Source organism: Pezoporus wallicus, unplaced genomic scaffold, assembly GCF_028554395.1.
Source record: "Pezoporus wallicus isolate ANWC-B61680 ecotype Strahan unplaced genomic scaffold, APGP_CSIRO_Pwel_v1 contig_4722, whole genome shotgun sequence".
Taxonomy (NCBI): Eukaryota; Metazoa; Chordata; class Aves; order Psittaciformes; family Psittacidae; genus Pezoporus; species Pezoporus wallicus.
In genome coordinates, this window is record NW_026641840.1 from 7,520,831 (window position 1) to 7,665,009 (window position 144,179).

The following is a 144,179-nucleotide window of genomic DNA, read 5'->3' on the forward strand; positions in this document are numbered from 1 at the left end:
GGTGAGGCTTACAGTAACACCTATTTATAGCTGCTGCTTGCTCTGGGAAGCACAGAGAGTGAAATGGGATATGTCTGTCCAGTTAAGTGAACAGGAACCCTTAGAGGAGACTAACAGCGAGCACCGCCTGAGCTGTTGAGAGAGGAATGCAATGCCTGAGTCTCTAGCAGGCCACCCAAAATGAGGCAGGGGCTCCTTGCAGCCTTCCCCCACTGCTCACTCTCATAGGAGCCACTCACAGCTTCACATTTAATCAGGTTGGTTTTGGATCGTTTAGTGTACAGCAGGTTTTGCTAGAGAAGTTTGATTTCTGACATCCATTGTTCATCTCCTCTTTTTAAAGTGCTTTTTGGCATACCCTAGCAGAAGCAGACTTTACCTGCAGGTCAGATTTTGATACAGCTAAGCCACTTGCAAAGTTACATCAATTAAGATAATCTCCCTCCCTGCACTAAAAAATGCTGGATAAAAGTAGATATTAATAAAGCAGCTGTTTAATGTCAACATTTGGAAATAATAAGCTGTTTCCTTTGCATTTCTATTACATATGGTGTAGCTCTCTTTAGTGATTGAAAGTCTACAATTATAAAAAACCTTGCATTGATGTAGGAAAAGTTATTTATTCACACTACACAAAGATCATCTCATCAATATTTCTGCTGTAAGATGATAGAAGACTCAGTTGTCATTGCTGTATGAGTCCTGCAGAGTATCTGAGGGAAACATAAGGCATGTTCTTCAATTGTCCTGTGAGTCATGACTGTATACACCACCTAAATCAGACTCAACTAAACAGCATATGCCCTTCTGGCTGGATCCCAAAGCTGCTGCACACTGTCACTGCTTTTAGCTGGCCCTACAGCTTAGTGCCTGCAGTGGTAAGAGGAATGTGCTGTACTCCATTTGTTCTGACTCCTGCTCTCCTTGGTGATTCCAATCTGGAGGTCCCCCAGCATAAGTGTTTGCCCCTTCCATTTCTGGGCTTATATGAAAGGAGAACAGAGAGTCCTTGGGTTTGGCATGACTTGGCATCAGCTGCTCTCAGAACAAACAGTTGCATGTCACTCCTCTATCTTGGTATCTAAGCAGAGAGCTGTCAAAATGCCAGCAGGATTTTTTCAGGGCAAAAATACCTCTGAGTATGTTCTTAGATGAGTGCTCATAGCTGCTTCCCTTTGCACAAAGGATTTCACCATGAGAAGCTTACCTTTCTGCATATTTGCCAGCAGCAAATCAAGTAATTTCCAAACAAGAAAGTCCATGAATCATTTTCCAGTACCTGAAAATCTGGAAAGAAATATTTGCTTCATTGAGCCTGCTCTGCTTTCTAATAAGGGGAAGAAGAATAATCCTGTGGTCCTGTCTGGCCTTCTGCCCTCTTGTCTCTGATGTGGATGGCCAGTGGCTCTGTGCCTGTTCTTCACCTCCTCCCTGGTGTCAATAAACTTACCAGGATTCTGGCAGGTCACTGGTCTAACTGCTGCGAGAAGGTGATCTTCTCTCTAATCTCCTGCCAGGATATTTTGTTGGCAAGAATCCATGTTGGATACACGACATTTGGTCTACTTTTACTTTAAAACCTCTTGTAAAAGGACACCATTTTCTATTCTCTAACTTTAGGACAATTCCATTTGAATTTGAAGCTGTCTGCTGTTACCTCCATCTGTATGACTTATACAGCAAGTATAAGTATATCCACTTATACTTTATTTTATATTTTGATGCATTACACAAATATAAAAACATTATGATACAAAAGTTATACTGTTAGTGGTGAATATAACTTGCAAGTGTATAGCCAGAAGCATTTTCATAAACTGGAAGATTTTATAACAGAAGATGGAAAACTAGAGGGAATAAGTTAAGCAAAGCTGAAACAACAAGCTCCATAAAACTATACTGATAGGACCACCTTCTATATGTGTGATGAACAGTTCTTATTGTTAATTACTAAACCATAAGAGGTCTTCTTAATATATTCACATTTAGTATGTCAAGCAAGGACTGTATCTGTTGCCTGTAGGCTTTTTCTTGCGGTTATAGAGATTGAGTTCTAGCTATTTTATCATTTATTCTGCCCAAGTAAGGCAGATACCTGATTGTTTAATAGTCAGTCACAGCCGGTCTTTGCAGCTAATAGTTTTAATCTCTAAGACATCGTAGTAAAGTTACAGATATCTATACACAGATATTCTATTTAAGTGTCTCTCTGCAAGGTTTTACATGTCTGCCTATAAATGAGAATGAAGAGACATCAGACAAAGCTGGCTGAGTTCACTAGGCACATACAGTACAATTCACACAAATGCTTGGTCCTGGGTGTTCTCTAAATGTGGAAAGAGATAATTATTTTCCAAACAGGAGTAAGATGCAGTAATAATAGTAGCGTTATGCAAGCAACATGGTTTAATTTCTAGTCCCAGATAGATAATATGCTTGCCGTATTTCTGAGTGAGTCTTTTACTACGCCTGAAGTATTATATAATGCATTACTGAGTGCAGACAAGAGCATATTGTTAGGGTATTCACTAACGCAAGCTATGTGTGTCCAAGTAGACTGCTAAAATCCGTAGGAAAAGTTTCCATCTATTAGCAAAAATTATCTTTCAGCAACTAGGGAACATAGTTCTCCCTAGCATGTTTCTGAGGAAATTGAAAGCAAAATGTTTCAAAATCAGAAAGACTGTATCTAATGGCCATATTTATGAGTTAAACCCCCATCTAATACTAAGCATAGTGTACAGCCTTGACTCGGTGATAAGAACAATGTGTATATGGACATTTGTTAAAAAAAAAGGAGTGCATTTACCAGCAAGATCCTTTAGAAACAGAAGTTTAAAGGAACTTCATTACTGAAAACAAAGTTGGTTTTTGTTTGTTCGTTTGGGTTTTTTAGAAAATGTATTACACGTAAGGATCTCTTACAGCTTTATCATCTACTGCATTTTGTAAATCTATTTCTCGGTGGGAATATGTACTGAATATATCTCAGCAAATGAACTGCTAGAAAGGAGAAAAAGTCATAAACTCTATAAATGAAAATGTTGTTCAGAAATGGAGAAGAGCAGAGCACATGGCATTACTTCATCAAAGAAATATGATTGCATGCTTTAAAGTAACATTTTCTTATTACAATGCATGGAGAGCAACACATGTAGGAAGAGCATAACCAGCATGGTCATTCGTGACAATCTGAGAGCAGAGAAATCTGCAGGCACAGACTGCACACACAGATCCACCAAGTCTGATGAGAGAAGGATCACAGGGTAATGGATGTTTGACAGTATCTTTGCACTCATTTTAAAGAACAAATTATAGAGTGAGTGTTAAAAAACTATCCTAAGGAAAGTAAGCAAGCAGCACTGATGTGTATAGTGACATAGAGTTCTGAATTAAGATGGAGCCCTCACTTATTTTTGAGTCACCATAACTAGTTAAATTATTTGTGAAATGACTCACTAAAATGCATATTAAGGAGGAATTGTGTTTTTCCATATTTAGTGTTAATCTTTCTGATGAGGGTGATTATTTTTTTTATGAAAAGCCTGACTGATGACACCACCTGCTAACTTGGGATCACTGTATCAGATTATTTCCTACTACCACCTGCTCTAGGGAATAGAGCTGGAATTCAGCTGATGGTTTCACATACTGGTGACAAGACTGTAACCATTTCTGTAACCTGTATTTTAATCTAGGGGTTTCCCTGGGAATATTCTGCTAATTTTAGCTAGCTCAAAGTGCTGCAATTACGAATTAAAGAATTCAGAAACTGATGACTCAGGATTTAAGAATGATGCTTTCCTTACTCATAATTTAGTTGGGTTCCCTACCAAATCCAAATACTAAATTTACTTTAGATTTCTGTTTTTTTTTTACTCTATTTGTACTTGTTTTATATAGGGTTAACTGGCAAGAAGATGCCATGCAATAAAGGATGGCATAATATCACAATAATAAAATCTCATTATGTATAAATTAGGATGTAGACTGTTTCTTCTGGAAACATAGGCAGGCATTCAGAAATCACTGTAACTACTATTTCTGCCTGAACAGTTTTACAGAAAGGCAAACATCACAGAGCCACGTGTAATTTGTCCCTGTGAGCACTGATTTAATGTGAACAGTCTTAAAGAATGGCTAGTTTCCAGGTAACTCACTAAATGCAATTCTCTGTAGTTTCATGCTTTGTAGCAGTAGTTTTCAGGAGGAAGTCTGCATTTCCCCATAAGAGGACTGCAAGCTATAGAAGTCCCTCTCAGGCCTCTAGGTAATTCTGTGATTAAGGAGCAGTCTTATAATTTTAGTAAGTATTGAATAAAAGTGCTCATTATTGTCTTGAAACGTAATGAAAAAAGCTTATCATTATGCATGTGTGGGAGACTAATATTAAAATTACAGTGGGACTAGGGGTTTCTCATTCTCTGGTAAGAAATGCATTGAGTACAGGATCTTTATATTTATCTGGTTTTAGAAATGAAACTGTTTAGAAGAAGAAGGGAAATGGAAATGTTTACAAGAAGAGGGAATGAAAGCACACATGCCCTCTAAATACTGGTTTTAGCCAAATGCCTCCCTTGCTGGAAGTGGCTTTGTAAGTCTTACATGAAGTGTAATAGCGGCATCTCAGGAAAATATTGTAAATTCTTATCAAATCTGTTTCTGAAGTGTTGATGGAAGTATCCTTGTACTTCTATATCAAACTCCCAGAATTTACAAATTTAGTACACTTGGTGACCTATCCATTCAGCAGTCTCCTCTTCAAATCTGTTCAGGATCATAAATATTCAAGGCACATATTTTGGGACCTGCACGGTGCTATATAAAGTTGTTACCTTTTTGTTCAGTGCCTGAACCAATTTCTTATTTTAGTTCCTGTGTTCAGACTGAATCTAAATTTTTTTTTTCCCCCAAAGTTCTTGACCACTGAATGTAAAAGAGAGAACTGGGAAAGCTTCCACCTTCAAGCTATTTCTTTCAAACTGCCAAAAATAAAGCATATGAAATTACTCCAGTGATAAGGAAAGAAATTCTGACCATTAAACCCAATTCAGAGACCTCAACAAGAACAATGTAGCATCTTGTGGCTTATTTTCTGCTGCCGCCTTACTGAGATGAAACCATGCAACAGAAAGCTGATCTATCTGCTATACTGTAACAGATTTTCCACCAGAGATATGGAAAGTATGTAATATACAATGGAACACCATCAAGAAAGCACGCCCAGCTTACTCTACTGAACAGTTCATGGAAATACAAGATTAAATCTGCTTTGGAAGAAATAGGATTAAACATGTTTTTTTCCCCCAGATGAATTTGGTAACTGCTGGCTGGGATAAAACAGCTCTCCTCCTTCACTAGTTTTGCAAATCTAAAACTAAATTCGGCCCAAATCAACCATTAAATTTGGATTTATTTATAAAAATAACAATTTATCTGTATTCCCTGGAGATGTAATCAATTAGTCTAGTTAGGGCATCACTGCTTTCTGCAAGGTCAGCATTTACAATCTGGCTATCAGGAGATAATTCAGATTTAGTAAAGACGGACATACAACATCTCAAGGCCCTACAGAATAATGGTTTCCAAAACAGACTGAAAATATAACTGAAATGGGTTTTCCACCCATAACTTTGAATGTTGATCTTATTTGTGCCTGGTGCAATAAACACGGTTCCTTACATACATCTTTTCTTTGCCATGGAAGCCCTCACCTTTGTCTTGGTGGTCAGTTTGGTATTTTTCTGGTGAATCTCCCAGCTGGGAAAAGCAGTGTATGAAGGAAGATTAAAAAAATTGTGTATTTAAAAAAAAAAAAACCAGAATTAAGGGGGTAGCTTCTGGCATGTGAATTCAGTCATTATCAGCTGGCAGAGAGCTGGCAACTCTTTCCCTAGAAGTTTTCTTGCAAGACATGAAGCATACACTCTCTCCAGGAATAGGCTGTTAATGCTATACACAATGTCACTCTCCTTTTGCCTTCAGCAACTGCATAGTCAGAGTTAGGAATTCTAATATATGAATGGTGTTCTAATAAGGAATATCTTGTGCAGTGAGATACTACAAAGATCCAAGAATGTGTGATGTTCCCACATTTGCATAATATGACCATAATGTGAGAACAGTGATAATAGTGCAAAACCAGCTCACATTTCCCCTGAAACACTACACTGTGATATGAGGATGCCTCGTGATGCTCTGAGTTGTGCTCTAAGTCATCTGTTTTACCATGCTATAGAGCCACACTTAGCACAGTGAATGAAGTTGAGATGCCTCTGTATCCTTGCAGTCTTTGTGCAGCTCGCGCATGTAAACATAAATTTTAATACAGATTTCTGGTTTTGAGGAGTTTAGCTCCTGCTAGAGCGAGCATTCCTAAATGGCACAGGGTACCACTGGGTAAGCAACAGATTTGATTTATCGCAATTAGGAACAATTCACTTGCTGTTAACAATTTGATGCTCACATTTTATGACTTTGGTTTTTGTCTTGGAATGCCAAATTTATATTCTCTTGTGGGCTAATTTTAGGGGACTACCCAGAGTGGGACTCTGGAAAAGGCTGGTAGCTAGGAGAGTGCTATGTGAGCCAAATTATCCCTGGCATAACTGACAGGGTTGATACGAGAGATGAATTGGGCCCTATGTCTCTTTACTGTAGGGAATACTTTCTCTTGAGCCAAAGTAACAGCTGCAGTGTGCTTTGTGACTTAAAAAAAAAGAAAAGCTTGCTTTTTTGGCATAGTGCACATGCCTTTGTCTACACAGTACAGTAATTCTTATTTTTCTGAATGATTCGTATGGGTTCGCTTGTACATCTCAGGTCAGAGGGTTTTTTCCTTATGCACTCTTCTCTAAGTGTATGTGGTGACCTACACTTGCCTCCCCTTGAAGGCTGAAATTCGCCTGGCTGATACAACAGGTGCACTGTGCTGATGGAGCCCAAAGACAGGGTGAAGTTCAGAGCAGGATTCCTGCCCCAGGGTTAGTAGAAAGCACAGAGCACTCTGCCAGCTTCTGTTCTAGGACACTGAGCCCTGTTATGTATGTCCATGGTGCTTGTACAATGCCGGGTGTAATACCTTGTAGCTGGCACATGCCCCCTCACTTTTCTTCCCAGGGGATTTGTAATGATATTAAAGTGCCTGTCTTCTCTTACACCACACAGAAATCATTATAATCAACCATAAGCTTCTTAAATTAGTAGCTATGACTGCCTGGCATACATTTACTTGTTTGCAAGTAATACTTTTTGCCAGTAAGTTAGTCTTTATATACAATACTGCAAAATTATTCATATCTAAGATAATGCACGATCTCAATAAGAACTAAAGGAAGCAAGTTCCAATTACATGGCATGGTATGCAGTACCTTCCAGCCTCTATGTAAGCCTGTATTTCATCAGATAAAACTTGGCACAAGACTTCCTGTTAAATAATATAAAAGTAATGAACGTTCAGTTACCTTTGATTAATGAAGAGTAAATGCTCAGACATTAAGCCTAGAATAAGACAGCATTGTCCAAAAACTATTACAGTGTGAATACAAGCAGTAGCATAAACGTATGCATACTGTAGGGAAAAAAAACCAAACAGCACTTGCTTTTTTTCAGCAGAGCTTTTGAATCAGCCTAAGAATTAAAAAGATTATTACATCAAGCTGTTGAATCAGTTTATAATACAATTCAAAACACCTACAGATTTCTACTGTTTTCTACACAATTTCATTGATTTCACTCCCTTTAATTTCTGTGGGTGTGTGGGTTGACCTACAGGATCACCTTGAATTGCTCCCTTGTGTCCTGGTCCCCTCAGTATCCACACTGCACACACTGATGAGCTCCTGGGCTCCCCCTGGAGTGACCAGAACGTTTGAAGGGTCAGTCCACCCCAGCTCCACCCAGTGGGGCTGGATGGGGCCATGCCAGGTTTAACTTCCTGGCTCACCTGCGAGCATCTCCCGCAGCATTCCTGCTGTCCTCACACCTTCACCTTTATACACTACTGCAATGCTTATAGACCTTCCCATGCTGCTCTCAACACTAGAGAAGACCTTAGAACTGCACTGTGTGCATTGTTTCTTTTTACTTCATACTTGACCAATGATAATTTTATTTTAAATGCCTTTTATTTGGACCCTATGATCATTTAGCTTCTATTTTACTCATGTCAGCGACAATACACTTATAATTCAGTGTAATATACATGTTGTCCTTGTGTACTGTGGGGGTTTTATGGGTAGATCTCCTCCCCGGTAGCTCCTGGGGCTTCAGCTGGGCTGCTGGGTGCACAGGCATCTGGGAGGGGAGCAGAGGACCAGGCAGGATGGTGCTGGATAAGGTGAAAGAGGAGAGAGCTAGGTGGGAGGATGGGGCAAACAGCATTGATCCTGCGTCGGCTTTAACTTATTTGGACTATGCCTGGAGTCCTTGCTGAAAGGCAGTCTCTGTGATAGTGTTTTGATGGATGATGCTGCTGACCCCAAGTTTCATGAGAAAAGCAAAGCTGCCTGCAGTGGCAGTGCCTGGGCAGGCAGGGACAGCCCAGCTGCCACTGCCCAGGGAGTACTGATTCACCCGCACGCAGCGGTCCAGCCAGCCACTTCCCTCCAACAGCCCAGCTTCAGCAGCTGACTGCAGCTGGAGTTGTGCAGGAGGCATGGCAGGGCACAGATGGAACAGGCCATGGGATAGGCTTTGAGCCAGGCCCATTGCAAGTCTCAGCGTCTGGGCAAGGCCAGCCTGCTCCACACAACAGGAGAATTGATCAGTGGGGACCCAAGCTGCTCTTGATCTTGTGCCAGGGATCAGGTGGCTCCACGGTGTGTGTATATACGGTATAAAGATAACCTCTGGGACTTCTCAGGATAAGCATCAGATAAGGTGATGAATAAGTGCCTGCGAACCAGGCAGATTTGTGAGGTGGGTTGTGTCCTGACAAGAACAGTAAATAAAGAGCCTGAAGGATTGATTTAAATTGTATTCCACAAGACAGTAAAATGCCAAGATAAAAGGCAGTAAAATATATACTTCCTACAGTCTTCCAAATAAAATTAGTTAATATCGTAGTTTTTATAACAATTTCACTTACTTAAATGTTGCCTTTGCCTTTTCTGAGCAACTGACTCATACTATTATTGTTTCCAACTTTGTGTTTTTCAGTCAAAACCACTTTATAAAAGACCACTTTAAAAAAATGGAGACAAAACCAAGCTAAAGGATTTAATAGCTAATGTGTGGTAGGTCATACTGAACCTAAGGAAGAAATTCATTAACTACTCAATGTGCATTTTTACACACCCTACTCTTTTATCTGGTAAGCCTTATCTATTGCAGCATGTTAAGTGTACAATGCAAATATTTGAATAATCATGACATAATTGCAATTTCGTTTGTCCATGCAATCCTAGTGAAACCCTGAGGAAGGCTTCGGTGAGCACTGGTTTCAGGGAGCACAGAATACCCTTGTATTTCATTCACTTGCAAAGTAATTGGCACAACATTCTTCATTCCAAACATATCTGCTGAAAGAGATAAGTGAAAAGAATAAACAGTGTAAATAGATGGATTTACTTCACTAATGTGGGAGGCATTTTGAAGGCAAACTGTTCAATAGCAAGCTTTAATGTCAATGCAGATTTAATGAAGTCAGAATGCATTACATCACTGAGGACTGCATTTGCAGATGTAAACCAGCACAGTTCCGCTGCCTTAGCTGGAGCTTTACCACTCTATAACTTCTAGCCTTGAAAAATCTTATCAAATATTCTCAGTTGTTTTCCTTTCTTCTTCTTCTGTTTCTTTGTAGCCTATTTTCTTCTGATTTTGCCCACTCTCTGCTCTTTCAGTAGGTCTAATTATTTTCTTCTTCCTCATCACCTCGGTCTCTTTAACTTTCTCTAGGAACCTTTTTTTCTTTGTTTCATAGAATCATAGAATAACCTGGGCTGGAAGAAACCTCTGGAGGTCATCTAGGCCACCCTCCTGTTCAAAGCAGGGCTAATTTCAAAGGCAGTTCAGGTTGTTCAGGGCTTTCTTGTCCAGTTGAGTTTTGAGTATCTACAAGGTTGGAGACTGCACAGTCTCTCTGTGTCCCTGTTCCAGTGCTCAGCCCCCCATTAGAAATTTTATTTTTAGCATTTCATTATGTCTGTTTGCAGTTCTGCTCTTTTAAACAGCTTCCATAACTCCCCACCTCAGTTTCAACCTTGTGCCCAGCTCCTCCCTTCTATCTCCTAAAGTTGTAGCAAACGTACTGTTTCCATCCTTTCTGAATTTTCTGGTGTACTTACATTTCTTCATAACAGAAATACACCCCTTCCTTTGATATACAGGGTTATATTTACTCCTCACAAGATTCAAACTGATGCCATATGGGTAAAGGTCAGGTTGAATGACCGTAGGTTATTGCCCAAAGCCATTCAGGTAATGTGAATACTGAATAGAACTGCCTAAACCCCCTTGTTACTCTCCTTTGCTCCTGCACAGCTAACCCATCTTGCATTTGAAAATCGGACTTGTCCCTAATACCTGTAGAGCTTTAGCAGTTTCTGAAAGCATAGTGGCTGCTAAGTATGAAAAGGTGTTTGATTTGAATGCCTGACATTGCTTGAATCATGAGCTTCACGTTTGTAAGTTTACTTTTTGTTTAGGATGAAGCTTTGAAAAAACAATTGAAGATATTGTCTCAGTTGGCACTGGATTTTGAGCAGCAGCCCCATGACACTGCCAGGAGCTACTGGAGTAACACTGGCAATCTACATAAATGTTGTCAATTTTAAATTGCTCTAAACAGTCAATCTTTAGACCGTTAGTGTTTACTATGGAAGAGCCGGTGTTCCATTCTAATGGAGAATACAGGGAAAGTTAAGTCCATTAAAAGCAGATTTAAGAAAAGTAATCTTACTGTTCTGAAAATATTCAAATTTTGAAGTAAATGTTGCCTTTTCTAAAATATTGGAAATACATACATAAATGTATGCACAAATTGTTAAAAAATTGTGTCATCTGCTGATACTTGCTTTGAAGTGGGCTACCATGAAGCTTTGTGCTTCAAGTGAGAACATTGAACTCTGACTTTCCCAATGCTTAATACTTCTGCTGACTTATTTGAAAAATAATTTTGCAAATCATAAGTGAAACATCACATCTTAATCAGTTGATATTTGCTTATGCTTAATGAACTAGTGCCCATTTACATAATCACTGACAAGCCATTTCAGTTGACTAAGGAAGGAGGTAACTTGCTGCACTCTGTACTGTTTCAACAAGCGAGATTTAAAAAGGGGCTAATTCTTATTTGCTGGAGAAATCTCAGGCATGTGCAACAATTGCTCCTTTAATTTCTTCCCATTATTCATGCATTTTACTACAGTCAGTAAAATAAAAGCATTCATCATTAAACTTTGCTCTACCTCTATGCGAGTACCCCATGGGTTAGTTTTCCGCAACTGGAATACTGATATCTTGGGATACTGTATCTTCATGCTTCTGTGATGGTGAGGATGAAGCTCTCTCCACCCACCTCCTGTCTTTCTCACCACCCAATGCTGAGAACTGGAGTTTTGTTTACATGTCACGGTCAGTATTCTCCAGTGTAGGCAGTTAAAAAGAAATAGTTTGGAATTCCTGCTTCTTGTTGGATTACTTTGATATTCATGGTATTCGGAAACATAGGCTTTTCGTTTGTTCTCACTTTGCAGAAGCCTTCAGATCTCAAATATTTGTTTCATGTCATGTAACAGTGCTTATCTGTGACCCACATAGAGAAACAGTTTAATATGCATCTGACAGCTGCCATCTTCAGAGTATTCAAGAAGACAACTCAGTATTCCCTAGAAGACTTCATATTCTCAAGATTTTGGTGGATACGACTATGCTTTGGAACAATCCAGACATCTCTTCTACAATGCTGAACACTGACAGAGAATATCAGACTTTGCTCTAGCAGTGAAGGTTCTTGTCACCTTCATTCAAAGCCTGAACAGCTCATTCCCACATTTCAGAAGAAAACATGTTTTCTCCCACTCGTTTCTATCTCACGAGATTCCTAAAATAACAGGCAAGTCAGATGATGAAACAGCCTTAAGACAAAGGCACTTCAAGCTCAAAGGCCATCCTTGAGGTCATTTTGCCTTTGACAGTGTCCACTAACTCCTCTAGTACCACAATAAGATCAGAGGAAGAGGAGGGATGAGCTCAGGTCTACTTGTGCACGCTGTTCCCTCCAGCCATACAGTAAAGAGGTTATCACTTCTTAAGTTCATCGAATCATAAAATCACAGAACGATTTGGGTTGGAAGGGACCTTAAAGCTCATTCAGTTCCAAGCCCCTTGCCATGGTCAGGGACACCTTCCACTAGACCAGGTTGCTCAAAGCCCTGTCCAACCTGGCCTTGGACACTTAAAACATCTTAAGGTCCCTTCCAACCCAAACCGTTCTATGATTGTGTGGTGATTCAATGTAGGTTTATTTAAGCTATAAGAACTAGATTTGAGGACCAAATAACTGAAAATTAAAATGCATTAAAACAAGTTCCAGGACTCCTTACTTTTCCTAAAAAGCAATCACTGTACTTGCTCAGCACCTGTCAGAGCACGGCCTCCTAACAACCCGTGTTAGGTAAGGCTGATAATCCACAGGCTTTATGTAAGGGATGCAGGGCTCCCCAAGTGCTGGTACAAGCAGTTCTATGGAGACTTTGCCCGCACAGAATAACCTAGCGGGGGACCCCGTGTTCAAACAAAACAAGCCCAGTCTGTCGACACCATAGTGTCAGACCCGGCCTTGAGATCTCCTTCCCGCGAAGCTGTGTGTGGAAGCGCCTTCACCCTGGAGCCGACCTGCAGGGGACAGTGACCGGCGGGTGCCCGTGAGCGAGGGGACACCCCCGGACCTCGCAGCTCTGCCTTTGCGCTCCTCAGGGCGAATTCGGCATTGCCAGGCTTCCCCAAAGTCCATTTTTTCTCTTAAATGACACCTCCCTCGAGCTCTACCGCCAGACAAGGGGTGACAGCCAGCGCGAGGAGGCGCCGAATCCCACCAGCCTCCTCCTGCCGGCTCCGCCGCTGCTGTGGGCCCGGCCAGGGCGGGCGGTGAGAAGGGGAGAGGCGGCGCACCGGGACTGCCCTCCGCCATTGGCCAGGTCCTGCCCCGGGGAGGGCCGGGCGCCGGAGCCCGCTCTGAAGTGCTGGTGCTGGTGCGGGGATGGTCCCCTCCTGAGGGTAGCTGGGCACCTTCTCCCCTCCCGCCCGCGGCGGGGCAGGGGCAAGGGAGGCGGAGGGAAGGGCGGGAAGGGCCGCCCACCTCGGCGGCAGAGAGCGAGCTGGGGGCGCGGGGCTGGGAGCAGGGGGAGCGAGGGGCGGCTTCCCGTGTGAGGGAAGCGCGGAGGGAGCGGGACAGTGAGGTGGGGAGCATGGAGGAACCGCGCGATGCGGCGTCTGCCCGGGCGGCCGACGGCTGCTGAGGCAGCGGCCCGGGGGCGCTGCGGGCACGCCCGCCGCGGAGCGAGCCATGCGTGTGGCGAGGTGGCTGGCGGGTCTGGTGTGCCTCCTCTCCCCGCTCGTCGCTGAGGCTCGGGGAGTCCGCTTCCACCCGGGACAAGGTAAACAAGCGGCAACAAAGGCGGCGACTGCCCCGGGGGTCTTGGCCCTGCGGCAGGCGCTGTGCCCTGCGGGGCAGCAGCCGCGGGCGGGCAGGAGGGAGCGTTTCCTCGCGGGGCGGGAAGCGGGGCGGCCGATGGGGGTGGCAGGGCCGGGGCGGCTGAAGCGGGCTGTCGCTGGGTGTGCTGGAGGCAGCCCTCACTGCCCTCTCCTGTCACTGCACCCCTGGCTAGTGCAGCGCCGGGAGCCGTGCGGAGGTTCCTGGTGTGCTGATCCACAAGGCTGAGTCTCTTGCTCTCTGTTGCAGAGACCTTAGTGAAGCAGCTCTCCTCCTATGAAATCATCACACCTGTCCGAGTGAATGAGTTTGGAGAAGTCTTCCCTCACACGCATCACTTCAGCAGGAGAAAAAGGAGCTTGGAGGCACCCCTGGAGCCCGTTGCTTTCCGAACTCATTACCAGCTCAGTGCATACGGGCAGGTCTTCCAGCTCAACCTGAGTGCTGATGCGGGCTTTGTTGCTGCTCAGTACACTGTGGTGCACGTAGGGGCCCCGCAGAAGCAGTCCTCCCCTGATTTGCGCCACTGTTTCTACCGTGGTCATGTCAATGCGCAGGAGACGCACATGGCTGTCTTCAGCATCTGTGGTGGCTTGGTAAGCATGTTGGTTACTGCCTCGTGTCTCCATTCATATTCTCTTCCCTGAAAGAAATGTAATGGGATGACTTTGCCACAGAGCTAAGCTGGAAATTCTCGGGCATCACTCCAAGTAGTTGGTCATAAAATATCTTGGCATCAGCAGCTTGCTGTCATGATGATACTTTTTGGTGGGATATACAAATGCTGCTTTCAAAGGATCTATTGCTGGCCTGTAATAGAATTGGTTGATGTAACTCCTGACACCAAGAGCTTTATAGCAGAGGAAAAAGCATGCTTCAGAAACACAGTAAGCTATTGTTTAGATAAAATGATGCCGTTAGTCAGCATCAGTTATGTGTTTGTGGCTTTATAGATACTTTGTGGTTATGAGTGATGAATAATGGGGCTTGAGATGGAGAGAGAAGAGCTAGTGTTGATATTTTTCTTCCTCTGCTTTCAGCAGTGCTGTAGAGGTGTGTTGTGTAGTAGTGTGTATTAGTGTGTAGTGGTGCTCTCTAATCACGTTTCTGTTAAAAGTGAATGGGAAGCTTCCTGCCAACTTAAGTGGAGTGTATCTATAAAATGTTTCTGAAGAACTGAATTTATCAAACAAATCAAAACTGCATCAATATACATTCTTTACTTATCCCTTGATAGCATTCTTATGTAGCATTCTTCCAAAGTTATAATGGAGAAATAGTAGCACACAACTGTTAGTAGCACAGAACAGTTGTAGTGTATTGCTAAATCTTACAGTTTTGTGTGTAGGACCAAGAAGACTAATACCTACTGCTTTACCACATCACTGTTGACATGCTGAGAATGAGCATGTGTGACATGCATACTGTAAAAATATGGTGTTTTAAATATTACTGTGAATTTACATTGAGGTTGTTCCAAGTTTCTTGCAGTCACACAGAAAAGTAAAGGTGTAAGACTTTATTTTTGGGAAGTGGAAAGAATGCAACTTTCCATTCTAGTCTCTTTCTAGTGGCATATAGAAAATAGAATGGAGTTGGCTGGATGTGTGCAGGAGGGTGTAATGTGTATTAAAAGAAAGTGATGCACATGGTGAAAAGAGGACTTTCACTGCCACTTCCAGCTGGACTTGATGTCCTTAGTTGTTGTGTGGCTGACAGAGAGCCTAGTCTGAGCCACCAGCCAAGACCTTGCTGTCCCAGTGCGCTCGGGACCTTCACTGCTCATTTGACTTTCTGCCCAGGCAGATGCAACCTTGTGGAGGGCATGTAGCATACCCAGTGTTGTGGCTGCTTACCCCTCATTAATGAGGCTGGTGAGGTTTTTGGAAGAGGAAGCAGAGCCTTGCATGGGTACTGGTGCATTTTTTTTGTGGGACATGCTTATGGTTCCCCAGGGAGGGATTGTGGGGGGATGATGTGGCAGTCATAGCCAGCTGGTTGCCTGTATCTGCACAGCATATCCTCCAGCCTGGCTCAGAGCCTTCAGCATAGTGTTCTTTGTCATCCTATGGATTCAAAGTAAATGTTATACTCCTCATGTGACTGCCAGGGAGACAGCGGTTTTTTTGAGTTGAGAGAAGAATGGATGTGAAAGGAAGGAGATGGAGGACTAGTGGGATTTTCCTGAGAGATCTTGTCCTCCCTGAATGCATTCCCCTCTTCAGGCAGGACTACCCACAAAACTTAGATACTTTTTCTCAAGGTTTTAAGGATTCTGTAGTTTTGTGCATACAACAAATGTACCTGCAAAAATAAGCTATTGAGTTATTGCTCTTTTATTGAACAGCACCATGCCTCATGAATACAAAGAATTAAGTGTAACTGTTGCTGAGGTAGGATACTATTTACTATGTGAGACAGCAGAAACCATGCGAGTGGCGTGGTAGCCCTGTATTTTTATTTATTTTTTTTTTTAAGTAAAATCTCTTCACTTTGTAGGATCCATTTTCCTCAGTGCTGGACTTGAGCTTGACATACAGAAATTAAAATACAAGAGATTGCTTTCAACTGTTAGGTATCTAATTTTCCCTTCCAGCTTTGCATATATAGAGCAGTTGCAGTAGACCAATGCTGTAAAAGCTAGGGAGGACAAAAAAGGACTTGGACTTAGATAAAAAGGTACAGGGAGTTTGACAGTGGAATTTAACAGGTTACTTCAAAGATGTGCCTGTGTGATCTGAAGTTAAGCCAGGTACTTATGTTCATTTTATCCTGTACGCATCTATCCCCAAGCTCTCCACTGCCTTCCTTCAAAGCCTGTTTCCCAAGTTCCTTTTCTTTTTTTGCATTCTCAGTTTTGAGTGTGTTCTCCCCCTCAAGCTCTGCTTTCCCTTTTCGCTCTCAGTTAAGCCTTTTTCTGACTGTGCCAAGAGCATGTATAACCCAGAGTACCCGCAGAGCATTGCTTAATGGCTCCTGACACCCTGTATGCAGTTGTGTTGTGTTACATTTCAGAGCATGCCCTAGGTTCAGGGGTGCAAATGGCAAAGGGAGGTTAGAAGGTCAGCAAGGAGTCTGTAGTAATTGCAAGGAGGGAGTGTGTAATTAGGGAAGTTTGGGGTGCTGTCAAAGACAGAAGGTCATTTGGTGTGATGGCCTGGGTGCCTAGCTGAGCATCTGATCACATAGAAGCATCTTTAGAGTAACTTCTGAAAATTCATACTTTTATTTCACTTTTTATTTTCCTAAGTTCTGTATCAATGCTTTTACTGCATTAGTCACTTATAGCTTCTTACAAACATGCGAAACGAAATCTGCTGAGGATGTCCTTGGGTGCATGTAGACTAAAGAGACCTCTCAAATGTCATCCAGTCAGCAAAATTAAAGAGGTAAAAACTAAATTAAAAAATCATTTAACTTTTGAGAACATATGGCTTACAAGTTCATTGACAAATACAAGCAAATACCAGTAAATAAAGTATCTTAAAGTGAGGGAGCTATCACCATTTATAACTAGAATGAGCCTTCGGTTCTTACCAGACCCCTGCCTGAAGAAAGAACCTTTATTTAAATTAATGTATGTTTTTCTAGTCCTGAGTGAATGCTATAAAAACAGTTTATTTAGTCCTTTGAGAAGCCTGATATTCTTTCTTGGAGGTCAGGAATGTGACTGATGCTGAGGATAGTTAAAGTCAGTTTTTGTGAGCTGACTCAAAATTTTGTGAGCCTAATGCCAAAGGTGTTTTATGTGACTACTGTGAGAGAGGGGAAGCTAAGAAAGGAGGAAATGCACATCTTTTGGGTGTACAGTCTTTGCTGTGTAGAGCAATTTCACATGTTCACTGACTGGCAAAAGTTAGGAGCGGGAAGATACACAAATCTCTTCTTGCATGGTTTTGATAGCTATCAGCTTTCTGCAGTCCAGGAGGGCAAGACTGCTTTGTTCTCAGGTAGCTTCTGGAGCATAACAAGGTCTGCATGACAAATTCCTTCCTTGGGAGCTCAAGAAAACCCATTGGTAATGTTCCTTTACTGCACTTCAAGCTTACTTTTGTCAGGAAAATGGCAGAAATATGAACCTGGCTGTGGATCTTCAGAATTTCCTCAGTACAAGAGGTTGTGTTTATTTTCTTATGAATATGGGTCAGTGGATCACCTTTGTGAGAGATTTTGAAAACAGTTCTGCCTGCTACTATGTGTGAATGCAGTGGTTCCTTTTAAGGAAAAGTAGGTAGTCCTAGCATTTATTTTAATGAAATGTAGTTTTTAACTGTTTGGTTAAAAAAGCCCCAAACAACTTGCTAGAAGCTAGTGCTAGCATAGCGAGCATCTGGTTTCTTGTGGAGATCTAGTACATGTAAAAGACTCCAGATATTTACTGCTCAGTTCTGTGCTGCTTGGCACTAATAACTTCAATGAATTCTTTGGAAAACCACTGTAGTTTAAAGCTTTAACACTTGTAACTGGAAGATATGCTTACTTTGACATAATGTTTTAACTCATGGGCTGCCATTTCAAATAAGTTACCTTCTAAGTCTGAAAAGCTAATTATTCTTCAGCATTTGGGTTATGTTTGTAAACTTATGAATCGCCATAAGCCACACATGTTTTTATACATTTTAATCTTAATCCAGAGTCCATCATAAGCTAATAAGGAAAAGATAATTTTAAAATGTCAACTAAAGACAATCAATTCTTGTTTGGGCAGAGTAAGTCCTATTGCTGCTGGCTGGCTGATGTGATGACTTCCACTTATGTCGTGGTTTAAACCCAGTCAGGTAATTCGTTCGCTCACTTCCCCCCCCTTTCTTGCCCTCCCCCTGCTCTCGGAGGGACGGAGAGGAGAATCAAAAGAATGCAACTCCCACGGGTTGAGATAAGAACAGTTTAGTAACTAAGGTATAACACAAATCACTACTGCTACCACCAATGATAATAATGATAAAGGAAATAACAAGGGAACAGAATACAACACCTCACCACCCGCTGACCGATAACTCGCCCCCCAAGCCCGACCAAGCTCCGACCGATACCTCCTCCAACCCTGCAGTCTCCCAGCCCTTCCGGCTCACTCCCAGTTACATCCTGGGCATGACGTGCTGTGGTATGGAATACCTCTTTGGTCAGTTTGGGTCAGGTGTCCTGCCTCTGCTTCCTCCCAGCTTCCCCTCCTCCCTGGCAGAGCATGAGGCTCACAAAGTCCTTGGCCAAACCAAAACATCTCTATCAGCTCTGTTCCCGAGCCGAAAGTCAAAACACTGCACTGCACCAGCTACCAAGGAGGAGAAACATGACTGCTACTGCTGAACCCAGGACATTATCCACCCCTTATTCCATACCATTCACGTCATGCTCAGATCCCACATTTTCAATATACCATCACTCTTATCTTGGTGCATGGACCAGTCCCTATAAAGCTGCTGCGTCCATCTGGGCCATGTCAGGCTCCATCTCTTGTAACAGTCTTCCAGAGCAGGAGAGACTGTGTGCAGTGTTCACACTCGTGAATAACCTGGGCAATAGTGTCCATTGTTAAGTCCACCCCTCGATCATGAGTCCATCTCTGTGTTGCGTCTCTGCTCTGATGGCCTGAAGTGCCATGGGCCCACCAGGCTTAAAATAATTCACCGTCCCCTTAAGCAGTTTCTGCAGCTTGTTGCTGGGGACTCCATACAGCTGCCTTCCATCTCCGATGCTTCCAAAGCACTGGAGGGGCCCAGTGGACTAGATACTTGCCCATACTGTCCCACACACCCTGCCACTCATGACTGTTCAGCCTTGGGGAAAACCTCTTGGTCCCCCTATATTGTCGTCTAACCCCAGACAAGACCCAAACCTGACTCTGCTTAACTTTTGAGATCAGACAAAATGGTTGTGGGTAGAACACAGCCTGTGTGTGTGCCAACATGCTGATCCCCATCACAATCAGCAGGCAGGTCCCAAGGGTACCCAAAGGCCATTCAAAACCTCCAGAACTCTCAAACGATTCTGCTGTACTTGTCACTGAGGCTGGTGTAGCTGCTGTGCTTGCCGGCTCTGCCACCGCCAGCTTCTCTTTTCCTGAGTCCAGCTCTTCCTCCTCTGCCTTGCTGGGAAATGCTGCGTGGTCTCCGGCATCATCCTGGGGCTCGGCGGGCGGCTTCCGGGGGATGCTCTCTGCCGTCTCAGGGCGGGGCTCGGCCGCGGGGCTCGGCTCGGCCGCCGGACACGGCTCCTCCGCGGGGCTCGGCTCTTCCGCGGGGCTCGGCTCCTCCGCCGCCTTATCCCGCTGCTCGGCAGCCGCTTCCTTCTGCTCCTCGACCGCCCCGGCCTCCTCCACCCGCAGCCGTCCCTTCGCGGCCTCCGGCCCCGCTCCCGCCGCCGCTTGGTCCCCGGGGCCGCTCTCCCGGGCCGCTTCAGCAGCCGCCGGCTCCCGGGACCGCTCCCCCTCAGTTCCCTGCAGCCTCACGAAGATGGAGAGTAGGGTGAGGGCCAGGACGGTGAAGAGCAGCCGGACGGCCAGGTACAAGTCCACGGCCACGTCCGTCCCGCCCTGCTGCTGGAGCCCACCCGTATTACAAGCCATTGCCATAAAGCACAGTGAGACAAGAACCTTAGCCCAGGCCCCACACTTGATAAACACTATCACAGCAAATACCGGCTCTACGTAAGTTACAACGGTCTGAAGCTGTGAGATCAACAAGAACAACTCTGATACCCAATAAATCAGCATTGTGATGAGTGACTATTAATCCAGTCAAATCTGTCGTTATCTCAACCCTTCGTGCCCCACGTTGGGCGCCAAAAAGAACTGTCGTGGTTTAAACCCAGTCAGGTAATTCGTTCGCTCACTTCCCCCCCCTTTCTTGCCCTCCCCCTGCTCTCGGAGGGACGGAGAGGAGAATCAAAAGAATGCAACTCCCACGGGTTGAGATAAGAACAGTTTAGTAACTAAGGTATAACACAAATCACTACTGCTACCACCAATGATAATAATGATAAAGGAAATAACAAGGGAACAGAATACAACACCTCACCACCCGCTGACCGATAATTCGCCCCCCAAGCCCGACCAAGCTCCGACCGATACCTCCTCCAACCCTGCAGTCTCCCAGCCCTTCCGGCTCACTCCCAGTTACATCCTGGGCATGACGTGCTGTGGTATGGAATACCTCTTTGGTCAGTTTGGGTCAGGTGTCCTGTCTCTGCTTCCTCCCAGCTTCCCCTCCTCCCTGGCAGAGCATGAGGCTCACAAAGTCCTTGGCCAAACCAAAACATCTCTATCAGCTCTGTTCCCGAGCCGAAAGTCAAAACACTGCACTGCACCAGCTACCAAGGAGGAGAAACATGACTGCTACTGCTGAACCCAGGACAACTTAATAGTTCTGGTTTCATTTGTCATATAGGTGAGACTCCAGCCCTGAATCTCTGCAATAGAGCAGTCAAATTCAGTGCTGTGTTATTTTTGTTTTTACTTTGCAAAGAAAAGATAAAATGTTCTTTCTTTTTTGCTGTTGTTTTTGTAGCTTAACAGAACAAAAAAGGATCAGGAAGTTGGCTGAACTCTACCTTCTCTGCATGGAAAAGGTCTAGATAAAGATACTTGTGCTTGATTGCCTCATTTGATTCTTTTTCCTTTATTTTTTTTTCTGCTTTCTTTCCTGGTTATTTTTTTTATTTGCTCTTGACTTAACTTCATTTATGATTTTTATCCCATTTACTTTGGTTTGTTTTGCTGTTGACTTTTTCTTAATATGTATTCTCACAAGCAGGACCAAGTTTTAAATATTTTCACTTCTGTAACACTTGATCAGGCATCTTCTCAGTAAGAGGTGTCTGAAGTCTTCCTAGCCTAGCTCTGCTGGTCACAGAATGAATGTCACATATCTTTAATATTGCTAAGTGGCCTCTCTTTAGCTTTGTTTTCTCACATAGAGGCACTAGATGTCTTTTTCGTATGCATCTGAGAGTAGACCATAACACTTGAATTTATTGGAACATGATCCTGTATCCTTGAGTCAGTTTCTACCTGTCTTGGCAAAATCTCTGTTCACCATGCTATTTGTTATAAAACAGTAAAACAGCTTAGGCCCCCTCTGCAGCTGTTACCAAAAACCTGAAACATCCACAGTACATTTTCCCCAAGCTGTTTACACCTCTGTTTTTCCAGAAAGTATTTCCATAGAGACTGTGCTTTTACACATGGACCAGCACAGATCAAGAAATACAGATGGTAATTGCAAATTGATAAAATGCATGGGGTTGTGAATTGTGCAGCTGAAGGGTTTGGCACAGAAAATGTCTGTGGGAAGCATTAGGATCTGCCTATGTCTGACTTCTGACTGGTAATTCTGCATGAATTGTTTGTTAAACAGACTAGGACATGCTTATGTCACCTTTTATGTGAAGGAAGCTTAGTTGTCACTGGGCTGCCTTTTGCACACATCCTGTGTCTGGTGGCTGCCTTCCCTGGAAGACGATTGAGTACCTTCTGTTTACCACATAAATTTATCTGGTAAAATTTTGATGGCTGCAGCCTGTTTGTAACTGCTGCCTTTATAGAGCCACATTCTTTTTTTGCCATTTTGGCTTTGTGACTTAGGTGAATTCTGGAAAGCTGTGGGCAGCCATGGGAAGTTGGATTTGGATTTACTTTATGTATATATGTAAGCATATATATATATATATATATGGTATAACAGAAGGTACATGAACAGGAGTGATAGGGGCCCTTTGCTGTGACTAGGTGAGCTAAATTACTAAAGTTGAGTGCAAAATGGTGTGTTTGTTTTTGCTGGGTTTTTTTTTTTGGTCTCAAGTTAATGCTTCCAGCCCCAGGTAGTAGTCAACAGTTAGCCATCATGGATCTTGGGGAAACTTTGTACTCTTGGGGAATAAATAGGCTTCTCACATAAGATAATGTGTAAGTGATAGTCTCGGTTGTCTTTCCATTTCAGACATACAGTCATGTAGAAAATAGGTTATGGTAGCAAAGTCAGACACTGAGAACAGTTCATACCTTCTGGGTATACGCATACTGACAAAAGTGCTCAAGATACCTTACTGTTTGGTTGACTAAACCAGGTGAAAATCTCACCACAGTTTGCGTGTACTTAAGTGATAACTGCCTGATGGCACATGTGAGTTTAAAAGGACTTTATGGAGCTATTCATCTCCCAGTAAAAGAGAAAGGCGGTTCTGCATGTACTTAAAAACATCAAAGCTAGGAAGTTCTCTTTAAAGAGAGATAAATTGCAAATGTAAATTTGCTTGACATTTACTGAGACACAAGATTATATGATGGAGTTTCCTACAGGATTAAGCATATGGAACCCCTAGGTCTGTGTTCTGTGAGAACAGTTTGCTCGATGATGTTAAAAAATGCCCAAACCTAAAAACCAGAAATCAAAGCCAACAACTCCCTCCCTCCCAGAACCCCCCAACCAAACAAAAAGCTCCTTTATCATAGAATCAGCTCGGTTGGAAAAGACCTTTAAGATCATCAAGTTCAACCATGACCCTGGGACTGCCAAGACCACCACTAAACCATGTCACTGAGGGCCTCATCTGCACAGTTTTTGAACACTTCTGCCACTGCCCTGGGCAGCCTGTTCCAATACCTGATCACCCTCTCTGTGAAGTTTTCCCTAATATCTAATCTAAACCTCCCCTGGTGCAGCTTGAGGCTGTTATCTCTTGTTCTATCACTTCTTATTTGGGGGAAGAGACCAACCCCCACCTCATTACAACCTCCTTTCAGGTAATTGTATAGGGTGATAAGGTCCCCCCTGAGCATTCTCTTCAGACTAAACAACCCGAGGTCCCTCAGCCAGTCCTCATAAGACTTACTCTCCAGATGCTATACCAGCTTTGTTGCCCTTCTCTGGAGCCCACTGTAGCACCTCAATGTGTTTCTTGTAGTGAGGGGCCCAGAATGGAACACAGGATTCAAGAAGCAGCCTCACCAGTCCGAGTACAGGGGGATGATCACTGCCCTGGCCCTGCTGGCCACAGTTTCTGATACAGGATGCTGCTGGCCTTCTTGGCAGTCTGGGCCCAAGCTGGCTCCTGTTCAGTTGCTGTCAGTCAGCACCCCCAGGTCCTTTACCACCAAGCAGCTTTCCAGCCACTCTTCCCCAAGTCTGTAGTGTTGCATGGGATTATGTGGCCCAAATGCAGGACCCGGCACTTTGCCCTCTTGAGCCTCATACCATTGGCCACAGCCCATTGATCCAGCCTGTCCAGATCCCTCTGCAGAGCCTTTCTGTCCTTCAGCAGATCAACAATCCCAGCCAATTTGGTGTTGTCTGCCAATTTACTGAGGGTGCACTCAATCCCTTCATCCAGATCATCAGTGAGGGTACTAAACGACACTGGCCCTAACACTGAGCCTTGAGAGGCACCACTAGTGACTGGTCACTAACTACATGTGATACCATTTGCCACCACTACGTCTACCACCATTTATGTATATATGCATTTTGTTTAAGCAGTTTCAACAGGCATTGCAGAATAGCTGCCTTTTCCATAATGAAATCTCCATGTATATATCTATGCATAATTTTTAATTGACTTGTCTAGTTCATTCATTGTGAATTGTATATAAAGGTAAAAATAATTAAATTGCCTCTCTCTCTCCCTTCCACTCCTGTGACTCTTGGTAATTGCCATGAACTCTTTCCAGCTGTCTTTGAGATTGTTACTGCAACATTCTCCCAAATAACTCTGCTATGTAGCCAGTCTGTTGTTACATCTGTATTTAGAAACTCCAGGAATACCATTTTTACTAGGTTTCAGTCTGACTTTCTTGCCTAGAATAGCCTCACAAAGTGATGTTCCGAATACCTAATGCCAGGTATTTTACACTTCCTGCAAGAATATTCTTTCCCCTATGCATTATGCAAAAGGAAAATATGGAAATATGTTTGTTTGGGTTTTCGTGTGTGTGTGTTCCTGAATGAAAGTAACTTGGTAGTAAGGATGCTGGATCCACTGCTACAGTTATCAGTATGGCTAGATTGGATGTGAGCCAAATATACAAATGGGTAAAATTGCTTTAGGAGTTTATGTGGGATTTACATTCCAGTCTGGAATTCTGCAATTTTACTTAACCAGTGATTAGGTGCTTTTCCACACTGGGACATTTTTGAGCATAAGTGGATTCCTCATCAGTTCTGGTCAAGGTGTGATTAGGTGTGCTAAAGGTGTGATTACACTCTGCTCATGAAATCTTAACATGACAGAATTTGCAAGGAGAGGTGTTTAGACCATAGTTACACTTAAAATGAAAGTTTTTTTTTCTCCTGTAATAGCTGTTCAGCATTTTATTCCATTTCTTGAAGAACTTAAAGTATATTGCTTTCAGTCACTTCTGCAGAGGTGTTCCACCAGGAAATACTTACTCATTGCTAGATGTTTCTTCCCTGCTGCTTAGCTAGTATATTTGTTATTTTATTACTATTTTCCTATTTCTATTATATTAGTTCCAGTTTTAATTAATACATTAGCTCACAACCACTGCCTCTTATTTCTAACTGAACTATCCTCTATCAGAAATATATATTCTGAAATATATATGGTATAATATTTCAGAAATGATATTTCTGAAATATCATAAATATATAGATCTGGAATATATATTCCGGATGTTGTAAGTGTACCATGATCAGATAACCTTTAGTACCTTTTTCTTCAGTAACTATGCTATGCTTCTTAAGGCTTTCACTAGAAAACATTGCAACAGTGGAGCAGGAAGAAAAAGGTGAAGGCCTCACATGATTCTGAAGAGGTTTGAACTTACACAATGGGGAGGGAGGAGAGGGGGAAAAAGAGAATATTATAAAGGAAGGGATTTATTGATTTACTTTGACCATGAAAGTATTCTTGCTATAAGCTACTTGCAGGTTTTTGAGTTTGAGTTAAGAAGCCATACCATAAGGGCATGAAAAATACTTGAGCACAGGAGTGGAGCTTACCTGGGATGAGTCTGCCAGTTGAGTTGTGTTTTCTAGAACTTTGTTCTTTAGCATTTTTCTGAAACCTTTCCAATTTTGCTTTTGGACATATTAAGATTAATTCCATGTTTCTGAAGCCTGCTATATATCCCTTATGTTTTCCATGTTTTTTATGAAGTTGCCATTATACACAAAGATATAATTTGTATGTGGGTATGGTACATACTTTAACCATAACTTCTGCAATGTTTATTTCTACTACTCTTGGAACAGAGCAAATGCATTGATTAAGACTATTCAGTTCTAAGCTACTTTGAAGCGCTAAGACATGCCATATATAGTGAGTAGCTGTGTTGATCCATTGAACCTTGATTTAATATAAAGTGTCTAACTTATCCAGAGTATTTTAAATCCAAGAAATAAATAATCTTTCTCATGTGGGTTTTCTCATAAATTTCCTCAAATCTAGGCATATGCAGAGTCCTGAGTAGCACTCCCTCTTTGGACCACTTATTTATGATGTGTAAGAGACTGTTTTCAATTTTGTACTCCACTTCTACTGAAGAGATCTTTTAAATGTACTTTTACCTCTTTATCTGAGAACAGAAATAGAATGCTTCAGGCAGATTTCTTGTTATATGATTTGAGAAGCATCTGTAGATGATAAGTTAATCCAGTTTATTTCTGATTTCATTTCCTGCAAATGCTCGGGCTCCTGTTTCAACAACCTGCCTCTGTACATCTAAGTGACCTTGCTTTATTTGGTTTTACCAAAAGTATTTTGAATTTGGATCTCACAGCCCTTTTCCTTGTGCACCTAGCTCACAGTAATAGCTCCATTTGTATTAGCAGAATCTGTGGCCAGATTAAGTATTACTTATTAATGTATGAAGAACTATAAAACAGTATAGGTGGTGACTGAATTTTTGAAGACTTATGTGCTAGGAAAATGAAAAGGTAACCATTTGTAACTGTTCAAAATCCATCTTTAGTCTTCATAGATAAAGGATTTAAATTGGTGGTTTCAATCTCAGTATCTGCTTGGGTTTGAAATAATAAATATCATATATCTTTTCAAGATAGAACACTTTGCATTGCTTATCCTTTGATCTTTCTCACATACAATATCATGAGGAGTTCTCAACTTGGATAGGGGATGGGCAAAAAATTTGTTGTAGACAACTGGTGGGAGGTATTCCTAACTAGTCAGTGGTAGTAATTGCTTGCTTCTCTATGTATACACTGAGGAAAGATTGAAAAGTTGTTGTATTATAGATTTTTTTTATCAGCTATTTCTTTTATATCTAAACAGACAGCTGATCCTGGGGCACTATGCAAGAATCAGTGGGACAGAGAGTGAGAGGAACCCTGGCATCATTGTCCTAAAGTAATTACCTCAAGTATCTGAGAAGGTGGAATCTCCAAGTTCCTTCTTGTATTAATCTTTTGATTTAAATAAAAAGCTAGGAATAATTCTGAGGCCATGAAACATAATATAGTATTCCTCCCTTCTAGCTGTCTGTCTTAACTTTTGGGGCTATAAGTTTATGGTGTGGGTTTTTTTGTATCTTCTTGGTTATAACAATGGAGAATTTTTTGGTTTTGTTCTTTTCTCCCTAGTGAGAGAGTGTTTCTCTTTTTCAGCAGAGGGTTCTGGATTTCAGTTAAGAATGGTTCTGGTACTTAGACTGTAGAGTAATGAAAGCTGAGCTGCAGAAGTTTACAGGCATTTTATATTGTGTATTCATTGCTAGGCTCAGCTTGATGCACAGGCTTTGTAGCACTATTCTGAGTTGCTTGATGGCTTGGTTGTCTAGTAAGCTCTTATTGATACGAAATTGCTTTTTTTGCTAGGAAAAATGATTCTGTGTGCCAGGTGACCCTTACTATTTCAGTTGAAAAATATATTTCTTTGATAGGAGGCATAGATTTTTAACTCTACAGAGGAGCTGGTATGCAGTGTACATGATTTCAATTGCTAGTGCTTAAACAGAGAAGTGTGGGAGTGCACATCTACAGAAGGGGCAAGGCAGAAATACTTCTTTTGGAGTATCATCAATCCTAGATTGCCTTAGATCAATGCCTTATGATGATTCTTCCTAATCCACTGGATAGGATAATTGCATAAATATGTTTTTGAATTTCTAGATAGGTTGTTTGGTAGCTCTTGGTTGACTAAGTATGCGGTAAGGAGTCCGAGTGGAATTATCAGTGATCAGACTCACTCAAAGCCATAGGTCTTAATGATGGTTTGGGGTTGTGTTTTTTTTTTTGACTGTGAAATGGTAGAAAAATAAAGTCTTGTTCTTGCAATTCATCTTTTCTAGTGGAAGTCTGATACTGTGGAAGGTGAGTTTAGTTTAAAATTGAGCACAAACTCTATATTAGATCTGTGCTATTATTCTCCTAATTGGTATGCTTGTTGTAGCTGAAACCATTTCTTTGTAAAATTTGAAAGCCTGCTTATTCGAAAAGCCATTGAAGAGACACATGCAGGATATCTGCTTTAGGTATTGGAAAGAGTAGGAGGGAAGTAAAATATATGTTGGAATAAAACTGTAGCAAGAAAGTTTTTGCTTAAATCTAAAGGATTATATTTTAAATGTCTCTTACATAATAATAGGGTTTATGGTATATCAAGAGAAAAGAAAGTTAGTGTTCACAAATGGTATGGGGTCAAATATATCATGTGTTGTAATTGGGAATTTAATAATTTATGTAATAAACATCAACATGAATATGAATCTTAGCATCAGTTCTTGCTTCTTTGACCCTGAGTGACAGGCTGTTCTTTGTCCCTGTCGTTTTGCCCAGAAGGTTGCATCTTCTTAGGGCTAACTGACAAGTTGTGGCATATCTCTTCCTGAGGCCCTTTCCAGGGAGGCACATAGCATTCTCAATACGCTCGATCTGCCGTCCTCTACAAATCACATGCCCTGGAAACACTGGATGTGAGAAGGCTGAGCTGAACGTGTAAAAGATCCAGCAGGAAAACTGCTTGCAAAGAATTTAAATGGGACTGGGGACGGGAAAGTGTTTCTCTGAGTTGGATGTAAGCAGTCGTGAAAGGAAAAATACTACTTAGCTGTTTTTTTTTTCATTCTGCAACAAAGGTGATGCAGAGGATCCAACCACAGTGGGTTTACAGTAACTTTGGATGATAGGTATGCTATGTATCAGTCAAGATTACAGATAGTCTGACATATGCTTGAAGCCTAACAGACTTTTAAACGCAGGGAAGTAATAACTTTTCAGAAGGATCCCAAATTCAAGAGGGTAATATAATTCCAGTACAGTATCCTGGACACTAAGGTAGTACACAGCAGATTTTAAGAGACTATTTGTAGGTTGCGTGGAAAAAAAATATTCTCACTTCTCATCTGTCTTGCTCTGCCACTTTCTTTATTACCCTGAGTTTCAAGGTTGTAATGAGCACTTAATCTCTTAAACTGTATTATGTAGATTATCACTGTTCTCTTATTGGTCAACATGCCACTCTAATATGGTAAAACAGCTAACAGGATGCAGTGCACCTGCTCACTCTTAAGTGCTTAATTGGCTAAAGTTTGGAAGTTGCCAAAAAGTCTGAAAAATAATTTGATAAAATTCTTATATTTTTTTTCTCCTCCTACTGTCCTGAAATAAGGTTCTTAATCCATAGAAAGCTATGAATTTGGTTAGAAATACAGTAAGAAAGAAGAGATTCAGTTTTGTGATTTCATAGTTTAAATTATTAATTAAAATTATGAAATTGGATTGCGGGGTAGAGGGGTGGGGGAAAGGAACTCATTTTTTGTTCTTTTTCTTTGTGTATGTGCCAGTGCTCTTGTTAGTAACCAGCTTCCTTTGGTTCCCATTACATAGTTACTCATGTGTGTCTGCTGTAGAGGTTGCGGGTGAAACCGAGGATAAAAATGCATTAATGAAACTGTCAACTTTGAATTCCTGGAACTTGTTTCAAAGCCTTTAAAAAGGAATATTGGGTTTACACTCTTTCTAATCTATGGTCAGAATACAATACTATATAAGTTATGTGAAAGGATAGAAGGTGACAAACCAGTCTAGAATTTGGACAGCAATCAATTCCTTAATTTCTTGATGGCCTCTGCTCGCTTTTGCACATTTTCTAACTGGTCCTGCTTGCTTGTACCTAGATTCTCTAAGTTTGTGATCCCTTTTGTTTTACTAACTGCATAGTGATTACCTGTGATACGTTGTTAATACACAGAGTAGTCTGTTATGAGTTATTCTGGTGAGACAAGTTTCTGAAAGCAAATTTCTCTTTGCCTTACCTTCACAGTTCCATCTCCCCATTGTACTGAAGCTTCCTCTGTCTCAAGTGCAAATTTATGTGATTATTTCAATGAAAATGATTATATCAATATTTTTAGTGGAAAATAAATGAATTACTTCTCTTACTTTCAGATGGGCACCTTTAAGGCGCATGATGGTGAATATTTTTTAGAACCTCTGATGAAAGCGGATGGAGGTGAACATGAAGATGAGCATAACAAACCACATCTTATATACAGGCATGAAGAACTTAAATATCAGAAATCTCATAAACCTTGTGATGTTTCAGGTATAGTCATACTTTAGATTTTAATGTGACCTTTTTCAACTGTCGGATGTTTAAAAAATTTAAGGAGTTCATTTTTGTAAAAAATAGTCATCTCCAGATTGTTCCATTAGAAGCTACATGGAGGCTTGGCAGCCATTTCTTCTTTTCTTTTTTTTTCTGCTAGTGGCTAATTCAAATGTAGGACAAAATGTGCATGTTTAAAAAAAATTAAGAATGACATTGCAAGAACTTCTCTATGGGTTTACTTTACACCTACATCCCATATATAAACTTTTAGGGAGTAAATCCGCAGAAGTTGTTGTTGCTTATATTCATGAAAGTTACTGAACTTAATGCAAGTCTAATGGATACTACAGAACATCTGTCTTCCTTATTAGTGGGAGTATTTAATGTTACCCATTAATGTAGATTTTCGTCCTTATGAGTGTTTTAATAACATTCACATTGCACATTCGTAATTAGTTTTACTTAAAATAAAATGGAGTAATTTGCAATGCACTTGTCACATACTATTAGGATATATAACAAGTGTATGATTGTAGTTTCATAGATTCACAGTATATAGGTTAATCATTAAGCAGAGTAACTTAAGAGTGAGCATGTTTGCACTGAAAGGGAACAGAAAGACAAAAAAGCTTTGTTAATACCATGAAGCAGTAAGTAGAAAGCACTGTGCTTTAAAATAACATGTTTTTTAGTTTTTTTAACAGAAAATGCACAGTAGTTGTTTTTCACAGTTCTGCGTGCATCTTAGTAGTTGGAAAATAGTGTGATGTGAGAAAGGCACCTGCAGTTACCATCAAAGTACAGTAACTAGACAAAAGAGTGGGATTAGAAAAGATTTATTTGAAATTGTAGGTATCTATAGGGTCATTGTAAACACTGAGATACCATCTGCTTTGGGATATAACGATGTAGAAGTCTTTGAAAATCCTGTCTGAGCAATGCACTTCTTAAGCTTTACTATTGTACTAGTGCTATTTAAAAGTGCGTTTTCATTATGTTGTAAACAAATTTTTTTTTAAAGCCTAGTGATATAAATGCCTCTTTTTTTTTTTTTTTATTTGATAGAAGCATACAGGCTTTGTTTATTTGGCTTCAAAGAAAACACAACTGGGTGGAGATTCATAGTAGGAGAAAGCAGTTTATATTTGGTTCTGCTTGGCATTTAGAAACATCCTGTCTAATTAAAATTCTACACTTTTTGTGAGATTGAAATCTGTGTTTATGCATTTTGAATGTACTCTCACTTCTGGAATGATTAGGCAAGGCTGAGGGCATTAGTATGGCTAGCTGAAGAAAAGGAAAATAATAAGATTTCAACTTTTTATTTTCTTAAAGAATATCTGTCCAGATGTTTGAAAATATAAATTGCAAAGCTAATGGTGTAGCTTGGGTGGCTATTGATTTTTGATTTTTGAAAAATTCATAGAATTCTTAAAGCATATTTTATACACAGAAACAGTATGTTGAGAATTCTGCTTTTCCATAGATACTAAGGACAGAAAGCAAGTTATGATCATCTTGCATTCAAAAGATTGTAGTGAAAAGTATTTATCTTCTTTAGCTCAGTTTTAGGAAGGTGATGCTATCTATTCATTGATTGTCATTGCAGAACAAGGACTTAGTACTTTGTTTGAAAATCAAGCAAGTGTCGTTATTCCTGATTCTTTTTTAATGATGGATAGATAATATGTACTGAACCAAAGTAGAGGTCTTTCAGTTTGTTGTATGGTTTGTTGTTTTGGTTTTCTTTTTCCTATGTTGTGTATGAAAATACTATTAATATGAGCAACCTAGCGAGAAAAAAACTCCAAGGATTAAGATTATGGTCACTTTTCCTCTTTTCCATTTATTGGAGCAACTACAAAAGACTGTAAGGCACAGATTACTGTCATTTTTGGGTGAGTGAAGTTGCAGAAATGTTAATGGAGAAAAACCTTGTGTTGTTATATTTTTGACCTTCTGAAGAAGAGATTTGTTTCTTTTCATGCTAGTCTTGCCTAGTTATTCATCTCCTCCCTTCAAGGAGTGAGGAACAGAATATATCTAGCAATACTTATGATCATGAGAGTTCCTCTAGTTAAGTAAACCTTGACAGAGGATATGGAGAAGCAGAGCATTCAGTACATGTTTTTAGTTTGACATTGGTCCATGATAATTACTTTTTAAATTGTCAAACTAATCTTTTCCTCACTTTGTGCTAGTTTCTTCTGAACTAACTTGCCGACGAAAAATTAATTGGAAACGCTAGTACAAGCCTTACTAAAGTCAGCATAGGATATCTGCTTCATTTCCCCTATCCATAATCCTCTTTCTTTAATACAGAGAAGCTCATCTAAGTTTGCCATAAGAAATTTTTCGTAATTATGACAGCTATTACTCATCCACTTGTTGGTTTCTTTAAGAAACAAAATTGACTTTACTTGTTCTGGTATTGAATTTATCTTGGCTAGTCCACAAATTCAGTTGTCTGTAAACTCCCACTTTAAATATGAATGTTGTTTCTCATTTTGCCAGTACTCTGAAATCTCAGATGTCTTTTGTGACCTGGTAAAGTTAATGTGCTTATGAGATTGCTTCAGCCAGTTCTCTTCATTGAGTTGCTACACATCTAATATACTTTAGAATTTTTAAAAGAATTGGGAGACACATATCCTTAGGCAGCCACTTTTAAAAGGAAACATTCAGAAAGACAGTGGAGGTTTGTTCTGAGGGGACTGAGGTGTCTAGTTAGGTGCTTAAGTTCTGGAGAATAGTGAGAATTTAAATATGCTTCTCTGTTAATATGGGCTATTGCTAAGATGACTCTCTGTTCAGTGTATAGATTTTATGTGTCAAGCATCAGAAGCCTTTGGTGGCTGGACTGTACAGCATAATTGGAAGGATTACAGTACTTAGTTTGGAGGTATCTGAGGGGGTTCTATATTGCCTTTAGAACCTGATCCTACATAATGAATATTAACAAAGCTGTCAAGGAAGTCACTGTAGGCTTTTGATGCATACTTCCTTATGAAGTAAACTCCATATTTATATGAATAGGGGCTTGAATTCAGTTCTCAAGCCTAGTCTTTTTGGTGATAAAAGTATGTGTTTTGTTTAATTAACTTGCTTCCTTCATTGCACTGCTTAAGCTGCAGTATTTACCTCCTTCCAGCCTACCTGTTTGGATTATAAAATATAATGCTGCTATCTCTTAACTAATTTTTAACAAGAATCTGTATATGATAGAACTATGTGTACAAGATGTCTAATGTGATGTTCCTATTACAGCCTTCCATGTTTTTTGTTTTTAATTCTTGACTGGTTCTCTTGAAAGTAAGATCATAAATAGCAATTTATATTGTCTATTTTGGACAGTCTTTTGCCCATTTCTCTTTAAATTTAGAAACTACATTCAACAGTAAATCTTTTCTTACTTCACAGAAAAAGAATTCAAGAGCAGCACTTTACTACATCCAGCCTTCAGCAGTTTAAATGAAGAGAGCAAAGTTTTACAGAAGTCTCTCAGTTTAGAGTATGCTTTAAATAACCTATCTACAGAGGATGGTGGCAATCCACATACCAGGAAAAAACGTTTTCTTTCCTATCCAAGATATGTAGAAGTGATGGTTACAGCTGACACCAAAATGGTTCATCACCATGGGCAGAATTTACAGCACTACGTACTAACATTGATGTCAATAGTAAGTAAACTTAAGCTCATAAGTATTACCTATTTCAGCTATTTCTGTTTTGTTGTTTTCTCTTCTGCAACCTCCTTGTCTTGTGGTTTGACTCAAATCTGTATTAGAAGAAAGAGATCCCATAAAAGATAAAAAAAAAAAAAAAAGTAGGGCCCAAATTTCAAATTAGAGATCTTTTTAAATTTAATGCAGTAAATGTAGGTAAAATAGTGTGACCTATTTCCTGATTCGTTGTTGCATTAGAAGAATTCTTATGCTTCAGTGAGTTAAATGTATGAATATATTGTAGTAGGCAGAGGTTAAAAGGCATTGTGAACAAATGCATGTTTATAATAATCCTAGCTTTTCAAGTAATTTCAAATTAGTATGGGTCAGACTTTTGAGTTGGTGTCATTTAGTTGAGCTCTTTCTGTGGTGAATTCTCTCTTGAACTGAAAGTCATTTCTTGTATTGATTCAGGATCTAGTAAAATAAGCTCTGTAAAATCAAAGGGTTATTGTGATGTCTGTTGAACCATTTTTTTTTTTTTTTAGGAAAAGGCCTGCTAAAATAGTCTGCATAATAGTTATTTCTAGATTTCTGTCCTTCCACCTATTCAAGAAGCTTAATTTGTATGAAACTGCATCTAACATTGAGCAAATTAAAACATCTACATATAGGTGTCTGTAGAGATCTGCTTTAAGTAAGTGAACTAGTTACTTAACCAGTTATAGACACATACTTTAGGATGAGCAGAATAGCTCTCTAGTTTTCACTGAGATCAGTTAATTTGCTTTATATAAGTGTCTATATAAGTGAACATTTGACTTGGCCTCAACTGCTGCTTCAAGAAGGTGTGCAAGTCTCGTATGGGTCATGTGTCATATCTGCCAGTTCTGTATAGATAACCTATAGCATCTGACATGACACTAGATAACGTGTAGTTAGGCAACTGAACTGAGTTCTGCTCGTCAGTCTAGATCTCCAACTAATGGCAGTAGAGGTGCAGTCACCTATTACACAGAGGTAGGCACCTAAATTTAGAAGATGGACTTTTCTCTTATTGCTTTATAAGAGAAATAATGAACTTTTAAGGGAGATTAGCATACTGTAATTTGATTAAGTCTTCTGATTTTTTTACTGGTAGGAGTGTGAAAATCTGAAAGTTTATGTATTACAGAAAAAATCTGTGTTGAAAGGTGGATTTATCTTTAATTTAAAGTACAGACTCAGTTTGGAATTATTCTAGAAACAACTGATGCCTAAGATGCCATTTTTTCTAATGTTACTTTTATAATCCGGAGCTGTACCAAGAACCAAATGTAATGGTTAAAACATCATTTGAAAATGGAAGCTGTTTTTGACAAAACTTTACAACAAGATAGAAGGGAACATTTATTGTGTAATTTTCATGAGGCACTGTTGTGATTATAGCTAATGTTATTCCTGACGTTCTTTCTTAAGAACAAACATTGGTCCTGCATCTGCAGATGTGTATTCAACCACTATTCCTTACAGGACAATGTTTCTTCTCTCTTTTTACTTACATAATTGGACTTTCTACTAGATTAATAGGGTATGCATTGTATAATTGCTTCTGAAGAGAGTCTACATATGAACTGTTTTTAACATCTAGCATTTAAAATACATATGTGTGAGTGAAAGAATACCAGCTCTTTGCTAAAAAGCTGTGACTCCATTCTTGTGCTTACTTATCTATGGTATGAAATAGGGCTTAGTGCAATTATTGCTGGCTCTGAGGTAGTGGCATGCAATAAGATGCTACATCTATAATGTGAAATTAGTATCTTTGAATACCACAGCAAAATAGTAAGGTGTAGCTGGCATCTTCTGGCAGCTCTTATTCCACATGTACATCTGCTACTTCTGAAGGTAATCTTCAAACAAAAGTTTAAGACGTTAGTTCTAGAAATGTTTAATTGTTATAAATGCAGGTCTTTAATATAAAATCAGATCATAATTCTGAAAGATTTTCTTCACAGTCCCCACCCATGCATATGTATCTCTGCTCACATCACTTCTTGTAGTTCTAAAGAGACCTTTGGAAGTCATCTTGTCCAACTCTCAACTCACATATATATTGCTTTGTGAAATCAAATAATTCATATGAAGATACAGTCTTCAGTCTCTTCTTTACTCCTCCTTCTCCTTCCCCATAATAGGTTTGGGTTTTGCTTTGCTTGTTTGTTTTTTTTTTCAGTAAACTATTAATAATATGAAGAGTAGGAAAACAAATGACTAGTAGACTTTGCTATGTAATCTGTATTAGAAGTTATCAATATGCAGGTGGGTCATTTCTTGACCCACAGCCTATTAGTGTTTGAAATAGAGGCATTATTAGTCTGATTTGATTACCATCAAGAGAAGAAGTGCAACTTACATTTTTTCCTCTGCCAATGTACGGATAACTTTGATTATTAAATTTAACTGGTACTTTTGTCTGGTCAAGCAGCCATTAACATCCTGTTAACCCCCATAACATCCTGTTATTGGGTATTGTGTCAGATTGCTGGCTTTTTAAATGAATCAAGCATTATACTCTACTTTTATAAGCATTCTGAAACTTTTAAGGATATTCAGTTTTGGCTTGGATTTTAAAGAAACCTAAAAAGTTTTAGCATGTAAATCCCATTAAATTTTAATGAAACTTAGACATCCAGCTCCCAGAAGAACCTTTGAAATCCTGGGCCCTTTTTCTTTCTTCTTTTTTTCTTCTTTTTTATATTGGCATCCACAGAGCAAGCAAAGTAAGTTTGCTGCTATAGGATATTGTTTTATGAGTGGAAAATAAGAAATGAAATATACTGCTAAATATTTTTAGGGTTTTAAGTGTCTTGTCACTTATCCAATTCAACCTGTAAAGGCTTAACTCTCAGCATGTAAGTAATCCCACTGAACTGGAATGTATTTTCTCATTTCTTCAAAATTGAATAAATCTTGGCAAGTTGCTTATTCACAGTATTCACACTCTGTCTTGGAAATACTACCTCTGATGGAAATATGTATTTAAGAGAACAAAGAATAACTTTTTCATAGGGCTTTATCAAAACTTTTGTATTGAAATACAATAGAGTTGCATTATTAAATGTGAAATGATAAGTAAAATAAAGAAATCTGTGATTGCTTAACCTACAGTGTTCTTTCTTGTTCCTCCAAGCAGAGCAGGCAGTAAGTTCCGCCTTAGATTTAGTAGCTGGAGGACTCTCTTTTAGGCACATTATGTTCCAACAGTTCAAAGTCTCTAACACAAAGGCTTGATCTTAGCAACTGAAATAATTCATTAAGACACTGGAATTTACTGTAAAAGCACCAAAACCTCATCAAGTCTGGTTCCATGATACATTTTAAGGTACTGTTCTCATTTTCTGAGCCAGGTACCTGATTATTGATATCTTTTCAAGAAATGTGCTGCATTTACTTGGTAGTAAAAAAACTTCTTGGTCTGCTATGAGTCTGCTTGCAGCAAGAAAATATAATCTTGCCTTTCTGAAAAGAAAACTTGACATGCAAAACCACCTGTGGTAGGGCTGTGTTGGCCAGCTCAGATCGTGAACTTGGCCGACTGCCTGGTCATGTGAGTGCTAGAGTTGGAGCACGGGAGGGGGAAGCCATGCATTCTAGGAGGGGATTGAGACAGCATCAAGTTAGATCATTTAATTGCAGTGAGACTGGAATCAGAAAATGGCATTATATAGTGCCATTTATAACATGGTATTAAAAGCTGGTATTTTTAATTTTCCTCAAGGCAGGGTCCTAACTTGTACTACACATTATGTTGTTTATTAGCCACTTTTCTGAATAGGACATTTTGCCACAATTTACAGTCCCTTTTTAATGGACAGTTACAACAGGGATATCAAGAGAAACTGAACTTTGTTGTGACCAAGTTGCTTCTACTGACCTGGCAGCCATAGCTGTGGTGATGACAAGATCTGACTTAGTCTTTGACAATTCCATGGAAATGAAAGCTGGGATCCTTCCATTTATTTATTTATTTTTTTTTGTTGTTCTTTTGTTGCTGTGCAGTCTGAACTGTTCTGTGGTATGAATTCTGGTTTTAGGAGTCTGAAAAATCTCTTGAAACTGATTTCTTTTTGTCTTAGCTGTTACCTCCTACTTCTCCGAAGACTCGATTTAGATCGTTGTAAAGCAAGTATATCTGGAAATTGTAAAGAAATGGTGTATTCTATCAAATTCCTATCTCATTTCATCATTCTTTTTCTTCACTGCTTCCAATAAGAGGGCATTGAAAGAGGCCTCTGTAGAATGTAGGAGCAGGGAGTACTCTATACCTTTTTTCTTCCACGAAAGTTAATAAATTCATATTCCAGATCTTTTATCATTCCGTGCATTGGTCTATCATTTCAGGTCTCGGTTGATGATTTTTAGCCTGTACAGTTCCTGAGGTAGAACTTCAAGTTTGGTTTGTGGCTTTCAACTCCAGAATATTTCTCTTCACACATGTGTTCAGTGAGCCCACAGAATATACCTTCTTTCACTAGTAAGGTGTGATTTAACCCCAGCCAGCATCTAAGCACCACCCTGCTGCTTCCTTGCTTCCCCTCAGCAGGATGGGGGAGAGAATTGGAAGAGTAAAAGTGAGAAAATTCATTCACGGGGATAAAGACAGTTTAACAGGGAAAGCAGAAGGTGCTTGCACAAGCAAAGCAAGATAAGGAATTCATTTACCACTTCCCCTGGTCGGGCAGGTGTTCAGCCATCTCAAGGAGAGCAGGCTCCATTGCACGTAACAGTTACTTGGGAAGACAAATGCCATCACTACGAACATCCCCTCCTTCTTCCTTCTTCCCCCAGCTTTATTTGCTGAGCATGCTGCCATATGGGATTGAATATCCTTTGGGTCAGTTGGAATCATCTGTCCTGGCTGTGATCCCTCCCAGCTCCTTGTGCACCCCAAGCCCCCTTGCTGGTAGGATAGGATGGGGAGCAGAAAAGGCCTTGTCTCTGTGTAATCTCTACTTAGCAATAACTAAATCATCCTAGTATTTGCACTGTTTTCAGCACAAATCCATAGCATAGCCCCATACTAGCTACTATGAAGAAAATCATGCCAGCCAAAACCATTACATAAGGGTATCTCATTATCAACATGGCATCTTGATTTCCGATCTTTTGAAAGCAGTGGTAATAACTAAACGTTTGGAGATCATGACAAGTTCCCATGAGACAGGGGATCCATGCTTGAACTCGAATGTGGGGTTAATAGGAATAACTTGTATGTTTATCACAAGCAGCACAAGCTTACCTAAGACAACAGTTCATTCAAGAATTGTTGACTGTCAGTCAAAAATGACTGTTTGTGATACTTCATAAGGAAGATAAAGATCCAGAAATACCTTTTCTAGGTTTATCCAAGTGGACCTGAAACTGTAAGAACACATTATGAGCTCAGCAGTTTGTGGTAGTTTAAAAATGGTTTCAATAGTAGCAAAATGGTAGTTTATTCCATTCAAATTCAGGTAACACTTGTTGTCTAAGTAGTGCTTGAGCTTTTACAGGTGCCTTTTCTTGGGTAAAGGTGTTTGAATGTGTCTGTGCCTAATTGAACTCTGTTTGAGAGATGCTCCTTATTTCTACCTGAGAATAATTAGACAATTGCTGGTCAGTAACCAAAACCAGAGACCGTATAGAGGAAAGCAGACAATAGCTGTGCTGCTCTGAAATGTGCTCTCCACATGGATTCTGAAACTGCATCTCCTTCCCTGCCCTTATCAGGGAAGCTTGTGTATCAATAAAAGAATGAAGGACAATGCTGCACATTATGTTCTCTCCATTTTAGAGAAAAGAAGGGTTTGAGCTGGGAGCTAGGACTCAGAATTACTTGGTCTCAGGTACATAGGATTCATACACAGCAAGGCTGTAATTTCATAAGAAATTTGAGCCATTTCAAGTGTAGGCTGCTTTTAAAAGAAGTCAGTTTTTATGCACCTTTCCATCTGTCAGCACCTGTGTCAGAGGAGCTGACGCCAGGAATGAGATCACATTGAGCATTATAACATGATACAAAAAAAAAAAAACCAAGAAAAAAGAATTTGTTTTCAGGTGGATCAGTTCTTGATTTTCTTACTTGTGTAGCTTTGCAGCTTTGTCACAAGCCAGAATGGAGGAAAGCCGGTACTTCCATGTTTGGTGGCAACTCTTGTTTAGATAGGCTTGCTTTAAGCGAAATTGTAGAAGGCATCTGGATGGGATGTCTGAAGTTATTGAGAATGAATAAACTTTTTTACTGCTTTTAGAGAAGAATAACATTGAAAATGGTTTACTTTAGTGTATGAAATTGAATCATGACCTTTACTATCTGGGTGAAAAATTATATAAAAAAAAATGCCTGTTGGGTATGTAAATACAAATTTTATAAATGAAGAAAGGATCATTTGTGTGTGTTGTGTATATTTTTTCAATATAGGTTTACAGCTCAGTCCAGTTTCCATTAAAAGCAAGGGCAAAAACATACTGGTTCAAAGCTGCTTTTGAAAATCCTCTAATATTTTATGTAGTGATTCTACAAATTGTCTGCATAGGTCTAAGTTGGTTTATGACAGCCACAGTAACATTACTTTTGTTCTTTGATATTTTATCAATGAACTACAGGTTTTACAGTGTACTAGACATGATGTCTAAATGTTCTGGAATTAGTCTATAGCTATGTGAAAAACTGGACAGCTGTCATCATATGCTTGGGTGGAAAGGTACAGAGATGGGTGCATGAGGTATCTGTTGTGTAGCAACTTGTTTTTCTTTGATAACCTATTTGCATGACAGAAAGATATATGGTTTATCAGATGAGTTTAATATTCTAATCTGACTTTTTTCTCTTTAGGTTGCAGCAATCTATAAAGATGCAAGTATTGGAAATCTTATAAATATAGTTATTGTAAAATTAATTGTAATTCACAATGAACAGGTAGGAAAAATAAATATAAAAAAGATTCATTTTGAATAGAAAAAACAAAACATACGAATTTGCATTGTAATTCCAAAGTTTGCAACTTTTCAGTTTTAAATGCAAACTATTTTCTTTAACTATAAATGGGTTTGGTTTTTTGTGTTGTTTTTTTTTTTTAAATAGGACAGTAAATGTCAAAAGTGAGCTTAAGTGCAGAGACTTTATGAATGCCTGTATTTCCCCATGTCTCTATTAGCACCTTCTGTTGACTGAATGGACATAAATTAGATACCATATGAAAGCTAATGTCATAAAGTGTGGTTATACACACGGAAACATAACAAGGAAATGACAGCTTTAATAAAGGGTTTTGATCGAGGGTTTTCAGCCTTCACAAATAATTTTAAGATTGTAAGAAGTGTTCACTTTTCAAACACATATTTTAAAATTTATTTATCATAAATACCACTGTTTTTTTTCATTTTTTTTAATTATTTTAGTATTTAACACATGGTAGATGCTCATAAACATTCATTAAAATAATGGATTCTCATGACGGATGACTCGTAGCTAAATTAAGATCTGATCCTACAAATCTGTGTGAGTGAACTCTTGCACTGAGTCCTTCCGACTTCCTTTCCATGCACGGTTACTGTTTTGGAGATTAGGGACACAAATGACAAAGTAATGAGTGCAAGTGCATTGCTATTAATTTTATTTTTTTTTGCCATCTCTTTTTAGGAAGGACCAGCTATCACTTTTAATGCGGCTACCACTCTTCATAATTTTTGTTTATGGCAGCAAGCACAAAACACTTTGGATGATGCTCACCCTTCTCATCATGACACTGCTGTTCTTATCACTAGGTACAGTATCTGGTTCTGGTGTTCATTCACTGAAATCTATTCTCCCTTTTGTTTTTTCCATCCCATACCACCCTATTGTTCAAGTTGGACAAACTCCAGCACTTCAAACTGTTTGATATTTGTCCTGAATTTTACATTGTTATTTTGGCAGATGGTCCACTACATAAGGTCATTTCAAGTATACTGGCATCTCCACATTTTTCAGCAGCATTTCATGCTTGATCTCCCTTCTGCTTTTTAGAGAAATAACGTAATATTTGGGTTTTTATTATTTGCAAGCTAAATAGAAATCAATACAGTGAGGTTAATTTGGTGAATTTAAATTAGTTAGTTCAAAAGAACACAAATTTTTTGAATGGACTGTAAGAGAGATTTTCAATTGCTGTAATTTATATAGCAACAGTGAAATACTTTAAGAATGTTCTTTTATTTGATATAACAGTTTAAATATTTTTATTTTTGTTCAAGGGAAGATATCTGCAGAGCAAGAGAGAAGTGTGATACTCTTGGTGAGTTGTTCTTTTTTAATCAATATGATTTTATAACAGAAAATATATGAGAATTTCACTGTAGGGACAAAAAATCAGTTAGGAATAAATCAGAAAATAGATGTTAAATCTAAGTGACACAGACAAAAAAAACCCGACTTCTCAGTGCTCTTCTGCCCTAGCACATACCTTGGTGGCAGGTGGTTTGTTTTGTGTAAATTTGCTGCATAGTTGATGTGTGACTTTCAACTTGGGTACCATACATAAGGTCACTTCTAAGTGAAAATTCATTCTGTTAAGCTTTTATATAAGGATGGAATTTTGCAGGTTTGGCAGAGCTAGGTACAATGTGTGACCCACTACGCAGCTGTTCCATAAGCGAGGAAAATGGATTGAGTGCTGCTTTTACTATAGCGCATGAACTTGGACATGTGTAAGTACCTGTTTTCCAGTAAGTAGTTTTATTCCCTTCTGAATATGACCAATTTCTAGTGATGAGCTCTATGTTTTTAAGAGGGTGCAGTCTGGTAAGTCCTTTTAGAAGAGTTGCTATTTTTGCCTCTTGCAGTGAGCCAACTCTCCCCCACCTACCTGTAGAGAAATAGTGGATTTTATAACCTGGTTCATATCTTGAATTATGGGAAGTACTGGCCAGCTGTCTTCTCTCCTTTTGTCATATAAACTGCTACATAATCCTGCTAACACCAGCTGCATTCTAGCCCTTACAGGACTTTACCATTAAGAAAAAATAATTGCTAATATAATACAGAAATATTCTTCCTTGTGGTCGATCCTTTCAGAATACAAGTAAAGGAACACAAAGAGAAATACTTTACACAGAAAAATAAGAGGAGATGACAGCATTTTATTTTATGAAGCATACCTCATCGATGATGTTAGAAGGGTGCTATATTCTAGCTCAGTGAGTCATGACACTATAGGTAATGACGATATTACAGAGCTCACCAGCTAGCTAATTGATTTTCGTGTACCTGAAGTTCTTTTAGATACCTTCCATTTGTCATGGAACTTAAATTGAGATATAAAATAAGAAAACCTGTTAGTTGCATAAATATGATTTTGATGTGCTCTGTAGTTTGCTTTTGTTACTGAATAGAAAGAGTTATGACGTGAATATTGGGCTAGTATGTTATGGACAGTCTAGTGATGGCCTGTATAATCAGTTGAGGAGACAGGTTGTTCATTCAAAGCAGCATACTCTGGGAGCACTAGAATTTTTCTGGTGAGCTAAAGAAATATGTAATTGTAGAATTCTGTTGTGCCTGGAATTAGGAGCTTTTTGGATAAGGAGAGAATATTGTAAGGCATTTTGAAGATGCCTGTTGCCATGGTGTCAGATAGTCATACTATCTTCTGTTAAATTTTAAGGCATTCTCAAACTCAAACCTCAAGCATTTGCTGCTACAACAAAGAGAGTTTCAATTAATTATTGCTGAATTTGGGATTTTGTCTGGTTTGATTTTTAGATTTAATGTGCCTCATGATGACAGTTTTAAGTGTAAAGAAGCTGGGATTAAACATCAATACCATGTGATGGCTCCAACTTTAAATTACCATACAAGTCCATGGACCTGGTCAAAATGCAGTCAGAAATACATCACTGAATTTCTTGAGTAAGTATCAATATAATGCTGTGGGTTTGGGTTTGGTTTTGGTTTTGTTGTCAGTTTGTTTTGTCTTCCAATTCCATGTATTATTGAGGAGTATTTTAAAGTTATTGCTTAAATAGAATCATAGAATCATAGAATCGTTAGGGTTGGAAAGGACCTTAAGATCAAGTTCCAACCCCTCTGCCGTGGGCAGGGACACCTTATGCTAAATCATATCACCCAAGGCCTCGTCCAACCTGGCCTTGAACACTGCCAGGGATGGAGCATTCACAACCTCCCTGGGCAACTATTGGTTTTGTGCTGCTCTTAGGGTTAATCATTGGCTTGTAGGGCCTCAGTTGTCCAGAAAAATACATGTATTTAACACTTTGGATGATTCATGACTTTGTTAAAGCTGTACTCAACATGTAAAGCTAAGAAGATTTTTTTTTTTTCGACCTAGTGATGTTAATTATTGAAAATATCTTTAGTATAATTTTAGTAAGTCAGAATAGGCACGCTTTATTTTTGGAATTTATTTTTTTTTAAAATAAGTGCTAGGTAAACTTTAGGCAGTGCCATCTCTTTTTTTCATGTAAGAATGTGAAAATGAGAAATGACAGCCAGCAGGCAAAAAACCTGAAGCTTTGTTTGGTGGATTTAATGCAAAATACAATAAAGGAAAATCAGGTGACCTAGTATATTTCATAGATTTTAATTAAAGTAATTATATAGGCAGGTAGTAATGCAAACCTATAACTTCACTGAGATATGCATGTGTAAGTGTTGATTGAGTAGGTTCCCAATGAATTAAGATCACTTTATTCACATTTTATTCCTGTTCTTACAACAGTACTGGTTACGGTGAATGCCTCCTAGACAAACCTAGTGGAAGAATATATGATCTTTCCTCTCAGCTACCTGGGTCAGTGTATGATGTCAACAAGCAGTGTGAACTTATGTTTGGTCTTGGGTCACAAGTGTGTCCCTATCTGGTGAGTGAACAGCACATCATCTTAATCTAAAAAATTACTGAATGGTGGGTTTAGAAATCAAATCTCATTCTTCATGGTTTTGGAAGAATTTTATACTAGAATATGTCAAAGTTCAGGATCTATTTTAGTGAAGGGTGGAGAGTGCAGTGGAGAGCATCACAGCTCCATATGCTAGAAATATATAGAATTAAAAAGTAGGATGCATTAATTTTGATTTGCACACCTGTGAATGTGATTGTAATGCCTTTAATGGATCTAAAGCTGCATAAATTAAGGCTTTCTGCAACTACTGAAGGGGAGTGATTTCAATTCTTTCTACAGATGTTTTCAGATTATAGCTATCTTACTCTTTCTTATCTGCTTCATCTAGTGCTTTTTAAAAAAATATAACTTGAAAGTTAATATATTAATTCAGATATTTGTTCTAAATATTTGGTCCAAAGAGTAGATTCCCTCTACTTTGTCGAAAAGTCAAAAATATTTTCGTGCCTGTTAGAGCGTACATTTTGTGTACTGAACCAAAAATTTATTTAAAGCAAAATTGGGATCTGGAAAAGAAAACTTGAGTAGATGAATACTGAAAATTAAGTTGTATTTTGAAAACCTAATGTGGCCACTACAATATGAATTTAACACAAATATAACATTATGGCTTCATTCATTACTGTCAAGATGTCATGTAGAGTTAGATTTTGGACCAAGTTTCAAATACCTTTACTAGTATTGCATGGCTTGTTAGAACTATTTAAAGGTGGGAATTCAAGATCGGGTTCAGGTTGAATGAAATTTTTGTGAGGTAAAATATTTAGGAGGAGTCCAGCCCTATGGGAATACTATAGAAAAGTAAAGGGGGATTGAAAGACCTGAAGAAGGTGTAACTGAAGACTGCTTTGTAAATTTTGTAATCCATAAAGGCTACTTGTCCATTAAGAGTCTTTTAACGGTTTGAAAAGGAGGCTTTCGTAATTTTCTAGTCACTGTATTTTTAAGAGGAATTCCAGTTAGAGGTTTTTTCTAAGTATTGTCGTATCAACTGTAACCTATTGCATACTTTTTTAATTGAATTTTCTACTGGATTAGAAAATGAAGTTGTCTTTTACTTCTAATGGGATCAGTTTCAAATTTTCCACGTTCCTACCTGGCCTTAAGCAAAGTCCATTTTGGTTTGGTGGGGTTTTATCTGTGAAAAACTGCCCACATAGTATAAGAAAACAATACAAATATTCAACTAATGTCTAAAAAGATGTTACAGGTACAAAAAAAAGTAATTGTTTTCTTTTTAGAAACAATGCAAACGCTTATGGTGCACAAGCACAGAAGGTGTTCACAAGGGTTGTCGTACTCAGCACATGCCTTTGGCTGATGGAACTGTTTGTGGTGTGGGAATGGTAAGCTTTGATTTGCTTCTTGATGCTTGCATATGGTAAAATTGTTGATGTAGATAAGAAAGATCAGTGCTCGCTTTGTGGCAGTACTGCGCCTGTACTGTACTGATTGTGTGAGCAGTACCTACCTGACTTTATCTGCAGTTTCTTACGGTCCAGTAATGTTGTGATATAAATAACATAGGTTGTCTGTTCAGAATAATTATAAAAGTTTACAGATACCACGTTGGCTAAAAATAGGTGGAAGACCTCAGGGGAAAGTTGCCATCTTTTCTTCTGATTGAAAAGTTCAGATCATTCATAACAAGTTGTGTTTTTTACTTATCAGTAGCGGTCCACAGTTGAATTTCCTGGAAACAAAAAATCCCACCAGAGTGTTTCCCCCAGTTTGTTGTGTTGATGCTGTTTCGCTGAACCACAATAAATTAAGTATGAGAACTTAGATACAGGAGTACACTTTCCTGGAAAGAGGGAGTTTTTGGATTAGAATCCTGGTTTCAGTAGATGTTTGTGCATTGTATCTGTTTCACACAAAATATGAAAGCATGTACCAGTACCTCTTGTAAAAGCTGTAGCCGCACATAACTTGCATTCATATACTGTCTTGATTATTACAACATAATTCAGGGTACTTGGATCTTTTCGGTGCTAAAAAGCTCTTGTCTAATGCTTAGGACTGCCTGGTTTTATGAGGTATGGACTGAATACTTTGTCACATTTGCTCATTGGTTTATTTGGCAAAGACTGGGTGATGAGAGTGCAGTTCACTACTTCCTTATCTGCTAGGTTGTTTTTGAATGCAGATCTTGTTCTATATCCTTAAATGATACAGCTTTCCTTGGACTGTCCATAGGGTCATTAATATCTAATTAGTAGTTGTAGTCAAGACACTTAGAGAACCTTAATAGAAATAGAAGTAGTGGTGGAGGCTACTTGAAGCCAGAGCTAGTGAAGATTTGAGGGTTATTGTTTTGGATTTGTACGTAGTTTGGGAAGTGAACAGAAATTAGGTGCTCAAGTTTTTTGCTGATCTAGTTTTGGCTTCTCCATGTCTCAGTTCACCAAAAGCAAACAGAAGTATTTTCTTACCTGTCAGGGGATTATGAGAATAAATACTTCAGAGTTTGTTTTCTTTTTTTGCATACTCAGATATGACAGCGATTGTCTTAAGTATGGCTGATTTATTATGTTGAGCTATTTTTAATAGTAGTGTATTTTGGCAGTGTCACAGCCTGTGGAAGCAATGTTAACTACTTTTGAGAGTTTTATAGGTTCAAAGATGATTAAAAAATATCTAGTCTAATTTCTATGTATAAAAGGCTGCTACATTTCCCCCAATAGCTTTTAATCTTTACAGATTTTTTTTTTCCCCTTATTTAGTAAGACAGTAGAAGTGAGAAATTTGAAAATACTGTCTTAATGGATTACAATTTAGTGGGTAAACTGTCTCAAATGGTTTCTTTCTCTCAGGCAAGATTAGGAAAAGTTATTTGAAGGTTTCAGTGGAAGATTTGTTTGATTAATCCTGTGCATGCAGCTGGTGTTTTAATGTTTAACCCATTTTTCAGTCAGTCACTGATCAGAAAGAAAGTTTGTCTTTATATAAACTTCATGTGTAATCTTTAGTTCAGTTGACTCTAATTTGCCAACATCAGAGGACTTCTTTTATATAAGAATACAAAAACCTATTTTATGCAATTACTGCAGTGAAACCAGTTTTCTCTGGCAAGTGAAGAGCTAATTACAGTCATTAGCTCTGAAAGATGTAAGAAAGAACAGCAATTAATCTGACAAATTGTCATCTGTTCCTGTCTAAGAGACAGCTCCTTTCAAGCTCAGTCAGCAAGTTTCTGTTGATGTTAGTGGGAATGAGACATGGAGACTAGTAATTGTAATTAATATTTACCAGCAAGCTAAATAAATTTGTATTTGGCATTTGCAGCAGTTTTGCTGTGATGTATACAGAAAAGATCCATTTAATGCATTTGTAATTTTAGTATCAACTTTTTAAGTTTAGATTTGACATGTGAGTTTATTTTCACTGTATTCTTCAGTTATTCTTCAGGTTGTGTCTAATTAGTGGATCTTGCTCTATGGAGTCCTCTAATAGGCCTTGTAGATTTCCTTCTCTAAAAATACAAGAAGATAGAATCTAATAATATGAGATAATAATATCAATGCATGTATTTTGAAATAGAATTGTGTATTGTATATGGTGTCTGTAAGAGCTCAGTGACTTCTTTATGTATATAATCTTAGCAGTAGGTAGGGGTAGCATTTTATTAAAATGTTAAAAGGAAAATGCAGCCAAACATTTCAGTGTCTTATAGATAATAAAGAAAATACTTTCTTGGGAATTCGAACATTTCACTTTTACTTCTATTTGCTGTCTAGTCAAATTTCTTTGAGCTGATTGACCTGTACTTTGTTCATCTTGGAGTTACCTGCAAAAATGAATTATATTTGCTTGCTTGGCTTCTGCTGAAGAACTTGAAAATTTCTCTTCATCTCCTCTTTTTACAAATTCTGAGTGCTTAGGACTGACATAGCCTATAAGGAGCAGTTCTGCTGCTTCTGAGAACAGTTTGTGACTCCGTTGATATTCACTTTGTGTCTCATTGCTTCCGGTGGTTTTTGTTTGCCTATTTGGTTTCACAAATATCTGTAGGCCAGCTCTTCTAACATCATGCAGACCTTCCCTGAAGCAGAGGATGCAGCTTTTAAATTCTTTGGCCTAATTGGTACTTCAGAGACAAAATGATAGTGAATATATCTACATATATCTAGGCATGTTATATGTAAACGTTTACTAGTTTTGCAGGGGTGAATTTCTATGCAGCATAGGGCTACATTAGTCACTGCTTGAAAGTGTTTCTGATATTCTTTGTGAGAGATATTATTAAATACAAAGGTAGCATTCCTGAATTGTTTTCCTAAATACAAGTATATAAGATAACTACAATATACATTTTTATTAAAATATTGTTTTTATTGTTTAATGAGGAACAATGGCATGAAAAATAGTAAATTATTAGTGCTTTTTTTCTGCCTTATCTCTGTAATCAAAGCTACCGTTGGAGTATCTTTGGAATTAAGAACTGTATGATTAGTCAAAAGTAGCCTGCTCACTGGATGCCACAATGAATTTTGTATATATGGTTGCAATTTTAGTTGTGAAGTTATAAGCTGTATGTGCAAATTTAAAACACAATGAATCATGGGAATAACAGTATTTATATACTGTGTTGAGGACCAAGATACCAGAGGAGGCCCCTATGTATTACAAGATATACAAGAGAGTTATTTTCCATTGAGACAGCAGCTGGACTGCTTTAATTAGCCTGGCTTCCTGATCTTAACTATTGTAATTCTAGTTACCATCATGTTCCAGGTAGGAATTAATTTAATGAATGTTTAGGAAATGTGAACAACTTGGAGCAGATCTTTTTGCTTCACTTCCTCTTAGATTTTCCTATTGCATCCTAGTCAGAAATTTCTTTGTACTTGGAAATTTCTGTGGACCAGCAGGCTCTTGGTATCATCTGCTTGGATTATGCTTTCAGTTGATTTCTTTTCTTTTACTACCTATTTTTTTTTTTTGGGGGGGGAGACTGTTCTAGTCAAGGGTTTCTGTAGTGAGGAATTTACTTACACTTATACTCTGGGATAGTATGACAGATTTCTCCTTACCTTGAGCATAGGAATCTTAGGAAGTTTTGGTGGTGTTTTTTTCCTTTCTTTCTGAAATTCCAAAGTAGTGGGTTTGGAGAGTGATTCAGGTTTTGGCATGTTGGCATCTCTGTTCAGATTTTAGAATACCCCCACCTTCCTCACCCAAAGCCCCAAACAAAACAAACATCAACAAAATACTATTAGTGGGTAGAATTAAAAGGAGTAGTAAGTTGTGGTATTATGGAAAAGAAAGATCTACACTATTATGTGTAAGCAAATTGGTTACAAGCCAACTGATAGACAAACTCTACTTACATGTATCTATCTCCAGCTTACACCTGGCTCAGAATCATGGCTTCTGTAAAATGAAGTGATGCAGTTTTTAGCATTGTAGTTTATGTGATATTCCAGTAATGGTTAACTCATCTGTTGTAGTTGGTGATGCACAACTGAGCCAAACAAACCCAAAACCTGCAAAGAAGAACAGTTGGTGCAGCCATCTATCTTCTAGGAGTGGCATTCTCGGAACAAGTCTTTTTTTGGCAATGAAAATTACAGTGAAAATACCCAATAAAATGTCTTTTTTTTTAATAATTATTTTTGATACACGTAAAAGAATTGCACTGGGATCCTGCCTGGATTCCTGAGCACTACACAAATAGGCTCATATTCAATTAATTCCTTGGACATTGGAAAGAACAGGTAGGAAGTATTTATGTCATTCTGACCCAAACCTTTCCATGTCCTGGAACTGTTCTTCACAGTGTCATTTTGCTACTTAAACACTGGACATACAAGTGGCAGAAAAAGCGGCTTAGCAGCAAGAAGAAATCCACATGATACAAATCACAGTTTGATTGGAAAGTATGTGCCTTTAGAGATATGTTTCTTACTTCTATTCACTGTATAGATATATCATATATTGAGCTAGTGTCTCTAAAAATATCTAGAATAGCTACTGAGTGAATTAAGATTTCATCCTAATCCCTTTATAGCCACATAAAGAGAGGGATACAGGGACAACTGAGAATGGGGATGAAGACCAACAAAAAATTGCTTTGATCAGTAAAAGTATGAGTCTGATTCTGAAGTAAGTGCTGTACTTCAGTTGGTAGGTTATTACCCATGTATTGATTTCTTTTAAAATCATTTCAATGCTTGACTACCTTATAAGTGTAATACATGAAGATAGTTAATCTAAAAGCATAATTAATTATAGGTATATATATGTAAAGTAAGTATGAAAAATTTGGATGGGTTTTAGCAGAGTTGGGTGATAGAGGGATATGCTCACCATCTGGGAAGCAGCAGTGGATCTTTTCAACTGCAAAAGCAGAGTAGAGTATGTTTAAGGGCTCAAACCAAGAATTTTGCTATAAACGGGGATTTTTTTGTGAAATACTTTCCTGATGAGATGTGGTTTCAGAAAGATTTAAAGTTTTCTGTGGGAATATATCAAGGGAGAAATAAAATGCATAGATTTTTTTTCACAAAAAAATTAAAACGTTGAAAAATTTATTACAGTATTGCGGGTTTTGTGGGTAATACCATCTGAGTGCTAACTGTAGACTTGTCTGAGAATCTGCTACAGGGACCTGAGCTAACATAGTTGCAATTTAGATGTTTCTGTAAGCTCCATTTCTTATGTCTTGTATAGTCATTAGTCATTTTACTAGCTGGTCTATTTTTGCTGTTGTTATATTCTCAATGCCCCACTTCTTGTCTAGGTTCTTCGAGCAATGTGCTTTCTTGACTATGTGTATTAAAGGAAAAAGATGGAGAGCATAGGTCAAATATGCAACTAAATGTTTCCTTACATCCACTTGCAGCAGACAAGGCAGAGTGAGGTCTGTAGCAGTACATTCATTCAAGCGAATGAATGGGAACATCAATAGGCATAAATACAGCCAGAAAAAAACAGCTTTGAGATTTATGACGTTGGCATTCATCTGAGTGGGTGTTATCATCTTTACTCCCTGCTCATATGGTTATATGCTGAATCTGTGTAACTTCAGATTGATGCTTCTTTCCCAGCTCTACTTGATTGGAATCTACTTTGAGACAGTTCATGCTCAGACCTCAGCTACAGGCCAGATGCTTTATAGCAAACTGGTCTTGTGCTGCAGCACTGTGTTTTGTTTTCACCTGTTTTGTGGGACCAGGTATGCCCGTTTTCCTTTCCCATGTTCAGTCCACTGCAGCTTTCTCTTCCTGTGCTATTCACTGGCTCATAGTCATTCTCAGAACTCTGTCAGGATATCAGGGATGAAGAAATTGTATTTTGTAGGGCAAAAAAGAAATCAGAACAATAGAATAGGATATTTGGAAGGGAAAATACAGACCTTTGTGTCCACTTCTGCAATGCTTTGTCATTTTCACTTTCTCCTCATGCTTGTTTTCAGTGTTCAACCATCTTTCCTTTTAGAAGCATCAGCAGCTACCAGTAGCACCTGTGGAAACATGCTGATGTCTGGAAATAGATTAATAGTTGGGGCTCCAATGCATGAAATTGTGTTCTCATACACTGAGCATCAACATTGCAGTCTGTCGTGGTTTAAACCCAGTCAGGTAACTCGTTCACTCACCCCCCCACACTTCTTTCCCTCCCCCTGCTCCCGGAGGGACGGAAAGGAGAGTCAAAAAGAATGCAACTCCCACGGGTTGAGATAAGAACAGTTTTAGTAACTAAGGTATAACACAAATCACTACTGCTACCACCAGTGATAATAATGATAAAGGAAATAACAAGGGAAGAGAATACAACACCTCAGCACCAGCCGACCAATAACTCGCCCTCCTCAGCCCAACCAAGCACTGACCCATACCTCCTCCAACCCTGCAGTCTCCCAGCCCTTCCCGCTAACTCCCAGTTACATCCTGGGCATGACGTGCTGTGGTATGGAATACCTCTTTGGTCAGTTTGGATCAGGTGTCCTGTCGCTGCTTCCTCCTGGCTTCCCCTCCTCCCTGGCAGAGCATGAGGCTCACAAAGTCCTTGGCCAAACCAAAACATCGCTATCAGCTCTGTTCCCAAGCTGAAAGTCAAAACACTGGACTGCACCAGCTACCAAGAAGGAGAAACATGACTGCTACTGCTGAACCCAGGACACAGTCTTTGCCCCATCTTCAAAAAACCTGTATCTCTGGGAGTAGTCTGGAAAATACAGGCAGTAAGAGTGAACTTGGAGTCCCTTTTCCCTCGCATCCATCTATCACTCTCCTTGATTCATAGAACTGTAGAATCATAGCCTGGCAATTAACACATTAATAATTTCTTTAAAAATTACTTTTCTGGGAATTTAGCAAGTTTAATTAGCTATAAGGTAAGTTGGAAGTACCTGAAATGAGTTTATCACATTATAGTTCAATCCTTAGGTAAGAGTCAAACTGCTTATTATAAGCAGGTGACTCCTCAGTATAAATCTGGGTACCTGTAGGTTCATTGATCCCAAATTTGAATCATTAAATTAGTTTTAAAAAAGGGTTAAATCTTTGAGTTAATTTATTTTCTGTGTGTCAGAGGTTCTTAAATAGATTTATGTGCCAGAGACTTTAGTTACCAAAATCCTTCTAGACTTTAAGCTAATTCAAAGCTGTTTTGTGTCACAGAGGCAAAGCCTAAGCTTCAGAAATAACAAGCAGTGGAGTTGAAGTAATCTGTTCTGATAATTCTAGTGAGTGATCCATCTATGTTCTGCAGGGAAAGATGGAATAAGCCATTCCCTGTCAATACGATTAGGATAATCTGTCCTGACAACAAAACTAATGATCAGTCTAATCCAGAGTCTGCAAACAGTCATCTAAAATAAAGAATTCTCTCTATTGTGTGTGAGCACTGACCCCATGTAGTCAATTCTGCCCAGTGTCTTGTCTCCAGATGCAGGCAGTCTTTGATGCTTCAGAGGGTGTATGGAGTCAAGGACAAAGTTGAGGACACATTATCCACACAGAATTTAGCAGGAGATACAGTGCTGACATTTTAGTACCTTGTAAATATCCTTGTTTAGTATATAAACTATTCCACTATGCTGTGATCAAATATACCACTTGGGATTTTCTAAAGCATACAAGTGAATTAGAATTCCAGATACCATAAGTCATCAATGGGATTAGTGCTGGTAATTCCTGCAGGTTCTTTGAAAAAAGTCACACATGCACCAATCATAAGATTCTCATTTATTCTTTTTAGTCATGTACATTTTTGAGTAATCATTGAAGTGGATAAATATTTGCAGAGTCAGGGACTTCGATAACAAATACTGAGAAGCAGAGGACTGATCACTTGATTCTTCTGGGAACAAATAAAAAGCTAATAATTACACTTTCAATAAATAATAACAGTTTACAGATACAGGGTGGTGAAGAACTGACATGACCACAACAGAATAGTATTACAATGTTTGTTGTCTGAATAGCGTAAATCCCAGCAGATGAAATAAAACTTCGCCTTTAGGTGAATTTTCAGGTAGTTTTTCATCAGGACTAAAATCTGAAGTAACAGAATAGACACTGCAGTTTAGTATCTTGCTCTAAGAAGTACAAAAACATCAGGAATTCAAGGATTTTGAGATTCTTATATAGGCATTTGAATAAAGTGACAAGCCCTAAAATATATTCAGCATCCAGTAGCTTTCATAAAGAGCAAAGAACTCTAGACAGCATTTTGGAAATTATAACTGCTGGTTAAGATATCTTAAAGGAATTTGAACATGTCCAAACTGAGATTAAGAGCAGTAAGCTCTTAAATTTTGTTCTTTCTGTGTCTAAAATATACAGTAATCTTTTGCTTGACTCACAAATTGTATTCTCTTTGTCAACTGTGCAGCACTGCCGCCATGGAATTTGTGTGAACAGAGAAATGGAGATGCGTCCTGTAGATGGAGAGTGGGGTCCATGGGGACCTTATAGCTCGTGTTCAAGAACTTGTGGAGGTGGAATCAAGAGCAGCATCAGACTGTGTAATAGGCCAGAGTATGTTTTTTTTTGTTGTTGTTATACATTACTGCATAATGAAGAAATTCCGACCTAATGGATTGGTTCAAAACAAATTGAAGGTATTGTGGGTTGTGCAAATTAGGTCAAAGCATCAATAAAAAGTGCTTGTTTCAACCATGTATTGAAAAGAGAGATAAATCAACAGACTCTAATATGCAGAGAACTTCTAGATTACTCTTGTCTCTCAGCTATATCATTCATATTTATAGGTATTTCTACAGTCTTACTTTGTCAGGGTCTTTTTTTTCTAGCCTTACTCTAAATGCTGAGAGTTTCTTTAAACATTGAGATGCTTTCTTTGGAGTTAAAGCCTCAAGAAGAAATAGAGACATTGCTTAGTAAAATTTTTAGTGAAACACTTGATTTGCTTTGATTTAAGGCCTTTTCACCTTTATGATGAGAAGCTTCCATTGACTGAATAATTCAGTGTGGGTTTCATTCTTTGTCATAAAAGTCAATGGGAACTTCTCCAGAAAAAGAACCATAGCTACAGCCTGGGTAGTTTCAGGGATTTTCTAGGAAGTTATGTCATCTTGGTATTATCAGTGGGATAAATAAACCTCAATCTAACTACCCCAGGTTATTTTATATATGATGAACAAGAGGTGGTAGGCTAGATTCCCATTAGATATGCCTCTGTCAGTCTGTAGCAAAGGATAATATCAATATGCCTTTTTTTTGGTTGGTTTTTGTTTGGGTTTTTTCCCTCCCCAGGAACCTAAGTAGTACTGAATTAATGTGTAGCGGGATTTATAAGAGTTAGGAAATGGGTTTTAGACTTTACAGTATATAGGGAGGCTGTTTTCCAAAATTTTCCCTTTTTAGTTCTTTTGATCCTCAAACTGAAACTGATATTACAACTACAGAAAAGAGTGTGGCAGCTCCTAACTCTGTCTTCTTTCTCTGTCACTCTGTGAAATAATATTTTCAACTTACTGAAGGTGCTGCTTCTGTAGAAATAGGGCTGTACTCTCAGCTAAATTGGTAAAAGTGTTAGTAATGCTTTTTTTCCCAGACAAAATAATTATGACTGTAGGAGAAATACAAATGTAATATACATTAATAAACATTTACCACCTACCTCAGCAGTAGTATTTTACATGGACTTTTTATTTCCTTCTCTTGGGTATAAATGTATACACAGTGCAATAGAAGATGAGAGTGTCTGTGGGCAAAGTCAGTAGCAGATGACAGAATGCTGTGTGAGATTTTCCCCTTCGATCAGTGGCTCAAGCTGCTTTCCATGGAAAGCTGCAGTTTTAGAAACTGAGTGTGTTTTACATTTACCTATTTTTGTTAGACCAAGAAGTGGAGGAAAGTACTGTGTTGGCCGCAGGATGAAGTTTCGATCGTGTAATACTGATTCATGTCCAAAAGGCAAAAAAGACTTCCGGGAGCAACAGTGCTCTGAATTTGATGGCAAACACTTTAATATCAACGGTCTTACATCTGCTGTTCGCTGGCTTCCAAAGTACAGTGGTAGTAAGTGATTGTAAATTTTTTCAATAAATGAAATATAAATGTTACTTTAATAAAAATTTTTAAATAGACAAGAAACCTGTTGGATTTTCTTTCCAGTTTCTATGAAAGATCGCTGTAAACTTTTTTGCCGAGTTTCTGGAACAACTTCCTACTATCAGCTGAAGGACAGAGTTGCTGATGGTACTCCCTGTGGAGCAGAAACCAATGACCTTTGTGTTCAAGGCTTATGCAGGGTATTTAAATCTAAACTTATTAATTTTTAAAATCAATTTTAGCAGATGGTAAATTAGATATTAAATATTCATCCAAATAACCATTACTGAAAACATGTAAAGCAAGATGTTTTGAATTTACTTAAACTGATTTTAATCCCTACCAAATTAAAGATCTGGAAATGGAGGCAATTAAGTGAAGAACAAACAGTTGAATCTGAAAATCCACAGTCTTTTCTCATTAAGCCTCATATGTGAGAGAGTTAATATTGTGCAAGTGAGCAAAGAGAAACTGATCTAATATTGGCATAAAGGGAGAAAAGAAACACGCTGCATGTTTGTTGCCATCATATTTCTGCTATCAAAGAAAAAAAGTATAAAATCTAAGGGCAGATAAATTATGTATTTGTTATTTCATTACAAAGTCTGAAGGAACTGACCCTTGAAAGGGATCCTTTAAGCATTCTTTGCTTAATAGCAGTTATGGAAGTGCCATAGGATTTTCTTGGGAGAAACAAGGTGCTGTGTTATAACAACTCAAGACTTTTGTCAAGCTGAGGTTTTGCTGGTTGCAGTGAAACTGAGTAAATTTATGATGAGTTGAAAATGTAGCTTTCTTATGGCATTGAAGCAAGAGGAAAGAGGAGATAGCAGAGAATTTTCAGTTTATCATAATTTTAAAAAAAGGGACGTTTAAGTAAAGATACAGAAACAAAAATGGTACTTATGCTGGTTTAACCAGTATAGTCTCAGTGTATTCCTTTGCTTCTTTTGCAGTAATGACAGACTTTAAAAGAAATGATGACCATGCACACATATATACTGCTTTTGGGATTCCAAGACTTTTTAATCTAAATTTAACTTAAATTGTATACACTATATTGATTTTTCTTAAATACCAAATCTTTACACACTGTTACTTATTCTTTTACAGTTCTTGACATACTAAGTGTATTTGGACTTTGACTACATTCTTAGTACAACAGCACTATTGTGTTTTGCCCTTACATCACAGCACCCAAAATAATAGAAGGCTCTTCATGAAGGAAGACCAGATATATACAGTGAATAAGAATGGTTTTGGGGAGTGGGAAGCTTACGTTGTTTGTTTTTGTTGTATTATTGAGCTGAGTGACACAGGGCTATTGTCATTTTTCATTTATTTGTTTGTTTTATAGCAAGCAGGCTGTGATCACGTTTTGAATTCCAAGGCAAGGAGAGACAAATGTGGAATCTGTGGTGGTGATAATTCTTCATGTAAGACTCTTGCAGGTACTTTCAACAGTGCTCGTTATGGTATGTTTGTTTGGTTTGTTTTGTTTTAATCTTAATGCACATTTCAGTATGGCTTAGAAATTATGTTTTACATTTGAGGAAGTATGCTCTTTAGGGCTGCTGTCAACAAAAAATTTCTCTGATTTTTGGTCACGTACCCTCTCAAGGGTGCAGAGGCAAACACTGTGGCATACTAACCTATTAAAGGTGAAAAAGCCATACTGCTTTAAGGTCAAAACGAAAGATATGAATAGAATATACCATGAGCGTAAAAGTATTTTGAAAGGAGGAATGCTTCCTACTTCACATTCTCTCATCTGAAACGGTGCAGCTGAAGGAGTTATTCCGATGTCTCCTTTTGGTTGTGTAAAGAAATAGCAAGAAGGCTGTGCTGTGAGCAGCTGATGAGGTTCCTTTTTTCCTGCAGTGGAAAAGATAGCCTGTGAAATGTGAGCTTTCTTTTTCCAGAGAATATGGGCAGCAATGTTTATGTTCTTTCCTCTTCATTGGCATGCAGTGAATGAGAAAATTCTGACTAATCCTGGTGATTCCTAGTTCTTTGATTTAGTTTCTTTAATAGAGCTACTGGTAGTTTTTCTATCTGTAGTCCTTTCTGAGAGGTATGGAGAGACTATTTATTGTATGTGATTAGTGGTGCAGTTAAGTAGTTAGAGTGTAGAACATGGACAGAAGTCTCCGGGTTAATAACAGATTCCTAAATGCTCCTTCATGCCACTTCACTGGTTGAAAGAGACCTCAGGCCAAGTGAAAATGATACCTCGAGAGCTGCCAAGTAGGATCTTTATAGAACAAAGGAATTGTTGGTCAAACAAATTTATTTTTGTTATTTTTTTTTCCTGGCAGAGGGCTTGAGCCAAGCAAAAGTAACAAAAAATGTAAAGGTTGGATATAGCTACCCTTCCCATAGTCACTTTTTTGTGTCTCTCCCAAGAAGATGGAAGAAGACACAGTCAGCTAATAGAGACTGGATTTCTGAACATGCGGTCAAAACACTAAGGGAAAAGAATGTATGATTTTAATAATTCTGAGTAAAGGGCTGTCAGTGGTTTTGTTTCTCACCACTGTGAAAGACCTTTATGCTTATAGGTAGCACATGAATTTTGTCACGAATACAGTTGATAATGGTGACTGCTGCATAAAACTTCCATTTATACAAATATGGTTGAGAACGTCACTCTCTGCGTTGTCACAGACTTACTTCCTTTTTACTGAAGCTGGAGGGGAGAAAAACTGACACATTTTGGGATGAGGAAAACCTTTCTTTAATATTTTGGTGTTAAGCATAGTTAAATGTTTTAAATTCACTTGGAATTATAGCATATAAAAAATGATAGTGAATTATGCTGCTGGATGGTATGTGTAACCTTTGGGATTATCACACAGGTATGCAGCAATGCAAACGAGGCTGTAGTCAGCTGATCACTAAAACTTCAGTGTCCATGGGAGTTCTGTGATATCCCTAGACTAATGACTGAAAATACTGAGGAAATGTTGTTTTCCAAAAGAGTTCTGAGTTAGGATCACAAAATAAGTATGCCAAAATCCATGCTCTTAATCTTATCCTTTTAACTTCATCTAGTCCCTTTCTATACTGACACGAATCATTTTACTAATGCAAAATTTGAATTAGGCAATAGCAGCCTGTGGTGCATGCTTGTAGTCATACAGTTATAATGTTGTAATTCAATGTTTAAACACTAGTTAAACAATTATTAGAAATTCATTACAGTGAAATACTACCTTATTTAGCTCCCAGTTTAGGAAATGGTAACCTAATTATGTACACATAATTATTATTTGGCTATTATTATTAGAATATCTAATGGCATAAAATTAGAATATCTAAGAATTTCCTGGAAAGTGATAATTTTCAGTGCCTTTACTATTCTCCTATCACTGACAATGTGTTATGCAGTTTTGTTTATAGTTTCCTCCCATATTTTGTCTTCTGTCAATCTGTTACTACAAGGTCTTCAGTGTACAAGATGAAGGGCTTTTTTGAGTGTCTTTTGGTTTTCTTTGCAATAAATCAAGATTGACCGCTGTATTTATCTACAGCATGCGGTGTCAATTTGCAATTGCAGTGCTGCCCCCAGCTGGTAAATACGATGGACCTGTGATTAGGTTAAATGTTCTTTTAAATACATGGCATTGGTTTTATAGATTAAAAGTCACTGGGAAGTTAATGAATTGTGAAATTTGGCATAATTTAATCCCAAATGGCAACTAAGCACCACACAGCTGCTCACTTACGCACACACACACAGCCCCCCCCCCAGCAGAACTGGGGAGAGAACTGGAAGAGTAGAAGTGAAAAAATTCATGTGTTGAGATAAAGACAGTTTAATAGGTAAAGCAAAAGCCCCACATGCAAGCAAAGCAAACCGAGGAATTCATTCACCACTTCCCATGGTGTTCAACCATCTCCAGGACAGCAGGGTTCTATCATGTGTAGTGGTTACTTGGAAAGACAAATGCCATCACTACAAATACCCCTTCCTTCCATCTTCTCCCACCTTTATGTGCTGAGCACAACACTATATGCTATGGAACATCCCTTTGGTAAGTTGGGGTCAGCTGCCCCGGCTGTTTCCCTTCCCAGCTCCTGGGGCATCCCCAGCCTGCTCACTGGTGGGGTGGGAAGAGGAGCAGAAAAGGTCTTGAGGATGTGTAAACACTGCAGTAGCTAAAACATCCCTGTGTTATCAACACTGTTTCCAGCACATAATCCAAAATGTAGCCCTATACTAGCTACTATGAAGAAAATTAACTCTATCCCAGCCAAACCCAGCACAATTTGAAAAGGATATTGCCACTTAAATCTTTACTTGCAGAGGTTTGCCAAGTAACTAAAGTTAAATCATGGCAAGGCTGTTAAACCCAGAAAAATAGGTGGAAAATTTAGCTAAGTTTATATTAACACATCAGACTGCATGTTTTTGTTATTTCTCTTCAATTTTTGCCACACCCAGTTTTTTCTTAGACATAAGAATCCATTTGAATTTGTGAGTAGCATCTATGAGAAACAGGTTTTTTTAAACCTATGCTTATGTGCAGAGCAACAGTTTTAAAAAGTAGATTTTGATGATATTTTGTTACATTACGACAAGGCTACCATTATAGTAGTCAGAGGTAAAGATGACTCATTTGTGAATCATTTGTATTTTGAAAGGTGAGCACTAGGGTAACATTTGAAGTATCAGAATGTGGATCAAGCATGGCTAATTTATCTAATATATCTACCTGTGTGTATGGTCTGCAATACTGCAGTATTTGAGTGTTTAGGACTCCTGAGTGCTGTGAGAAAAGCTAACTGAACTGTATAATCAGGGAGTCAGCATATGTCTTATTAAGCAATTTATTCATTTTATTGTAGAAAAGTTCTGTGGCTAAATTGTGAGGAGGCTTCTTGAGTTCCACTTGTTATACTTGACTGCTTTCTGGAGTAGTGCTGCTCTCTAGAGATTTTTCTGAGTAGGTTGGACTCATGTTATTGGTGAAGAATTGAATTCACATTCCTGAGAACAGGAATGAATTTTGAAGAGTTAGGAATATCAAAGATCAGTTAACTGATTAAAAAACAAAACAAAACAAAAACCACCAACAAAGAAATTTCATATTAATGAAGGTAGTCGCATTTCCTTTCCTAAACGAAGCGGGCAGTCAGCAGCAGTTGTCACTGGTGTACTTTAGGGTTTTGTGAATAAAACTAGTTATAAGTTCATATATACTAGTATTTGACTATTTTCATATAGAATTAATTTGTGAATAATTATATTGCAGGTTACAATGTTGTAGTAAATATTCCCAAAGGAGCAACAAACATTGATATTCGGCAGCACAGCTACTCAGGGAAACCAGAAGATGACAACTACCTAGGTAAAAGCCTCCTGTGTATAATTTTGATGAATAGATTTTATTCTCTTGCCAGAGCTCATCTCTAGACATGTATTATCAGAAGTCTGGTAAAAGTCTTTAGAGCAAATATCTGATTACGCTGTATCATCATTTGCATGAGTCTCTCTGTAGATACTAGTTTTCAGAAAAATGAGTGAGATGATGTTAGACTTCTAATTCTTGAATGCGTGTGTTCACTTGTCAGAGAATAGGAATTATAGCACATTGCATGACTTTGTCAATTTTTTACTTTGTTGTGTCAATGTTAATTAAAACTCTACAAGTGAAATCAGGAATAATGCAGGAATGTATGATTTTAAATCTTGGAGGCGTACACTTCGTTTATAAATGAAGCAGTCTGACCTTCAGCAAACTTACTAGTTTGTCTCCCATTTCTCTTTTTCTATCATGTCTGAGTATAAAGATCATGTTTACAGATTTGCAAGTATACGAGAGGAACAAAAATTCATAAGCACATTGTACCATGAATCTTGGTCGTTCTCTTTCATAGTACTTACATTATATGTATAAAAGAATATGAGTGCATTTTTGATTTTGTCTCTTGTTTCGTTACTATCCTATTCAACAAACCGCAGAGTTTTCCATATGTTTTCCTTGCCCATTTGACCTGTTGTTGCACGTGCATCTTGCAGGACACAGAAACAACCCTCACCCCCTGGTACTAGCTACCATTTCAAAGGTAGTAAAGCCTGATAGCATTCCTTTACTAAAAAATTTACTTTATTTTTAAATTTCATTTTTAATTTATTAGTAATCTTTAGTAATGTAAATTGGTCATTAAATTATTATTATAAATTATTAATAATTTGTTTTTACTTTAAAATTTACTTTAAAAAGCCACTACACGAAAAGTAGCTCTAGCAAATACAAGAACTTGGGCTATAGAATAGGCCAGAAGTACAGATAATAATTGTTTCCTGCTACAGTAGGAGAACCTAACCAAATTTAAAAGTTGACTGCATGCGCAGTCAACCTTTTAGCAGAACAAATGTTACTGAAGTTGGGTTGTTATTACAGAGAAATCCATGACAACTGCTCAGGTGAAAGTTAACGATGGTTAGGATTGAATTAATGCATTAGAAACTGTTTGATATAACTTTAAAATATTGCACATGGACTAAAGTAAAGCTAAGTGTTAATGAGAAGATTATAGTATTAAGAGTTTTCATTGTTAGAACCTTTTAATTAAATAGATGCTTTATTTCCAATATTTTGTTTTACTTTTAGCTTTATCTGATATTCATGGAAATTTTCTCTTGAATGGAAATTTTGTTGTGAGCATGTCAAAAAGAGAAATCAATATACAAGGAGCCATTTTTGAGTACAGTGGTTCAAACCATACAATAGAACGAATTAACAGCACTGACAGAGTCGAAGAAGAGCTAACCTTACAGGTGTGTGTTTGATTTTTTCATGTTTAAAACTTTGCTACATGAACATTCTCTTCATAATTTTATGTTCAAATTCATTGAAAAACAGCTATCATTTTATCTCAATTAAGGTTTTGTGTGTAGGGAATTTATACAACCCTGATGTGCGTTATTCCTTCAATATCCCAATAGAAGACAGAAGTGATCTGTATACATGGGATCCTTATGGACCCTGGCAAGACTGCAGCAGGATGTGCCAAGGTACTGTGAATTATTTTGTTACCAGAACCAAAGACCTTACGGCGTTTACAAAGGGGTTAGTCTTAAGTACTTGGATTTTTCATCCATACTTGTAAGGAAGGGACTTGGTGCTGTCAGTAAACTTTAGGTGTGCAGAGCCTTTAAGGGCAGGAATGGATTCTGCTTTTGTTTTACTATTTTCAGCATTCATGAAGTGGAATTCTATGCTGAAAACTGCATTTGTATTCCTTTCTTTTGCCTGTTTAGGAGTGGTTTATATAAAACCACCAGTTGAATCAAGTCTAATGCATCATTAGAAAATGGTATTGTAGGCCTACTAATATGTATTAGACTTCTGTTATCGTGTTTCCAGGTGGCCACTGATTTGTCTAGTATCTTTCATATATATTTATTTTTCTTCTTTGGTTATCTGCTTCATGGGGTAAAGCTATTTAAAGATACATTTTAAAATATGTCTGTTATTCTACAGGCCATCTGAGTGTCAAGATAAAACCACAGTATGTATGAAATATATATATGAAGTGTATTTACACAGATTTTTGATAGATACACCTATTAGCCTGTAGATTTGTGATGGTGAGTTTCTTCTGGTTTTGAGTCAGGCTGTAGACATACTTATGTGCTAGAGAAGCTCAGCATGTGTCAGCTGTGGTACTTCTCCCAGCACTCCAGATCTTTTAGGTACACTGTGATCGAGTTTTCTGATTCCTTAAAGAAAAGGATCATAACCTCTAAGTTAAGGTGGTGGTTTGCAAATTTGACAATTAGAAAAGGACAGAAGTGATCCATTTTGGAGTAGTTAGCCTGTTGAGTAAACGGACTGTTGCTCATTGCAGTTTTCTGGAAGTTGATATCCTTGTAAAACCACTGTAATACACCTGGGAAATGGCAGGGCTGACCGGGACAAGGTTGTTCCCACCTGGAATGTAGTCAGCAACATGTTTGTGCAGAATCTCCTCTATACAATTATTAGGTTGTATAAAGAGGTAGGTTTTACAGGTTGAATGGAATCTACTAGTGTAAAAAGGCACTCTTATTTTAGCCCATTATTTGCTTTCTTTGATTCCTTTTCAAGGTATTCGAAGAAGAAGAATGACATGCATACGTAAAAGTGATCATGCAGTAGTGTCTGATCAAAGATGTGAACTTATACCCACTGTACCAGATGTTTTTGAGGAGTGTAATACAGAGTGTGAATTAAGGTAAAAATAGGTTCCTAACTTATGCAGCTGTTGTGGTCTTAACATGTTTTTGTTGATACAAGATTGAAACTAAGTAATATGGCCTGCCTTATGCCCTGGCCGTCACTTCTACCTTCCTCATGTGTCTTGTCTCTTTTTCCTTTCCTCAACTCTGTTCACGTAATGGGTTTATGCATTATGTGAATCTATGCACCTCTGAATCTATGTAGAATTAGTGTGCTTTTCTAATTTTTGTTGATAAAGTAAAAAGTCTTTTGTTAGGATTATGAATCTCTTATATATCCTGACTCAAAACCTTGTATTTCTGGGGCAATATACATTTTTCAACAGAACTGTAGCTGCAACTGGATTTAATTAGAAAAAGGTTTGTGGTTTTGCACCCCAAGAAAGCCCATGCTGAAGTCTTCAAAGGATGGACAGTTAGAATTTTAGCTTATGTTTTTCAAAGTCACCTAGGAGAAAAGTTCTTTCAAATTTAAAAAGGTGTTTTTTAAGCCAATGAGTCAAATTATTTTATATTGATTTGAAAATTCCAGTCATGAGATAGATTTTAGAGTTTTGTCTGTTCCCTAAAATGCATATCTGTATTTACATTACAGTTCCTAGTACATGCTCCAAATTCTTTATTCACTGTGGTCTTATGTTTTAAAACACAGTTAGCTTTCTATAACAGTTTGTTCTTATAGGTGGCACAGTGTTGGCAAAAGTCACTGCACATCAAAGTGTGGCCCAGGGTATCGGTCTATAGAGATCCACTGCATGAAGTACTCTATTTCAAAAGGACTCAGTGCTCCAGTTGACGAAAAGTACTGCGCTGATCAGCAGAAACCGCCAACTAGAGAGCCCTGCCACAGTGACTGTATGTTAACAAGTTGGCACTACACAGAATGGTCAGAGGTACAAATTCAGAACCTTATAATTGTACCATTATAGTTCTGGTTACCTCAGATAAAATTTTTATTTCTATAACATTTTAGTTTAAGTAACTAAAATAGCTTTTGACAAGTGCAGCATTGTAGGAGTTGCTAAGCTAATACCAGTCTTCATATTTAAGCACCTTAGTCATATTTTCATAAAAAAATGTAGCTAAATTGTTTGCAGCTTGGTTTTGGAAGTCAGCAGAGAAGATCTTGTGGTTAAAGGTGTTATATTTTATTTACAGTCTTAATAATTAAGTTCTGAGGATATTTTAGAGAAAAGGAATAAGTACTTTAACCTTCACTAAAGAGTTTTATCTTGGAACTACTAAACAGAGTGCCAAATTTGCCTCATGAATGAGTAGTCTGTAGATTAAATGTAAGACACATTTGTCAAACGCAATCAATAATGTCTTCACCTTTAAGACTGATTATGTATTGTGACCTGTTTTTATTGTGTTTTGTTTCCTATTTTATAATATTGTCTATACATCACAGTGTTCTAGGAGCTGTGAGAGAGGTATCAGAACCAGAGAAGCTTTTTGTATGAACAATTTGGGTCGTCATCTTCCTGACAGAGAATGCCAGGGACTTTCAAGACTTGTAACACAGAGCTGCAATGAATTCTTATGTCCAAGCTGGTCTGTTAGTGGGTGGAGTGAGGTAATAAAGTAAAACTGGAGACATTTTTCATCCTTCTCATCGATATTAAAAGAATCAGCTTTAAGTGTTGGGGTTTTTTGTTTTGGCTGTTTTGAGGCACATGATGATAAAAATTCTGAAGTCCTGGGATTTGGCTGATACACATCCCAGATGTACAAATGAATGAGAACTTCTGAAAACCACTCAGAGTTTATTTTACTCTGAAATCTTGTTACGTTAAGATCACAAAGTGAAGCTACTTAGAGTAAATCTCTTTACCGTAATATGCCTCCCTTCATTTTTTTATAAAGCAATGAGAACCGTCCAACCAATTGGAGAACAGAATTCTGTTTTATTATAGATTATATGGGTACAAAAAAGTCATGGATAGTTTAAACTTTTTTCCTTGTGAAAACTGTAATGTATACACTCATATTTTTAAACTTCAGAAACTTAATAGTTTCCTTTGTATTAGCATTTGGGTTGATGTTTACAGGAAATTGAGAGTTCATAAAATAACTAGTTTTGTTTGACTACTTACATGCATGGAACATTTTTGTTATTTATGTGATCTTTAAAATCCAACAGATTACTAAAAGAAAGTGAAGTCAATGCTGATGCATGTCTTTACAAACTGATAGGTGTAATAATTTTACAGTGTCCTGTGACATGTGGCAAAGGAATGAAGCGTCGTCAAGTATGGTGCCAACTTAATGATGAACAGCTGAGAGATGATTTCTGTAATCCAAATGATAGACCAGAATCAATAACACCATGTGAACTTCATGAATGTGCATCTTGGCAAGTAGGGCCTTGGGGATCAGTGAGTACAGAAGGATTCCTGGCGTCTTGTTTTCTAGTTCAGGCTGACTGATCACAAAACAGTATCTTTTAAACACTTTAATTGTATCTTAAGCAATTACTTCAGTTGTATTCATGTATTTCTTTGCTCCTAAGCAATTACTTCAGTTGTATTCATGTATTTCTTTGCTCCTATTGGCTATCTAAGCTGTAATTTAGGAATACCCATGTAAGTTAAATGCCTAATTCATTGACACTGAGCCTTAATATCAGAGATACTTTTACACATTAATATATTGTATCTCCAGAATAATGAAAATGTAGATAGCAAACCACTCAGATTTTCTCATACATTATTTTGTCACATTAGAGATAATTACGCTGATGCCTAACATAATGTCCAATTGCTTTTAAGTGATTTTTTGATTCAGCAATAGACAAAATATTGTTGTGTTATGGACATGGTTTAAGCAGCATATACAGTCTGCAATGAAGAAAGTTAACACCATCCTAGTAGTTATCCCTGTTCATTCTAGAAAGAGTTTTTAAATAAAAACATTAATTAAAAATAATTTTTATTATAACTAGTTCATATATTTCAAGTGTGTGAAATTACTGACTTTAACAGTGTGCTGTGACATGTGGCCGTGGATACCAGATGCGTGCAGTCAGATGTGTTACTGGGACTTACGGAGTTATTTTGGATGATGACAGGGAATGTAATGCTGCTACTCGTCCTAGAGATAACCAAGTAAGTTGAAAAATGCTTTTCTGTTGATTGTACTTTTTAGTTAGAAACATCTAATTATAAGTATTGTCTAGTGACCAAGGGAACTTGCAGGAAATGAGTTCTAAAATGAGGAAAAAAAATACTGAATCTGTCTGTTTTTTTGTCCTGATTTTCAAATTTGGCCTAGTGAATTAAGTAAAAGAGTAATTTGGAGATTGGAGATTTGAAAATTTGGTGTATTATTGAGAGGGTCCAAAGGCTTTTGATTATTTGGCAGGGGGAAAGCTCCAACATGTAGAATATTATAAGGAGTCTGCCTGCCACAGTGCTTAATAAGAGCGCCTGACGGGCTTGGTATTCTCTAAAATTCTGCTTGTATATAGTTTTTAAAAGAATGACATGGTTACTTGAAAAGAGCTGCAGATGTTGGAATACTACTAATTCCAAAATGTGTAGTCATGAATTATGATTCAGTATGGTATTAATATGGTCAATAGTCTCACCTCTGTGCCTGGCAAAATCTTGCAGCAGATTCTCTTGGATGGCATGCTAAGGCACATGAAAAACAGCAAGGTGCTTGCTGACAGCCAGCATGGTTCACTAAGGGGAAATCCTGCCTGACCAATTTGGTGGCCTTCTATGATGGGGCTACAGAACTGATGGACAGGGGTAGAGCAGTTGATGTCATCTACCTGGACTTGTGCAAAGCGTTCAACACTGTCCCACACGACATCCTTCTCTCTAAATTGGAGCGACATCAATTTGATGGGTGGACCACTCAGCGGATAAAGAACTGGCTGGCTGGCCGCACACAAAGAGTTGTGGTCAATGGCTCCATGTCCAGCTGGAGACCAGTAACGAGTGGTGTCCCTCAGGGATGGGTGTTGGGATTGGTCTTGTTCAACATCTTTGTCGCTGACATGGACAGTGGGATTGAGTGCGCCCTCAGCAAGTTTGCCGTTGACACCAAGCTGTGTGGTTCGGTTGATATGCTGGAGGGAAGGAATGCCATCCAGAGGGACCTCGACATGCTTGTGAGGTGGGCTGATGCCAACCTCATGAAGTTTAACCATGCCAAGTGCAAGGTCCTACACCTGGGTGGGAGCAATCCGAGGCACAGCTACAGGTTGGGCAGAGAAGAGACTCAGAGCAGCCCTGTGGAGAAGGACTTGGGGGTGCTGGTGGATGAGAAAATGAACATGAGCCGGCTTCAGTGTGCGCTTGCAGCCCAGAAAGCCAACCGTATCCTGGGCTGCATCAAAAGGAGCGTGACCAGCAGGTCGAAGGAGGTGATCCTGCCCCTCTACTCTGTTCTCGTGAGAGCTTACTTGGAGTATTGTGTGCAGTTCTGGTGTCCTCAACGTTAAAAGGACATGGAACTGTTGGAACAAGTCCAGAGGAGGGCCACGAGGATGATCAGGGGACTGGAGCACCTCCCACATGAAGACAGGCTGAGGAAGTTGGGGCTGTTCAGCCTGGAGAAGAGAAGGCTGCGTGGAGACCTCATAACAGCCTTCCAGTATCTGAAGGGGGCCTATAGGGATGCTGGAGAGGGACTCTCCATTAGGGACTGTAGTGATAGGACAAGGGGTAACGGGTTAAAACTTAAACAAGGGAAGTTTAGATTGGCTATAAGGAGGAGATTCTTTCCTGTGAGGGTGGTGAGGCACTGGAATGGGTTGCCCAGGGAGGTTGTGAATGCTCCATCCCTGGCAGTGTTCAAGGCCAGGTTGGACAGAGCCTTGGGTGGCATGGTTTAGTGTGAGGTGTCCCTGCCCACGGCAGGGGGGTTGGAACTAGATGATCTTAAGGTCCTTCCCAACCCTATTCTATGATTCTATTCTATTATTCTATGGTTGTCATTTATATCTGGCTAAGCTGGTAACCATGTACCTCCTTGAGGGCATGCTCTTCTTCTTGTCTCAAGGGGAAGAGGTAAAAAAGATATTTTAAAATATAAAAGCCAAGTAATTGCTATAAATTTATTTCCACCTGCATGTGAAAACACTGGATTTGAGTATGCTTTGTATTTTGAGTTGAAGTACCTGTCTGGTTGTTGACTGAAATTGGGCAATTTTGTGTTCTCAGTAGCCGTAGGTGTAAAGAATGGGACAGAAGAGCCACTGTCTTCAGTCAGTTCTTCTGTACAGCATGTGGCTGTGAAACAGGAGGCCATAATGTCTATGCTTGTTCTCTCCAGCAAGCTGCCCAGCACAGTTTTTACTCAAAATGCAAATATTATTAGTTATTAATAATACAGTTTTAATATCAAATACATTTTCTTTGCATCTTAATTTGAAACAGAACAATTCAATAAAAAGCCTTCGAATAACACCAGGGATAAATTAGAATATGGTATTTACTTGTTAATTAATGCTGGCTTGTTGTAATGGTAGGATCTCTCTCTACGGGAACCATTTGCTTTGCATTTGGGTCTTCCAAAATGTTTACCTTAAAAGGGTTTTTTTCTCACCCTCACAGGAGTGTGAATTGCCCTCTTGTCCAGAAAATACAGAATTATGGACTACATCATCTCCTCTAGTTCCTGTGGGGAAAGCGACCCAATGGAGATATGGATCGTGGACCCCAGTAAGTAATCTAGTAGCATTCACACCTTACAGAGCAGTCCTCCATTCCTTTTGCCATTTTTCCATAAAGTTCTCATTCATGTATTTTTCAGACTGAAATCTGTTAGTGATAAATTTTAAAGGAATTCTGATATTCCTTGAAGAACCTGTTTCTTAAGGAGAAGCAAGATTCTCCTGGCAAATATGGGAATATTTGAAGTATGCTTCAAATGTAGCCAGGCAAAATAAGGAGGGGGAAAAAAAAAGGGTTCTAGGAGCTGGGGTTTTGAGCAAAATAGCTTTTATATGATTGAGAGTATGCAAGGAAGTGTTTTTTAAAATAATTGATCAGTATCTGAGTATTCCAAAATTTACATCTTTTCTGTGAATAGCAATATTAAACAGTTTGGGTCTTTATAGGTCTAGTTTTGCCTAATTTTTAAAATAAAGGTTATGAAAAATGGTTTCTACACAAACTGTTTAATAGAAGAGTTTTTGATTTTGATAGTGATGAAAGTGAGTTTTACTTGACAACGATGTAAAACCTTAATCCATCCACCAATATTTCAGCTTCGTTCCTGAACGCATGGCTCTGTCAGTGTGAGATGGAAATCTGGTTCTCGGTGTTTAATTCTGAAGTCAGGCTGATGCTATGTTAGTATTTTAGATGCTTGCATGATCTTGTTTTAGTCTCCTAAAGTGCGATGAGCTTGGATTATTCTCTAACAGTGCTCTGCAACCTGTGGGAAGGGCGATCGTGCTCGCTATGTGAGTTGTAGAGATGCTCATGGAGGAATAGCAGATGAATCTCTGTGTGCTCATTTACCACGACCAGCTGAAATTTCAAGCTGCTTTAGTCCATGTGGAGAGTGGCAAGTTGGAAATTGGTCCCCTGTAAGTATTAATAGTAATTATTTTTTTTAATGTTCTATTTAGGTTATTGGCCAAAGGTTCTGGTTAGAAACTGGGGCTTCATATTTTGTGCAAGTGTGATTGAAACTGCATCCCTTGAAAAAAACAAAATACATGTTTGTTATTGTCAGAAGTAAATATAAATTTCTTTGGTTATTAATTATCAATGTTCTGTCATAAACTTTGGGTTTATTTTTGGTCAGTGCACAGTTACGTGTGATAGTGGGATATTAACAAGACAAGTTATCTGTGCCAACTATCATCAACAAATCGACGAGAATTACTGTGATCCTGAAAGCCGACCTTCCAAAGAACAAGAATGTAACATGCCATCATGTCCACCAGTTTATCATCATATTCCAAAAACACATGACCATCCAAGCCGTTTTCCAGAAATAGGTTACCTTCCGGTGCACCACCCACAAGACAACATAAACCAGTGGAACCATCCCTCGATGGGAGGGTATCAATGGAGAACTGGACCCTGGGGAGCAGTAAGAATTTATTTTTAATATATTTATTTGTTCTCTCACATACGTGTTAACACTTCTAGAAATGCTATTATAGTACAGATTTGGTCAAAAGAGAAGCATGTGTATTTAAAAAATATTTTTATTACTATGAAAATAAAAATGTAATTTTTCTGTGATTTCAAATACTTCTAGTACTAGTAATACTACTAGTAGAAATTTTTATTTGCAGATTTCAGTTTTGCTAGTTAACATTAAAAATAATAATTTAAAATTGTAATCAACATATTTGATATTTTTCTGATTAAGCAATGGTGATACATATGTTTGCATGTTTTGGTAGTGCTCTAGTACTTGTGCAGGTGGATTTCACCGTCGAGTGGTAGTATGTCAAGATGAGGAAGGAAGAAGTGCTAGTTATTGTGATGAGGCAACAAAACCTCCAGAGTCAAGACACTGTGATTCTGGACCCTGCCCACGATGGAACTATGGCAACTGGGGAGAAGTAAGATTATTTCACTTTCGAAAGGAAATATTATTTACTACATAAACTTAGAAATAATTATTTGTTTGTAAATGGAACTGAACTGCATTTTGTTACTCAAAAAGTTCATTATGTGAACTTTGTTCTTTGATCAAATTCAACTATAGTGTAAATATGAATAGTGTAGATACACATCCAAAAATTGTATTATGTGAGGCTCAGGATGTACAACACATAATTGAGTGTTGCAGTAGTGTCTTGAATTTTGAGAGATAGAATTATTTTATGTTACAAATAGATGAATTGTATGCAGAAAACCTTCAGTGAAATTGCTGATCAAGTTAAAAAAGGGTGAAAAATGCTATAAAGAAATGCTATTACATCAAATTTCATGAATACTGCCTAGAGTAACTGCAGATAGTAGTATCTACTGGGTTGTACTTACAAATCAGAAGTATGAAGATGCGATCATGCATCTAAAAGATGACTCTGAAATACAGTGAAAAGCTATAAACTATTAGAACATGCTCATTTTTGATCAAATTGCTTTTAATACCTCATTAGAAATTAGAATCTAAGTATTACATATTTAGTCTGTAGAAGTTGGACTATGAGAAAGTGTGCCCAGTGTCTATGTTTTCTGTTTCCTGGCCAGAAAAATTTGGTTTAGGACCGATTTCCATCTTTTCCTCCTAGCAAAGACAAATAGTATATATGCGCATTTATTCTCACAAATGGGTACTTCACTTTGAGATTAGAGATTGTCTGTAACTGAAGCATTTTGTAGAAAGTCACTTGATAAACTATTAAAATGTAGCTTGGTAAACATTTTGGTGATTTTTTTTTTTTTTTTCATTGTATGAGATTAGACTGTAAGTCCTTATCCTTGAATTGAATGTCCAGGGAATGTGAAATAAACTTAGTAAATAATGACTGATATTGCTATATCTTTTTGATTTAATAGTATGTGATGACTCTCTTAACAAAGACCTTGCATATAAAATTCTCTATTGCAGTGTACTCAAACTTGTGGAGATGGAATAAAGACAAGACTGGTGATTTGTCAGCTTCCTACTGGCCAAATGTTGGGTGATCAAAACTGTGAAATTCTAGACAAGCCACCTAATATGGCACAATGTAATGTGCATTCTTGCCCTGGTGATGTTTCATGGCATCGGGGACCATGGAAATCGGTATGATAGCATTCAGTAATATTTTTCACTTTCTTGTTCTTTCTGTTACTCTATTTCCCCAGGCCTTTTAAAACTTATTATTTTATTTGGTAACAGAAAATAATAATGTATGTGGAATATAGTCTGTGTAGTTTTATTGTTCCTGCAGTCACTGAATTAAATGGGAAACAGCCATTTACTTCAGTGGGAACAGTTTCATGCTCTGTAAAACATCATAGGGAATATTTTGAAAATTACCAGAAATCATCATAGCGAAAAGCAATACCTAATACTTTGTTCTATTTTGAAGGGTTATGATTTGATCTGTGTTTAAATTTTAAAGTATATGCTGTTATTTATAATGTAGTATTATCTACATATTTATATTTGTAAAAAAAATCTTTTTGTGCATAACTTTTTCTAATAGTGTATTTAAGTATAAAATAACTCACGCATGTATATCACACTCTGTCATCAGACATCTTGCTCCATGTTACTTGTACATTTGTGCATAAAAGTTTATATTTGTGATTTTAAAACAGTGACTAAAGCTGTCTATGTATAATTATGTATGTAGCTATAATATGTTATTGTCTACATGTCGCTGTCTATTAATGTGCAGAAATGCCTGCAGTAATCACTATTAATCGTTCAAATTGCCACTAGCAGATTATTAACATATTAAGCAATCATAGCAAGCTCTACATTGTAGAGTACCTTATATTTCCCCAAGCTCTGAATTTGACAATATTTATTATTGTGCTTAATTCTAAGGAGAATAATGGCAATCAAAGGAGGTTGGATCCAGTCCTGATTCCATCAGAATCAGTTAAAAGCCTGTCATTAACAGCTTTGGGAGATGGGCTAGGGCAACAGTTCTATTTGTTTTTGTTTTTTTTTATTAATGGTAAAATTACATGTTTTGGTTCTTTGAATTAACATGGAAGCATTCTTTTAAATCTTGTCCAATTTCATCTTAAAATACTTCTTTGTGCTTTTAAAAATATTATAAAATTTGTTGCAAACAGACTAAAATGAAAGCTTGAATTAAAAATTTACCACAGTTACCTCTTTCTTCCACTGTGCAAAACAGAGTTTTGTGTTTGTGTTTAGCATACACCAGAGAATCTTATTTAGCTATTAGGCAAATAATTAGTAGTGACTTGCTAATCTTAATTGATGTACTTCAGGTACTAAGACAAGTAGGGCATTCAGCACACAGTTGCCTTTGAACTCAATGTTTTCCTTTTAGATTGAAAATTCTTCACAGCCTGTTCATTCCCATAGTTTGTCCTGCATTAATAGATACCTGTAAGCTATCGTAATGTATTGTAAACCTGGCTTAATTTTGCAAAGATTTTCATGTTGGTTTATATCTCAGTTGACATAAAAAGCCATTTTGATCCTTCAAAGCTTAAGTTTAGAATGGAAGCTCGTAATCAGAGAGAGTTTGTGGCCTCTCTTTTATATATTATTGCAAGCTCTGGTTATTCAGTAGTAGTTTTACTTTCATCACGCTATCACATGGTGTTGTGCAGAAACAAATGTAGCAGATTCGGGAAATAAAAGCAGGCTCACATACTAAATATGCTATCACTTTTTTGTAATTTAGCTGGTTTGAGCACTGTCATCGCACAAACTTCAGTTAATTTTTGTTGCTGTTTGAGCAATGCAAAATTTCATTGATGACAACTATTATGAAAGGGTAGTAGAAGTTTTAGTCACAGAAACTGTTGTAACCTAGCACGGACAACTTTGTTTAGCCTTCATCTATGGTGTGTTCACTAGTGATGTGATAGTTCATCAATAGATCATGGCTTTGCCTATCTTATGCCTTTCTAACGTATAATATGTTCCAGTATAGGGGACTGTTAATGACTGGACACTGTCTGGAGGCTGGAGACATCAAGCATGTCCTATCTGCACTTACTCCCTTCTCTGTAAAGACATCAAGAACCAGAAAAACCACTATTTCTAGTTTTGATAAGTAATAAGTAATATTTATGTGTCTGGACAGCAGTGCATTACACTTTTATACCTACTAGTGAGATTCCACTGTGTAAGTAGAAATTGAAATTGGCAGCTTCCAATATGGTGTGTAATTTGCCACAATAGATTCTGCCATCTTTTACTTGTGTCATGCGTGGTACAAATGTAATAGGTGGAGAGGGAGAATAGAAGGAAGGGAATTACTGAGCAATCGCTTTACCTAGAACGACTCCTTAGCCTCCTAAATATTGGCCCTGCCTGGCCCATTCAGTTCAGAAATGGCTATCAAAATTGATTAAAAAACATTTTCCTTATTCTTATGTAGCTTTGTATAAACCATGTCTGAAGTAAAAGATTCACTTACGTACTATTCTGGCTTTTGCATAGCCAGAGAGTTTCCTCTTGGATTTTAGATTCCAGTGGAAATAGATTCAGGGAAAAGTCATATTAGCTAAGACTTATTCAGAATCCTGAGTCAAGGACCTGATGAACCTAGTTTATCAGTTGTTAGTGTCTTTTATGCTCTCTTCCATATTGGGGCATTCTAATTTCTTCTGCTAGCTATCGCTATGTATTTGAGGACAGAAGACTTCTAGCAATATGCCTTGTTCATACATTTCTTTCAGGTTTTGATTCATTTTACACAACATAATTAAAATAAAACATATCTTGTAAATGCATGATAGGGAAGTTGCAAGAAAGGCTCTGTTTATGATTTGAAGCCAGAAGTCTGGTTGATGCTTTCTGCACTTTAGGAGTTATGGGCTCTTACACTTTATAGTGTCTGATCTCAAGATTTCATTGCTTAATTGATATGTATCTAAGTATACTATCTCTTCTTTAATATATCAAAACTACGATACAGACATATATATTTTCATATATACATACTAATGATATATTTCTAAGTTAAATAATAGTTGAGGTAAATATAGCTGCTTATTTTAATGGAATTGCACCACCAGTAAATTTGGCCCATATATCTTGGATATTTTTCTTTTAGACTGCTCTAGTTTCATTAGTGAAGGGATTGAGGCAATGATCCAAAACTTCATGAAAGAATGAATAAATTACAAGCTAAGAAGTATGGAAACCATATGCCACATTGTATAATGTCAAGAAAAATTCCATAGCATTCTGACAGCTGGCCAAGAATACTTTGTTCTAGTATAGACTTTTACTGTATCCCTTATTTCGACAGTGCATTATTATTGGGGTTTGTGTTTAGTCCATGCAATAAGACCTCTGGTTTATTGTATTGGTTTTCATCAGGGAGGTTCAGGTTTTCTGACCCTAATGGTAAGAATTTGTTTTTTACTTAAAGCATTAAAAGAGAGAGTATTGCAAATTCACAAAGATACCGTAAGGTTTTAAAATGGAACTTTAATGACTAGATACAACAATTTTGTGCTAGAAGCGTGTTAAAATAATCTATCTAAATTGAGTTCAAGAATGATGCTTTGTTACTTTCCATACTAGTCTTTTTTTTTTCCTTTGAGCAGTATTTCCTATATCCATGTGCTTTAGTATTCTTAGCCAAGCACTCATCTGTTACCTGACAAAAACTATGTGGGAATGTAATCAAATCAACTGTTAGTTGGATCAGTGGTTGTGTTTAGATACAACAAATCTTCAGATGCAGGGTGTAGATACAGTCTGAAAGGCACATATAATCTTGCAAAGTTTTCATATGTAGCACCAATATGAAGTAGCTTTTCTAGTATTCTGTTCTAGAGAACAAAATACTACTTTTAGCAGTACTTGGCTGGGAAATAATTAGACACACAGTAGCAACTTAGGAAATATCCAGTGCCAAAGCTGTGGCCTGGTACCCGGGCAAAACTTTTAATGTGAACATACATTTTTTTACTCTTCTTTCTGCTGGTCAACAGGAGGTAACTCTCCTACTCATCTAGTGTGCTTTCCTTAATGGAGGTTTTCTATGGTGCCTCTTCAAGGATTGTATTTGACTACTAACTAAAGCTTCCCCTTTTTAGCTCAATTTTTTTTAAGAATTTTGTATTTATCTCTTGGTTAAATGGTCCTGTCTTCCTTTCTAGTCTTTTTTTCTGTGCCTCCTAGGTTGTTGCTACGCAATAGAAAAAAAGTGTAAGTTTCTCAAAATTCCTGATACATATATGCTTTTATTACCTTTCAGTTTATGTATTTTCTTAAAAGGTTTTATGGAGTGTGAGGAGGAATTACACTGGAGAAATAAAATAGGCTATTCATATATGGCATGACAATACCTTCCAGCTAACCATAATGACAAACATTTCTTTGCATTTTTGGATGACAAGTTTTTTGATAGGAGTTTGATTTTATTTTTGCCCCCTCCTAATTTTTCAGTGCTTACCAAAAAGCTTGGAAAGGCAGGTAGTCAAACAGCAGATTTCCTGCTTAGGTAGTTAGTGGTATCTATTGTATGAGTGTGGATAGCAACCTAAATTTTATCAGAGACATTTTAACCAGGTGTGTCATAACTAGAAATACATGTTTGCTTCTTACCCTTTCTCACTCCTTTAGGAAGAATACATACCTGGATTACTGAATCCAGGTTGTAAATGGGTGTTACCTAAAGCTTGTTGCAATAGTCTATATCTTCACAACATATTTGAAACCAGTTAGGTTACTGTGTGCATGTTTTATCTGAGAAGATGCAACACAGGAAGCTGCTGTAACTTGAGTGTAACAAGTATTGCCACAAAAGTGAGCGGTTACGCCTTTGCTTTGTAACACACTCGGCTTCACCTCAGTCTTTTTGAGGTATTATACTTTCCTCATCTGAACAGTTTCACATATGGTCATTTTACAGCTTTGTTGATAAGCAGTACCAGATATGGTTCAGAGTGTAGTAAAGTTATGGTCCATCTTGAGGGTTTTATTTTCTGTTAGATTTTCTTGAAAACATCTACATTTGGGATTTTATTTGAATACTAATGGAAGAAGATTCATACTCTCCAATGTGATTTAATTGTAGCACAGTCATTAGCACTTTGTTTTCTTAGCATGTTGGGCTTTTACTTCACATTTGTATTGTGAGTTGAGCTGTGATACATCCAGTTCTTTTTAAAGTTAGGACTTGTGAAGTTTGTCCTAAAATTTTACCATATACCAGTTGTGATGTCAGATAATAACTGTGAATTCTTTTCTTAATTAAAGGCTTTAAAGATACCTTCTGTAATTTAAGGGATCTTGGATTAAAAGTGAACAGACACAACTTTCCCAAGAATAGTACTTGTGCAGAGTAGTTTTGCATTGTTTTAACACTATTGAAAGAACAAAATACTGACAACAAGCTAGTTGTCTCAATGGTAATCTCTTGTTAGTCAAAAAGTTAAGTATCACAGACAAGTGTTTCACTAACTGTTCAAATAATATTAAAAAAGAAGTCCCACAAAACTAGAGGTTAAGAATGGTTGCTTTTCTGTTTTCTATAGAAACAGAATTGTGCAAATTGTGCTGAGGTGTCCTTATGGTTAGTGATAGAGGCAAGACTTGACCCTTATAGAAGAGAATTATATTTTGATTGTCTGAAATGTTGGTAAAATAAAGATTGATTTTTTTTATAACTTCACTCTTAGGATTTTTCTGTAATTTCATAAGTATTAATTGTGATTCCAGAGAAAATAGGCATAAAAAGAGTGGATCTGCTCATCTTCTAATTTACCTTCAAGTGTCAGAAATGTCTTGCTGCTATTACATATTACCCTGCAGGCACATGATGTAATGTTTCTTTAAAGTGGCTGTTTTTCTGGTTCTTCAGTTTCCATTGTAGTTGCTCCAGTATAATTTCAGTGTAATTCTGTCTTTGCACTAGTGGAAGAAATCTATTTACTTTTAATAAATATAAACTTGCTTTTTAAGAACTGATATCCTGTCCCCTTCCAGTGTTGTTACTGCCAGGCATACCATTGACTTCTGCAGGAGCAGAAGCAGCCCAAAACTGCCTAAGTAAAATATTTACTTGTTTTCATTTTAATGCAAAAAAACTTGCTATGTATGATAAGTGCCTTCATTCAGTTTTTCTATGTGTAAAAAGTATTTATAACTTTAAAGATAATCTTTTATATTAAAAGGGAATTCAGAATCAGTGAACTTGGTTTTCAAAACCAGCTTCAGTCTTTTACCTCTACTTCTGCTGCTGGCTAATGTCGAACTTCAGAATACCTCATTACCAATACAGCACATTTATTTAACATCCCACTGGCTGAAATCTTCGTGTTAGCATATGCTATTCATTTTTTAAATGGGAGGGACCTTTTCAGAGAGAACTGATAACATATGTCACTACCCAAATAATGTCATAAACCAGACTTGGGATAGTGGATTTCATTTAGGGTAATTCTGGTAAAAATGAAAAAAGATACTTGTTTCCAAAATTCAAAAAACAAATATTTGTGTACTGTTCATCAAGCATAGAGGAAATTTATCCTTATTGGTGCTATGTTGCCTGTATAGCTTGAAATAATAAATAAGTTCTAATGTATGGGTGACAATTTAATTTAATGACTGTGACTTGTGTCTGTGAAATACAGTTGCATTTTAACCCTTCTTTTTTATGCATGTTGTGTGGCTTTGTCTTTATATTTAATGTGTCCTTTATTAAGGAATGCTAATGTTTCAAGTCCTTAAAGAATAAAAAAAAACGGGGGCGGGGGGAAAGGGTGGAAACTAACTGCTTCTGCTGAAAGTGAGCAGGTTTTACCACTGAGTAATCCTTGGGTTGCAGTGAACTTGGTGTGATATTTTAGTACATTGTTTTCATGGGGGGAGCCCTTACACTTGAACAAGGAAAAAATATATAAATATTGTTAACAATAAAAGCAGCATCTGATGTCAGTGGACTGGAATAGGTACTTGGCACATAATCTTTGATGATAAAGCTTAAAGATGCTGGCTGTTGAACCTTTTGCTGAAACTATAATTTCATGGTCCAGTCCTGCTTCAACTTAGTCCCTGGCAAAAGATACAGAAAATTGAGTATCATAACATAATTCTCAGCTCTTAATCTTAAAGACATATTTTTTTACATTCCTGAAACACTTGCATGAGGAGGTTTGACAAGCTTTCAGACACTCCATTTAGAAAGAGGACAAGTAAAAGTAAGTCAAAGTAAAAACCAAACCAGCCAAACAAAATCCCCACAAACAAACAAAAACCTCCCAGAATATCAGAAGGTGAAAAAGGCAGGTGGTCCTTAACACCATTCCTAAATACACAGAGCCATTTAATGAAACCGAAAGGAATGTGAAGCTACTGATGTATTTATTTCTTTTTTTGCAGTTAGAACCTTCAGGAAAGCTGAAGGGTTCTGCATGGTCAGATCCATGTGAAAGTCATTCTGAGCTGCCTTAATATATGCGGCAGTTTTGAAAACTCCAGTCACAACTCATAAATACTGGTTCAAAGTGGTTTTGAGACCCAAATTTAAAACTTGTTAAACATATCTCAGAGTACTGGCATTTCCTAACATTTGTGAAGGTGAATACACCAATATTTTGGTTACCTGGTATAGGTTAGGAAATGAACAAAATGTTCCCTAGTTCTCTATTATGGGACTTGTAGTCCTTTCTTTGAAAGAAAGTAAATGGAAAATACACAGGAGAATGTCTTAGGTTGAAAACGAATTGGAATTCAACATGTAAAGGTAGGTAAAGTGTTGTATTCTTGATCTAAAATCTACTCATGTTTTTGCCCTCAATCCCTATTTAAAATAATTTGTGTTATTTTTATTATTTAGTTGTTATTTAGTTAAGTGCCATGAAGTTATATTTTTGCATGATTCTATGTTTTGAAAAATCTCTGGCAATACTATATCATTGCAGTATATATTGTTTTAATTTCCAGTTTCTTTAAAGTTCAAATACAAGACCTTAGTTTTTAATCAAATTAAATAAGTGAAGTGATACTTTGCTCTAGAGCAGAGACACTGACAGAGCTCATCTATTAGTTATTCCTTTAATTTCCAAGCTGCTGTTTTGCTGCTGCTAGCATGATTAAAAATAATAAACCAGAGATTGCAGTTGCTGAGATCCACTGTTTCTTCTGCTTATGTTTAGGGTTTTGTGAATTTGGCTAAAACTAATTGGTCTATCATTGTAAGACGGCATTATCTCTAGTTACTTTTGTGATTGGTTAACTGAAAGATCATCTCTTTGGATAAAAAAGAAGAATCCATAAATTTAAATTATGGAAAGAAAATATACAAATGCTTTATTTTTCTGTGCACTGCTTTTGGTTATGCAGATGAAGCTTCCATACCAGAGATCCTTCATCATGTTAAAAATATGGTCCAACTTTTATTGTGAAGATCTGTGAATAAAATGTCACTCTCAAGGGGCGAGCATTACTTTTAGTGAAAATGCAGATTAAGTCATTCTCAGGCATTTGTTCAGTTTTCCAAAGCTTCACAAGAGGCAGGAGGCTATCCTCCCTCTGATGCACTCTCTTAAACTGTGTCCGGTTGTTTGAAGTAACAATTCACTTTAGGTTGCTGTTTGGTTTTCTTGGAGATTTGTGACTATAACTGCTGGATGGACACACATGCATGGGTTTTTCTCCTTTTGGGAAATGAGTCCAGAAATTTATCCATTTATTGGAAACAGAGGGCGAAAAAACCCTGCATTTCATTTGATTATACTGGGTTTCTGTGAGGTCTCCAATCTCCATTTCTACCTTCCTTCTTTCTTGATGCTTGCACTTTGTTCACCTTGTCTCCAGTGTTCCTGCCTTCATGTAATTGCTGAAAGGTGTTACTAGTGTTACATGACTGCGGAATAAAGAAAGATGAGACTTGCTGTGAAGCCTGGCCAAGCCAGCAATTGTCATCTGCAAAGTTGTATGGTAAAAGTGCCTGTACCAAATACTTTCTAGGATGTATCAAAGGCAAAGAGCAGGATTACTATTCAGGTTGTAAATTAGACACAAATTTATAGTTGTAGATTAAGATTTTCAGAAAGACCTAGTGAGGGTCTACCTCTGTTCCTGTTTGCCACTGATTTCAGGAGGAAAGGTAAGGCAGAATTGTCTGGTGTGTTGTTTTAGGGGTTTTGTTTGTTGTGGGTTTTTTGTTGTTGTTGTTTATTTGTTTTTAATTTACCACTGTTCTGTATTTCTAATTGTGATTTGCCTCAGCTGTCTGTTGTATATATCATTCAGCTGAAACATGATAAAAGTTAGGTACATGTACCAGGTACGTTGAATGCTGGCTGAGCAATGTAGTTTATCTGTTCCCTTCCTCCCAGCAATTAATAGAATCATAGAATCATAGAATAGTTAGGGTTTGAAAGGACCTTAAGATCATCAAGTTCCAACCCCCCAGCCATGGGCAGGGACACCTCACACTAAAATGAGCTGGTCATACTTCACAGTGCTTATATACATATATATATATACACTTATATCTATAAATACATATATATATACTGTCATTAACTACAGTGATACAGTTGCTAGAATGAATGCTGATGCTGAAGTTCTTAGCAGAGGTACCTGCAAACCCTTCAGTGACACTTAACACCTGTACATGAGGTAGCAGTACTGGGTTCAGCAGTAGCAGTCATTTCTCTCCCTCTTAGTAGCTGGTGCAGTGCTGTGTTTTTGACTTTCAGCCTGGGAACAACACTGATAACACCGATGTTTTTAGTTGTTGCTCAGTAATGTTTACTCCAACCAAGGACTTTCTGAGTCTCATGCTCTGCCAGGGAGGAGGGGAAGCTGGGAGGAAGCTGAGACAGGACATCTGACCCAAACCAGTTGAAGAGGTGTTCCATACCACAGTACGTCATGCCCAGGATGTAGAACTGAAGGCAGTTCCCTGGAAGGGCTAGATCACTGCCGGGGTTGGGCTGGGTATCGGTTGGCGGGTGGTGAGCGGTTGTATTCTCTTCCCTTGTTATTTCCCTTATCATTATTATTATTGGTGGTAGCAGCAGTGATTTGTGTTATACCTTAGTTACTGGACTGTTCTTAACCCATGGGAGTTACATACTTTCCATTCTCCTCCCTATCCCTCCAGGAGTGGGGGGGAGGAAGAGGGAGGAGTGAGTGTGCAGCTGTGTGGTTCTGGGTTGCCGGCTGGGCTTAAACTGCAACACAGAGCCTACCAAATGGCTGCTGAAAGGAGGCAGAAATACCTGTTATTTTTCTGATTATCAGGTTGTTACCAGATGCAATGGATTCAAATCAAGAGCACATAAGGCAGGAAGAATAACTATGCAATTTTCACTGTAATTGAGAGATGAAATGGAACCCATAAAAGGAAGTGTTAAATGAGATGCCAAATGTGATATGCCATTATTGTTGAAGGAGAACTTACTAATCATCAACTCATGAAATTGTGATTATTGTTTGATAAAGTAGCAAGTAGACATTAACAGAAACACAAAATATCTTCAGTTTCCACAAGGTGTTTTCATGTTACTGATGCTGTTATGTAGCAGAGTTAGCATGCTTGCCACCAGTAGATGGTTCTGTGTTAGGTTATTGATGTGTCTGACCGTGAGCTCTTCTTCCAAAGAAGCTGAAACCCCAAAGAAAATAATTTCTGGGGACAACCAGTCAGGACAACCGAGTTTGATTTTGGGCCTTGACTCAACTATTCATGTTTGAGTCCAATAAAGTATGATACTAATCTTCTGTGAAGAATTTCCCTCTCTTTCTAGCCTTTTATGTATTTTTGCCACTGTTTAGTTCATCTTATTTTCCTCCTCTTCCCCTGGGCCACACAGCCTTTCGTCAACACTCACACTAATATCTCCATAATCCATGAGAAATGGCTTTGCCACAACATGGAATACAACGTAATTGTTCTCTAATGCCTTGGATTATACTCTTACAGAAAATGGGAAGATGCTAGTCTTCTCCCTGTATGCCATAGTGACTATACTCTTGTCCAGGATTTGAGTCAAATTTGTTTCCTTGTTATGAAACTTAGTCTTGAATATTGCTTAGGCCCAGATTTTGCTTTCTGAATTATATGATTAGTATTTTTCAGGCTTTACAGCGAACTTTTATGAAAGGCTTTTGTTTTATTTATCAGTTCTCAGTCCCCCTAAAGCTTGAGATTTTTACCTGGCATCAGGAGTTTTCACTCGTTGTGGCAGGATATAACTGAATATATCCACCAGGTTCTAAAGATACAGGTAGTGTAGAAGCCAAATCCTACAATTGCTGACATAATGTTGTGGCTGTTTTGGCTGTTGTGTTTTTCTTATGTCACTGTAATAGCTAAAAGCTTGCTTGAAGGTCAAATCGTGCTAAGTGTGTTATGCAGGTAAAGAGAAGGTTGCTGACTGGAAAAGTTTACAGGCTCATTATGAGACGTATATGGACAGGTTGGCAATACATAGCAAAGCGAAGCCTGGCTGAGTATCACGGTAGGCGGGGAGCTGAGCATGTTTTTCAGATGCTCTGTAGTTGGCATCAAAAAGGATGCCAGGCTTTAGGCGGCAATGGGCTGATGATGCTACAGAGGAATTTAGCCGATATTTAAAGTTGCCACCACATGGTCTGAATTTTTTTGCCCTGTGCAGTTGGCAGTCACCTTAATGAGGGAGCCCGCCCAGCAAAACAGCAGTGTGCCTGGAGAGCAGATGAACAGCAATACTCTTTGCAGCTGTTGGGAAAATCGAAACCAGAACCCTTCAAATTCCACGTAATGATCATCCGCAGATTTTCATTTATGCATTCTACTTAGGTTTGTGAATAAGTCTTTTAATCTGGCCTCTCTGACATTGCAGAGCACTATCCATTACCTCAAGCATAGCACAAATGAAACAGATGACCAGGTCCTTCCTTGAAAACCCTATCATGTCTTTCCCCCTCACCTTTTATGTTTTGATGCACAAAGGTCAAACAGATTCAACGGGTGCTTTTATTGCCTCATGCAAAGGCAACAGAGGAATTTGCAGTAGCTGTGGAGGCTATTTAGGAGCTTTCTACAAGTAGACACCACTCAGCAGTTGTTATCTGCGTGAGAGAAAGGGACCTGTTGGAACTCACTGGGCTCAGCTGGCAGTGCATTTGGTCATTAGAATACAGTCTGGCTCGATTTAAATATTTAAAACCTTACTGAGCTTAGAGAACCAGTCAAATTGTGTGGTAGGAATGTCATCTAGGTGGTGTTTGGATCAGGGGGTAGTATTGCAGCCTGAAGAGAGATGCAGTTCATGCTTATAGGAGGAAATTGTGTTGATTATTAATTTACCTCAAAGATCCCATGATGTTTGCAGTATGATTGCAAATATTACTGCAGAAAGTAGTTTTTAAGTCTAGAGCTTACCTTCCAAATGTTGTCTAGAACTCTAAAAACCAGGAAGGCCACAAAGAGCTTGAACAAAGAAGAGTAATACTGGGTATATGCTGCTGGGTATATGCTTTTATGGCATCTTGTGTCTAGTGCATCAGCTGATATGCAGCATACAGTCTTGGTTGGACGCATCCACATAAAAAAACCATGCAGACAGTTGGAGGGTTCAGAGGACAGCAACGTGAATGGTAGGACACTTGGAGGAAAGGCTGGGATAGCTGTGTTTCTCAAGGGCAAGTCTATAGAAGAACGGACTGAACGAGATATTCTTTCAAAACATAATTGGTGGTTATATCGGGTGTTTCCGAGTCTGCTAAGGGTAGAATGGGAAGTAATCATCTTATTTAACAGCAAGAGATCTTGTCATTAAATCCTAAGATACTTTTACTAAGTATAAGGGTGGTTTTGCAGTGGAGGAACTCGTGCAAGAGAGGCTGTAGCATCCCTGTCATTGAAGCCAAACTGCTGTCAGGAATGGTCCAGGTATAGCCCATCCAAACTCTGAGCACTGTGATGGATTGGATGAAGTCTCCTGAGTCCTCCTTAGCCTGGCCTTCGTTGCTTCCATCGCTGTGGCTGCAAAAACACCGTTAGAAAAGTGTCAAAATGGACTTAGACTGCAACTGCAAGGACTCAATCAAATCAAGACATTTCTGAACACCAAAAGAAGGTGATATAACACTGAACTTTTGAAATGAAGCTGTGCTCAATGAAGTGACTTAAAAATATCTTCAGTGTAACTTCTGTAGCTAGCGTAGGTGACACTTAGATGTTAACAGTAAATTACATACCTCTTTGAGCTCAATCCACTCTCAAGAGTGATAGAATGTTTGGTCATTCTGAATACTTGAGCCAATTGCACAAGTATTTGTACTTGTTTTAGTGAAGAATTACTGACTCTGAATCAAAGAATTCAGTAGGACCTTCATTATAAAGTCTGTGTTGCTTCTTGTTAGTCTGCACACTTAAAGGAAAGAATAGTTTTTTGAGTACTTTTACCTGAAAAATGCCTATTTGATGCTCAAGCACTGCAACGACCCCTGGGGAGATATAGCTAAACAGGGAGAGGGCAGGCCCATGAAGAGCTAGTTCTAATATGGCAAATTGAAAGTTGAAGTAGCTCTCAACTAACTAATGCTCAAAATAATGTTTTATTAGTGTCTTGTGCAGTAGCAGGTCCTAGTCTACTTCTAGCATGGTTTTAAAAGAGCTTACACAAGCAAAGCAAGACAAGGTATTCATTCACCACTTCTCATGGGCAGGCAGGTGTTCACCCATCTCCAGCACAGCAGGGCTCCATCCTGTGTAATGGTTACTTGGGAAGACAAATGCCATCACTCTGAATGTCCCCTCCCTCTTCTTCCCCATAGATTTTATTGCTGCACATATCATATGGTCTGGGATATCCCTTTGGTTAGCTGTCCCAGCCATGTCCCCTCCAAACTTTTTGTGCACCCCCAGCCAGTTCACTATGCAAGCTAATATGAAGAAAATTAACTGTATCCAAACCAAACCCAGCAGTTATCATATTGCTTTTGGTCACAGTCATTTGTATTTTAAGTCTCTGTATATCTAATATGAATACAAGAGAAACTATTATGTTTTCCATTTACTGGTGTTTTGAGTATCCAGGAGTCCACTGAGATATCAGCAAACCTACAGAAGACACCCCCTTGAAATAAAAGAAATTTGAGGCAAAATCCACCAAATAGATCTTCAACTTTTCAATGAAATACTAACAATAGCAAATGAGTTAAAAAGCTTTGAATGAAACTCTGCATATCAGCTGCAGAAAGAGCCTTAATTTGGCAGGAACTGATGGTAGGCATGCCTATCTGAGAGTCTGTCTGTACCACAGAAAACACCAGGAGTTCTGTCAGGCTGATCCTCCCAGGATTTATTGCTATGAAAGAAACCCAAACAGATGAATCCTAGTTACCAGCATTATGGAATGACTTTGAACAATAGTAATCAAATCCAGCTTTTTACTGTAGATTTATGTTTTTAAAAGAACCTGACATATGGGAAATATTACTTTAGCCAATGTTGAGACAAGTGCTAGATTTTCTGTGTAAAACAGTTACAGGATGGTTTTTTCAACTTGCATTTTTTTAATGGAATGGTCATATTTCTTTTGAGATTTAAAGTTTTTATGGATTTTTTTTTCCTACACATGCAATCTACAGAAAATATATGGAAAACATACATTTCATAAGGATCCAACTGTGCGGGATGTCATACAAGTAAAGCCAAGCTGTATATGCATTGAGTCACAGTGACTACGTTGTTCTTGACCATATTCAAGTTTGAATGGAAGGAGGTGAAGGAGCAAGAGAGTTAAGTGCAGTTGTACTTTCCCCAGTCAGAAGAGTTAAGTCTCTGGAAGATTACTACCAGAGCATCTCACAGAACAGGGTGAGCACCAAGCAATGAGAGGACCATATTCCACAGATAGTGTGCAATACGGTGTTAGAAGCTACAAGAAGGAACATGGGCTTGTGAAGGGCAAAATTTAGTCTTATAAGAAATGCACAACCAGCTAGATGCACTAAAAGGACACAAAGGACAGAGAGCACAGGCCTCACTTCTGTACAAGTGAGACTTCGACTCGCTTGTGCACACATCACTTTGATGATCCAAAGCTGAAAGGAAGTTAGGGAGGTGTCTTAGGTCAGTGTGTGCAAAATGCAGATCTCTAAGGAAAACACTGATGGCAGGGATAGAGGTCAGTGCAAGACACGTCCCTGTAATCTGTGCTTAGATGCCTTTAGCCACTTGGGAGTACCACTCCAGGATCTTCTATGGAACATATATTACACATTCAAATAACTGAACAGGAGCTGTCCTTATAGAAAAGTTGAGAGGCATACCCCACTTTATGTTGATTAAAACTTTTGATTCAGCATTAGAGACTTGGTTTCCTTTCTTTGGTATTTGTTCTTTGTGCTGGAGGAGAGGCAATGCTTATCTACCTGCCAGGAGTCTCCAATGAGAAGCTGTATTGGACAGAAGTAGTCTTCATTTCTCTTGCTGAAGGTGGGTCACTATCCAGTAAAGAACACAGCTGAACCTGCCTGCATCTGATGTCAAGGCATTCTGGAAGGAAACGGTCCCTTGAAGAACTATTTTTATGTATTATAGAATCATAGGAATGCCAGGTTGGAAAGAACCTCAAGGATCATCTGATCCAACCTCTCTAGGCAAACATGACCTAGACTAGATGTTCCAGTGCGCTGTGCTAAGGGTTGAAGCCAGAATCTCACCAATTGCAGGAGAATACTGCACCTACAGTACTCTCCTGAGCATATACTCTCTTGAACTGTCCACTGATGATCCTGGGTTGTCTGCATCTAGGGTGAGTGCATTAGCTTTTTCATGTGTTAAAGAAATGTCTTCTTAATTTGGTGGTTTGAAGTCTGGGTAAATCGTATTTAAGCAGAGATTTATGGCTGCTTAATGTCTAGGGGTTTTTAGCTTTTAAAAGTATCAGGATCTTTCAGTCCTGATACTTTGAAACAATGAACACGCTTTACCTAACAAATTAAACTTCAGTGTACTTTCATGACTTACAATGAACAAATAAACCGCAATACAGCAACAACAAAAACCACAGCAACCTTAAAAGCTCGTATATTGAAACCCATGGTATTAGGTTACTAGTGAATTACCTCTTTCACAGTGAAGTTTCTTTTTTTCAGAGTAAGATCTACTCAACAGGAGGTCTGGATACAAGGAAACACAAGATCAGATCTGTAACTTGATGCATATGTGAAAGAGTAAGATAGCAAATTTATATACAGAAATGCTCTGTCTGTGCAGAAGTAAACGTAGTGTTGTATGTAATGGGTAGAGATATTATTGGAACATCTTTAGAAGACTGAGATGCAGGATAAGAGATTTCATTCCATATTCCATTGCTATTAGTACCCATTAGCCCTGTACAATAATCTCATTTTTGTGGCATAAAAGGTAGCTGAACAAACAAATATGTATACACTGAAAAGTGCTGTCTTAGTGTTGAGGGCAATGAGAAATGACAGAGTGAGATCATTCTGTGCTGTGATATGAATCTGTGGCGTGGTAGCCTCATTTCCTGAAGTGGAGACTTCCGAGGACACCGCTTTTGGTTGCAGTTCTTAGCATGGAATGCTGCCCCCAGGAAGACTAGAAGACTTCTTTCTCTGCCTGATAGCCTCTGGAGCCTAGGTGGTGCTCCTCCACGGAGGAAAGCCATTGAGGAGGGAGGGGTATATTGTGTTTTCCAACACCTCACAGGGGGATGCTAAGTAACTCTGTGCTGCACTTCATTTACATGTTATTGAGGAATAAAAAGGGAGAATTTCCAGAATTTATGGATCATCTATGTTTACATTTTACAATTGAAATTCCTCAGGAAAAATGTCCCAAAGCTATAAGGGAGAATAGAATCAATTATCAAGATAGTATTTTAGTTTTCATGCATACATGTTGTCTTCCCTGCTTTGATAATAAAATCCTTTGAATTCAGAGCTGAGTTTTATGAAAGGCTTTTATAATTAGATGGTTAGCGGAATTTTAAGTTTTCTGACCTGTGTTTTTCATAGATAAAAGTTTTGGGTAATTTTGTTATCTTCCTATTTTACATTAGTTCCTAACTTAATGAAACATAAATTGTAAAACTACGTGAATCATATTTTATAATGATAAATTGAAAGGTTTTGCTGATAACAAAAAGATTTAATTTAGAAGCAAACATTCTATTTACTGGAATTGTAGAACAGATGTGTAAAAGGCAAGGTGTGGCCAAATCTGTACTCTTTTTTCAAATACAATTACAGTTTATACTATATTATATAGTATATTATTTATAAGAGAAGCATGCTATCCATCGTACTGTGTGCTAAATTAAATTTATTGCTTTATTCTACAAAGATGTGTTTTTAAACACATTGGTAGTTTCAATGAATCCTTTAAGATTACACATACAATGTTCAAGGGCATGTAAGAATACCTGTGGTATTGAGGACAAGTGAGTCAGCTGAGATTCTCTTTAGCAAAGTGTAGTGAAAATTTTCACAACCTCACAGGTTAACTTGTTATAGCTGCTTGTTCTAAATTTTAACAAATTTTCTCCAGCTGTTTTCTCAGGCAAATATTTGCCAGGTTTTGTTCTGAAAGCTGTATGCACTGAGCTTCATCTCATGAAAATGGAAGATAGGTGTGTTTAAAAGGGCTTGGTTAAGTTGGCATCTATTGCTAGAGACCAAGATGAAAATGTTACGTTAAAAGGAAGAGAAATCTCTTCATTGTTTTTGAAGAAAGTCTATGTTTATCCCTTTTACACATCCACTCAGAAATTATGTTTTTATTTTAATATTCATCCTCTCCCTGATTGTGTAGGAATAAAGTGTAAAATAAAGTATGGAGGAAATCTAGAACAAATGAGACATCCTTTCTTTCCAGCGAGAAAAGGAATTGTGTCCATTGATCAAGGCTGTTTGACAGGATGATGTTACTTGGTTGACTGAACTTTCCCTAGAACCTGTAGCCCTGCTTGGCAGGTGAATAAGAGAGTCCTGATTTGAAGAATTAAAATCAACCCTCACAGAAGCCTCACAGCAGTCCAGCAATTTAGCAGATGAATGGCCCTTTTGCCAGAAGAGACTTATCTGTCAGACATGCTCTCATCATGGCTAGCACGTACTGCTGGGGGGGGATTCACACTCACTGCAGCCCAATGGGTTTATAGTATGAAGGGAAGGAGGTCCTAGAGCCTGTATGTATACATCCTCTTTCTGGAGGAAACAGGATACTGGGGTCACAGGGCAAGACCATGCTCCAGTATCTATAGTATTCAACACCAAGGACTGCACCCGAACATGCAGTGTCTATACCTCTTCCCTTACCTCTTTATCTCATACAACAAGATACCCAAAGCTCATGGAAGGGAGGTGCCAGCCAGAAACATGCACATCCATGATTAGGTATTTTCCTTTCTTTAATGCTTATGATAAGCATCATGTTTACATGAAAATAGTGATGTGTGTACTGGAAAGTCTACTAAAGCATGTTCTTGTGAGTTCTTATCAGTCTGTCTCATGCGTGGATATGGATGGCTGAGCTCAGGTATTTGTCAATAACAACATCAAAGAATTAAAAAGACATGAGAGATGTTTTGCATCTGATCAGTAACAGTAAACAAGAGCTAACACAGAAATTTCAGATATGTCCTGTAGATATTGTGTCATAATACAGTCATAATACAGAAACATATTCCTATGGAGTCCATTTTGGGCAAGGCAGAGCTGCTTCTGATTTTCTCATTAGAGATTTTTCATGAAGTACTGAAATACACTTCTCTTTTCAGTGTTCTGTTTCCTGTGGAAAAGGTTTGAAGTTTCGTGATGTGCATTGTTTTAATAGCTTCCAAGCTAAAATAGAAGAAGGAAACTGCAGGCATTTGAAAAAACCACGGACATACAAAATATGTAGAGCTGGAAGATGTCCTGCTTGGAAGGCCAGCAGATGGAAAGAGGTATGTAAACTCTGCTGTCATTACGTTCTCTATGAAAGCACAAGACAAGAGCATATTCCGGAGTTCTGGTGTCCTCAACATAAAAAGGACATGGAACTGTTGGAACAAGTCCAGAGAAGGGCCACGAGGATGATCAGGGGACTGGAGCACCTCCTGTATGAAGACAGGCTGAGAAAGTTGGGGCTGTTCAGCCTGGAGAAGAGAAGGCTGCGGAGACCTCATAGCAGCCTTCCAGTATCTGAAGGGGGCCTATAGGGATGCTGGGGAGGGACTCTTCATTAGGGACTGTAGTGACAGGACAAGGGGTAATGGGTTAAAACTTAAACAGGGGAAGTTTAAGTTGGATATAAGAAGGAAATTCTTTCCTGTGAGGGTGGTGAGGCACTGGAATGGGTTGCCCAGGGAGGCTGTGAATGCTCCATCCCTGGCAGCGTTCAAGACCAGGCTGGACGAAGCCTTGGGTGAGATGGTTTAGTGTGAGGTGTCCCTGCCCATGGCAGGGGGGTTAGAACTAGATGATCTTAAGGTCCTTTCCAACCCTAACTATTCTGTGGTTCTATGATTCATGGCAGAGTGCATCAATGGAAATAATTGTCAGGATGGGTTAGGGGTTTTATGCACATCGCAATTAAATACACAGATTAGCAAATGGTTTATTATATTTTATTTTTCTTTCTTTTAAATTAATTGAAACTAAATACATATGAAAACCGAAAGCATTTGGTTATCTGAACCTTGGACTGTATAGGTACTTGGGACTCTCTTCAATTTACCTTGTAAATTCAAGCTAACAGTAAGTTTTTAAATTAGGTCCAGGTAGCTCACATGCATTTATTTTCCATATTTCTTACAAATTTTTATTTTAATTGTAGTTTTACAATTTCAGCATAAATTCCTTCACATACAGTGAAACACGAGTGTGGTAGGGGCTGGGAGGTGTATTTTAAGTAATAACCTAAGAACTTGCAATACTGGCAACCATACCGCCTACTGGGCACTGTCTTGTTTCACACTGACATAAGTAATTCTGATCACTTTTAGTGCTCAGTATCCTGTGGAGTAGGGTTTCAGCAAAGAGACATCTACTGTCTGCTGAAGGGCCTGGGTCAAGTGAATGAAGCAATGTGTAACCATGACACCCGGCCCGCTAGCAGGAGGCACTGCTGGCTGCCTGCATGTGTGCAGTACCAGTGGTTGGCAGATGATTGGCAAGAGGTAAGTAAGGCTTTCAACTTGTGTGAAGTAACGGAGTGATGTGTTTTCTTTTTTCTTCCCCCTCCCTATTTGGATCCATACCTAAGAGCTGTTATGTTGCAGAATAACAAGTGTCCCTGATGGATATCTTGAAGCTCAAGCATGCAAAACTAAAATGAGTGCTAAAAGAATGTCAAAGGCTTTGTTTACTCTCTTATACAGGATTTGCTTGTCTTCACTTGTAGACAAAAGCTCTGCAGAGCTCTGAGCAAGTCAGTATTGATAACACCATGGAATTTGAATGCAGAGTTCTTTACATAGCGCATAAATTGTCTAATAGAACCTAATTATGAAATGTCATTAAAAAAGTCACTGTTTAAGAACAGAAATATAAATGAAATGTCAGCTGGAAGTAAAAACCTGGGAGGTAAAACCTTTGGTCAGCAGTGTTTTCATGAAGATTAACATAGAATATTACCAGGAAAGATAAGAAGCAAAATAAAACTCAGCATTCTCCTACCAATCAGATGTGATGACTGTTTTCTACATGCTAAAAATTTAGTGACTTTTGTATCCATGTATCCAAACACACAAACATACACATAATTTTTGTTCTTTGTATAATACAAGAAAGGATGCGCAGAAGAGCCTGACTCTTACCGTAACATGGAACAAAACCCAGTTTGCACAGTTGTGGCATCCTAATAATCTGCACTGTTAAATTGCTCAGGGAAACCCCCCTGAAACTTTGACTATGAAGGCTCAAAAGTCTTGGGGACATAACGCTGTAGAAGTGACCACTGATAACATAGAGATAATTTGTTGGTGCTCTGCAAAATCTGGATTGTATTCATGCAGTTTAGACTTACATGTCCCTTTGTTAAACTATAATGAGGGGAAGTTAACAATATATATTTCTTCCAAGTGTTCTTATATGAAGCTATTAAATTCAGGAATTAGTAGAAGCGGATCAGAATGTCCTTTTAGCACAAATGTACACTTGCACAGAATGAGGGTGAATTTTCCTTTCCTGTACAACATTTGAATATTCCAGCTGGGTATTGGGAGTTCTCCACTACAAATACATTGTGTTTCAATACATCTTCATAACTTCTTCTACATGGATATTGCTGTTGGCTTGGAATTCCTGTGTTCGGTTCCTTTCTCTCACTAGATTCATATGTAGACCTTTATATATAGTATTAATAGTGGTTCAAGTATTTACCCATCTGGACTCCTCTCCTGGTGCAGTGCTTTCTCCACCAGACTTGCAATATTCTGCCCAGCTGTCTCAGCTCTGAGTGCTCATGTGTCATTTCCACGCCTCACCAGTCACAGAATAGCAGAAAACATTCCAGATCTGGAATTTCTCCAGCTTGCAGCTGGGAGGCTGGCTGATAGTGGCAGCCAGCATTTTCCTACCAAAGACTAAAGTATAAAGCATAGTTGGACTTGATGATCCTTATGGGTCCCTTCCAACTTGAGATATTTTCTGATTCTATGATGAAGAGGATTCTTCTACCTGTCTCATTACCTCATGACCGAGTTATTCGATATGTGCCTAATATTCTGAGCTTCTCCATGCCGTTGAAAGACCCGGGGTTTCTGTAAGTTACACCAGCCACACTCAACCTCCTGGTACAAATCCACACATTTTCATTCTCTGAGTGAATAGGTTTCTTAAAGGCTTAACGTACATATGGCTTCCCTCACTGGGCCACAGTCTCTTGTGGATCCACTGAATGGGTAGGGAAGACTCTCATGAATTTGCTTTCACTGCTCTCTCTGATTTGCTGCCATTCTCTTTGTCACCTCAGCTTTTCAAGAAAGAAGACAATCATTCAGCAACAGTTGGGCATTATAAGCACTTAATATCACGAGTCTTATATTTCTCCTTGAGGTCTTAGGACTTTACTTCTACCTTTGGTTCTCCCGTGCAATCTTTCCATTGACAAACAAGAGCATGTTCAGTGAAGGATCTCCAAACTGTTGGGGGCTGAAGCACTTGCCCTTCGAGCAGAGACTGAAGGAACTGGGTTTGCTCAGCCTAGAGAAGAGGAAGCTTTGGGCAGATCTAGCAGCAGCATTCCAGTATCAACAAGGAAGTTACCAAGAAGATGGGGCCAGGCTCTCCACAGTGTATGGTGGGAAGGCAAGAGGCAACAGGAGTAAGATGAAACCAAAGAAGCCAAAGAGGTTCAAATAGAATATTCTGAAAAACATTTTCTCTATGAGGACAATTCAGGCAGTAAAACAGGCTGAGAAATGGAATTTCAGTCTCCCTCCTCTGAGGTTTTCAAGACCCAACCCAATAAAGTTGGAGATTTCATCTGGCAGAGCTGTTTTACTGTGCAACACCTGGATTTTGTGCTTCAAGTTGCTTCTTTGAGTCAATAATACAATTTGAACCATAGATTTGATCTCTGTGTCAGACCTTGACGAGTCTTCTAATTGGTTGTTATTGGGTTCAAATTACTATTAAGTTAGGTTCAGGTCTGACTATAGTAGGTGTTATTATTGATTATTGCCTCTACTGAGACTGGAGTTTGCGTATTTGAGCCTTCCTTTTTTTACCACAGCAGGTTCAAACAGGTTAGTTGAGGCATCCGCAGCTGGGGACATGCTGTTGATATGTATTACTTAGTCTGTACCTCCACTTTTCTGGCAGCAAAGTTCTCATCCTGTCCTAGCAGAACTGTGATGACTCTCCATCCCACCAGCTTGCCTTGGGGGGAGGTCTGAGGACGCTCAGGGCAAAGGCATAGGCTCAACAAGCAGTACTGCCCAAAGCTGGCATTGTTTCATTGATAGGCAGTTTTGTTTTCTCTTATCAGTGTAATATTCTTTTAGCAGAGGAACTTTTACACTCAACCTATAATCTTGGCTTGACATTTTCATTTTCTTCTCTGTCTCATCCAACAGTAAAAGTGTCGTGTTATTATACGCTATTGTTTTTTTCAGACCATTAGAGGTACCTGAACTTTGAAAACAAAGTAAAGCATTTTGATACAGTGAATAATTCAGTCTGACTCTGATAGCAGATGTCATAAAAGGTGCTGCTGCCTGGGTTTTACAAATAACTTTGTTCTGTTAATGGCTAATTTAAGTACAAAAACTGTGACTGTTTTTTCTCATTCTCAGTGCTTGGCATCATATAGAAGAAAGGAAATATACCGCAAGGTGAAGTGTGTGGATGAAAAACAGCTCCAAGTAGATGAAAGTTTCTGTGATCCTGCCACAAAGCCTCCATCAACCAAAAACTGCAGGATAGCTCCCTCTAAGTATGTTGTGTTTACAGGAGAACTGTCCCAGGTAATTATACTGCTTCACATCTTTTATATAACTTTCCAGTTAAGGATGTTATATAGCTAATAATTAGCAATATTGCTCTATTGCTAATATAATATTGCTAATATTGTATTGTGTATATTATGTGTGCAGAGCAAAACCAAAGAAGTGTATTTTCATCTGAACATGGGTGTGTAAACTTTTTCCATCCCGTTACCTGCAAAACTGTTGTAGACCTTCACTTCTGCACACTGATGTACCAGCTCCGAGGTGGTACCCATCAATCAGATGAGAAGTTTTTGCCAAAGCAAGGATCAGAGCTGACTTATCTGTAATTGCAATGCTGCAAAAAGGTTCGTTTTCCATAGAAATAATACCTGTGCATTTATTTTAGTGCTCAGCCAGCTGTGGATTTGGCAACCAGCAGAGGATCACGTACTGTGTTGGAATCCATTCTGTTCAAAATCAGCATGTCCATGGCCTTCAAGCTGTAACGTACCGAGAATGCCCAGTAGAACCATCCCCATACATTTATAAATGTAATATCAAAGGATGTTCACAAGCAGCTACCTGGAGAGTGGGGAAGTGGACCAAAGTGAGTATAGATGTGCAAGCTCATTTTTGACAGTTGCCTTAAACAGAAATGAATGCCGTGACTAATTTGCTGACATAATTATGTTAATTATTTACTACCTTCTAAACTAACTGCTCATGTCTGTCTCTGTTTAGTGCTCAGTGTCTTGTGGAGTGGGGGTAAAGGAGAGAACCGTAGAGTGTATGACTGAAAATGGCTTATCCAGTGACTTGTGCCTGCCACATTTAAAACCAGACGGCAGAAAGGTCTGCCATGAAGAAGAATGTAAGTGACAGCTTTAATTTTCAGCTGATGTTAATGTTTTCCCAGCTTACTTCTATAAAAGCTATAAATATATTTGGAGCACAATTATGCAAAATGAAGTCCTAAACCTAAATTCTATTCATGAAATATTAATATGATTTAATCATTCACTTTAAAGGTGAAATTCATACCACCTGCAAAGATATCCAGATTAAAAAAGGGATTAGAAAGGATGGTGAATACCTACTTAACATTAAGGGAAGGATGATAAAGGTAATCTTAATATTAATGAGTTTTTATGAGCACATATTTTTACGAAACAATACTGTTCTAATAAAGGTCTTGCTAAAGGGTTGTATTTCCTCTTCCAGATTTATTGCTCAGGCATGCACTTAGAGAATCCCAGAGAATATTTGACATTGGTAAAAGGTGAAGCAGACAACTTTTCTGAAGTTTATGGACTCAGGTAAAAAAGTGGTTTTGCCACTTTATGAAGTGCATTTATGCCTCCCAAAGAGAATAAAATAATACTTTTTTTGAGAACAAATCAGTCAAACTTTTTTCCTTGGTTTTCTGTTTTGAATATTCAGGCATATAAACACACATGCAGAAATGTGGACACTTCAAAGCTGAAATTGTGTTAATTGCACTAAATGATTATTGAAAAATTCTATCATCTTGACCAGAGTAGAAATGGCTTCAATCCGTTTTAGTGTTTCAGTTGAGCCAAGATTAATAGCTGAGCTTCTTGTTTGGTAGCTGTTTAGTATATTTAAGTGGCATAGCGCAATGCAATTATTTTCCACTATAAAGTTATGTTATGGAAAAATGTCAAAAGGAAAAAAATCTTTTCTATTCTTTAGGCTGCAAAATCCATATGAATGTCCTTTCAACGGAAGCAGAAGGCAGGACTGCGCCTGTCGAAATGATTACCTTGCAGCTGGCTTCACAATTTTTAGCAAAATAAGACTTGATGTAGCTTCCATGCAAATAAAAAGTAAGCATTTTGGCATTCTATTGAGACTGCATGGTCATGAATACCAAATTACTACTTTGACCCACTTATAGATCCAGTTGTGCAGTTTTGGGTGAAGTAAATTCTAATTTTCTTTAGGAAGTGGATGGAAATCAAAGAAAGAGAAACTGCTGCCTCTTCCCTTGTTAGTTTGTCCCAAGCGGGCAAGTGTCACAAATCTTACGAATTCATATTTTATATGCAAACTGGCCTCAGTTTCTAAGGTTTTGTTACCATTACTCCGTTTCCTTTCAGTCCCTGGAATATATTTCTTGGGAAAGTCTTCCTATTCTGTAGTTAGTCCCTTCTTAGTCATTGGCAGACAGACTAAATGGACAGGAAATCTTGCAGCACTTTCAAGCCCCGGCCACCCCTGAAGGTGGCAAGGTGTCCCACAACCAGCTCACTTGGAGCTGTGTCCACGTGCACACCCATCCTCCTCTTAACCCCCCTCCTATCTCAGAAAGAAAACTAGGCTTGTTGGACTGATGTTGCATTAACCAAAATGGACTATTTAAAATGTAGTTGCTAAAAAAACTGAACCAAAACACATGAAAAAGCCCCTCCAAAAACCAAACAAAACCCCCACCCAATGCAAACCAAACCAACCCGCCTTCCCCATTTTAATGCCTTTTCACACTGTTTTCACCTGAACTTCTAAAGCAGCAGATTCAGCGTTGGGTAATTTTCTGTCTTCTAGCCACAGATTTTCTTTTTGCTCAGACTATACTTGGGAGAGCAGTTCCTTTTGCTACCGCTGGAGACTGCTACAGTGCTGCCAGATGTCCACAGGTGTGCATGATTTCTTATCTCCTTGAAATGTGCATGTAAATGTGTGGGTGGAGGAATAATCTGTGTGACTGGTTTAGAACTATAAGGCTCTAAACCAATATGCTCTTCTGTCTAATCTGTGTACTACAGTAATAGGTTTTTTTCCTTACTCTCTCCTGTTGCACCATCTCTCCGCCCTTTAGTGGGTATGCCCAGGTGTACAATAATAGGCATAGTACATGCATTAAATGTATTTCCTAGAATTAATGTAACGTAATAGGGTAGATAATGTACAATTATACATAATAATAATAATGTACAATCCTACATAATGGTAATGGGGAGAGGGAGGTGGTTTAGTCCACACTTTCCCTCTAGGCTTCATCTATGTATATCCAGCTTTCAATGTATTTCCTGTATTGCTCTCCTTCCCTCTGGACTTGATGTATTCTTTGTCGCCCCTAACCTCTTCTCAATCTTTGTTCTCCACCAGTGAGGAAGGAAGAGGAGGAAAATTCCTTTCCTGTAATCCTGCAGAAGTTTTCTTGTCTTTTCTCTGCTTCTCTCCTGGTGCTTCCTATCTTTGAAGGCTACCTATCTATCAGTATAATCCTGCTGGGCAGCATAATTTAAAATGTATACATCCATCAGTGTCTTTACATTAGTGTTTTAGTTTGGATTGGATGGTGCTTTTTAAATCAATCTCTGTATTGTCCCATTTTACGGTTTGTGGGTTCACATCACGGAGCAATCTTGATAAACATGAACAATGTCTTTTGGATGAAATTAAATCAAAAAATGAGCTCCAGAAAAAGGATCTTAAGGCACTCTAACTGCTAATGCTGACTTGATCTATAGGTCTAGATGAGAGTTAGTCCAAAGTAAACCCCCCCTGTGTACAGACATTGGACTTTCTAACTCAATATTTTCACTCTATAGATATGCTTATACTGCAGTGTCCTTGCTAAAATGCAGCCATAGCCCTAGTCTGAACCAGTCAACCTAGGGGGCCTTTGGAGCCCATTGGCAGAAACGGGAGTCCTAGAAAGCAGTTTGGGCAGTCTTACCCTATTAGATACCTTAGGATGAGGTCAGCTGTCCTCTGGAAGTGCGTATTTCTTTTGTTGTAGCTCCCTTTAAAAGGGGGATAAGATCAACTAGCTTAGACTTGCATGGAAGTGAACCCCTGCTGTCCATCTGTCCTAGGTGCTTAAACTTTAGACAGGCTATAGGGGTGGAGGTATTTAAGGGCAGCTAGAGATGACCTATGTGCAATTTAGTTACAAATGAAGTGCCTAAATTAGGTAGACCCCTGGCAAAAACCTGTTGCAGTATTGCATACCTTCAACCTGCAGATTCTTTGGGCTTAGTACAGTACAAATCTACTTGCAATCTGTTACTTCTGTGGGGAAGGCATCCTGCTTACGTGGCTTTGCACTTACACACTTCCATCTGTAAGATCTGCACTGAAACTAACAGTTTTAATGCAGTAAAAAAGCCTCCATTCCTGCACTATCAGACTTTGAAATCTGTTCCTGGCCTTGAGTATGCTGCTTGACACGTCAGAGAGCTGTTAAGCTGTCATTATAATTGTACATAGCACTTCTCATTTATTTTTGCCAAATGATATCACTGTGAGTGGAGTTACTTCGGTCCTATTAATTGTGGAAAGCATTCCACACCATTTATCTGAATTTCCTCTAGATGCTTTATTCATTAAATGGAAACCTTCCCCTTTTTTGGTACTTGAGGAACAACCTACCCTATCCATATATTATTTCATCCTGAGTATATGAGTGCTATAAACACAGCAATTTTACATAGAAGTGCTCTCTAAACAAATCTGCCATATCAAATACTCCAATATTAATTTTTTTATAAAGGATTTACAGTGAATCACAAGAATAAAGGCTGAACACTGTACTTTAATACATGCACACATACATATACCCACATACACATTCATATATAAATATAAATAATATCTGACTATGACAATATTAAGCAATAAAATACAGAAGCTACCTTATGTAGTAGAAACATCTTTGCTAAAGCTTTGGTCTCAGGATTTGGCGATTTTAACTAGGTTGGAATACAGAAATTCAGGCCTTCAGTGAATTGTATGGAAGCGTGCAGGAGTTTTCTGACTGCAGTGCTGCCTCAACTGGCCATTTGGCTCTTTGTGGAGGCAGTACTTCTTTCCAATGCGTTGCACTGGTGTGAATGAATTTTCATGATTTCATCATTTTCTGTACCCCAGTAGATTTACCAAGGCATTGCAGCTTGTTGCTTTTAATCTATTTCTTATTCTCATATGAACTGATTCTGTTTTAACGCTAATCTTCAAAGAGAGTGGTTTTGCATATGCAAATACTTTAGAATCAATAAATTGTTATGAGCGGTTTGTACTGAGAAACATTTCATTTAGCAATGAATTTATTTGTTTTAACCTCCATATATGTTCCTGTTCAATCATGTTATTTGTTTTACTCAAAAAGGAATGGATGATGATGATGCTTGGCCAGAGTACTTGCAAAAATTAGAGAACTGCATGGCTAAGAAACGATTGTCTGTAATTTCCAGATAGCAATAGGTCCTGACCATCTTATGTCCAAAAAGTTCAGGCACTTCAATAAAAATATTTAGTTCTTGCATGTTCCAAGTTTGTACATTTTGTAAACTAAAATTTAGTATGTAGAAATGAGGCTAAAAGAATTGTCTGATGTTATTTCTGTATTCAGACTGCAGACAGATGCTACAGATCAGCTGATGCACAAGTGGCACTTACAGCAGAATGGCTTGTTTGTGTGTCTGTCCTGCAGATATGTCCAGGGTATAGTGCAGTTTAACTAAACCGGATTAAGCACACACGTGCGAGTACTTAATGTCTATCTAGTTATACCTTAAGTGAAACGTGCAGATATGCCAATGCAAAGTGCTTGAGTGTTTTGAGCTCTGTTTATCAGTTCTGTATTTTACCTTCGGCCTTTTTTTTTGTTTTATTAGGGACAGTTCAGCATTAACTTGGCTGGTACAGGTCTGAGATTATCCAGTACAGTCAGGTGGATTGCTCAGGGCAACTACGCAACTGCTGACATACACAAATCCCATGTAAGTCAATGTTGTTTTCCTTTACCTGCTCTTATGACTTGAATATCATGCCTCCAGAGGTGCAACTGATGAGTCTTTAGTGAAAGCTAGTTGTGAATCAAAAGCAGTGCCCAAGGTCTCTGACCCATCTAAGTCTTCTTCCAGATGTAATGCAAAAACTATGTTTAATCACGCTGCCCAGAATCTAGTCCAGATCAACACTGCCTGCCTGCCCTTCTCTTACTGATTTTAAGAGCCTATTGCTATATTAATCAGATTCATTAGAAGTTTTGAAGATATCTAATAATACATAAAAAAATCCCAAACCAACAAAAAAACAAATCCACACACATCCCCAAAAAGCATTTTATTAAAGATACGCCATTACAGAGTATCCTTATAGATTGCTTACCTCCAACTTGATATGTGTGGGAAACCAAATTGTCCAAGAATGGTAAGTATGCACAGTTTAAGACAACGTTGGATGGTAAGCTGGGAAAGAAGGTGTATGGCAGTGCTGTTAAAGGATCTTTGTGTCACTTTGGCTAATCTGATGCAGTGTTTTGGTTTAGTATTTGTAGGTACAATTTGTCAAAGGGCCTACTGTGTGCAAACCTCAAGGAGCTTTTTTGCACAACTGTGACTTCAGTTGCGTTTGTTGGTTGACTGTTCTCTCTGTTTCCCAGGATGGTACTAAAATATATGGAAGATGTGGAGGATTTTGTGGAAAATGTATTCCTAACACAATTATTGGTCTCCAACTTCAAATACAGTGAGAACTCGGATGCAGTAAGAGCATCAAAGGAGGGACATCTGCCATTTAGGTGCAGATTGTAGGTGCTGTGTATATATGTATTGTAATTCTTTTATCTCTGTAATGCTCATTGCTGTAATGCTCACTACTAAGGATTCCTGTTTTCTTCAGTATTATTCAGGGATGTATTACCTGTTTGTGGGCTAGCAAGAGCATAAATCACAATCATAAACCTTCAGGTTTTAATAGAGAGGCATTCATTCAATGTGCAGCATATATTAGAAAGTAAATTGCACTGAAGTTACTACCATGAGAAACACTCTAAATCATACCAAAATCTTAATATTTCACCTCCAACTAATCAGTGCAAATCTTTTTACAGTATTCAGTAAAATTTATCCTCTACTGGTTTTCTTGATCAACTGTATTAAAATACAGAAAGGGAAGAGTTATCGCTATGTAGAGAAGACAGGTAGTAATTTCAAATACTTCTAATTTTGTGAAACCTTTTAGGAATTATCTGTCAACAGCTTAACAGCAGGAAAGTATATAGCCAACATACTTGAGACAGTTTCTATAGATCTGTGTGTTCCTCTGTCAGTAAAAGCAAATTTTTTCCCTATCTCTTTCATTATATTCTTTGTGGTGCTCAAATACTAGCAGTAATCCTGAGAAGTGTGGTTTAACCTCTGTAGTCTCTATAGCATGTTAAACATCTAGGCTTAGTTTTGTTGTGGTTACAGGAAGAGAAAATAAGGAAACAATTGGCTTGGAAATCTGATTTTCAATCCTCGTCTCTCGTCCAAGTATACTGTAAAAGCAGTGTATTCTGTTTACTGTAGCATCTGATATGTGGTTCTATGAATATGTATTTACTTAAACACTTTCCATCTCCACCTTACTCCTTTATACTGGCCAATGGCATATGAGTAAAGGCGGTAGTGTGTGCCCCTCTTATGTTCCAATTCAACATGGTTTTCAATAACCTTAGTGAAAACCCTGGGCAGAGGCAGCATCAAGCCCTGCAGTATTTTTGGTGTCCATTTTTGGCTCAGTTTGATTTTTCAGTGTTTGTAAATGCAGCTCTAACATCTGCTAGTTAAAATTATTTCTTCCAAAAAAGTAAGCAACGGAAAGTTTCAGGGTTTAAAAAACAATCTAGCTCTTTAATTTGTTGTTTTGTAATTCTGTACAGTTCAAGACTGTAGAAATATATGCATATAAAGATAATACATTTCAGGGCCAACTCTCAGGTATTCAGAATAAATTTTTCTACATGCCTAATAACATAAATTATGTACCAGAGAACTGTACATGCTTCTTCTGACAATATGCATTTTGTAAATCAAATACTTGTTTTGAATGCCAGTACAATCGGTAGGTCAAATGGCAGCTATATTGTACTTTTACCCACAAAGATTTAGCCAGGAATTAACAATATGTATTAGTTACAAACAGTACTGTACCACAGAAGTGTAAGCAGCTACTTTTTAGATAACACGTGTAGGTAATTACCTTGTGATCTCTGCATCAGAAATGTATTTTTGCACTATGTGCCTTGTATTAGTTGTAAACATTAATATAAAAGTTATTTTCCTAGAAATGTTTACATTTATAATTAAAATCTTGTAATTTATAAAATATTTATATAATAAATGTGCTTGTGTGAATGGTACCAGAGTACTTTTGCCTTTTTTTGTTGCTTTGGTTTGGTATCAAATGCTCGGTACAGAATGTTACAAAAACATTTCAATTCATTTATGCACAGAATAAGTACATTCTTAATACCTCTTTACAGTAATATGCATGTAATTATACTGGAATAACTGCCACACAAGCAGGTTATAGTCACAGGAGTATTTTCCATGGTAACAAATCCTACTTCAGAGGTATAAACTCCATGTCTGTGTGCTCTTTCTAGTTGACCCCTCATATTCACTTATACCTTTCCTGGGAGCTTGCCCTGTACATTGTTCACTGAAATAATGTAGAAATCTGAAATAATCTTCCTTGTGCTAAACTGAGATCAATTCATTTATAGCATGGTCCCTCGACACCTACTTTGGCAGAAGGGGAGCTGCAGTTGCCATCCCCAGGAGGACCATTTTTTCTTCAGCCCTGAACTCCAGTTAAGGGATAGGAAACCTTTAACTCTTCTGCCGCAAAATCAGTCAGAAAATCTACTGAAAAGACACCAAAAAGTGACTTCTAACCCAATATTCAACACAGCATGTTTTCATTGGGTAATGGCAGTGATTTTTGAGTAAAAACCGATTTTCTATAATTGGAACAAATTTCGTGGCCCAACATCAACTTCTGCATAAAACAGCCCTGTGTTGTATTGCAGTTTTTTCAATCTTTTCTTTCTCTTATAGCTGCTTTGCCGTTTCAGCCCTAATGTAGGGAGGAAGTACTTGTGTGTTCCGGCATTTTGTGAATTCCTTGTGGGAGGATTTTGATTTTGTTGAGAAAAAGGGTGTAGTCAGTCACCTCATTTCAACTTATTTTCATCCCAAGGGCAATTTAAGAAAAACATGAGCCTGATGATCAGTTCTGAAGGATGTGATGATACTTTGATGATGATTTGATGAAGACTTGATGATGCTGACATGGCTCAAGGTCCATGCAATAAAATGAGTATCATGGGTTCTACAACGCAGGATGATATTTCCATCTCCTTTAACTGACATTGCTGTGGATTTCCATCCCACGGAGCAGGTGAGATGCTGCCGGAGTGCTAGGGTGCTCCATGAGAGTGCTGCGGGCTCCACCTCGTGGATCTGAGTGTGCAGAGCTGCCCATGGCTGGTAGCCCCCAGTGAGTTCTCCACCCTTGGGCAGATGCCGAGGAAACGAAATGCTGAACCGTTCTGCCATTATTCCATACAGAGAAAATAATAATTAGGGAATGGTAACAGTTAAAGATGATTGTAACAATGCAGTGTTAGACGTCTTCTAGGACATTTTCAATCCCATTAATGACAGCATCAAATATTAGGTGACACAACTGCATTTGCTTACTTGTGTGTATGCACGCACACATTTAGGGTTTATCTGAATATTGAACGCTGAAAGTGGACTAGATGTAAAAGACCTTGTTGCTCACATTTACATAACAAAATGTCACTTGATGTTCTATGAAATGGTGTATTGCCATGCGGCAGTACTTGTGACATCTCTTGATGAAGACACCATCTTGATGTCTTCTACCTGTATTTCCGCACAGCTTATATCTTGGAGGTAGCAGAGGAGCTGGAAACCCAGAAACCCTGGCTCTGGATCCACTAACAGGTCTCCATCCTAGCTGAATTCATCCTGGCATTGTTTGCTGTGCCCCTCTTCCTGTAGAGAAAAGCAGGTGCTTGAGCCAGGACACGTGTGTGTTGTACAATCAGGTGATCCCCCAGTGCTCATGGAAAGAGCTATGACTGTGTGATTTCAGCACGTGTATGGGTTTATACAGGTTTCTGATGGATGGTCATGTATGTTTCTTATCTAACTGAAAGATCGTCACACCCAAGACACACTCAAAAAAATGCGGGAAAGCTTTGGGGTTTTTCTTTTACCCCTGTAAACTGGAATATATTTAGCACAACTTCTTGGTTTTGTTGACTATCTGAAATAAAAGTCACATGTGTCAGGAAGGGGGTTTCATCTTTGCAATCTTGTGCAATTACACTGAGATCCCTGAGAAATTCAGAATCTGAGTATAATATTGCTATTCTCTAAGTGTTGCAGGGCTTTAAATGAGTTTAGTGAGGATAGTTTCCATAAAGAATAGAGCTGTGAAAACTGATGTTCTGTGGCTATCAAAACTGAACTTGAATTAGAAGTAGAACAGAAATATGCTGTAATACTTAAACCTTAACTCTAAAAATAGAGAACAAGAATGCTACATGCAAAGATACCTTTGAAGCAAGATAATTGAATATTTAAATAGGGAATGAATATTAAAATAAGCATCATATATAAAGATCTTTGTTGATATTTCATAGTCTTCCATGTTGGCAGTTAATCCATGTTGGCCTTATTTATAAATTGAAACAATTCCCAATTGAACTCTAAAGAAGCCCATCAGGACCTTTTCCAAAAATTAACTTCATGATACAATAGATTTCCATATTTCTACTTTTGTAGAAATTGAACCATGAAATACCAAAGGCTTACTGGTGTTTTAAACAGTTATGTGGTATCTTAATGCAGTTAAAAGTATGACTGGAGATCAGCGTGGCAGAATCCATACAAGTTAATGTCCTCCAGGTGACAGATTGTCAACCCTAGGGAAGCATTTGTATCCTATGGACAGCTCATGTTCTCTCTCGGCCTGCTTTGCTCTGTGGTAGTACTTGGCCACCTTTTCCTGAGCCTTTGTGGTCTTCAGAATGGTCTCATTGAATCTAAGCTTTGAGGGGGCCTCATCAGCCTCCCTTTTTCTCTCTGGTGTGCTTTGGAAAGAGGCTGACTAGATCATAGAAAAAATAGAGTATTGCTTTGGAAGCACATTCTTGCTTCACAATACTGGCTTTCCTTCAGACAGAGCAGGAGCTGTGATGACAGCAGGGGAAAATCACCTGTGTTTTATTCAAACAGAAGAACAAGCTACCTGACTTGCAGCTGAATCTGACATTTAATCTTCTCATCCCCAGAAGGTGGTGTGCCTTTGCACAATTAAGTTTATTTTGCAGTACCATAGCTTGAGAGGCTTCTCTGGGCTTTGTTTATCCTGGCTTTAGAGAAGCAATCTGTGCTCTGTTTCTGATAAATTTCTCCTTGTGTTCAGTTATGACAGATATTCCTTTGAATTGACTGTATAAAAATACTGTAGCAGCAGAGCAGAGCAAAGATCTAACTGTATTTATGTCTATATTCTGCCTTTAAACAAGAACAGCTGTGCATGCGTTCATTTGTCTCATGTCTGATTCTGTGCTGCCATCCAGAACCTTTTCCTTTTTAATGAACAAATGTTTCCTTCTTTAATCTCTGTGTTTTATCTCTGTTCCTGCAATAAAATATTCTTGTCCACATATGTTTTTCAGATCTTATTTGTATAATTAAGCAAAGCATGCAACAAGAAGAGCCCGCGCTGTAAATGGTAGAGAACTACTCACTCTCTCTGAGTAACTGAAATAAAACAAGATAATTCTGTCTTGCACATCATTACCATTTCATTTTGGAAAACAAAACCCCACATTAACGAATACTGAAATACTCTTTTTGAAATCACTGTATGGTCTTATTTTACAGTCTTGGTTTACAGAAGCAATAAACATTCAAGGAGAGCTCATGAATTTTCTATATGCAAAAGGCTAGAATGATTCATATTTATGCCTGGTAGCATGAAATCCTTTTTTGCACTTCAGTTGTCTCTGGCGGTCAATCATTGGTTGTGGTAATGACACTCATGGTCAGTTCATCATTCTCTGGGAGTGTTTTGATGTTCCTCTGGAAGCTGGAGTAATTAGAAGTGTGGTTGCACAGAATGCAAATTGAGATTCGGCTTGTAAAACCAAGGGGCAGAAGGTTCCTTTTTAGTGCTTTGTATTTAAAGCGTCTTGCAAAAAAAACCAGGGTTTGTTGTAGGAACATTTATTTAACACCTCAGTGAAGAAAGCAGCAGCCCTGCTAGTATGTGTGCTGCTGGAAGGTCTGCAACTCAGGGCTAAGCAAGCTGCCACCAGTAGCCCCTTTCATCAGGGTTTACAAGGTATTTAAGATTTCTTTTGCCCTTCTGTTATTGTTTTCTGTCTCATTATTACTACTTTTGCTAGAAAACTAATTGTTCCCAGTTCATTGACTAAATTCCTGGTTGCAACTTCTGGGAGAGAAGGGAAAAAGAAAAGTAAATTCATAGTTGCTGCCTCAAAGGGAAAACACACAACGTGTGCATTAATATAAAAGCAGTACTAGGAAGTGCACAGGAAAAAAGGACATTATTTTGCTTCTAACATCCCCTCTCCCATGCCAGGATTAGATTCATTGCTGCTCTTTCTGATGTGGCTGAGTATGGTTTTGGTATTATGCTGTCAAATATTTACTCAGAGGGATTATTTTGAGATAGACCTATGGAGAATGCAGATAGATAGGCATGAAAAAAACGGAGATTTTCTTTGGATTGGAAGCATGCCCTCCTGCAATGTGTTAGCCCGGCCAGCTGTCGACAGCATTGCTTCATGTGAAATTCAATGTTCAGAATATTTTCATAGCAGTGAAGGAAGCAAACTCTGGAATCCTCTTCCCAGCAGTAGCTTACACCTCTGGTTAAGCAGAGGGACAGGGAGGAAAATCTCTAAGATGGAAACAAGTTTCTGGGTACCCGAAAATCTTGGTACAACCAAAACCCCCACCCATGTTATGAGTGTTGTGTTGTTACAGCCAGAACAGATAACATAGAAGCTGTAAGAATGATAGAATTTTAATCAAAATTATATCTAAAGGCAATTCTGTGATGTGCAGTGTCCTCTCTGTGTTTTGTTCTGTGTACCACAAACACTGTTTAATATCCTTCAGGTGAGCCCGGTGATTCTAACCAAAGCAACCATCTTCTGGAGAACTTAGTTCTTCAAAATCTTTTCTTTCTGCTTTACTTGGTGAGCAAAGAGAGGTATCATATTTGTAAGTTATTGCCGTTGAAACACACATTCAACCAACCACGTATTCAAATATTTCTACCCATTGCCCACATACACACTCCTTATAAGCCAGCGGCATTTTCCATGTCAGAAGGCAGAAGCTGGCACAAGCATGAGATGCAAATTCACAAAGCTTTGGGTTTTTTTGTAACGTAGTATATTACATTACATTACTAAAAAACCCTCTGTGAACTGGTGTGGCCACTGTTCAGTGCAATAAAAGACTTCTGGCTCTGGTCCCACAAGTCATCATAGCAGGGTGTATTTCTAGCCCTTCACTGAATCCCAGTAATATGCATGTAATTCTGCACTGGGGCATGGATCTAGGGTGGCGATACAGTTCCACATGCTTGAGACCTCAGAGTTTTTTTGGGTGTTTGTTCCTGGCCGTGTGTCTTCTTCTAGTATTTTGTCCGGGACAAAGCACGTGGTTATTTTGCATAATATACTATTACTAATAGGAATATGGGAAAATGTTGTAACACAGAAACTTTTATAGCATTTTTTTGATCAGGAGTTGCTATTCAGAATTTCTGTTGTACTAGAAATGTTGCCAGTTAAATTCCCCATAGCTACACTAGAATCTCTTACTCTGAAAGTAGAATTTGCATGCAAATCTAAGGATGTATTTTGCTTTAAAGGTCTATCTAGTTGTATATTGTGCTGCTAATTCACACTGCCTTTGCCATATGTGCCAAAGCTAAATGATGTGATGAGTGGCATGCCAAGTTCGGGCTAAAAATATCAGAATATTAGACATGAGGACGTTAATATAATCTCTTGGCATTCAGGAGACAGACAGTCCTCTCTACATAGCTGCAACTAGTAGATGATGGCCTCAAACCTAGATCTTCTGCTGAAGACGAGCATGCTCCTAATTGCTGAATTAAGGAGCATGTCAGTGAATCTCCCTTGCATATATATAAACCCCTTGCTTGTTCAGCTGGTAAGAGATTTTGTTTTCCTCATTCAACTCATAAACCCAGTCCTTGTTCCAGTGATAGCATGCTGATCCTCTGTCCGTGAGCAGCGAAGGAGGGAGCTGCTTCCCTCCTGTGTGGATTTCAGTGGTCAGTGTGGAGCTCATGTCTTAGCATCACCTAGAGGCAATGTGGTAGCTTGTTCCCCAGAAGCCCTGACCGAGCAGTCTCATAACCAAGCCCTATCTCTTTCTGCAGGAGCATCAAGAAGCCTGGATGTCCCGTGGTGCAGCTGTGGCTCACACAACATGGCAGGGCACCTCCGAAGTTTGGCACTCGGATGTCTGATGTGTCCTACACAGGATAGATCTCCTTCTGTCTTGCTGAAGTTAAGAAGCCACCTGCATTTCAGCCTATTGAGAATAGTAAGGCAAATCAAATATGAGAGATGTCTTCTTCAAATCTCAAAATGTCTGGTTTAGGGTTTTTGACTGTTCTTAGCATTTGGTACCTGTAACGAATTTCACAAGTTCATCACTGTAATAATGAGAAGCTTCAGCTGACATCAGTGGTCTATTTCATAATGTCCTATACGAACAGAGGCCTCAGGGCAGGACGACTGCTAACACACTGAACAATGAAAGGCATAAGGTAACATATGCTATTAAAAAGTGGAAGATCACTTTGATGAAAGTTTGATGAAACCACCAAATTACCAGTTTGATGATTTCCCATCCAGCTCCCTACATACCTGCATTACAGTCAAAGTTACTTCTAAACAAGGAAATATGGCTGTCCAGACAAGAAATATTAAACAACTATTACCAGGCATCAAATAAAACCATGCCTTCATGGCTACATCTACCCTACTAAGTAGTGGCACAGCATAGTCCACCTCCGTATGTCTGTAGGTACAAATCCCTGCTGCAAGGCAGGGATTCCTGCTTCCTGCAGGGAGACTCTGGCATGTGCTGCTCCCAAATGTGCCTGCATACTGTCTGTACAGGCCAAAACAGCACCAAGAAACACGGGAGGCAGGGGAGGACCAAACACTAGTATGTTCCTATGCATGGGGCTGTTGTGCTGGGGCACCATCACCCTTCCCTCTTCTCATTAGCAGCAACGCTAAATTGGATCACTGATTTTCCCTGGGTGCATTTTGAAGGAGGGGGATGCTCACTTGAGGAAAGCATCTTGAATTTTCAAGAAGTTGCAAAAGAGTCTGTAAATTTGGCAGATTGTGAGGGAGAGGAAGTTTGTGGTTTTGAATAATACAAAGTGGCGCCAACTCCTTGATTTTTATTCCAGGGGAAATTTTATTAACAGCTGGGAAATAGAACCTGACTTCTGATTCCTCTGTCGCAGACCTCTCAGATACGACGTCCTTGGCTAACAAGGCAGCCAGAGGGCTGGCTGTAAGGTGTCCATGGGCAGAGCTGGCACAGAGGGGTAGCCATGATGAGCCTGTGAAGGCTCGGCACATCTCTTGGAAACCCAGAGTGTGGCGTGTTTGTTCACTACAGATCTGTTTTGTGTGCTGGAAAGAGCGTGCTCTGTGTTTTGGTGGAGGTGGAGGGAGGGAGGAGCTCTGCAACAGCTCTTCGGATGGGCATCTGGAGGAGTGTTTACCCAGAGAGCCCCTTGCTGCGGTGCAGCTCTCCGACCACCTCGCACTAACTCTGGTTAGAAACCCGGGGCAGAAGTTCACAAGTTAGGACTGGGGAACATCTGGTTCACATTTACCCAGAAAAGTCTGCATCAGACACCAACCGCTTGGACCGATGGAGAGAGCGAGTTTATTTCTCAATCATCTTCAGACTAGGCACAGTTTCTGAACTTGAAGTAATAAATTAGGGCTTAAGGAAACCATTTGAAATCAGATGGCCGAAACAGAGACATTCTCAGAGAAGACACGACTGTTTATGTCAGCAATCTGATTTCTCTTCCCACTTCATTGCGCCAACTTTCATAAGAATCTACATACAGCCTTTGGGAGAAATATTTGGCCTGCAAACGGGACAGTTTGCTCAGCAGCACAGTAAAACTGCAGGAGCTTTAAAATGCCTATTTTACAGTATTGTGTGTGCTGACACCAGTGTAATATTCAGAGCAATCTCTTCCTCACCTTTTGCTTCAGCACATGTTGGACCCACAAGCTGAAATCAGGAGCACACCAGATGTTACCCTAATGTCCCACAAGATGGTGACAAAATAATTCTAATTACACAGCACTTTGATTTGTAGTACATACAGACTTAGCGACTCCATATATTTTCTTACCATGCAGTTGCATTGAACTCTGCTTATATAACATACTTTGGCCATATTTTAATAGCTTAATTGTTTGGCAGAGGTTCATTCTTTCAAGTACTTTGTTGATTACATTTTAAATTAACTTCAAGACTACATAGCAAGTTTCAGTCGTCCCACATTAGGAGTCAAAGTTCCCTAGGATGTTGAAGAAGGAAAAGCATTTTTATTCCTTCTGATCCATCCCTTTGCCAGACTACTCCTTCTCCCTCCATCAATGACTATTTTTTTGGGTGTGAGGTCTTATAGTCCATAATTTTTTTTTCCTTTCTGAAATAAGCATGGAAAAAATAGCTTGGAAACTTAGGCATAAGGAAGGTGGCCACTGTAGAGCAGGTGCATGCTCTCCAGAGGCCAGGAACAAATATGGTAGGGACGAATTGAAGCCTGCGAAACACAGGAGGGCTGGGAACTATCTCCCCGACCCTTAGTTGCATAATAGTTTATTAGACTTCCTTTCTTTTTCTTTTTTTTTTTCTTAACTATTATCAGTATGGGCTGCTTGCTTCTTTGAGGAGTCAAGTTGAGAAACCTGAAAGTGGCCTGCACTGAGGAATTGTGCCCAGGAACTGGGCACTGGAGATGAAGCAGACATCTCACATTATAAACTGCTTGTGTTTGAAGAGTGAATATACTGTTCAATATTAAAAACAGTTGCTCCTATTGTTTTAGAAACAATAAAGGAGACAAAGCCTTTTTTCTAGCCTGTCAAGGGACAATAGAAATGCCCTGTAAATACCAGATCTTCATTTTGGTGAAGACAGGAGCTGATTTTCATAAGACTGAATGGCTCCAGCCTTTCAGGTGCTCGGAAAAGATAGTAAAGAAAATACATTCCCAGCTGTAGCTGTGGGTTTCTATCAATAGATGGCAAGATCAGACTAGTCCTTTGGCTAAGAGTTACACATGTCTTTTGGTGACTTGAAAGCCATAGGACCAGGTTTTCAAAGGTGTTTAGACATCTAATTCCTAGTGATTTAAATCTTAATTTGGTGTCTAAATATGTTCCATTTCTGGCCAGAAATACCACTTAAAAATGACTTACACATTCAGGAGCCAGTGTTAGATGCAAAGCTTATGTGATAAAGCAGGGCTGTGCAGGGACGCCCAGCTTGTTTTGCACAAGCCTGTTTGGCTATCAGACATGATGCACCCACATGAGCACAGCAGCCAGCCCAGGAAAATCAGCCCTGCTGAAGCATGTACTTAGACTGATCTGTCTTCAAAATCTCACCTCTGGACCTCAGGACTGCAAAGACATTTGCTGTGAAATCCTTTCCTATGGGTTTTGGCCACAACTGGCACAGGCTGGTTGGGATGCACTTATGATTTGTAATGCCACATATGAGATTCAGTTGGATTTCTTATAGCAGGGTTTAGCTCCTACCCTGGGAGATGGGATGTAGCTGGTAGGAATAGCACACTTTGATGGCAGCAGGTGAGATTCTTTGAACTCAGAGACAGCCCTATCCTTAGCAGCAGTAGTTTAGAAGGACTTGGCAGGACTTACCACTTGAATTCTGATTTTAAGGATTATTCTCCCTGTCGCCATCTCTCCCTCTCCCTCCCTCTCTGTCTCTTTCTTCAAATGCCATCCCAGACCTGCTCCGTGGCAAATTCCCATGCAGGTGTACCTTCATGTTGCACATTGTCCCACACCTCTGCTCTTGTCTGATGCTGCCTTTGACACTTGGTAGTGGAGGAAACCCTGCCCTTCCCTGATGGCATGGCCATGCTGAACGAGTTCCTGCTGCCTACACCCACTTTTGGCAGGTTTTTACATACAAGCAAAGCAGATGATCACAAGCAGAACCATGTTTGTCTGGAAGTGGGCTTTTCACACTTACATAATTTTCATATAAGAAGCTAGATGCCTAAACTCATGTTCAATGTATAAATAAACATGACCTAATTTTAAGCATCTGCCATTCCCATGGCCTTTGCAGACATTATTCAAATGTGCAGTCTTTGGCACTCAACTGGGAAACTTATGGCTTATGTTTCCAGAAGCCTGCAAGTAAGCTCATTTGTGTGCCATTATTTTAAAGGCATAAATACAGTGATCTGAAAACAGGCTTCTGGGCTTAGTGTCAACCCTTGGCAAAACATCAGAGTTACTGATAAAGAGTTCTCTTTGCAGCAGAATGGTATCAGCCATGCTAGTTGATAGGGTTTTATGGAAAATGGCTTGTCAGACTCACCTAGTATCATTTTTCAAGCTATTTTAACATGGACATTTAAACAAAATGAGGTTGGTTGATAAATGTTTGAAGACTGATAAAATGTATTTAGGCTTCTGCAGGGTATTTAACACAACCATTGTGGGCTTTTTCTTCATTAACAGAAGCAATAAAATGTTATTGTAAAAGAAAAAACATCCTCAGATGACTGAGTCAGGCCCCACAGGGACTGGTTTTTTGGCCCTATACAGCAATGAGGGGGAAAACTCTTCATCTATGAATGAAAAATTGCACAGAAAATGCAGAACCCCATCCCTCCAGTCTTAGCTGCCTTTCTAAATAGAAGGCCAACTAGACCAGGTTGCTCAGGATCTCATCCCATAGCTGAGTTTTGAACATAGAATCATAGAATGGTTAGGGTTGGAAAGAACCTTAAGATCAGGGAGATTCTACAGTCTCTGGGCACCCTTTTTCAGAGTTTAACTATCCTCATAGTGGAGAAACTCTGCATATCTTACTATCTAATTTGAATATTCTGTATTGCAATCTGTGTCTGCTGCCTTAGGTACTTCCAAAAACAGTATGGTTTCTTTTTCTTTATACCCCCATTAAGTTTTTGTAGACATTAAGATCCCCATAAATCCATCTCTTCTCTGGAGTGAACAAGCCCAGCTCCCCTAGTGTCTCCTTATATGCCTCATGCTATAGCCCCTGAGCAGCTTAGTGGCTCCACTCCACTTGCTTAACTTTGACAATGTCTTTCTTGTACTGAAGAGGGCCAGAACCGAACAAAGTAGAATCATAGAATCATAGAATAATTAGGGTTGGAAAGGACCTTAAGATCATCTAGTTCCAACCCCCCCTTGCCGTGGGCAGGGACACCTCACACTAAACCATATCACCCAAGGCCTCATCCAACCTGGTCTTGAACACTGCCAGGGATGGAGCATTCACAGCCTCCCTGGGCAACCTATTCCAGTGCCTCACCACCCTAACAGGAAAGAATTTCCTTCTTATATCCAATCTAAACTTCCCCTGTTTAAGTTTTAACCCGTTACCCCTTGTCCTATCACTACAGTCTCTAATGAAGAGTCCCTCCCCAGCATCCCTATAGGCTCCCTTCAGATACTGGAAGGCTGCTATGAGGTCTCCACGCAGCCTTCTCTTCTCCAGGCTGAACAGCCCCAACTTTCTCAGCCTATCTTCACGCGGGAGGTGCTCCAGTCCCCTGATCATCCTCATGGCCCTCCTCTGGACTTGTTCCAACAGTTCCATGTCCTTTTTATGTTGAGGACACCAGAACTGCACACAATACTCCAGGTGAGGTCTCACAAGAGCAGAATAGAGGGGCAGGATCACCTCCTTTGACCTGCTGGTCACGCTCCTTTTGATGCAGCCCAGGATATGGTTGGCTTTCTGGGCTGCAAGCGCACACTGAAGCTGTCCCATGTTCATTTTCTCATTGACCAACACCCCCAAGTCCTTCTCCACAGGGCTGCTCTGAATCTCTTCTCTGCCCAACCTGTAGCTGTGCCTGGGATTGCTCCCACCCAGGTGTAGGACCTTGCACTTGGCATGGTTAAACCTCATGAGGTTGGCATCAGCCCACCTCACAAGCATGTCAAGGTCCCTCTGGATGGCATTCATTCCCTCCAGGGTATCAACCGAACCACACAGCTTGGTGTCATCGGCAAACTTGCTGAGGGCGCACTCAATCCCACTGTCCATGTCAGCGACTAAGATGTTGAACAAGACCGGCCCCAACACCGACCCCTGAGGGACACCACTCGTTACTGGTCTTCAGGTGGACATTGAGCCATTGACTACAACTCTTTGTGTGTGACCATCCAGCCAGTTCTTTATCCACCGAGTGGTCCATCCATCAAATTGATGTCGCTCCAATTTAGAGACAAGGATGTCTTCAAACAGTGCTTCAAACCTGGTTTTACAAGTACTGAATATAAGGGAAATTGGTATCTGCAGACCTATAAGAGCCCATCTCATTCAGTTATCCAGACTTTTAATAAAGATGCTGAAGTGCATTGGTTTTGTGTTGACCCCTGAAGATGCCACTATTTACTAGACCCTGGATGGATCTTGCCCTGCTGCTCACAATCCTTACTCTTGCTGGTCACCATACACATTCCTCCACACTGAAAACAGCTCCTAATACTCCTGTTCAGCCTTCTCAAGATGATCTGGGTAATGGGAATGAAAGCACTTGAGAAGTGCTCCCTTAAGAAGACACAGCTCAGGGTGGGTGAGCACCTCATCACAATATTCCAGTACTTAAAGGACAACTGCAAAGAGAACGGAGGCTGGAGGTTCTTTCTCCTTGAGGAGCCACATGGTACAACAGGGCCAAGGGACAACAGGTACAACTTGCACCAGGAGAGTTTTCATCTTGATATAAGGAAGACACTTTTCACAGTGAGAACAATCATTTACTGGAAGAACCTCTCCAGGACATGGTAGAGTCCCCATCACTGGAGGTTTTCAATATGCAATGGGACAGGGTGCTAGATAATCTCATCTAGTCAGCCTTTCCCATAGAAGGCTGGATCGGATGATCCTCGAGGTCCCTTCCAATCTGGGCTACGCTAAGACAGATTCAATGATTCTGATTTACAGGCACTAAGAAGGTGTGATTTGTAATTACTCAGCTTAAGAGATTTTAAGACAACTATAGAGTAAAATTGGACCAGAATCAGGAAAAGACATGAATGTCCTGAGTTCCGTGTCACTACTTTATCCAAAAATGTGGCCAAATATTTTTTGACCATTATTCCTTTCCCACTTCAAGACAGCATGATACATAGTCTGTTCACTTCCAGTGCGTGGTATTCCTGATATCGGTTTCTATCTGCACAGGTCTGCTTGGGCTGCAAATTACTAACTAGAACTATCTAACTAGAAGAGGAAGACAGACATCTACAGTCTGGGGGATACATGTTATGTGCTGCTTTTGCAAGCCAGCAGGCAACTGCAGTCTCCAAGCTTCAGGGAACGATGGTGAGGAGAGCAGGGGTGGGATGAGGAATGGCACACCTCTCCAAACACCATGGCCTCTGGGGCAGACACAGCAGAGGGGAATCAGCTCACAACCTTCCACTGCACTTTGCAGCATAGAGAAAAGACCAGTCTCCTCATACCATCTCGCAGGTTGGGTGTGAAATCAGCCTGCTCCATTCCCAGCATCCTGTAGGCTGGGATGGGGGCTTCTGGAAGGAAAAGGGAATTAGAGGAGCAGAGAGGGGGTGAGCTGTGACCTCTCCAGCTGCCTCAGCAGGATCTGGCAGAGCTCTGCTGCCAGAGCCCTTCAGCATGGCAGAGGCACGGCTTGGTGTGGCGGTGCCGTTCCCTCTGTGTCTTCAGAACTGAGCTCTGTCATTGCTTCTGCTGCCTCCCTCACCTCTCCTGTAAAGGAAAAGGGCTGCCTTCTGAAATTTCCGAAGCAAGATGTTCTCTGAGGCTGCCTTTTGCTGATCCCACCCCACAAACACGAAATGTTGCTGCATTTGGGAACATGAGTGAAGAAGAAAAGCTCTGTGCTGGATTAAAGCCGCTTCTGGCAAAAGATAAAAGACAGTCGCTCTCTCATTCTCTCACACACGCACACAGACAAACAGGAAGAAAAGCTCTCCAGGGTACAATCAATTACAGTTCCTATCTCTTCTGGCCTGTCAGAGATAGTCACTGGCACAGGCCCTGCTGGAGTGTAAACCCAAAAGGGATTTACTAAAACAAATCCTCAGCTGGTGTATAGCTTGTATACCAGTATAGCCCACAGCAATTGGTAGAACAGGAGGAAGAAGACTAATATATGATGATGATACACAAGCACAAGGAATATTTTTCTCCTAATTGAATTTCCTCTGGCCTTCTGTAGTGAGCTGACTGAAACAAAAGCTCTGCTGTTCCATGCTGCTCAGGAAAGGTTTGAGATTTTTGGAAATTTGGCTCAGTCCCAACCAGGACAGGCATAATCTTTACAAATAGCTGTGTGGACAAATCCAGATACACACAGGGAATTCTACAGATCTTCAACCTGGAAAACTGAACATCCAATATGAAATGCAAGCCTGCTGACGGTGTATGGTCTTGTCCGCTCTGCTGCTGCTGGAAGTAGCTGTAAAACTAGCCAGGGTATGGAGAGCAAACACAGAGAGAAATGCCACAGGAAGGTAACCTGAAAATGTCACCAGACCTTCCTTGTCAGGAGGGACAACACGCATTTTATCAACTATAACTGGGAAGAACAGCTCAGCTGCAAATTTGCAACCAACCCAGACTTAAATATTTGCTTTGCTATCAGGTGATCAGTGCTAGGTAGTTGTGACAGCAGTGTAAATCCAGACTAACACGACTAATGTGAATGATGGGGAGCTGTGCTGTGGTCGTGTAGGAAAATACTGTGTTGACTTGATTTGGTTACATAAAACACTGTGACAAATAGTGGGAATTTTTCTTCAGGAATACTTGTGTTTAATGATGGAGAAGGATTGAAAACAAGCTGGACTGAAAAGCAGTGACTTGAGAACTGTCCTTGCTCAGCAAATGAACTGGGTTTGTTGGAACTAAGCCATGACTGTAAAAGCCCTATCCCTCAGCACCCTTCCAAGCTCCAAAGTCTCCTCTGGCAACAACAGATCAAAAGGACTACAGATACTTTACAGATTCCCTTGGTCCACAGGGGCCGTCTGAGAACTGTCATGGGCCATCGTTAAGGGGGATGCGGGTCTCCAGATCCCCCTTGTGCTGCCCACTTGGGAGGCAGCAGCGTGGGCTCCCAGCTGGTGTTACCTTGTGGTGGTGCTAGTGTGGAATTGCAGGGGGTCCTGGGTAGGTGATGTGACCTGGGCATGGGGTTGCTAGGACCAGACCTGCCACTGACAGGGGCATCCAAGCAGCCTCAGACATAAAAGAACCTCAGAAAAAGGTGTATGGCAGATGTGTCCTCAGCCCATGGTCTTGGAATTGAATTCTCCTGCATTATGGCTTATTCATTCTTCTGCGAGGTGCCTGCAAGAGCTCTGAGTGAGCAGAAATCACAGCCTGTTCACAAATGTGTCAGAAGAGGGAGACTAGGAGTAACCAGTGATTCAACTGGTTACTCCTAGTTACTGATGTGAGACACAACCCAGGGTTTGTAAGGTACAGAGGAACTCCCATGTCAAAGCAGCATAAAAAAAAAATAGTTTAAATTCTCTGGATAAGTGTTACCAACAATTACTCTACTTCAGCTTTTGGGCCAAGGTCTGAGGGCAGGCACAGTATTTCAGCCTCTTCTCTGAATGCTTGCACGAAAGAAATCACAAAGCATGTGCAAGTTACACAAACTTGTCAGACCGATATACAATAGTCCCCAAATTGCTTTGTAATCACTTGTGAAGGCGCTTGTAAAGGATGCTTTTCAGTTATCTTAGGCTGCAGGACCGATGCAGTCGGCTGATGCTAAATTCAGCTTTGGTTGTACATGCCTGAGCAGATCTGGTTCTGTTTGCCCACCATGCCTAAACCTCTGAGGCCTTCCCAGTGCTTTGGGCTGTAACCAGCAGATAGTGTAGGTCTGTGCGATACTGCTCTCTGTCACCAGCCAGTTCCCTCCCCTTCCCTTCCCCTTCCCATCACCAGCCAGCTCCCCAGTTCTCTTCCCCTTCCCACTCATTCTCAAGCTTGATGCAAATGCACTGCTTATTTATTTTGATGTTACATTCAGTTTATCTCACACTTTAATTTCTGGCCTTGCTGCAGATTTTTGCGATCCAAGTGCAGAGGGGCTGTGCATGGGTGCAGGGAGGGAGGTGGCTTGTGGGCCAGCAGGGACCCATCTCACCCAAGGAGGCCTGGAGAGCTGCTTTGGGGTTTAGGAGCCTAGGAGATCCCAACCCGGGTGGTAGAATCGTAGTAATAAATAAAAAAATCGATTTAAAGCTGCAATGAAGACAAGTTACAATTGTAAATTAGAAGCCTAAATCCTACTCGACAGCTCTTAAGATCTGGGGCGATGATTTGAGCCACATGTCTGATTATAGTAATGGCATTTTTTAATGTTGCTTGTAACTCAGCTTAATCTTCACTGTACTCAGTACCTCAGTGTCTACAAAGGGCAATCTCTGCATTACAAGCCTGGCCAGCTGGTGTGGGCAGAGGAGCCTGAGGGCGTCACTGGTCCAGGGAGTGGGGGCAGGATCATACCTCTGGCTTCTGAGCAAGGGATGGAGTTTATGGAGATTATAGGGGAAGAGAGAGCCACTAGAGCAATTAACAGCCTGCTTTCTGGTGAGCAGGCCTTTCTAAGGGGTTGGGGGGACGTGCCTGAGCAGTCATTTGCAAAGCAGCCCACTCTGTGTGACGCTTGGTGGGTGCCACTGCCCATGTCATCCATGCTCTGCAGTGCAGGACTGATTTACCCAGCCCAAACTGGGATGCCAGGGCTCTGTCAGTGGCTTCAGACAACATCCATTCCAAGGAAGAGCTTGCAAAACTTCATTCATTCAAATTTTCACTAATTGTAAATGATGGACAATGCACATGTGCTTCAAACTCTGCTGGGCATGGCACCTTTGTGCGCCACCTTCCATGTGATAGCCACAAAGTGCTGGAGGAGTTGATGAATTCAAAGAGATTAGTGAAAAACAATCAGCTGAGGGATGCAGAGAAGAATAATTCAGGAAGGGGGAGCTCAGATTTGCTTTGGTTTTTCCATTTTTATTGTTTTTCTAAATATTGTGGGGCATGTTGAGGAAAAAATTTAGCCGTCTGTCTAACGGATATTAGTAAAGTGGAGTCTCTGTTAAAAATAAAGAGCCAGGTTGTCCTCTGCAGAAAGTTAATAAAAAGAAGGAAGTGAAAGACTGCTCATTATTTTTAATGACCTTGCTTTCCAGCAGAGTGCCTGTATCTCCCTGCCTTTTACATTCTGCCTTACTTCAGTTCATTATGGCACATTCAACTGCTCTGGAGAATGATGGCTTTGTTCTGAAGCACTGAATTTATCAAGAGGCCGCTGGCCCAGGCTGGCCAGACTGTTAATCACAGCCCCGCTGCCAAGAGGAGGATGTCAAGAAGACCCTGATGCACGGTGGGTCCAGCCCAGATAGCTGAGAGTTCTTTGATGGGGAGAGCCACAGTGGGCACTAGCGCTGGTGAATGCCATGCGTGAAGCCATCACTGGAGTTGATGAAGCTTGGCAACAGCCTGAATGTTTCCTGTGTGTACATCTCTACATTTATCTCTCTTACTGGCTCCACCTGACATGAACCGCTCATTCCCTGTCAACGGATATTTGCTTTATTAACTTTAAAAGATAGGAAACATGTTGCAGTTCAGAAGATGAAGATTCATGAGTGTGCAATTCAGAGCAAGGTACCAAGCAAAGCACCCAGAGCATTCAGCTAAATCTGCAGGCTCCTTGCAGGCAGCAGACAGCAGGTCGAAAAGCTAAAAGCAGAAACAGCAAATTTCCAGACTTGGGAGGCAATAGCTTTTCTCAACAGCCTTGCTTGCAAAAATCCATGCTGTGATTCTCTTAATCTAACTCTTCTGCTATGCTCTTTGCATAAATCGAGGCCCATGTTACAGGCAGATATTTATAGCACTACGGTTACACTGATTTTGTTAGGAACAAAATACACCCTTTTTAGGGCTCAGAGCAATCACCTAAAAGGGGTCCACAGACAGGCCCCGGGGTCATTACAGGTTTTTTTCTTACAGCTCCTCACAAACTCATTTGCCAGCAAATGTCGTCATCTGCTCCTCTTCTTGCCCACTGATGGCTGTGGCCTTGCAGCAAAACTGACATCCTGCATCTCATATTTAACATGAGTGCAGAAGTCCAAAACACCATGGGGAAGCCACTGCCTGGCTTAGGGTATCAGGAGTGGATGCAGAGAGACCTCGCACAGCTGTGGTCACAGCTGGAGTGCCCCCCTGTTTCTTTCCATGCCTTTCCTGTAGCTGTAGCTCTCAGTCTCATGGAGTATGGAGGCTTGTGAGAAACTGCTGTCAGGCAATTCATAACCCCAAGGGCCTTCCAGCACAGATGTTGGCACAAACGCCTTCAAGACCAGCCTGGCAAACAGGAGGAGGACTGGGTTTTCCTGGGGCTGGATCATGGGTCGGCAGGGGATGGCAAGGAGCCGGTGATGATTCTTTAACGTATAGGCACAGCAAGCTGGCTGATATTTTGAATTTGCTTACCTTTTATCAGGAAAAGGCCAAAGCTCATTTATATTGGTTAATCACAGTTTTTGCTGTCCTAATCCAGGAAAAGAAATCCATGACCAGAAGTGGAGTCCCCACTTCTGAACGCTGGCATGCTGGTGTTTAGGAAAAAGGACTCCACCATGGTTCTTCCCAACTGATGAAGAGTGAAATGAGAGCTTTAGCCAGGGAGGAAAATGAGCTTGTTCCTGCTTGAACACTCAGCATGGAGCCAGGCAGAGGTCTTTTTGGGGGGTGGGTTGGGTTGTTTATTTGTTTTCCAGCTCTATCAGACACCAAACTTGGCTGTATCCTGACAAGACGTTACAAAGCACTCTTCTGGCAGCAAGTTAATGAGAGAAGCGTTTGATAGATGCCTACTGGCAAGCTAATTAGAAGAGAAGAGATTCACTGGATTGCAGGAAAAAACAAAAGGAAGGAAATAAAAATGTTCAGGCAGATCATTTAAGGTCCTTACCCTGGGAGAGAGGGAGGAACTGGTTTCATTTCCCAGAGGCTAATCCTGCTCTAATTGGCTTATTATTGGAGTCCAAAGGAAAACAATCCCTGTGGCCATGACAGCACTGCCAGGGAAGGCGTGATTGAGACTGCTGTGGGAGACATGGGGAGACAATAGTTAGCAGTGTGTGAAATGATACAGGATACCATTGGTCACATGTGGATCTTGATGGTGTAAGAACCATAACTGGGCACACTGGTTAGTATTACACTATGGATGGGGAGCATTTAGAACAAGTGATCATGCGTTTTAACACTGTGGTTTCAAACACCTTGGTCTTCCGTGAGAAAAAGCTCAACCTCTTCTTAAACACAGAGCAGACGACCAAGGATCACATGTTAAAAAAAGGAGAACATGTAAGCTATAGCTTACACATGAACTACAGACAGCAAACTGCATATTTAGAAACCAAACGCAGGACAGCAAGATCCTGGTATTGTGAGAGGCGGTGCTATAAATATATCAGAGCTTTAAGTACAAAGGAGCATCACAATACAGTAAGTCTGGGAGCTGAGAAAAGGCTGAGGAAATTTGCATTTTTCAGGATTGGGAAAATCTGTTGTGCTTTCTATTAACACAGGAAAATTGTTTTGAGTCCCTAGTTTGCATAATTAAAATACATAGCTAGAAAGGAATTCAAATCTGGGCTAAATTGCACAGAGGAAACTACACTCAGTTTTGATCATTTTGCTTGACAAGGACTTTCTGGTCTTAGAAATGCACTGAAGATATAGTATTACTAAAATAAGAACTATTATGGAATGCCTAAGGGATACAATTCATTATCCAGATAAACTTTCAAATAAGCAGACATAAATGCATGCTAAATTACAATAAAATTCCTGTGGAATTACATATTTCTTCCATAACAGACCAGATGATCTCATCTTATGAATGCTGTTACTGTGACTACTGTGGTTCTTGAGGGAAGTTCTGAAGAGACAGTGAGCTTCAGGTATGGTTAGATAGTATGAGTATATGGTAAATTAAAGAATCCAAACACAGAAGAGGAAAATCTAACAAACTACAACAGTACAACAGCCTCTTCAGATAAACTTCAATCTAAGATGTGTTTTCCTGCCTGAAACTGGTGGAAATGCCTATTCTCCAGAAGGGCTTGAAGGGAATGAGCAAGCATTAAAACAGGAGACTATGTGAAGATCCCATCAGATATCATCAGGGTGTTGAGGCACTGGAATGGGTTGCCCAGGGAAGCTGTGAAGGCTCCAACCCTGGTGGTGTTCAAGACCAGGTTGGACAGAGCCTTGGGTGGCATGGTTTAGTGTGAGGTGTGCCTGCCCATGGCAGGGGGGGGTGGAACTAGATGATCTTAAGGTCCCTTCCAACCCTAACTAATGTATGATTCTATATATGATTAATAGCTATGGTTTGTCAAGGAAGGCATGAAAATCCGGTACCTTCTGCTGGACCAGGTTTTCTGAGATTTTGGACCAGGTTTTTCAGGTAGGGTTTTTGTTTGAATGTTTCCAGGGGAAAACAGGTAAACGAAGAATAGCCTAGAATTAGCAGATCAGAAGTATTTTACATTGTTGGAATACATGTACGTGCAGGTGATGGGCATTGCTAAGCAATGGAAAGCAAGGAGCCAAAGCACATCACTCAAGTTTGAAGATTCATCTGGGACAAAGCTATGCAAAGGCAAAAAGAATAGCAATGCTCCTTTCTGAATAGAGAACATCACAGATGGAAAGTGATGTGTCACCAGCTGAGTGCAGGGACGCATTGCACTCCACCGGTTCAAGGTGAGAATGCTTCTGCCAACACTTGGGGCTCTGCTAGCCTGCGGGTCAAGTGTTCTATCTGTAGTTTGTCAGGCAGGGCCTACAATTCTAACAGCTGCTCCAGAAACACGTTTTCTTGTCATACAGACAAGGAAATACATCTGTGCATTTTAGCAAATACTCTGAAGTTAGACGATTTCAGAAACTCTAAAAATCCTTTAAAACTTTGGCCTTACTGCAGAATTTTCATGTGGAAGAGCCAGCTGTTGTACCACATACTACAGTAAAAGCCAAAAATCAACACAGGTGGCAAAGGCAGGGAAAAAAGCTCTCAGAGAAATTGGTGCATTTCTCACTTATTAGGACATTCCCTTGATTTTAAGCATAATTTATTCTGTTTCAGCCACGTGGTTTCTGCACATTTCCTTTGAAACATCTGTAATTCTCTCTGGCAGAGATCCAAGGCAATACAGTTTGGTCTCATTTGGGAACGGTATCCAAGGAAAGCGAAAATATCCTGAAGCTGTAAAGAAAATAAAAATAGGTTAGCACTGAAAAGCTTGAATGAAAAATGGAGTAAATCAGAGATAAGTGAATCTCCTTACCCAGTGACTTGGGCAACAAAGACGAGGAGGTGGCTGGCGTCAACCCGCCCAGCAGGCCTGGGAGAGACATCCCTTCTCAAGCCTCTGGGACTCATCAAAGACCATTTCTGGTGGACTCGTGTTTTGTGGATGACTGACTTTTTAACTCAATTATAGTAAGAGCGAGGCATGAGCTCTTTCCTCTGCAGAATCTGCCCAGGAGACAGAAACTGCGACCGAGGAGTCTATTATTTGGAGACTGCCCTGAAACATGCTTTCCACAGAGCAGGGTCCAACAACTGCTACAGGATCCTTTGTTTCCCCAGAAGAGAACTCCAGCACCAGCAAAGCACACAAGTTCCTCAGTCACTGACCAGCTCTGGAGGTTCAGCAAGGACTTGACTTTGAACAAACACCATGAGAACACCTCCTGCTTCCTGCCCAGCATGGACTGGGATCTCAAACCCCTGCAAGCTGGCAGGTCCATGTGGAGCAATGCATGCCCTGCAGAGACACTCGCCAAAGTCCCAAAGCAGCGTGGCCACATCAGCAAAGCATCCTGCCTGGCCTAATTAAAGAAATGGAGCTAATTAGGCCAGGCACAGTGCCATATTGATTAGATGGTAGAGACTTAGCCCTGACATCTAGATGTGCTAGCAGGATAACATAGCACTTGCCTTGCATGTTACCCAGATAAATCAGAGCCTTTACTCTCTGTAACTGTAAGCGTGGTGTTGCTCGTAAGCACTGCCTTCGCCTGGACTTTCCTGCTGCATTGTGTTTTGTTTTCCTTTAATTTTACCCAGAACTCAACAGTCATCTCCCTGTTTTGTGGGCACAGTTCCTGAAATAAGATTAACTTTGTCTCCAGGGGTCACTTTCCAGCCAGCAAACCAAAAGCTGTGCAGGAGAACAAAAACAAGGCAAAGAGAGAGAGAAAAAAAAATATATCAGGCTGGTTTGCAGACCTTCACTTTAAGATATGAAAAACTTTAAGGACTTTTTATGGGGAAATGCTTAAATACACAAAATAGGGGTTTTATGCTCCAGCCTGCCCTGTTGTCAAACTGCGAGGAGCTGATGGTCAATGTTGGGTCTGTCCCTAAACATACAAATCATTACATGAATTCCCTTCCCAGTAGATCTTAACCCATAGATCCACCCAGCAGTGCAGCACCCTGACAGCAGCCCTGTTAGCTCTGCAGACATCTTGAAGCTGACAGCACAGTTACAGAAGCTGCGGGTGGATCCGTCCTCCTGGTAGTTCTTTTGTGCTGCCTCTTCAGTTTGCCACTTCCATTCTCATCACCCAGGACATTTCAAAAGGACAGACGTATTTTCTTTTCCTAAATTATTCTAGAGGGGCCGTGAGAATGTTAATATTTATGGGTCTGACTAGCTAGGAAATCAGACTTCGTATCATGGTGCAACCATTTTGAAGATCCCGTTTCAAGGAAAAGTGAATCCCAAGGTTCAAGCAGGGCTGAGAAAAAAGGGAATATTTTATTATCTATGATCTCTGTGATCAAAGCAATACTGAAAGCATTTCTCTGTCTGCAGAAAAAACAATGAAGAATGTGGAGTAGGCAGAAAACCTAATGCTCATTCAATAATACGTGCGCCTGTGCTTCTGAACCCGCTCCCCACCAAAAAAAAACAGAACCATAGAGCCTTTCAGACTGCAAGCATGTGCACACATCTACATTTATCAGGCCGTGGATGTCTCTGTTTTATTCCATTTCTGTCTGTAAAGAAATGCAAATGGACTAATTAAGCAAAATTACTTTATTCTATTCTCCCTCCATGGAAAAGGTGGTGGAGCTGTTTTACTTGAGAGCAGACAAGAGGGGGCACTCACGCATTTCCTACTTGAGGGCTTGTGATTTACACTGTTACTTGGTAGGAAATGTATCTGAGAGAGTCCTTGTTGAAAAGGCTGCAGGAAAAAATACCAAATTAACATAATACCATAAAGAAGCAGAAAATCTGTCAGAAAGGGAAAGGAGGAAAATGGAGGTGCGTGGGTAATGTTAGAAGACATTCTGGTGCCCTGCACTGGGAGGCCTGACTCTGCAAATCTGCTTAGGTGGGAGCATGAAGTGTCGCAGAAGCAGAGGTGGAAGAGGAGCTCCTGTGGGAGTGAAAGAAAGGCTGTCTCTGAAGCACAGTCCACAGCAGTGAGCTAAAGCTGGCCTCAGGCCCCTTGCAAGCTTTTAAATTTTCAGAGTAATGAAAAAGGGCAGGATAGGGGCTGACAATAGCCATAACAGATACAGCTTGAAGAGCAATCCTCATTTTGCTAATGAAACAGTTTGGGCTGCCTACACAGGGTCACTCAGGAAAGTTAAATAAGTCAATCAGCTAAGGTGTGAAGTCAATTTATGTAAGTTACAGCACACTAAAGCTCCATGTGAATAGTTTCATTCAGGGTAAATAGCCTTAGATTACTATGGCTTAATTTTCTATATTAGCAGAAATAAAATATGTTTTGATAGCAAAGTAAAACAAGATGGAAGGAGAATAAACATCCAGTTAGTATATTAGTTCTGCATCTATGGTCTGTCTTTGCTTTTAGCAGCAGAAAATCCAAAGCTACTCAGGTAGAAAAATTAAGTTTATCATGCATTATAAATACTATCCAACAACCTCAGCTGCAAAAGGCTGTAAGGAGCAGAAAGTGTGTTACAGCAACAAAGTACAAACCTCACAGTGTTTGCGGTGCCACTGCAAGTCCCTTTTGCTGCCCACATTTCTCTGTGGGCACCCGACTGGAACTGACCCATATTCATGCTGAAAATGGCAGAGTCAATTAACTATGAATTAACTTTTAAGTAACACAATCTACCTAGATTACTGGATAGTGATATTATCAGAAACATAACGAATTCTTTTATTAAAAACTACCTTCCTTTGCTCAGTTAAGTGAAACATCAGTCAATCAAATCTTCTGCCTTGCTCAGTAAGCTACTCCTCCCTTCCCTTAGCTCATCATCAGGCTCACCTTGACTTTTCCATTTGTACCAGTAAAATGAACCATACTTGTGTCTTTTTTATCTTTTGTAAGCTTCCCCTATTGGTCTCATCATCACCTCTTCAAGAGCCTGCTTTTCAAGACTCTTCTTTACGAACAAAGAAATTCTGATGCTACATCTAAGTAAGTGGAACAAAAATAAGGTAGTTGGCTAAGGTCGGTATGTGCTTGTGGACACTTGTTTGTGAGGTGTACCTTCTTCACAAGGAAACCTGAAGAGTAAGGGACTTCAGAAAATCATCAGTTCCCCGCCACATCTTTGCAGACTCCTCATTAGAACCAAGAGTGGGAGTTTCTAAGCAAGTGGGTTTCACTAGTCACCTCAGACGCACTGCACCAAACCACTACCTGAGGATGAAATGAGATTAGACAAATATTGCACAGCACACATGTGATAGCATTATGGGTCTGATCTTTATAAATTAATGGCCACATGTAAATGGATTTTTCATTGAACTACTCTATTGTTGAAAATATAGTCCTACCGCAGATTATTCCCTAGAACATCCTAACCGCAAATGCATTAATGTCCTTAAGGGTCACATTATCCCTTTGGAAAGGGGAAAATATCAGGCTTGCTTTAGCAAATTTCTGACCTATTTAACAAGATGGGTTTGGAAATGCAACACTAAATTGAACATTACTCAGTTTCCACAACTCTTAGAAGAAACTCCGCAGGAATGTGAAAGAGGGAGGGGCAATCCGAAGGGAAAATGGAAGTGTTGCAGTAACATTGAGGTGTTTAGAGCATTCATCTTTTAAGAAGAGGTAAACTTGTGTTTGGGGGAAAAAGGCAGGCTGAAATTAGATTACTGGAAGTTACAAACCCCAAATGTGCTCTGAAATGTTATAGAACCTCAAGTTCCATGATCCTATCCCCTAGTTTAGAAACAAAGGGTATCCTGTATGTAACACATTCGCTGTGTAAGATTGATTAGATACCCTGTATAAAACTACATGGATCACTTAAGGAAACCATAAACAGTATCTAAAACACGAATCTTGTGATGGTTCTGTGTAGTCTTTTCAGCAATTAAAGAAGAAAGCTGTTCTCTTCCTAATGAATTTTTCAGGCACGAAATTGCTCCTGGATTCAGAGGAAATTCACCCAACCCAGAAACCAGCTAGCTTTCTAGCCATCTTCTTAAGGTCTGAGCTGAGCTCTTCAAAATACAAGATTTTTAGGATTGCTAATTTTGAGGTGTTTGTCTCATGTGTAAAAGAAGCCATGAACAAGGCCACACCATACTAAGCAGTTAGGAGGCTCTTTCCGAAACATGTCTAAGGGATGAGATTAAGAAATCAAAACAGGACCAAACTGGGAGGTTTGCAGAACATCATGAACATGCCCAGGCTCAAGCCCTGGGAGGTGTTAGCCCTGTTACTGAAAGTCCTCAGACTCGGTTTCAACTGAAGCAACAAGCAGAACCACAGCAACTTCCAAGACGAGGGAGGTCAAAATAGTTCAGCAGGGAAGTAACAAAAAAAAGGTGTCTGAAAACCTTTACAGGATACCTAAATGACTACTTGGGAAAGGAGGCACCCTTTCCACTAAGAACTGTTTCATGTTAAATCCCTGAAAACTCACAACCAATTGGGGAAGAGCCATGGAAAGTCCTGCAAGGTACTGTGAGTGACCTGCTCTCAGCAGAGCTTAGCATTACTCAACCCCTCCAGCATCAGGCTAGTCTTCTCAGAGCTTAAATTTACTCCCATGCATTTTTGTACTATCCTACAAATTAGACGTATTTTAAGAAACTAAAGGATGAGGAGGAAGAAAGAAATAATTAAGACCCTGAGAATAAGACAAATGCCTCCAACAGAGAGAAATTTATGCACATATTTGCCCATAAACAACAGAAGGAAATTCATCATACTGCACATAATGTTTTAAAAGCTATCGGGAAAGCAGACGGGGAAGGGTGAGGGCAAAATGTTCAATCTCCTTAAGCAGCAGCTGAAACAGGCTCTAAATTAATCAGGATTCTTAGAAACTCTAATAAGAAGGGACTGATGAAAAGCAGCTGCACCCAATCCCTATAAAAACCTTCAAAAAGAAGGGAATTAAGTGATAATGCTGGTGGAAAGGCATATCATCACAGGATGGTCTCCTGCTGCTACAAAACGCTGGGGCAAAACCTCATACTTTTCCAAGGGGAGATAATTGAGTTTCAGCCCTGTTTTCAGTTCCTCAACTTGATTTCCATTCTATGGTGGAGAAATGCATGTCTTATTTGGGCATATTTTAAATTGTCCTGAGCATCCAGTTCTAATGTTTATCAAAGTTTGTGTTCAAAACATTTCCTATGCCCCTATTGTAGAGATTTGTGTGAGAAGAAGGACGTGTTTCCAAAGTATGGCTTTGTACAGGTTGGGAATAGAAGGGGAAAATGGAATATATGTTCACCAGTAACTGGTGAAGGTCTTTGGTACCTTAGACTCAATAAAGTTAACTACAGGCCAGTGCTGGTGAAGGAGTAAGTATCCCACAGAGAGGCAGGATATATGTTGATGTCTCTCAGGAAGCCAATGTTTGCACAAAGAATCGTTTGTGAAACAGTGAGAGATGATGCTAACAGGTTTTAGGAGTATTTCAGCAAAAAAAAAAATGTAATCGTTTGGTGAGATTAATGGCGCAATGAGGTGATGTTGTACAAAGGCACCAGTTTATGGAAAGATGGGAAAATTGCTTTTTGCATGGCTCTCCCAAAAATGTACACTGTGGGGTTTTTTTTTGACAGAAAAGCAGTCAGGTATCAGTAACTCCCCTTACTCTGTGTGATGATGTTTCTGAGTGTCCCGAGGACAGGCACATATGCAGCACACAGTGGAGCTGCAGTCTCCAAATACAAGTTCCTGACCCCTAAGGGTTTACAGCAGCTTTTCCCCAAAACTCTGTCGTATATGAGCAATGCCATCAGCCTGCAACTGCAAAATCTCCCTTACTGAAAAGACACATCGACTCTACAGATTTAAGCAATTGGATACTGAGGTATGTGTTTTGCCTCCGAAAGGACTTAGGGTGACTGTATGAAAATGTGTGGGGGAAGTTTCCATCTCATTTTTTTGCCATGGAACAAATTGCTTAATTTTTGTTGTCTTCAGTTACTGTGGTTTTAAGATTGTCTTCATGGCCATAGTTATGCTGGAGACTCTGTGAATGAAGATTTCAGGAATCCCATGTGGAAATGTACTATTGCATCAGAGTTGCTGCTTCTCCTCTAACGTAAGTCATTGCAATTAGAAATGATTCCTGGGTAGGAGACATTGCATATAGACTGTAGGCATTCATCTAACATTCCTACAGAACCTCAGTTATTTCTCTCTAAGCTAATTACATGACAAAGATGGCTTCGTCGTATGACAATGAATTATATGACAATATGCATTATATGACAAAACTAATCTTACCATCAGTTATCTGCACAACAAAAGCAGGCTAAAGCAGTAAAATTTTTGCTTGCGTCCTCAAAGTGGAGAGGCAAACAGAGGTACAAGCACTACAGAGGGGCCATCAAGCAGGTACTCACCCCACACGGACAGGATACCACAATTGCCTCAGTGTAAGGTCTTGGTTTCCTCCACTCCCTGCCTTGTGCAATTCCCAAGCATTTCATTTCCCAGCATAGCTAAATGCTGAACCCTGAAAAAAAAAGCTTGATAATGCAAATGTATCTAGGAATGGCAAGCCATTCTGAGGACCCTGCAAGAGTTGTAAACATGTTTGTTTTAATCGAGGGAGGGTAGGGTTTGTGGTGCGATAAAATGATGAAAACAGACCCTATAAACAACTCCTCTCATCTCCTGCTCTGACAGCCCCTTTCTCAAAGCACCAATATTACCCACTTAGAAAGTGGATTTATGCCAGTGTTTAAAGCACTTCTTCTTCTTTCAGCACACCAGATGGTACTAAAAATTCAAAATATTTCCTACAACAGCTGTATCTTTGACAACAAAATTAATACAAGCCGAAATACCACTGTTGTGTGTAGGCCATAATGACCAGACTCCTTGGTTTTATGTCTAATGTAACAAAGCATTTTATAGTTAAGAAATAGATCTGATCAACCCAGTATTGCGTCAATCATGTGACTCTGTCTGGGTTTTTAAAACCAGATGCAAAACTTAGTGCCTTTATAGTTTAACAGCTGGTCTGATAAGAATGTAAAATGCACCTTTCCCTTGAGCTATAATAAATGTGTTAACACTTTCTTACAACCAAGCCTTTCCTACAACTCATCATTTTCTTGCCACAAGATCCGTCTTTATGTATTTGATGACATAAATCTTTTAAGCAGGTTTTGACCAGAAGCTAACTTCCCTTACTCTCTGATATGTGGACAGTAAGGTGTGGTTTTCCTTTGGTGTTTAAAGGGGAGGAGGGACGAGGGGGAATACTTTCAATTCAGACAAAACAAAAGATGCAAATGATTGTGCTTGCAGTTTTCATCTCCTTAACAGGAATGCATACAGTAGGGTTTTTTAATGATCTATTTGTTAGATCATTAGCTAGATCATTAGTTGTAAGGCATGCAGCTCTCATAGTTTTAGTATTTTAAACAGTGTTGTAGCTTTGGCAGGCCCTGAACAGGGAGCAATAAGGGCAGGAAACATGAAAACAAAACTCAAGCCAAATAATTTACCCATCAAAATGGTGTAATGAACACAATTCTGCTATCTGTATATGTTTCTACACACACATGAACCTTCTTGATGCTAGCATGTGTGTGAATATCTGCTAAAAATTTCAATTAAATAACTGCTATGAAGCAAGAAATGATTGTTAGCCCTTGTTGTAGAGAAGGAGGATGATCTGGTGGTTGTTGACGCTGGACTCAACCTATGGAGGGCCAATTTCATCACCTTTCGCTGTCATAGACTTGTGAGACACTGAGCCACCTTTACAGGAAGATTTACATCCCAAAGGTGCCTAACGCCTGAAGCACACTGTGGATCTGTCAAAACCCCAGCACCTCAGCTCTGTCCATCCTCTTCCCAGTCTGACCTTGCCTGTAGCAGGTGAGCATCACCCTCCCCACCTCTCTCTTTGCTTTCTGCCAAGCAATGATCTCTGCTTTCCCACTGGCACCTTCCCTGCACAAATCACACCTCTCACCTTCCTGCAGTGCAATTCCTACCCTGATCTGTGGGATTCTCTTTCTACCAGGACTCTATTCCCCATTCAGCACAATGCCAGTGCATCTGGCATTGAAATGATGTGTTGGCCTGCTGCTGTCATACTGTGGATGTGGAGGTGATGAGCGAATGGTTGTTATTTGCAGATACAGCGTTAGAGCTATTTTTAACCATCTTCCCTTTGCACAGCTGCAATGCTGTCATATTAGTTCAGCATACTTGAAAATTAACATTCAAGAAGCAAGGAATGAAAGGGTCTGTATTTTTAAAGTATCAATAGAGTATGTCAGTATTTTAAAAATGAGACAAAAATAATTCTGGAATGCACTCCATTTAAAAATGTGCAGTCCCTGCTTTCAGCTTAGTTAAAGACACAACACAGGTCTGGAAGTGGAATGAAGAACTATAAATTAGATGGTGGTGGAGAAACAAGACAGCTCACATCACTCAGGGCTCCCTGCAGCTACCTGCCAAAGTCTACACGGTGGCCCCGCAGAAACAATACCACAATAGGAAGGTGGACAATAGCTATGCTCAAAGACTTATGAAAGCATGTAAAGGTAGAATTGATGCTAGCTTTGATTTTGTTTTATTGAATACAACTGCTCCCATTTAAAATTTTTAAGTAATTAATTAATTCTTACATTAAGTGTGGCTAGTTCTAAATGAAATTGTTACTGTTACCCTTCAAAACAACTACACTGTTTAAACTGATGATCAGTTTGCAAATGTCTGTGACCTTACCACGTAAAAGCAGGTGATTTTACTCTAAATAAAGGTTATTTTATCTAGAAATCTAAATTATATTCTGAGTACCACAAAGGTGATGGCTGTCTGATTCTCCTCACATACACTGCATCCCCACAGCCAGCTCAATTTAAGATTAAAAATATGGGTGATAATTATGCCCTGATGGTCACCTGAGGAGGATCAGGAGAACAGGCTCTACTGTTCATATGAAGACAGAGCTCCTCTTGGAAGCTTACAGTTGTCATTGTTTTCTTTCTGTTTGTCATCACTCCAGAGCCATACAGCCCATTGACTGGCAGCCCAGCAAGAGCTGACTCGCTGTGAAGGCAGGGACACCTTTTAATTCAGGTAAAGTTATTTTAAAGCTAAATGTGGGAAAAAAAATCTTGAACCGACCCATTGCATCTCCTTTAATTTTTGAGGGAAGGAAATAAGAAAACAATCTCTATGCAAGGCTTTCTGGTGTTATTTTGCATTTAGCCAAGATTTACTCAGAGTTATTTATTTCCATTTGCAAAAGTCCAGCTTGCTTTTTCACACAAATCCCCATTAATGACACATGCCTGTAGCTTATTGGAAGCTAAGGGGATGGTCACACTGCTGGTTAAACCCCAGCTTAGCTGCTGATTTGGAGCCAAATAAACTCCTCAGCCTCTGAACTCTGACTCTGCCACCAACTTTTATGGTGCCTGCTGAGCAATGAGCAAAGGGGCAGCCTGTTTAGGGGAGCTTCCCATGTGTGGGAAGCAAGCTGTGCTAAACTTCAGCCAATAACAGCTATGGGGCAGAAATTTCCAGTTGTATCTATTTCATTCTACTGCAAAGCCAAAGAGGCTAAAACAGAAAGTGCCAGTGAGTTAATCCCTTTGGTTTTGAACAAGAATGAAGCTGAATAAGGTTAAAATAAACATTTTAAAGCTAGGGTGTTTTTTGCCACCCTTCTTGGTAAGACTCCATTCCCAGCTGTGTACTCACTTAGATGAAACCGGAGTAAATGGGGTGGTATATTGGGCCAAGGCTCTGAACTCTCCATTTGATCACATTCTCAGAAGCCAAAGCCTTCCTTAAAATTACTTCCTGCTTCAGCACTAGCTTTGCTAGCTGAAGTGAAATGCTGTGCATTTGAGTAATTCCTCGAAGACCATCTGCACTTCCTGAAGTCTGTCCCTGTAAGTCCCTTTCCCAGCCACAGCACATACATAATCACCATGGCTAACTGATTATTTTGGGAGCGTGTGTGATTCCCAACCTGTCAGATTTTTGTGGTTTGAGATGTTGACATAGAGCTCCAAGCTGAACACTTTCAGCTGCAGGATAAAGCACATAAAGGAAAACAGGGTGAGTTTAGTACACCTGTTCTCCATCCATCCACCAAGAACACAGTCTTTAGAGACTTCAGACAAATTCATCATAGACTCCCAGAGGTAAAAGGCAATGAATGAAGTCACTCCGCAGCATTTTATTTGCTGCTAAGATACTTCATCGTTGATGGAAAGCTGACACCAGGAAAGGTTACACAGGCATCCCAGGAAAGAGATCAGGAAGCGGCGAACACCATCCATACACTTTTAGTGCATTACTGGCTAAGCTCCAAACATTTAATAGTTTGCCCTTCATCAAAAAGATTTATGATGCTTGATAACAGAATGGTATTGCAAAACGATTGCGCTGCAGGAACGCTATCCTTGTGGTGGCATGCAATGGCATCGCTGAAATAAATGATCTTGCTCCCTTTCTGCAGTAGGCAGTCGCAATCTTTCTGAGCAATCTCTTTGCTGAAAGAGGACTGACTGCAGATGAGCGCACACTGCATCTCATGAGCACTATGGGAACTCCAAACACTGTCTCCTTCTGTGAGGTGATGGAGGCCCCAGCTTCACCCAGTCATTTGCTTTCCTGATTTGTCCTAAGGAGCTCACAGTCTCCGTTATTCTGCTGCCCTTGGTCTCTCAAGGGCCAGCCTTAACCTGGGACTTTTTTATACTCCTGAGGTGCTTTTGAATTCCTCTAAGTCTAAAATGCACTTTGTCAAAAACAGAGAGCAACTTTGCATACTTTAAATGTCTTCACACAACCTTAGGAACCACAGAGATGTAAACTGCAGACTGCACTGTGTCCATCCATGTCTTTACAGCTTGCTGCTAGCTGGTTTTTGTTTTAGTCCTGAATGTGTTCTTGCTTTTACTGTTCACTCTGTCACGCTTTGTACCAATTATCTGGCACTCACTGTTTCCAAAGCCAGGATTCATTCTCAACAGTGGCAGAACACAAAATTTATTTCTCTGTGTAACCAGCACTATGTCAAAAAAGCTCTGTTTGTAGAAAACAGCATGGGATGGATGTGAGGTATGCACATGGCCAGTTAGGAGCTACATTTCAGGGGTGAAATGTCTTCAAAAGTGCTGAAGTGAGGCAGTTGTAATGCTGTGGTCATTTGTACAGGGTGAAAGACAAGAATATTTTCCTGGCAACCAGCTGAAAAGAACAACAGCATCACTGGCCACCTACCAGTGTCCTCCTCATATAGGGAATCTGCCTGGGAAAGGGGCTTTTGAGACACAGCACATCTTAGTCAGAGCAGCAGTATACCTTGGATGACACCTCGCTTTCCCCTGCAACAGGTGAAGTCACTGTGACAGATTCGTACTCTCCAGTGCATTTGTTCCACACTACAGTCCACCCTTGGTTTAATCACAAGATTATTATTATCTTGTTTATCCTGGGATCTCCTTCATGGCAATCCCTGAAAAAAATCCCTAAGCCTTATGCTTGCATAGTCACAGTACTATGTTTCAGGTCACCTTTAGTTTTCTGAAGTGACATTGAGGTGTCCTTAGCCTTGCTAAGGTGACTGCACAAGTGATGGATATTTGCAGGTCAATCTTTGTGAGGATTTGGGAGGCAGTGTCTATTCTTATCTCTGTCACTTTGCTTAGTGGGTCTCCTTGGAGGACTCTGTTCCCTGTTATTTCCTTTAGTGTCCTTATTTGTAGGAAGAGATATTTGCTATTTGTTGATGAAAAGTAAATAGCCAAGCCATAACACAATTTCCCTTCCTAGTTATCTGTCAGACTGCTGTCTGCTGAGAGAACACTTGATCTATGTGCTCTAATGCTTGCAGATAAACTGAGCAATATTTACTTTCTTTTTCTTTTTTTTAGCATCTCTCTTGGGCACAACCTTTGTGTCTCTTACTCCTCATAAAAATGAGCTGTAATACTCTGTCCACCCTAAGGCCCATCATAGAATAGTTTCGGTTGGAAAGGACCTAGTCATCCAGTCCAAGCCCCTTGCAGTAAACAGAGACATCTTCAACTAGATCAAGTTAATCAGAACCACATTCAGCCTGACCTTGAATGTTTCCAGGGATGGTGCATCCACCACCTCTCTGGGCAACCTGTGACAGTATTTTATCACCCGTGTTGTAAAAAACTTCTTCCTCACATCCAGCCTGAGTAGCCCCTCTTTTGGTTTAACCATATCACCCTTGGTAGGCAAACACACTCTTAGCCAAAAGAGTTTAGAGTTTTGATTTATAGATTGGCTTCCAATAGATAATTGATATTTGAAACAATTTGAAGTAAGTGATGGCACCCAGGCTCTGCGAAGGATGCTGACATAATTCTACTTGACTTTGGATGCACAGGAGAAACAGATGTCAACAGAGCAACACCTGGTATTCTGCAAATTTCTGGAGCATCCTTTGGAAGAGCCTCCAAATATCTGCCAGGACAACACACATGACAATTCCACACTCTGGAGCATAAGTTGTGCTGGTGGTGAGTGCATGTTCAGCCTAACCATACAGAGCCTATTTAAGAAATCCAGTGTGCCTGGGATACCCCAGCCTCATGTTTTATGTGCTGCATGGTCATTCTGCCATGTGTGATGACCGTGTGTCTGGGACTGCTGAAAAACTGACAACTCCATTAGCATTTTTTCTCTCCTCCTTCTCCTTGCACGGCCAGACACCTTTAACAGGCCAAAAAGTTCTTTCTTTTTCCTGACAAAGTTTCTGGGTAGAGAAGGAAAGTGGGCATGTCTGGGAAAATCCAGAGATGTTTTGGTTGAAAACCAGCAGTAGGCCCAGTAACCCTCATTTCCTTTAACCTACCCCTTCTCCCCAACCTTCACTTGAATTCTTTCCTAAGGCACACAAACACTCTCTTCCTGCCCTCTTACTGGAGTGTCCTCCCCTCCAACTATTTTTCTGTTTCCTCGGCTGATGGTGCAGAGGAGAAAAGCTCTGTCGGTGAAGGCATGAGCCTTTGTTCCTCCTTTTTGCCCAAAGCTGCCTCGCTCTTCAAACCACTGCTCTATCACCTCTGCCCCTTTGTTCTTCTGCTTAGGGATTTTCCACTCCTCACCTTCCTGCTGATAAAGTTAATCAAACTAATTTTCCCACTCAGTCACCTCCCTTATCACAGTCCCTGTTTGGCCAGAGCCCAATGGGTATGGTTTATGAGCTCTGCTGTTTGTTCTGCAGCTTTTTCTGGCCAGGGTGAGTGGTATGTCTTAGGGTCCATGTCAACCCCTGGATGATTCACAGTACCTTGAGACAAATAACAAATAAATTTTGAACCATTTTGTGAGATAACTGGAATTCATAATTTTCAAATAATTTCATCATCAGGAAAAGATCCAGGAACTTTTTGTTTTTCTTTGAAACTATCTTCAGTGCTTAGCTGCCCGTGCCCAAGTGATGACCGTAACTTGGTTTAGGATCTATGTCAATGATCATAAAAGGAAGAAAATGGAATTTGTTGAGCCTTATCCTTGCTTTGGTTGCAGTGTAAATGTTTTGAAGATGCAGAATGGAACACGTGTGAGAATCAGCTGGAAATTTTCTGTGGCATCTCTGGCAGATATCTATTCTGATCTGCTCCCCAAGGCCCCTTTGGCACTGCAGCACCCAGTGGCTGGGGAATCCAAGGCAATTCATACAGACCAGGTGCTCAGCCACAGACAGGCTTACATCAGAGACAGCAAGTCCTACCAAGGGAGTGAGAAAGATTTGTGGTCACTTTTCATATCACTGTTACTGCTCCAGTATCCTTGTCACACCAAGGACAGCAGCATTTTGAGCAATTTGTCAGCTAATCATGGGGTGCCAAAAGTGGGTAGGTGCACCCTGATTCTCAGGGTGCTACACATCCCTGGCATCTGATTTCATGCCACTGGGCCTGTCTAAGCCCTCCTAGGGAGCCCCTGCTCCCCCTAGCTTGCTTATCAGTGTTAGAGACCTCTGAGACGGTCCTCACAGCTTGGTGGCAAGAAAATCCCTAAGTATCCAAGGCTTGCATGGGCTACAAAGTACTCCCAAAGGGATTCATTCATCTTTCCACCTGTCCCCTGATGCAGGGTGAGATTCAAGCATTTCATATATTATCCTGCTGAGGCACAAAAAATAAAGCAAATTTTATTCTGCTACACTAGAAACAAATTTTTAAAGCCTGGTAGAGATGGAAAATAGGTGCAAAGAATCAAAGAGCAGATCCTGCTCTGACCTCACATACCCCCCCTCCCCATGCCTGCCCCTAGCCACCCATCTGTGCATCCCTTGCACTAGCTCTGGACCTTGATAAAGCCTTCTGTGGGATCATTTAATTCACTGAAACCATAGAACACTAATCCCAGCAGGAGGAAAGGGAGGTAAACAGTGGTCTGAAGATTCAGTGAGGTCATTTGTCTCGGCAGGATGTCAGGTGGGTATCATGGCTAGGGAAGGGAGTGAGGTGCTGGGCACGGAAGAGAGAGTAGAAAACCCTGCCTTCCCTTATGCAGCAAGATGTGTGCCAGCCAAGAAGTACATCTCCCAACCAGACTAATCCTTCTAATGTTAAGTTCCTCCTGTACTCTGGGTAAAGCTCTGTGAACCCATATTCCCCCTGGGAATTTGAGCGTAAATGCCACACTGGGGATTCCCGTAGCCCAAAGACCTGATAATTAGTTTAATTAGGCTATCAATTTATGATCTTCTTGCTAGTGAAAAGCTGCTTGATACAATGTTAGCTTTTGATATGCAAAAATGCTTTTGAAACTCTACCTCACCCTGGGTGGCCCAGAAAGTGTTATCATTTCACTGTCAATAGATAATTCATTCATAATACACACACGTATCCCTGCTTGACAAATGCTGATAGAGAATGTTGAATAATCTCTGAGGCTATGGATCCATATGAAGTTTCTTTGGTGGCAGTGCTGGACTGATATGTTTTTCAGACTCCCTCAAACCTTGGAATCATCAGATCACTTCACTGACCTTCTTCAGCCTGGTGAGGCTGCATGAAGACCGGGACAGGGGCAGGGACAGGTACAAAGAGGGAATACTCTCCTTACATTACGTTAGCATAACCACGGAAATACCTAATACGCAGGCATTTATGGTGGTAGAAAGATACAGTTTATTTGCAATTTTACATCATTGGTGCTTTACGATTGCTACCAAGATGAACTGCAAGATTGTAAAATCTGAGTTATGGAAGATATCCACATAGCAGAAAAGGGAGGACTGCCTACACCGAAGCGCAATGTGGTGTTGTCAGTATCCTTCTATATTTGAAAAGCCCCAGTATTTTCATAAATAGATTTTTACTAGTATGAGTATTTCAAAGGTATTTCCGCTGATCTCATACCATTTCAAATAATACTCAAACTGTCTCTTCACCATTTGTTCCAGTATTTTCAGCTATTCTGATTTAATTTAACCTGATTTTCTGGAAAGCCAAAAAATTTCCCACTCTCATGTCTTTTGGACTGATTTGCTCATGGGGCACATTCGTTTCTGTTTCACTTATGATCCTGTTAGAATATTTTATAGGTTTTAAAAATCTGCTTTGAACAGCACAGTGTTCTTAAATTAGTATTATCTAGCTATGCACTTTTTGTGTTTTACCAACAATCTAAACTGCTGAGTTTGATTTCATCTCCCATAAATTACTTGGGAAAAGTGCTATTAGTGATTCTCCAAATCAATAGTTTTGCCAGGAGGTCAGTTTACTTCCTTGTTCAAAGTGCAGTTATGCCCTCATCTTTAACAGATTCATTTCTATTTCAGACTGGTTTGCTGGGCACCTTGCAAAACACCTGATCTCAACAGTGTCGGTTCACTTCCATGGTTAACCTTGCCCTTCGGGACTGGCATCATAAAAGACCTGTCACTTACAGCAGTGTGTGGTTGTGGATGCAGGGCCCGTATCCCTGTTAGATCACAGAATCATAGAATCTGAACAAATCCAATTGTTTCAACTTTCCCAGTCCTTTGATCATCTGTGTGGCAGTTCTCTGCACCCTCTCCAGCCTGGACACATCTCTTCTGTATAGTGGAGAAAGGTGTATATATGGTCAGTACCACAAGGGAGGCATGGCTCAGGAGTGCTGCTATACCAGCCTGGGGCAAGAGGAAAAGAAGTGATGCCTTGAGAAGATAGCTACCCACTATTTATCTCACCATAGTATCTATGCCTTTTACCTGCCCTTGCCTTACAGACATGACCCAGGGAAGGAGCACAACCATGAGGAACTGCCTTCACCTCCTACCTCAGAAATGTCCCTGGCCACATCAGAAATACCTTATTGCCCCTAGACCCAGGGTAGCAGCAGTGTCAAGTGCTTCCAGCCCTAGGTCAGCTTCAGTGGTAGCCAAGAGTGGTGTCTTGTCATGGAAGGAAGCAGTGGTTCAGACAACTGGTTGCTGTTTTGGGAGATGCAAGTAGGTGCAGGCTTCTAAACTGCACAGTGGGACACCTCACCTGGAGGGAAAAAAAAAAAAAAAAATGATGGCTTCCATAATTTGGAAATTTGAGGAAAAAAGTCTGGGATGAGAGTTGGTGAGATACGCAATGCAGCATGACACTGCCACAGCATGTAGTAAGGCACTACAAAGGGACAGAGAAGCTTCTCTGAGGTCAGTGGTAGACTTCCTATGCTTCTACTAAGACCTGCTTGGTGGTTGGCTCCTGATCCCATCCTTGTCTCAGCTTTAGCTGATTTAAAACCTCCTGCAGCATCAAACCTTTGCTTCCTGTTTCTCTGCTCACAGCTTTTGCAGACTCTCAGGACAGGATGGTGCTGTGGGAGCTGATACCTTTCCAGGGGTGGATATGTTTCATTGCCAGAGTAAAGTGTTGTTTCCAAACTGTCTATCACAGCTAATGGCTTTATGAACTCTCTCCGAATCAAGGACTTACCAGTGGAGACTTATACCATGTGAGGAAGGAGAGAAGACCTGATATTTAATTTGGTGGGAAAAAGGAAAGAGGAAAACGTTTGTTCTTCAGTCATGCAAAACAGGCATTTTAAGACAGCATCTCAGTCCAGATGGTGGCCAGTTTAGATGTGAAGCTGGTGCCAGTGGAGACATTAATGAATTGCAGGAGTTTTTTTAGTCCTCCTTGTACGGGTACTTCTCAGGAGGTGCAGGCAGGCCTTGTTGCATGGTATGTGAGATTGAAACTGGTTTAAATCAAAGTCTTTCTTTCTAGTCACTAATCTTCAGCTGTGAACCTCCAATGTGAAAGGTGCAACAAAGCAGAACCCAAAGAAGACCTAAGAAAAGGAAAAGTAGCACTTCAAAAGCAATCCAGAAGGGGAGTTACTTCAAAAGGGAACCCTGGAGTAAGCAGCACTTCAAAGGGGAAAACTTCCCTAGGGAGCTTGTTGCAAATTATCTTAAAGTAGGTCCTACCATCAAACAGATATAATTAGTTTTATTCCTATTGCTACTGTCATGAAATCTCATTCACTGAAAGACACCCTGAACATTTCTTATGGTGGAATAGCATATCCTTGCTGAAGGATACGCAAGACTTTAGTGTAGTTGACATCCTACAACTGTGGGTAATGGGCTGATAGAAATGCCTGCTCACCCAAGCTTGCCAAAGCTCAGAAAGGTCTCTCAGAACAGGTCTGTCCAATATTTTACAACTTAGGTTCATTTACTTCCCATCTTTTCACAGCTGACTTGAACACTGTAAATGAAGTTTGTTGCTGCAGTCAAACCAGTGTAATTTTCCTGCCTCTCATGTATTTTCAAGCACTTTTTGTAGTCTGATTTGAGGACTCTAAAACTGTATATAATTTTTCCTTCATCTGCTTCATTGTATGAGCTGCATGTACAGCCAATTAATTTTACTGTAATCATAGTCAGTGTAATTAAAATAATGACAACATATTCCAATCCTCCCATTTTCCCTCT

The 144,179-nt window shown here is 39.6% G+C and overlaps 1 protein-coding gene across 3 annotated transcripts; it reads left to right on the forward strand.

The window, feature by feature from the left end:
- Positions 1-13,380: 13,380 nt before the first annotated feature.
- On the forward strand, positions 13,381-104,098 carry ADAMTS20 (ADAM metallopeptidase with thrombospondin type 1 motif 20). 3 transcript variants are annotated; one of them, XR_008974432.1, is made up of 39 exons: positions 13,381-13,601; positions 13,907-14,253; positions 30,016-30,172; positions 33,599-33,858; positions 40,700-40,783; positions 41,507-41,631; positions 42,100-42,140; positions 42,447-42,552; positions 43,607-43,753; positions 44,583-44,724; positions 46,008-46,112; positions 54,607-54,752; positions 56,077-56,258; positions 56,355-56,491; positions 57,649-57,766; positions 61,550-61,645; positions 62,912-63,078; positions 63,186-63,315; positions 64,391-64,517; positions 65,204-65,414; positions 65,933-66,097; positions 66,735-66,899; positions 67,506-67,628; positions 70,089-70,196; positions 70,904-71,068; positions 71,290-71,580; positions 71,900-72,061; positions 73,057-73,233; positions 91,860-92,027; positions 93,069-93,242; positions 96,363-96,533; positions 96,904-97,104; positions 97,239-97,368; positions 97,526-97,620; positions 97,719-97,813; positions 98,211-98,344; positions 99,086-99,154; positions 102,140-102,244; positions 102,910-104,098. XR_008974432.1 is itself a non-coding variant. In XM_057425584.1 (39 exons), exons 1-39 carry the CDS (start codon positions 13,511-13,513, stop codon positions 102,997-102,999), a joined length of 5,730 nt encoding a protein of 1,909 aa, XP_057281567.1. In that variant the 5' UTR covers positions 13,381-13,510; the 3' UTR covers positions 103,000-104,098. The 3 variants fall into 3 exon arrangements, 2 of the variants coding, with proteins under 2 accessions (XP_057281567.1, XP_057281568.1); XM_057425584.1 differs by having other exon boundaries at positions 99,063-99,154; XM_057425585.1 differs by having other exon boundaries at positions 57,649-57,742; positions 99,063-99,154.
- The last annotated feature ends 40,081 nt before the right edge of the window (positions 104,099-144,179 follow it).

What these genes read in the sequence shown, in the direction of transcription:
- ADAMTS20 (XM_057425584.1), top strand. Translation starts at nt 13,511, where the DNA reads ATGCGTGTGGCGAGGTGGCTGGCGGGTCTGGTGTGCCTCCTCTCCCCG. An exon ending in CTCGTCCTAGAGATAACCAA is followed by an intron (nt 67,629 to 70,088) that starts GTAAGTTGAAAA and finishes TCACCCTCACAG; the next exon opens with GAGTGTGAATTGCCCTCTTG. An exon ending in GGTCTGCCATGAAGAAGAAT is followed by an intron (nt 97,369 to 97,525) that starts GTAAGTGACAGC and finishes TTCACTTTAAAG; the next exon opens with GTGAAATTCATACCACCTGC.